Source organism: Phyllostomus hastatus, unplaced genomic scaffold, assembly GCF_019186645.2.
Source record: "Phyllostomus hastatus isolate PE091 unplaced genomic scaffold, TTU_PhHast_1.1 phas_scaffold_28, whole genome shotgun sequence".
Taxonomy (NCBI): Eukaryota; Metazoa; Chordata; class Mammalia; order Chiroptera; family Phyllostomidae; genus Phyllostomus; species Phyllostomus hastatus.
The window spans coordinates 20,248,662-20,392,840 of record NW_025334022.1 but is presented as its reverse complement, the minus strand read 5'-3'; the positions used below and the strand labels follow the sequence as shown (position 1 = coordinate 20,392,840).

General features: G+C 37.7%; 1 protein-coding gene across 1 annotated transcript; it reads right to left on the bottom strand.

The window, feature by feature from the left end:
* Positions 1-81,251: 81,251 nt before the first annotated feature.
* SLC6A14 (solute carrier family 6 member 14) lies at positions 81,252-106,792 on the bottom strand. The gene is given in 15 exon segments (XM_045817572.1): positions 81,252-81,572; positions 82,972-83,139; positions 85,479-85,588; positions 85,847-85,946; positions 86,582-86,700; positions 88,429-88,480; positions 88,482-88,555; positions 90,258-90,486; positions 95,779-95,919; positions 97,527-97,659; positions 99,032-99,167; positions 99,964-100,125; positions 101,850-101,981; positions 105,196-105,361; positions 106,612-106,792. Coding segments are annotated over 15 exon segments (1,938 nt in total). The 5' UTR covers positions 106,660-106,792; the 3' UTR covers positions 81,252-81,404.
* Between the last annotated feature and the right edge of the window lie 37,387 nt (positions 106,793-144,179).

Genomic DNA, 144,179 nt, shown 5'->3' with positions numbered 1-144,179 from the left:
CCAAATCAGCTCTGCAAGAGATTCTAAAAGGACGGGTTTAAGGAAGAGAGGAAGAAGAGAGAGAGAGGAACACACGTACATAAAAGACAATGAATAAGTGCCTATCAATAATAACCTTAAATGTAAATGGATTAAATGCTCCAATCAAAAGACATAGAATAGCTGATTGGATAAGAAAAAATGACCCACATATCTGCTGTCTACAAGAGACCCACCTCAGGATAAAAAGACCTACACAGGCTGAAAGTGAAGGGCTAGAAACAAATCTTCCAAGCTAATGGTCAGGGAAAAAAAGCCGGGGTAGCAATACTCATATCAGACAAAATAGACTTCCAAAAAAGGTCCATAAAGAGAGACCCAGAAGGTCACTTCATAATACTCAAGGGAAGAATCCATCAAGAAGACATAAATATTGTAAATATATGTATGCACCCAACATAGGAGCACCCAAATACATAAAGAAAATCTTAGAGGACTTCAAGAAAGATATGGACAGCAACACAATTATAGTGGGAGATTTTAACACCTCACTATCAAAAATGGACAGATCTTCTAAACAACATATCAACAAAGATATTGTGGCATTGAACAATACCCTTGAGGAAATGGACTTTACTGATATATACAGAGCCCTCCATCCAAAAGAAGCTAAATATACATTCTTTTCAAATGTACACGGAACATTCTCAAAGATAGACCACATGATAGGACACAAAACAAGCCTCGAGAATTTCAAGAAAATGGAAATCACAACAAGCATTTTCTCAGACCACAAGGGACTGAAGCTAGAAACCAACCCTAAGGAAAAAAACCAAAAACACTCAAAATCATGGAGATTAAATAGCATGCTATTAAACAATGAATGGGTCAAGAATGACATTAGGGAAGAAATCAAAAGGTTTCTGGAAACAAATGAAAATGAACTCACAACAACCCAAAACTTATGGGACACAGCCAAGGCAGTAACTGAGAGGGAAGTTCATAGCGATACAGGCCCACCTAAAAAGGTGAGAAACATTCCAAACAAACAACCTAACCCTATGTCTACAAGAACTTGAGGAACAACAACAAAGGCAGCCCAGAGCAAGCAGAAGGAAGGAAATAACCAAGATCAGAGCAGAATTAAATGACACAGAGACTAAAAGCACAATTCTAAGGATCAATGAATCCAAGAGCTGGTTCTTCGAAAAGATAAACAAAATCGACAAGCCTTTAAGCAGACTCATCAAGAAAAAAAGAGAGAAGACCCAAATAAACACAATCAGAAATGAAAGAGGAGACATTACAACAGATACCACAGAAATACAAAGGATTGTAAGAAATTACTACAAAGAACTGTATGCCAAGAAATTTGAAAACCTAGGTGAAATGGACAAATTTCCAGAAAAATATAATCTTCCAAAACTCAATGAAAAAGAAGCAGAAAGCCTGAACAGACCAATAACAACAAAAGAAATTGAAGCAGTAACCAAAAAACTCCCAACACACAAAAGCCCGGGACCAGATGGTTTCACAGAATTCTACAAAGAATTTAAGGAAGAGCTAACCCCTATCCTTCACAGACTATTCCAAAAAATCCAAAATGATGGGAGTCTCCCAAACTCTTTTTATGAGGCCAACATCATCCTAATTCCAAAACCAAATAAAGACACAACAAAGAAAGAAAACTTCAGGCCAATATCACTGATGAACATTGATGCTAAAATCCTCAACAAAACTCTGGTAAACCGCATCCAACATCACATTAAGAAGATCATACACCATGACCAAGTGGGATTCATTCCAGGGATGCAAGGATGGTTCAATATTCACAAGTCAGTAAATGTAATACATCACATAAACAAAAGCAAAGACAAAAACCACATGATCATATCAATTGATGTAGAAAAAGCATTTGATAAGGTACAGCACCCATTCATGATAAAAACACTCGGCAAAGTGGGAATAGAGGGAACATTCCTCAACATAATAAAGGCCATATATGAGAGACCTACAGCCAACATCATACTCAATGGGCAAAAATTAAAATCTTTTCCACTAAGATCAGGAACAAGGCAAGGCTGTCCACTTTCACCACTTCTGTTCAATATAGTACTGGAAGTTTTAGCCACAGCAATCAGACAAGAAAAAGAAAGAAAAGGCATTCAAATCGGAAAGGAGGAAACAAAACTGTCACTGTTTGCAGATGACATGATAGTATACATAGAAAATCCTGTAGACTCTACCAAAAAACTGCTTGACCTAATAAATGAATTTGGCAAAACAGCGGGATACAAAGTCAATATCCAGAAATCAAAGGCATTTCTGTACACCAACAATGAAACAGCAGAAACAGAGATCAAGGAAAAAAATCCCATTTGAAATAGCAAAAAGAAAAATAAAATATCTAGGAATAAACCTAACCAAAGAGGTAAAAGACCTATATTCAGAAAACTACACAACACTGAAGAAAGAAATCAAGGAAGACACAAACAAATGGAAACATATACCGTGTTCATGGATTGGAAGAATTAATATCATCAAAATGTCCATTCTACCCAAAGCAATTTACACATTCAATGCAATCCCTATTAAAGTACCAATGGCATATTTCACAGACATAGAACAAACACTTCAAAAATTTATATGGAATTATAACTGACCCCGAATAGCTGCTGCAACTTTGAGAAAGAAGAGTAAAGTAGGAGGGATCACAATACCTGACACTAAACTATACTACAAGGCCACTGTAATCAAAACAGCCTGGTACTGGCATAAAAACAGGCACATAGACCAATGGAACAGAACAGAGAGCCCAGAAATAAGCCCAAGTCTCTATGGTCAATTAATATTTGACAAAGGAGGGAGCAACATAAAATGGAGTAAAAATAGCCTCTTCAACAAATGGTGTTGGGAGAACTGGACAGCTACGTGCAAAAAAAATGAAACTTGAGCACCAACTTACACCATATACAAAAATAAATTCAAGGTGGATAAAAGACTTAAATATAAAAGGTGTCACCATTAAAGTCCTAGAGGAGAACGTAGGTAGGAAAATCTCAGATATTTCACGCAGAAACTTTTTACTGACTTGTCCCCTAGAGCAAGGGACATAAAGGAAAGAATAAACAAATGGGACCTCATCAAAATTAAAAGCTTCTGCACAGCTAAAGAAAACAGTATCAAAATGAAAAGAGAACCAACTGTATGGGAAAACATATTTGCCAATGATACCTCAGACAAGGGTTTAATCTCCAAAATATATAAAGAACTTGCAAGACTGCACGCTAAGAAGACAAGGAATCCAATTAAAAAGTGGGCAAAGGACTTGAACAGACACTTCTCCAAGGAGGACATACAGAAAATCCAAAGACACATGAAACAATGTTCAATATCGCTAGCTATCAGAGAGATGCAAATTAAAACCACAATGAGATACCACTTCACACCAGACAGAATGGCCATCATAAACAAAGCAACAAACAACAAGTGTTGGAGAGGTTGTAGAGAAAAGGGATCCCTAGTGCACTGCTGGTGGGACTGCAGACTGGTACAACCACTATGGAAAGCAGTATGGAACTTCCTCAGAAAACTAAAAATGGATCTGCCTTTTGACCCTGCAATTCCACTGCTGGGACTCTATCCTAAGAATACTAAAACACCAATTCAAAAGAACCTATGCATCCCAATGTTCATAGCAGCACAATTTACAATGGCTAGATGCTGGAAGCAACCAAGATGCCCATCAGTAAATGAATGGATCAAAAAACTATGGTACATTTTCACAATGGAATTCTATGCAGCAGAAAGAAAGAAGGAGCTCCTACCCTTTGCAACAGTGTGGATGGAGCTGGAAAACATTATGCTAAGCGAAACAAGCCAAGCAGTGAAAGACAAATACCATATGATCTCGCCTTTAACAGGAACCTAAATAACAAAACAAAGAAACAAGCAAAATATAACCAAAGACACTGAAATAGAAGCCAGGCTGACAGTGCCCACAGAAGAGAATAGAGGGAATTTAAGGGGACAGTGGGAAGGGTTCACAGGAACAAACTTAAAGGACACATGGTCATAAACTAAGGGGAGGGTGGTAATGGGAGGCAAGTGGGGAGGGTGGGAGGGGGGACTGGATTGGGAATAAAAAGGAGAAAACTGTATTTGAACAATGATTAAAAAAAATTTAAAAAAAAAAAGAAGCATCAATGTGTGGTTGCCTCTCACACACCCCCTACTGGGGACCTGACCTGGCCTACAATCCAGGCATGTACCCTGATTGAGAATGGAACTGGCAACCTTTTGGTTTGCAGGCCTAAGGTCAACCCACTGAGCTACACCAGTGAGGGTTTCACCATCACGTTGTTAAGAAAAATCTTTTCAAAATCTGTTATTGATAGGATTCATATACATATTAATTTATTTAAGACTTTTGCTCAATTTAAATAGGTTAAATCTTCACCTAAGCTGAGCTTCATGACATCACAATTTGTAAATGATCTTTATCTAATAAGATTAGATATTTATTATAATTCAACAAATTTACTTCTGCCTCGAGGTAATTCATAATTAATAGCAATATTGTAAATTAGCAGTTCGCCAAAAATAAATTGTGATATGGGAAAGGATTTTTGCTCTCTCTTGTCCTAGAAGGATTTTCAAAGTCAGATATCAGAATGATCCATAAAATACTTCTTTAAATTTAATTTCTCTTCTAAAATGAGGTTATATCTTGACTGTAATAAAGTTCTGAAATTTCATGAAATTTTTTCCTATGGTAACACAAGGGCTTCTACAAAAGAAACAAATTAATCAAGGATGTTTGAGTATTTTTTTTTACAAATTTGCAGTCACTAGCACCATTTAGCTTATTTTCCAAATTGGCTTTAATATCTTAACTCCATGCTTTTTGATCTGAAGTATTGTATTGCATTCTGAAGCATATATGCAAAGTATACAGGGTCTCAATTTGATATCAGACTCCAGTGTATGTCATTCTGCTGCATGATGAAACCATTGCACTGCAATCATCATTATATGAAGACTGATCAACAGCTGTAGAAAGACAGGCAATATCCTATGGTAGAATAAAGTTGTAAAAAAGGATTCAAAACATGTGTCTTTAAAGCTACTGGCCTTGTAGTAATAGGTACCCACACACCTTTGATTCTGACCTTCTTTCAGAGATTTGAGTTTAAATCTAATTTTGAAAATGACACAGAGTAGACCAAAGCCAATGAGGTATTCATTATTTCATATCTAAAAAGCTACTGATGTGAAGAACTTCAATCCAATCACCTTGTGATAGAACCTGAAATGTTTAATTTCCAATATTTTACTCATTTAATATGCCTACCTTTCTATCACATAGCAAATAGTTTTTAGTTCTCTTGAAAATAATCTATGTAGACTAAAGCTGAAATTGTTTTTAAATAACTTTTCAGTTGAGGACACAATTATGGTATTTTAAATTGAAGCAAAATTTCTCATCTTATTACCTTGATTTAAAAAAATATTGTGTGCCCTGACTGGTGTGGCTCAGTGGATTGAGAGCTGGCCTGTGGACCAAAGGGTCACTGGTTCAATTCCCAGTCAGGACACATGCCTCAGTTGTAGGCCAGGTCAGGTCCCCAGTAGGGGGTGTGTGAGAGACAACCACACATTGATGTTTCTCTCCCTCTCTTTCTCCCACCCTTACCCTCTGTCTAAAATAAATAAAATCTTTAAAAAATAAAAATTAAAAGTATTGTGAGATCTCTTGGAAAATAATTACTAAGTTTTAGAGAAAAGTAGCTTAAATGTAACATTGGCTCAAAAGGTATGGCAAACCTTGAAGTCAGGTAAACATTATTTTTCTTTTCCAAACAAATTGTTCAGTGTTTACATAAACATACAAAATGTACAACTTCTATGTCAGTAAGCACATTCTAAGCTTTTACAAATAAGTATATGGCAATACTATGAATTGAAAATATAAAATATACAGCTCAAGAGGCTGAAGTCCATAAAGTAATACATTTTATTTACAATACAAAATGTCTTTAATTCATTTAACAATAATTTATTGGGCCTCTACTGTAGGCTAGAAACTATACCAAGCTTTGGAGATACAGAGATGAATAAGACCCTAAGACACTCCTCTGCCCCCAAGTGGCTTGTAGAGATAGGAACAATAGTAGAGGAAAAACATGTTGTGAATGTATGGAGTAACAGCTGCCAACTCAATGAGTTGGGATAATCAGATGAATGGTTCCTGTGGCTGTGTCTTTAAGGATGAGCTGTAGTTATCTAGGAGTTAAAAATGGACTAGGATGCATAAGTGGATCCATGCAAGAAAGAAGTTGAATCTCCTACCATTTAATAGTCTAGCTTATCTAGGTCAAGCAAGGGTCAGATTACATGTGGAGCATGAGCAGCATGTTGTTTAGTGGGACCCTCAGAAGAATGGTGTTAGCTAGGGACTTCAAAGAACTATTAATCTCTTACCAAAAGGGACTGTATGTCAGTCTGGAGACCACAATCATTTTTACAGAGTATATTTATGAGTATCTGTTAGACTTCTCTTATGTGATTCTATTTTAAAATATAGTCCAACTAAAATAAAGCTGACCCAATTCATAGAGTTGTAAGAAGAGAAGGGATATTACAATGTTAAGTAATTATAATGCCCATAATGTTTCCATTTTTGCTACCATCTAAATTGATGTGTCACCTTGCACAGATCATTTAACCTATTGGCTACAGATGTCATTAGTAATTTGGGAGTAATATCACAATGTTACAAAAATGTGAGGCTTCATAAAGCACTCTGAAAGACTGCACTGAGGGAATCATATAGGCAAAGAATGCATTATGATTGAGAACTAATAATAAATTGTTTCTTACCACTTTGCACACTAATTACAAGTGCAATCTATTCTGGAGCATTAGAGTAGTTGAAACAGTTGAGAATTCTGTTCCTTATCCCATTATGGTTTATAAATAAAGCGATCATGTAATTTTTTGTCCAAATTGGGACATTGTTGACAGTGAAAGAGTGCCTAAACCAGATGGGACATTCAAACAACAGGCATACATTAAGACTGTCCTGGGCAAATTAGAGTATAGAGTCACCCTACTTGTACATCTATTTCTTTACTGTTTGTATATATGTAGTATCTTCTATAAGGTTCAAGGTCATCTCTGGGAAATTCAAAGTGTGATAGTCGCTATTTGTAGTAGAGCTCATGACAATATCAAAGCAAGTGGAAGGCATTTTAACAGGGTCACAAAAAGCAGAGTAATTTTACTACACTTGGCACCCTTAACCCAAACTTTGAAATGAAGCTCTCATAATTATTTACTCTAATCATGTATTCATCTCACCCTGATTCTCAGAAAAGTCCCTTGACCTAAAAGATGCATTCACCACATTAATGTGATGCATTCACCACATTAACGTAATGTATTTGCTGTGCCATCTGTCTAGAAAACTGTAGCATGTTTGAGTTCCAGTTTATGAAAGTCCCTTCACATTTCTGAGCCTGTTACCCTCTCTCAGAATCCAAAGGCTCTGTAAGCTTTCTTAGGCTCTGATAATGCTGTATTTTATGTCATCTTTGTATGCAAGAGTGAGAAAAATATATGTTCTGTCTTTGCTTGCAAATTCCTATTGGTTGAAGACATTGATTTTCTCACTGCTTTCCCTCTCCTCCCAACACACACAAACACATGCATACACACACACCATTCATAATAATGAATAGTGGCAACAAGAAGAAAAGGCAGGACATCAGGCAGTGATGGAGGGATGCAAAAATGCTGCCTAAAAATGGAGGGAGGAAGGACAAGAAAGCTGGGGGTGGGGAGCAGAACCAAGTACCTTGTAGTGAGCAACCTGCATTGTTATGCATATTAATGCTTGCTAGTCATGATGGTGGGCTATGAATGTAAGAAAAAGAAATGCCTTTTAAACATTTCCATTTTACATTTTCAATCTGTAAAAAAGTTTAATAATCTGCACTCAGTCAATAATTTGCAAGATCATTAAACTCCTACAATAGAAGAAAGAAGTCATTAAGTCTCACAGACCTTCTTAGTGGAAAGTCTCAAAGGAAAATGTAATAGAAGGTGGTTATTAGGTGTAGAAATTTCTGAACTCAAGTTCAGAAGATAGTTCTCACCAATTTTCTCCCAGGCTAACAAATGAGCTGGAGCAATTTGAGTCATGGACTTGTTCAGGTCAGAATTATCTTATTTCTGTTCCAAAGCACAGCTTTCACATAATGTTATATTACAAGACATAGAAAATAATATAAAAGAAAATGATTTGATAAAAGAGATAACCTTGTGTCATTACTTATTTCCAGGCTAAACCTTCACTATTGTTTTAACAGAGCTCATAAATGCAGACTAATGAGCCTTGAACCAAAGACCCAAAGGTAGAGAATTGTTTTGGGGTTGAAGCATGCTAATTAGGAAGCAGCAAAATGGACACAGAGCAGAGTAGGAATATACAGATATAGATATAGATATAGAAATAGATAGATATAAATGATATAGATAGATATATAGATATATATTTTCACTCTTAGGTCTGCCCTGTAAAATTACCAGGATAATATAACAAAAAAATACTTTGAACTAAGTGCCAGGCTACCTATACATTATACTTGGTTTCTTAATTTAATTGAGAAGCATTTATTAAACACCCTAATATGTGCTAGACATTTGTGATAGAGAAATAAAAAATAGTAGAATTTTAACAAAGCGTAGAATGCATGGAATGGAGAGGGGAAGTGAATAAAAAACTGTCAAGGTAAGTACCAGTTGATGGTGCAGGCCTTTGTAAAGCCATTTAAGGAGTTGACAGTTTGGAGTTGACAGGATGTTACTGAATGATTTTAAGCAGATAAGTGACAATTTTGTGTATTTGAAGGTACCTTTCTAGTTAGAGGATGTGTGGGGAAAGGGCCTAATATGTATGCCAGGAGAACAATTAGTAGGTGATTGCTGTGATAAAGGCAGGATGATAATGGCCTAGACTAGTCCTCACAGATCTTGGGGACAAATTAGACATTGGGAGAAGGCAGTAAGGGAATAGAAGGGGTCACGAATAATTTTCAGGGTTCTTGTTTAGTGAACTGGGTTCAGTATATGGTGCTACAAACTGAAATAGGTACATAGAAGAGTAGCTTCTTGATAGAACGATGAGTTCAGTATTAGACAGGTTGATGTGCAGGTGTCTATGGGGCACTGAAATAGAGATGTTGAGTAGGTATTTGGATATAACGGAGAAATTCACGACTTAAAATATTGATTTGGAAGACATTAGTAGAAGGCCAATAATTTAAGCCAAAATAGTAGTTAAGATTACAAAAAAGAAGTGTGTAGATTGAAAAGAAAAAAGAGCTTGAGTCACAATCCTGAGAAACACCAACATTTATGAGATAGGCAGAGGAAAATAAACCTACAAGGAAACTGAGGAGCTAAGGGAGAACCAGGTGAGTGTCATGTTATAGAAATGCAAATAAAGGAGTGCTTCAAAAAGGGAGTTAATCCAACACTTCTGTGTAAATCAGTTTTCCTTCCTTTATCTCACTATCACCTCTGTACAATAAGCAGATTGAACTGGACGATCTTAAAAGTCTTCCCAGCTCTGATATCCTACTATTCCATAGGATATTTGACATGCCTGTCCTTATTTTGGTTGATGAGAAGGGCTCTCTGTCCAAGTTATGACTTCAAGAAAGAGTCCTTACCCCCTGGCTGGTGTGGCTCAGTGGATTGAGCACCAGCCTGTGAACCAAAGTGTCACTGGTTCGATTCCCAGCCAGGGCACATGCCTGGGTTGCGAGCCAGGTCCCTAGTAGTGGGTGCACAAGAGGCAACTGCACATTGATGTTTCTCTCCCCTTTTCTCCCTCCCTCCCCCTCTGTCTAGAAATACATAAATAAAAGCTTAACAAAAATAAAAAGAAAAAAGAAAGAACCCTTACCCTTTGTCACCAATCTAACCAAAGTTTTTACATCAAGTAACAGTGTTTATAACACTACAATACTATTAAGGAAAACCTAATGAATTAATACCAAATAAAATCATTTTATAAACAACAGTAAATCCTTGAGCACCTACTAAGTGACAAGTAACGCCCTAGTTTTCTTTGGACTTTAATTCACTCAGTATTCATAACAGATTACCATCTGTTACTATATTTTACAGAGGTTAAAACCAAACTCTAGCCTGGCTGGCATAGCTCAGTGGATTGAGCACAGGCTGTGAACCAAAGTGTCACAGGTTCGATTCCCAGTCAGGGTACATGCTGGGTTGCAGGCCATGACCCCCAGCAACCGCTCATTGATGTTTCTCTCTCTCTTTCTCCCTCCCTTCCCTCTCTAAAAATAAATAAATAAAATCTTAAAAAAAAACTCTAAACAAATATTTACCAAAAGTTCACAGTGTTACTTTGTCATAGAAGTGAGATTTGAAACTAGGCCTATCTGATCCTAGCTACTTGCATAATGTGAGGTGTTCCACAGAAAGCACCTTCTAACTTCCTCTGTCTCCACCTCTAATATGGAGACTATAAATTCATTTCCCCTTTACCCTATTGTCTGGTCACAGCTAGTGAAAATTTCTAGTAAAATATTTAATTCAATCAAAATTTAATCCCATCTTAATATAAGGCTCTGTACATTTTCAGACAAATCCTTTTATAAGATCCACAGTAGTTGGTATCCTGACAAAAGTGGGCACAGCAATAGGAGAGGCATCATCTTCTAATCTTTCAATGGTTACTTGACTTCTTCAGAGCATTCATTCAAGGCTCTTGCCTCTCCTCTGATGCCTTTATAACATGGTTGGTTCTCTTCCTAGATGCCTGTGTAGTTGGGCTCATTTTGAACATGCAATAAAGCACTCAGGATGGGACTGAGTAAAGGAAGAAAGGGACAAAACAAGTAAATATGCTTTATAGAAAACACTCTCACATAGAAACAGTAGGGAAGATTATGTGTAATGCACACACACACACGTGTGGGTGTGTATTGGCATAAGAGATGTATTGGAAGGACAGAAGTGACTTTTATTTACTATTTTCTGCATTTCCCAAAATAGTGACATTTTTGCAATTTTACAATTTTTTATTACAAATACTTTCAAAAACAATAACAACAGTACCAAAAGGGCCACCTTTAGACATTTCAACATTGTTTTCCTCTAATACTATTTTCATTGTGTCATCAGCCTGCCAAATGCCTAAAATAAAACTCCCATCTCAAAATTTTTTGTAGCAGGCATCTCTGGGGATGTCAGCCTCTCTACTCTGCGAACTGTCCTTCCACATGAGGGAGGGAGAATATTTGCTATTTTCACTATGAGACTGTCCTCCCCCACCCTAGACCATAGCAATTAATTAAGGTTGGACACATGACTCAGGGGATAGCAATAAATTTCTCTCTCCTGAGTATTTAAAACTGGTATTCAGAGATATTTATCCCTACTGAGTACATGAATTGAGGATATGCTAACCTAGAAGCAGTAGGTTGGCTATCTTATGTAGGAAAATAGAGAAAAAGTAAATCTGCAAAAATACATGAAACAGGCACAAAGACAGAATTTAAGAAAGCCCATGAGACATGAGAAGATGGCTCAATGAGAGAAAGTATCCTGAGAGCCAGCACAAAGATTACCTTGATTCTTAATAGCACACTTTTTCTTGATTCCCATCCCTTATATGAGCCAAGTTTCATCCTTGACTTTGGTTCCTTGAAATAATGTTTCTATGTTTGCTTATGCTAGTTTGAGTTGGCCCCAGTCACTTTCCATCTGAAGCTCATTGCCTAAAATAATGAATTAAAACTTTCCTGACTGTCCTACATTGAAACAGCAACAATGCAACTTAAAATGAAAGCTAACATACAAAGGATATCTCAAAGGTAGAACTGAAAGAGTTGATTTCGGATTTGTTACATCATCAGCAATCACTATTCCTTTCACAATATATCTATTTATATTATGTGTTTAACAGTGGTTTTTCATATTTGCCCCTTTGGCTTGTTGAGATGAATGATTAAGTTTATGGACTATTACCTACATATAAGTCCTTATATTACAATGAGGCGTTCGGAGAAAACCTAAACATGCCTGTTTGGTAGTTCTGTTCCCGAAAACCTGGGACCTCTATTTTATGGCCACTTTAGAATAGCTTAGGAGAGCTGGGAAACAGAAATTCCCCCATTTATGGACAAGAGAGTTCATGAAATCACAATGATGAAAGAATTTTTTAAAGAATTTTGAAAAGAAGCTTCACTCAAATCAATTGCTTAGCTCTGTACTTAACTTCATCATTAAAAATGAGTCCTAAGCCCTGAATTCTGTGGCTCAATTGGTTCAGTTGGTTGAGCATCACCCCTCAAACCAAAAGGTCACGGGTTTGATTCCCAGTCAGGGCACATGTCAGGGTTGTGGGTTCAGGACACGTGAGAGGGGCAACCCAGTTGATGTTTCTCACGTTGATGTTTCCCTCCCTCTCTCTCTTCTTGCCCTTCTCTCTAAAAAAATAATAAATAAATGTTTTTTAAAAGTGAATCCTGAGCCAGTGACTATGGTGTCTATGTGGTAAGTGCTGCCCAAAATGAGGTGTCTGCTTATATGTGAAATATAACCTGTTTGGCCCTTTAAACACAGAAGAATAATTTTCTTAAATGTAAATACTAGTGAAAGTTTTTCCTCCTGATTTTTTCATTCATTTTAGATGCTACTTTGTGATAACAGCTTTCAACGATACTATTTATATATTATGTCATGATGCAGATGTTCTGTGTGTAGTTACATCTCCTTTCTATGTAAAAAAACAACAACAAAATTCAAGGAAAGAAAGTGAAAATGCCTCAAAATAAAAAATGGAGTGACAAAGTAATGAAGTTTACTATAACCAACTGCCAAAATTCACTTTGGACTTCTTGCCCTTCAAATCCTATTCATTCCCATGGGCCTGCACTGAATATAGAAGCCATTCATCAGATCTTAGCTCTTGGGTACCAGGGACAATGCAATTTTGCCCCCAAGCCAGACAATACAATCTGACCTATATTGGTTGAATGGTCTAAATAATGGTGACTGCCATACTGGTGATACTTGAGGTGACTCATTGAAATTGGCAATGGGTGGAAAAGGAGCCACTACTTCCTCCCTTGCCTTCTCCAGAAGACTTCAAGTGGGTCACAAAGGATAAAACAGTAAGTCCAGAGTACCAAGAGGAAGCAGAAAAGACATTGTCTGCAAGAGGCTTTCTCATTTATGTCAGAGTCTGTCAGGTGTGTTAGAAGCAAGCGTCTGCACCAATGATTCACTTCATCTTTCTATGTTCCCCTCTATGGGAGATTATTCTATATCTACCTTGACCCCCAATCTTCATTTCCACACCCCTGCCTACATTATTCTAGGCATAATGTCAAGAATAATCTGTGCCTTCTGTTGGGTCTCCTTGTCTAGTGTCTCTCCCTCTGCCCTAAACAATCTCTTTTTTAAAAGGATTTTATTTATTTTAGTTTTTAGAGGGGGAAAGGGAGAAAGACAGGGAGAGAAACATCAATGTGTGGTTGTCTCTTGCTCGTCCCCTACTAGGGACCCAGCCTGCAACCCAGTCATGTAACCTGACTGGGAATCAAACCAGCGACACTTTGACTTGCAGGCCAGCACTCATCCACTGAGTCACACCAGTCAGGAAAATCAACCTTGTTTTCTATTCCTACATTTATTTTCTTTACATTTATCTCCCCCTAAATAACTTATAAGAGATTCTTTTCATCGACGGTATTAACTTGATTTTTTTCTTCTGCTTTCTTCTCCTATGTCCACATCCCACACCTACCTCATCACAACTTTTTAAAAATTATATTTTATTGATTATGCTATACAGTTGTCCCAATTTTCCCCCTTTGTCCCCCTCCACCCAGCACCCTCCATTCCCTCAGGCAATCCACATACCATTGTTCATGTCCATTAGTCATTCATACAAGTTCTTTGGCTACTCCCTTTCCTATACTGCACTTCATATCCCCACAACTGTTCTATAACTACCAATTTGTACTTCTTAATCCCTATACCTTTTCACCAGTTCTACCAGACAGCCACCGTCTGCCAATCATCAAAATGTTCTCTGTATCTATGTTTCTCTTTCTATTTGGTTTGTTTTCTTAGTTTTTTTTCAGATTCAATTGTTGATAGATACATGTTTATTGCCATTTTAATGTTCATACTTTTGATCTTTTTCTTAAATAAATTCCTTTAACATTTCATACAATAAGGGCTTGGTGATGATGAACCCCTTTAACTGGAACTTATCTGGGAAGCACTTTATCTACCCTTCCATTCTAAATGATAGCTTTGCTGGATAGAGTAATCTTGAATGTAGGTCCTTGCTTCTCATGACTTTGAATACTTCTTTCCAGCCCTTTCTTGCTTGCAAGATTTCTTTTGAGAAATCAGTTGAGAGTCTTCCAGAAACTTCTTTGTAGTAACTGTCTCCTTTTCTCTTGCTGCTTTTAAGATTCTCTCCTTCTCTTTAATCTTGGGTAATGTAATTATTATGTACCTTGGTGTGCGCTTTCTTGGGTCCAATTTCTTTGGGACTCTCCGAGCTTCCTGGACTTCCTGAAAGTCTAGTTCCTTGGCCAGATTGGGGAAGTTCTCCTTCATTGTTTGTTCATATAAATTTTCAATTTCTTGCTATTCCTCTTCTTCTGGCACCCCTATGATTCAGATGTTGAAATGTTTAAAATTGTCCCAGAAGTTCCTAAGCCTCTCCTCATTTTTTTTTAAATCTTGTTTCTTCATTCTGTTCTGGTTGAATGTTCATTTCTTCCTTCTGGCCCAAATTGTTGATTTGAGTCTCAGTTTCCTTCCCATCACTGCTGATTCCCTGTATATTTTCGTTTATTTCACTTTTGTTCGCTTTCACTTTTTCCTCTATTTTGCAACCATACTCAACCATTTCTGTGAGCATCCTAATTACCAGTGTTTTGAAATGTGCATCTGATAGTTTGGCTATCTCTTCATTGCTTAGTTCTACTTTTGGAGTTTTGATCTGTTCTTTCATTTGGGCCATATTTTTTTGTCTTGGCATGCCTGTTATGTTGTAAGGGGTGGAGCCTTAGGTATTCACCAGGGCAGGGGAACCCAGGTCACTGTGTTGTGGTGCTGTATGTGGGGGAGAGGTCCAAGAGGGAACAATGCTGCCATCTGGGCTCTCAGCCAGCTTTCAGTCACTTCTCCTGCTACTCACAAGCAAATTGGGCCCTCCTGATGCTGATTCCCAAGTGGGTGAGTTTGTGTACATTCTAGGATCCTATCAGTCTCTTCAACAAACTCTCCTGTAAGGTTGGAGTTTCTCCCACTACCGCAACCCCCCCAAGATTTTATAGTCAGATTTTGAGACTTTATTTCCCTGCACTGGAACCGTGGGTTGCGTGGTCTGTCTCACTCCCCAGTTCTTCCTACAGGTTATCTTCATGCAAATGTGGGAATGCCTGGCCCACCAGCCGCTGCAGTGCCAGGAGTCCTTTCCACCCCGGCTGCCTGTCTCCAACCCTCCTACCAGTCTAGATGAATGTTTCTTCTTTAACTCCTTGGTTGTCAGACTTCCATACAGTTCGATTTTATGGCAGCTGTGAATGTTTTTGTTTTTAAATGTTTTGTCCTTCTTTTGATTGTGTGAGGAGGCAATGTGTATCTACCTATGCTTCCATCTTGGCTGGAAGTCTAAAAAATATTTTTTAAAAAAGGTCATTTGATCTTTAATGTTCTGTAAGTATATTCTGCCATTTTTTGCATTGTGAATGAGCATGGCTTCTCTCTTCCACAGTAATTCTTACTTCCTGGCAATGTTATTCAACTGAGGCATCAAGAACAGATTGGACATTTCAGCTCCTCAGTTTAGATTTTCTTCTGTTGATACAGCTTAAGGAATTATTACCTTCTCCAGTAGTTCCATCAAACTACTGGTGCATATGAAATTTGAAAATGAGCTAAAAAACACTGAAGTGATTTTTGTGTACTGCTGCTAAGTCACACTTCCTGCATTTTGTCCTTATATATATATAGCTTGGTTGCTTTTTTGGGTGGGGATTTAGGAATCTTGGTGGAATATCTTATGCTTATTTCTGCTAAAAATGTGTTTTGTTGGATTTAGCCTGTCTAGAGACTAGCCACCAACGATGCCCAGTTTTATGACTGTGGTAACTGGACAATGCAGTTCACAGAGCCAGGAATCTCAGGAAGGACAACAGATGTAGAGTAATAGAATTAGTTTATTTTGGATGTGTTGAGCTTGAACTCCCTGTGCAAATCCAAGTGCAGAGGTGGGACTTAGATATAGCTCTGGGACTCATTAGCTAATTGGTAGGAATTTAAGCAATCGACATAGTGAAATCAGCCAAAGGCTCAAATGCTTAGAAATACTATTACTTCAGGGTATAGTATAGATATATGAGACTGTAAAGTTTGAAGGAGCAGTCAGAGGCAAAGAAACTTCTGTACAATTACATGGAACAAGGGTATTTCAAGAAGTAATAAAAGAGCAATCAATTATGTCAAATGCCACAAAAAGATACGTGAAAAGAGAAGTGAAATACTGTACTCTGGTAATCTGTGTCTATATAATTTTCATAATCTCCTTCATCAAGGAAATAAATAGCTTGACTTTTCTTGGTAATTTCATGGTTAAGTCGAAGTATCATTACTTTCTCTAGCAATAGTTTATGAATTGCCCTTTTCATAACCCCTTCTCAATTCATGTACATCTTTGAGCACATTTCCACTAGCCTGCAAAGAATCTATTTTCTTTTCCTTATTGACTATTGCCATGACATTTTCCCATTCTAATCTTTTGGTATGTTTCCCGATTCTCAATAATCAACAGACTTGTTGAGCAGTCTTATCTATAACATCTCCCAGAACCTTGGCATGTGATGCTTCCGGATTAGGAGCTGTACAGAAGATAGAAGTGTGCTTTAAAATTATTTTCCACTTATCTTGGACTTCCATTTTTATAAAAGGATTATTCCTTTCTACTAAGGGACATAAGCAAAAGAGTTTGATGTTAAGAAAATTAAATGCCTTAATGGTAAATTAGTGAATTTATCAGGAGAATAATACCACTGGGTTTCAAAATTCTAAAGGTAAGATATATCAAGTTCATTCTTTATAGCCTGCAAAGAACTGTTGACACCCACATTTTATTAGCTATAACAAGGATGCACACTTATTTCCCTTCAAATTACATTGAAACTTTACTGCACTATATCTTAAGATGGAAGATTTTTATGATCTTGCTTAATGGAATTAAATCTTTCAGCATTCTCATAAATTATAAAATGGGTGACATTGCTTATGCTGATTTAGCCAGAACTAGAACTATGAAGCATTTTAATTATAGATACAAATAGTACTGAAGTTATAGAAAGACCTTAATCTTAGAATTAGAAATGCAAGATCAGATTGCACATTTACCTAGCCTTAAAAAATCCTATTTTAAATCAAATTTGCAGATCAATACAGAGCTCACAGATGTGACTAAGAAGAGAAGCCAGTAGCTTTCTTGCCAGTTCCTTCTGGCTCTTAGCAAGAGATTCTGTGGCTCTTCTGAGAACTCACTCCCTACTTCATACCTGTCTGCGTGTACCAGAAAAATTCTCTCTCCTTAGGGTAGAATTGTCTTCCATTTCAGGGCCTAAAATCATATTTCTGGTTTTTCCTATTCTTAATTTTTGCTTAATAAAATTCCCAAGACTTTTCCCCACAGCTTAACCAATATCGATTCATCACTTGCTCCTTCACCCTTCCTTCCTTCCTTATGTATCATAGGTTTTCTGGGAAAATCACCACAAATAGATCCAGCTGGATGATTTATCCTTCAGCCACATAACTCTTGTTCAGAGGCATAGATCTTTTGAAAGCTGATGGGGACATCTTTCTCAACAGAAATTCAGGAGTTAATCTTCAATCAGACAACTATTAAGTAATTCAGAAGTATAGGGTCCCCCCTAAAAAATTGTAGGGAATATCTTATATATCACTATATTGAAAACTCAAAAGATCCTTCTCTTCCCCAGGCTAGATGGAGATCCCACTCTATCAAATATTTCATCTGCTGGCTTTTTTAAAAAAAAATTTTTATGCCCTGGCTGGTGTGGTTCAGTGGATTGAGCACCAGCCTGCAAACCAAAGGGTCGTAGGTTTGATTCCCAGTCAGGGCATGTGCCTGGGTTGCAGGTCAAGTCCCCAGTAGGGGGAGCATGAGAGACAACCACACATTGATGTTTCTCTCCCTTTCTTTCTCCCTCCCTTCCACTCTGTCTAAAAATAAACAAATAACTTTTTTAAAAAATGTATTATTGTTGTTCAGTTACAGTTGTCCCCATTGATCTCCCCTGTCTCCCACCCACAGTCAACCCCTACCCCATTGTCCATGCCCATGAGTCCTCTATTTATGTTCTTTGACTTGCCACTTTCCCTTTGTTCCCCATTTTCCCCTCCCCACTCCCTGATCTGTTGGCTTTTTAAAAGAGTCTGGTGTTGCTGATTCTTGCAGAGTATAAAGGAGAAAGGTATGGATTTTGCTGATTCACAGCTTTCTGGTATTTCTGCTGCTCTGGGTCTTATTTGGGGCCCATATTTTGTTTAGTTTTATTTAGTTAGTCCCAAATGTAATTAAAGTTGTACTCTTTGAAGTTTAATGTACCATTCTCAGATGACTAATTCTTTGAAAGTCATTTTCAGGATCTTGAATGATAAAAGTCCTAAATCTCATGATGGCACCAAATCCCAGACAAATCTGAACCAGAAAGAACAGTTATACATCATTACAGATTCTATGAAATGCAAATAAAAAAAGTTTAAAGTTATTCTCAATAGGGAATTTAAATTGTGTTTTAAAATTAATCACAGAAGATTGTTTAGAGCTTTCAGATTTTTAAAAGTCAAATAAGAACTAAGCATCACACAAGTAATAAAGGATTCATGATTTTAATTCTAACTTTTAATATTTTCAGGAAAGAAGGTCCCAGACCAACCATTATATAAACATATTCACCATGACTAATATTTCTGGTCATTAAAAATCCAAACTATTTTATATTAAAAAATATATTAAAATATTTCTGGTTTTGACCCTGGATCATTCTGTATAATAATAAAACCAACTTGTATATGTATGGCATTTTTAAAAGACTTTTTTCTTTTGTGAGTAGGTACAGATGGGGAAATAAAGCAGAGAAGTTATGTGACTGCTTAAGGTCACACAGCAAATTCACAATACATCAAGTTAAAAATTCTTACTGTTTGATTATTCACAGCTTTTGCTCTGACACTACCTTTTAAAAAGAGGATTATGCCTCTTAGTCTTTTTCTTCTTTACACCCTCAAAGGAGAGTTCGGCCTTGCCAAATGGGTTTTAGACTTTAGCAATGGAAAATGAGGAAGTAAAGGAAAACTAAAACTGGTATTTAGAACTGAAAGATGTTGGAGATTTTCATAGAGTGGGGGAGTTGAGAGGAAGAACTGTGAGAATAGTTGAGATGTAAGAAAAGTGTATAGGAGAGGAACAAACAAAGAAAATTTTAAGATACATTTCTGAAGACTATGCATCCCCTTCATAAGATACAGAAAATATAAGTAAGGAGATGAATTACTGTAAAGTTACTCTTGGTTGAATGGACTGTGTTCTGTATGCCTGCACCATTGCTCCAAAACTATTCCATGTGTATCTATGTCTTCAAAAGCCTTTTAGTAATATATCTTTGACTCTTATAATATTTCTTTCTATTTTATTGAAATAACACTATATCATGAAAAAATCCAAGAACTTTAGTGTAAATGCAGGAAATGTTTACTATTCTTTACTGTCACAATATAATTACATATTGTATATTAGAAGTGACTGAATAATTAAGAGTCTAATGGGTGGGCATGAGAGTCAGACTGGGAAGAGGGAAAGATTAAACTCATACTACATGTTTTAATACCTCAAAAAATCCAACAGTACCTGTCAGACACAAGTAGTAAATTGATTTATGAAACACTATCTTTGGTTACTAGTGCTTCATAAATAGTACTACTGCCATTGATCAACCAATTAACTAATGCATTCATTTATTTAGGCATTCTACTAACTTTTAAAATAACAATTGAGATAGACATGAGAGTTACCTTTAAGTGTTCCAAGTTGAAAGAGAAGTTAAAGAGAGAGACACACATATAATTATCATAATGCAATCTAATATATTTTATAGTGGAAAAAATACACATATGCAATGGCTATAGGAGTTCAAAGCATACATAACCAAGTCAAAGAAGGGTTCACCAATGAAGTATGAGCTGGTTCTTCAAAACTAAGTAGACAAAATGACGGAGAGAGCATATTAGATAGAATAAAGACTACACAACTATGGTGCCATGGCGTGTTCTTAAAAAACTGTATGTGACAGGAGAGCATGTGCTGTGGAAAAGGGTGGTAGAAGCAAGACTAGTGTTAATAATTTGCAAGATATAAGGTTGGAAGTGTGGGTTGAGAACAGATGGAGAAGAGTTGCAACATTTTGTGAGTATATGCATATATACACTTTTCTGAGAAAGAATTCATAGCCTTCATAAATTTTCAAAGACCTTGTGACCAAAATAGTTTAAGCATCACTGCTAAAGGAATAGGAGAGCATATATATATATTCAGTTTTAAAATATATAGTCTTAGACACCTTGTATCAATGAACACATCATAAATATTTTTTAGATTATTCCATATACTTTCACAAGATAATTTTTATCCTCCTTAGAATATTCATATCTGTGTCATGGTTTATTCAGTCTCTTAATGTTAAACATTGTTATTTCCATTTTCTATGAATGTAAGCATCAATGGTGATAAAAATTTTTATTGCTAAAATCTTTGCAAACATTCATAATTATTTAGGATAAACTCCTGGAAATGTAAATTCCTGGAAATGTTTAATCAAATACTCTATATTGTATGCCTTGTAAAGGTCCTTGGTAAATTCTGCCAAACTTCAATCCAAAAAAATTGTGCTAATTTGAACTATTACTTAGTAGTATGTATGGTATCTCTGTACACACTTGTCCCTAATTGAAACAGAAAATTACACTTTTTTTTTGCATTTTGAAATCCATTTGTATTGTCATCAATTATGTCCTTCCCCTTTTCTTTGGATTGGAGTGCTTTTCTATTACTTATAGAATTTTAGGATCTTACTCCATATTACTGATGTGAATTTTTTGTCATTGACATTTGTTAATATTTTCCCTAGTGTATTTGCCTTTCAATTTGTTTATGCAGTCTTTGACTTATACAAGTTGTGAGATTTTATTTAGACAGATTTATCAGTCCTACCTTTTATGAATTGCAACTGTGATGTAATGCTTGCAAAGTGTAGGCTCCTTCCATAATAAATTAAATATTTACTTATATTTTCTTCTGGATTTTAAAAGAAACATGTATTCCTGTGGTGTTAGTGTGTTATGGTTTTCCAATAAACCCACTGAGTTTATTAAAAAATCCAAACTTGTCTCAGCAGCTTAAAATGCCACGCTATCTCTCAGGTTTATCTTTTACCAATTTTTCTCTTACTAACCACACCAGCATTCTCTCTAACTTTTGACCATGCCAAGATTATTCCTAACTAAGTCTTAATGCTTGCTATTACTTGGACATTGCACATGGCTCACTCCTTTACCTGGGTCAGATGTCCACTTAAACATTATGCACTCATTAAACCTTTCCGAGAATGCTCTATCTAAAATAAAATACCACTCTAACCCATCACACTCTCTGTCTCCTTAGTCTGATACTTTTTATAGTACTTAACTTCACCAGAAATGATAGTTTGTTTATATATTTATTCATTGTTTTTTATCATCATATGTTTAATATAAGCAGAGATTTTGTCTTTTATTCAAACTCTATATCCTCAGTACCTAAAGAATGATGGGTAAACAGGAACAGATCAATAAATACTTGATACATAAAGAAATTGATACCAAATGTTCATGCCTGTTTGTATCTTTTATGAAATACCTAGGATGTTCCTCTGATTTATCCACCTATTTCAACACCAATTCCAAAATATGTCGTTTTATAATATATTTTAAAATCTACAAGGACATCTTTTCTCATTCTTTCTCTTTGTAAATATGTCCATGTCTATTCTACTATGTATATTATTCCAAATGAACTCCATTTTTATTTCCAAAAACTTTGTTTTAATTGTACTTGTATAAAATTACGAACTAATATGGAAAATTTTGACTGCTAATATTTCAAACCAGAAATCATTTTACATCTCTAAATCTAGTTGGTTCTTCATTTATGTCCCTTAGGAAAGTGTTAAAGTGTCCTTTATGTAAATTCTGTACATTTCTTTATGTGATTATTTCAAGAACTATATAGTCTTCTTGTTATTGAAAAAACAATCTTTCTCATTATTTCCTACCTTTTATAAAATTTGTGTAAAAATTTCAATATTTGTATGTTATACCATATTTAATTCTTGTATAATTCAAATTTTATAACCTTATAAATATTTAATATAATCTACCAATGACTGAACTTATGAAAATGTACCATACTCATTTAGTTTTGTCAGTTTATCTTTTCGTTTCTAATAAATTTTGCTGTTTGATTTTAGATGTTTTATTTTGTTAATTAGTTGCATAAATGTTAGTGACTCGTATAAAAAGACTTTACCTTTTATAATTGCAAAGTCAGTATTATTGGTTTTTTTGGCTTATAACTTTTCTTGGTTACCCTTATGATTTAAAATATAGATGCATAAAATAATAATTGTGAACCCCCATTGATGGGCAAACAATGTAACAGGATATAATTTGTGACTTAAACAACATAAAGCAGAAGCAGAGATCTTTAGATGCCAGGTTAAGTATGATATTGAAAGTAATTTCATATCAATTCAAAATAGATTGTTATAAACAAAGCCCAGACTGAGTAGAACAAAGGAAATAACCAAGGTCAGAGCAGAATTAAATGACATAGAGACTAAAACAAAAATCCAAAGGGTCAGTAAATCCAGGAGCTGATTCTTTGAAAAGATAAACAAAATGGACAAGCCTTTAAGCAGAGTCATCAAGAAAAAAAGATAATAGGACACAAATAAATAAAATTAGAAATGAAAGACTAGAGATTAAAACTGATACCACAGAAATACAAATGATTGTAAGAAATTACTATGAACAACTATACACCAAGAAATTTGAAAACCAGGGTGAAATGGACAAATTTCTAGAAAAATATAATCTTCAAAACCTGAATGAAGGAGAAGCAGAAAGCCTGAACAGACCAATAACAGTTGATGAAATCATGGCAGTAATAAAAAAAACTCTGGCACAACAAAGCCCTGGACCTGATGGTTTCACAGGAGAATTTTACAAAACATTTAAGGAAGAGCTAACCCCTATCCTTCTCAGACTATTCCAAAAAATTGAAGAGGAGGGAAGACTCTCAAACTCTTTCTATAATGCCAGCATTATCTTAATTCTAAAACCAGATAAGATTACAACAAAGAAAGGAAACTTCAGGCCAATATCGCTGATGACCACTGATGCTAAAATCCTCAATAAAATATTGGCAAACTGTACCAGCAATAGGTTAAAAAGATCATACACCATGATCAAGTGGGATTCATCCCAGAGATGCAAGGATGGTACAACATTCACAAACCAATAAATGTAATACATCACATAAACAAAAGGAAAGACAAAAATCACATGATCATATCAAAAGATGCTGAAAAAGCATTTGACAAGGTACAGCACCCATTTATGATAAAAACACTCAGCAGAGTAGGAGGAGAGGGAGCATTCCTCAACATGATAAAGGCCATATACAGGAAACCTACAGCCAACATCAGACTAAACAGAAAAAACTTAAAGCTTTCCCACTAAGACAAGGAACAAGGCAAGGATATCTGCTTTCACCATTTCTATTCAATATAGTGTCGGAAGTACTAGCCAGAGCAATCAGACAAGAAAGAGAAATAAAAGGCATCAAAATTGGAAAGGAGGAACTAAAACTGTCACTGTTTGTGGATGATATGATACTGTACATAGAAAACCCTATAGACACCACCAAAAATCTACTTGGCTTAATAAGCGAATTTGGAAAAACAGCAGGATTCAAAGTCAATATTCAAAAATCAAAGGCAGTTTTATACACAAACAATGAAAGATCAGAATCAGAAATCGGGGGGGGGGGGCAGGGATCCCATTTGCTGTAGCAACAAGAAAAATAAAATACTTAGGAGTAAACCTTACTAAGGAGATGAAAGACCTATACTCAGAAAACTACACTACACTGAAGAAAGAAATTAAGGAAAACACAAATAAATGGAAGCACATACTGTGTTCATGGATTGGAAGAATCAACATCATCAAAATGCCCATATTATGCAAAGCAATTTATAGATTCAACACAATCCTTATTAAAATACCAATGACATATTTCACAGACATAAACCAAACATCTCAAATTTATGTGGAAACGTAAATGACCCCAATTAGCTGCAGCAATTTTGAGAAAGAATAAAGTAGAAGGGATCACAATACCTGACATCAAACTATATTACAAGTCCACTGTAATAAAAACAGTCTGGTACTGGCATAAGAATAGACACATAGATCAATAGAACAGAATAGAGAGCCCAGAAATAAACACAAGTCTCCATGGTCAATTAATATTTGACAAAAGGGAAAGAAGCATAAAATAGAATAAAAGTAGCCCCTTCAACAAATGGTGTTGGCAGATCTGGACAGCTACATGCAAAAAAATGAAACTAGACCACCAACTTACACCATACACAAAAAGAAACTCAAGATGGGTAAAAGACTTAAATATATGTCATGACACCACAAAAGTCCTAGAGGAGAACATAGACAGGAAAATCTCAGATATTCCATGCAGCAATATTTTCATCAATATGTCTCCTACAGCAAGGGACATAAAGGAAAGAATAAACAAATGGACCTTCATCAAAATAAAAAGCTTCTGCATGGCTAAAGAAAATATCAGCAAAACGAAAAGGGAACCAACTGTATGGGAATATATATTTGCTAATGTGACCTGGGGTAAGAGTTTGATCTCCAAAACATATACAGAATTCACACGACTCCACTCCAGGAAGACTAACAATCCAATTAAAAAATGGGAAAAGAACCTGAGCAGACACTTCTCAAAGGAGGACATAGAGAGATCCCAGAGATACATGAAAGGATGCTCAGCATCACTAGCCATCAGAAAGATGCAGATTAAAACCACAGTGACATATCACCTTGCACTGGTCAGAGTGGCCATCATAAACAAATCAACAAATGGTAAGTGCCAGTGAGGTTGTGGAGAAAAGGGAACCCTAGTACACTGTTGGTGGGAATGCAGACTGGCACATCCACTGTGGAAAACAGTATGGAATTTCCTCAGAAAACTAAAAATGGAACTTCCATTTGAACCAGCAATTCCACTGCTGGGATTATATCCTAAAAATGCTGAAGCACCAATTCAAAAGAACCTATGCACTCTAATGTTCATAGCAGCACAATTTACAATAGCCAAGTGCTGGAAGCAACCTAGGTGCCCATCAATAAATGAGTGGATAAAAAAATTATGGTACATTTACACAATGGAATTCTATGCAGCAGAAAAAAAGGAGCTCCTACTCTTCACAACAGCATGGATGGAACTGGAGAGCATTATGCTAAGTGAAGTAAGCCAGTGGGTGAAAGACAAATAACATATAATCTCACCTAGAAATGGAACCTCATCAACAAAGCAAACAAGCAAGCAAAATATGACCAGAGACACTGAAATAAAGAACAAACAGACAGTAACCAGAGAGTGGGTGGGGGGGAGATAACAGGGGAAAGAAGGGAAAGTTTCATAAAGGAGCATGTATAAAGAAAGGACCCATGGACAAAGCCAAAGCAGGTAAGGATGGAGGGTGGGAGTGGGTGGGAGAGGAAGTGGGGGTGGGAAAATGGAGACTACTGTATTCAGTCAACAATAAAAATAAAAAATAAATAATAAAATAAAAATGCACTATGAAGCTCACTGTTCTTTCTGAAATTCAGCAATTTTCCTTGATTACTACTCTTGTGATTGTTGCATGTCTTTGGTTAATCTCCAGAGTTCTGAAAAGCCTGGTTTGACAATTTATGCCAGTGTTCTTGTTACTTTTATGAAGCAGTGGTACTAATAGCACTCTGTATTCCACCTTTCCCACTTGATGCCACTCCTATTAATTTCCTTTTATAAACAACTGTGGCTACATCTTACACATTTTGATATGTTAACATTTCTTTCTCATTCAGCTCAAAATACTTTAAATTTACAATCATGTTTTTATTTTTGCATTACTTATAATTATATTTCTTAATTCAATTTATGAGTTGTATTCACTTCTGCAACAGGTATACTAAATGTATGAGCATTTCTTAGTTATTTGACTTTTAATAGATCCAGATCAATAGTACTATGATCAGAAATTATACTCTTCATAATTTCAAAAATTTATACTTTTGTTCAGAATTCAGTTATAATCTATTATTGTTCCTCTGGAGGCAATCTATATTTTAGGTGCATTTAAACTTTGCTATTTCTCCAAACATTTTCATCAGTCTTATAGCACATAGATATTGTTTTATTAGTATTTATTTTGCTTTGTCTTAATAGAGGTGCTTGAACATAAAAAAATTGGATGAATCTCAAAATCATGCTGAGAAAATTTTACAGACAAAAAAGAGTATATAGTACATGATTATATTTACATAAAACATAGGAAATACATATCCATTCTAAACAAAAGAACTGTGGTTATCTTGGGGGCCAAGGTTGGGGACTGATCAGGAAGGTGAATAAGAGTAACTTTAAGGGTAATGAAAATGTTCTTTTTCTTAAGTATGGTGCAAATTGCATAAAATATTGTTGCTTTAAGCCACTAAGTTTAAAGGTCATTTATTATTTTGTAATAGATAACTTATACAGAAATTTGCATGCAGAAACATGGTGATGTTGTAGTAAAACACTGAAAGGTGTGACATTGTCTATAGGACCAGGAAGAAGGCTGAGGCTGGAAGAAGAGTAAGGAGTTTGTTAGCAAAGGCTCAGGAAGTGTTAATCAGTTATAGAAGACTGGAAAGGTAATGAAGAACTATTATCGAATCTGGAAAAAAGAGAATCCCAGTTGTGTAGTAGCAGAACAATTAGTAAAATGTCACGTGAATAAAGTTGGAAATAGAAAATACAGGGTCTAGCAGAAGTAGCACCTGCTTGAGTGTGATTGGTAGGGTAATAATATGGGTGTAATAATTTAAAGTTTTGATTGGAACATTTCATCTAAAATGTCATATGGTGTGCTTGAGTGTTATATTATGTTACAGAATTATATGCTTATGATTTTTTACAAAAGATTTTGTAATTAAAAAGGGGCATTATTTGAGCCTGACCCTGTATGTAATGAACTTATAGCTCTGGCTAAGGACAAGTCTCTGCAGAATGTTGCATGTGACATTGGATTCCCCCAGCTATTTATAACAAAGTATTGGAGGTGAATTATGAATTTGTTGATTAATTTCAACATATGGAAGAGTAGTCTTCAGGGTTTTCTATATATAATATTATGTCATCTGCAAATTGAGAAAAATTTACTTCTTTCTAATTTGGATACATTTTATTTCTTTTTCTTGCCTAATTGCTGTGTCTAGGACTTCCAGTAGTATATTGAATATAAGTGGCAAGAGCGAGCATTCTTGTCTTGTTCTTGATTTTAGAGGAAAATCTTTCAACTTTTAACAATTGAGTATGATTTTAGCTGTATGATTGTCATATATGACCTTTATCATGTTGAGGCTTGTTCCCTCTGTAGCCACTTTGTTGAGAGTTTTTTTTTTATTATGTATGTATGTTGAATTTTTTCAAATGCTTTTTCTGTATCTATTGAGACAATTTTAGTTTTATCTTTCATTTCATTAAAGGGTATATCATATTGATTGATTTACAGATGTTGAAGTGTCCTTGCACCCCTGTAATAAATCCCACTTGATCATGGTGTATGAGCCTTTGAATGTACTGTTAAGTTCACCTGGCTGATATTTTGTTGAGGATTTTTACATCTGTGTTCATCGGGGATATTGGCCTATAATTTTCTTTTCTTGTAAATCATTACCTGGTATAAGGGTATGTATAAGGGCTTTGGTATAATGGTAATGCTGGCTTTGTAAAATTTGTTTAGAGCTGTTACATACTCTTCTATGTTTTGGAAGAACTGAAGAAGGATTGATATTTGTTCTTTCTTAAATGTTTGGTAAAATTCACCAGTGAAACCTTAAGGTCCTGTACTTTGCTGGGAGGTTTTTGATTACTGATTCAATCTCTTTATTAGTTATTCATCTGTTCTAATTTTCTATTTCATCATGATTTAGTTCTGGTAGGTAATATGTTTCTAGGAATTTATCCATTTCTTCTTAGTTGTCTAATTTTTTGTGTATAGTGGCTTATTGTAGTCTCTTATGATCCTTTACATTTGTGTGGTATCAGTTGTAATGTCTCTTATTTTTTATTTTATTTATGCCCTCTCTTCTTTATTGATAGGAATAACTAAAGATTTTTCTATTTTGTTTATTTTTGGACCTCCTTTTTTAAAATGCAATTATCTGTTGTAGTTACCCTGTTCTGTTTCACCACTGAGTATATGTGAGAAAGGCAGATACCATCTCTTTTATTTGACAAGTCTCAGGATCAAGATCTGTACCTTCAGAGATGTACTACATGAACTACATCTAATGAATCCAACCTACATCTAGATCAGATTTCAATAATGATATTAGGACTTAGAGCCTGAGCTTAATGACATAATGAGATTTTAATTTTGGAGAAAGGATAAACTATTTTACACAAGAGAGAAATGCAAATAAATGTTCCTAGAAGAGAACTGGGGTAGATTGAAAACCATGGCCACAATATATTAGAGCTCTTGCTATCCAGAGGTGCCATATTTTCCTCCACTAGAATTGGTCTTTCTTTGTGAGTTATTTTGACTAATAAAATATAATATTATAAAAGTGATTATGTATATATTCCAGAACCTGAGCCTGAAGAGAAGACATTTAAAACTCTACCTTCAATCATATGAAAATGCTGTCCTGAAGTTGACATGCTGTTGAAAAAGACCAGGATTAAAGTCTTTGTGAAGAGAAAGGTCCAGCCATCCTAGATGTTACAAGTGAGTAAAGCCCCCTGACAACTTGTTAGCTGAATGTAGACATATGAGTGAGCCTAGGCAAGATCAGCAGACTGCCTGGTCACTCCACAATCTAAAATAATAAAAAAAGCTTTCTTGCCATTATGTTTTGGGATACTGTTATACAGTGTATTGGTTTTCTATTGTTATTTTAAAATTACCCTAAAATTTAGCAACTTAACAGCAAACATTTATTACATTACACAGTTTCTGAGATGCTGGAGTCTTGGAGCAGTTTAGCTGAGCATTTCTGGCTAAGGACCTCTCATGGGGTGGGAGTCAAGCTGTAAGCCAGGGCTACAGTCATTTCAGAGCTTGGCTGGGGTTGGAAAATCTGCTTCCAAGCTCACTCACATGATTGTTTGCAGGCCTCTGCTCCTTTCTGGCTATTAGCCAGAAGTTTTAGTTTCTCATTATGTGAACTTCTCCATAAGCCACCTCGCAGCATGGCAGTTTGCTTTTCGAAGAGAGAGTGACTCAGGAGGGAAAGAGTACAAAAGATGGAAGCCACAGTCTTTTTAACCTAATCTCAGAATTCACATATTGTCAGTTCTGCTGTATGCTATTGTTCGCAAAGATTCACTTTAGTACAATGTGTCAGGATGTTATACAAGAGTTTATATATCAGAAGGTGGAAATCATGTGATGTCATCTTAGAGGCTGATTACCACACACAGCAGTTAAGAAATGAAATAGATAGCAGGGAATCATTATTAGTTTTGAAAGCTATGAGAATTATATTATGGCTCCCTTATAAAAAGTTCATAATGTTAGAAACTCATACGAAAGATAGGGGAGTGTACCGACATAGGTCATAAGATTTATTTGAAATACTTCAGCAACGACAATAATAACAAAAACGGATAGATAAAGCAAGGGTGGAGTTACCTTTAAAATTGTTGAATATGGGTGATGGCCATAGGGAGTGCATTATCTAATTAGTGTAGGCTTGAAATGTTTCTTATAAAAATTTAAAATCATCATTTATGATATGGTAGAAATGGAATCCTTTACAACTTTTAAACTTAGGGTAAATTTTAGATATCAACTTTAAAATATGTGAGGAAGTACCTACTTTTTCAAATTTCTTTTAAAGGTTATGCAAGAAAAATATAAACAAAGACCACTGATATCAGAGGATAGTAAGGGTGACTCTTTTTTGCCTTTGAATTAGTATTTGCAGCCCAAAACTGAGAGCTAAGAATAGTTAAACCTTCCACATTTTTAAGAGGGCCTCCAAGGTCCAATAAATAATTGGGGCCAGATATTTCCTTCAGTTATTATCAAGAAGCAGCTGAACTGACTCTGTTAGTCTCAAATATCTCTGCAGGACACACTTTAACTCTACAAAAGCAATAGAGTACTGAGAAGGAAGGTAAGTCAACATTTAGTAAGCACCCTAATGACAAGTTACAGCAGCTTTCCTCTCTCCTACCCCTTCAGGAATACTAGATAAGTATCTCACTCCTTGGCATGATACTTGTTAAAGCCTGTCTGGTGTACTATAATAGAAGTATAGTGTGAGGGAGACTTTGGAAGAGCTTGGCATGTATCCCCTGGAGTTGTTGTGGTTTATGTAAACACAGTAACTGTTGCCAGCTTCTCTACTACAAATGTCTGGAGGCAGGGAGTTTGTTGGTACAGCCAGTGGAAAGAGAGCAAGGAAGAAATGTAGTTTAGTGTTCTTGGTAAAGACCTCAGCAGTTCCCTTGAATCCACATGAAGGAGTACATGGTATAGGAATGACTAATGTAGTGGGGCTACTCAGGTGGCCAAAATTTAAGGAAACCTCTCACCTAGAGAAGAATTTGGGATGTGACTCTAATGTATCATCACCCAAATTGGAGACTCATGGAGATTACACCATACTTTGCCCTCCCCTGCAAACAAAACAAAACAAACAAAATATCTGTGGTAGGCATTACTATTGTATTACTCATCAATATACAAATCCTTTCTACCTCTGGACACATGGAACATTTGCCCATTGAAGGTATATGATGTGGTCATATTATGTGACCTGCATTGACTAATTAAATGCGGGCAGAAGTAGCATGTGCCACTTGTATGTTGAAGTATTTAATTGTCAATACTTGGTGCTATGGCTACTTTTCTCACTGCAGTGACTGTACAAGCACTTATTGATGGAGATGCCATATTGATTGAAGCATCCTGGAATGCTTAGCCAACATACAGAGACATATGAACTGAAGAGTCACCTAGAACCCAGAAGACTTTATAAGATTAATTTTAAAAGTCTTATTTGTGCCCTGATTGGTGTGGCTCAGTTGGTTGTGTGTCATCTTGCAAAGCAAAATATTACCAGTTCAATTACCTGTCAGGGCACGTGCATGGGTTGCAGGTTTGGTCCCTAGTTGGAGGCATGCGAGAGGCAATCAACTGATGTTTCTCTCTGTCTTTTTACCTCCCTTTTCTTTGCTCTTAAAATCAACAAATAAAATCTTTTTTAAAATTAAAAAAGGACTTTTTGTAAGCCACTGAGATTTTGGAGTTGTTTTTGGCTATAACAGAGCCTTAAAAATCTGACTGTTACTCTTTCAATGAGGACATCTTAAGACATCACCAGCAACTGACAGGACACCAATTATGTAAGACAATCCCCCCTGTCTCTCTTATTCTCCTATCTCCTAACCCTATAGGGAGTTTTGCTTGAAAAAGATAGTGGAAGAGGTTGGGTTTCCTGTAAATGGTGGAGAGATGTCTGCTGATAACACTCTGAGGAATGCTTTGAATCCAATATGAGACTGAATGTTGGAGTTTTTTAATTAAATGACTTTTTAATAACTGCAAGTGACCAATGACCAGAAAACAGATGCATCTGGTCAATATAGTTTTAAGATATTTGTTATTTAATATGAAAGTGATATAAGAAGTAGGAGAGTTGGGAGCAATGATGAGAGAGAGAAAAGGTTCCATAATTGTAGCCCACTAACATCAGACTGATCAAGATTGTTAAGCCGGTTACACCTATAAAATTCAAGAATACATTAGCCACTGAATATTATATGTATATATGCAATGCCCATGGACAGAGGCAACAATGTAGTGAAAGCAAGAAGAGGTGGGGGCTGGGTGGAGAGGAGCAAAGGGGAAGAAATGGAGGACATCTGTAACAATGTCAAAAAAGGAGTACCTTATAGCCACAGTATTCTAGAGAAAGAAGAGCCCTGCTGGTGTGGCTCAGTGCCTTGAACACTGGCCTGCAAACCAAAGGGCTACCAATTTGATTCCGTCAGGGCACATGCCTAGGTTGCAGGCCAGGTCCCTAGTTGGGGGCAAGCAAGAGACAAAAAATCAATGTTTCTCTCACACATCGAATTTTTCTCCCTTTCTTTCTCCCTCCTTTCTCCTCTCTCTGAAAATAGAGAAATAAAATCCTTTTTTAAAAAAGAAAAAGAACAAAATGGAGGAATCATGCTACTTGAGGTACATATCAAAATGTACCTCAAGACCATAGTAATCAAAACAGCATGGTGGTGGCATAAAAACAGACACATAGATCAGTGGAACAGAATAGAGAGCCCAGAAATTAACCCATGCCTTTATGGTAAAATATATTTGACAAATGAGGCAAGAACATACAATATGGTGAGGATAGTCTATTCAATATTTTTGTGTTGAGAAAATTGGACAGATACATGCAAGAAAACAAAACAGACAACTTTCTTACAACATACACAAGAATAAACTTACACCATGAACAAGAAAATAGATTAAACACTTAAATGTTACACTTAAAACTGGAAAAATTATAGAAGAAAACATAAGCAGTAAAATCTCAGACTTTTCTCATAGCAATATTTTTTGGTGAACTATCTCCCTGGGCAAGGAAAACAAAATAAAAAATAATCAAATAGGACTACATCTAAAATGTTTTTGCATAGCAAAAGAAACCATCAATAAAATCACCAATGATAAATCTGATAAGGGGTTAATATTCTAAATTTATAAAGAATTTATAAAACTGATCACCAAAAAGAGAACCAATCTAATTAAAAAGTGGACAAAGGGAATTCTGGCCAAGATGGAGGCATAGAAAGATACATTTGGCTTCCTTGTACAACCAAAAGAAGGACAACAACAAATTAAAAAACAAAAATAACCAGACCTGTCAGAAAATCGAACTGTATGGAAGAACAACAACCAAGGAGTTAAATAAGAAACATTCATTCAGACTGGTAGGAGGGGCGGACATGGGCAGCTGGGGTGGAAAGGACTCACAGCAAGGCAGTGGCTGGAGAACTGGGGAGGGCTAGGCAGCAGAAGGCAGACCAGGTAGTCCCACATTTACGTGCAGATAAACAGGTAGGAAAAACTGGGGAGCGAGACACACAGCCCAACCCAGGGTTCCAGCACAGAGAAATAAAGCTTCAAAACCTCTAGCTGTAAAAAACTGTGGGGTTTCCTATGGTGGGAGAAACTGCCAGCCTCACAGGAGAACTCATTGGAGAGACCTATAGGGTCCTAGAATGTACACAAACCCACTCACCTAGAAATCAGCACCAAAAGGGCCCAATTTACTTGTGGGTAATGAGGGAAGTGACTGAAAGCCAGCGGAGAGCCAAGCAAGTAGCATTGTTCCCTCTCCGACCCCACCCTCACATACAGTGCCACAACACAGAAATGTGGGTTGCCCAGCCCTGACCAATACCGAAGGCTTCACCCCTTACAATATAACAAGTGTGCTGAGACAAAGAAATATGACCCAAATGAAAGAATAGATCAAAACCCCTGAAAAAAGAACTGAGTGACGAGGAGATAGAAAACCTATTAGGTGTGGAGTTCAAAACACTGGTAATCAGGATTCTCAGAGAACTGATTGAGTACCGATGCAAAATAAAGGAAGAATTGAAGGCAATACAAAGTGAAATAAAGGAAAATATACACAGAGCCAACAGAGATGCGAAGGAAATCAGGACTCAGATCAACAATTTAGAGTAGACGGAAGAAATAAACATTCAACTGGAACAGAAGGAAGAAAAAAAAAATCCAAAAAATGGGGAGAGGCTTTAGAACCTCTGGAATAATTTTAAATGATCCGACATCCAATCATAAGGATGCAGGAAGGAGAACAGGAAGAGCAACAAGTCAAAAAGTTATTTGCACAAATAATGAAGGAGAACTTCCCCAATCTGGTGAAGGAACTAGACTTCCAGGAAGTCCAGGAAGCTCAGAGAGTCCCAAAGAAGTTAGACCCAAGGAAGCACACACCAAGGTACATCATAATTACATTACCTAAGATTAAAGATAAGGAGACAATCCTAGAAGCAGCAAGAGGAAAAAAGACAGTTACCTACAAAGGAGTGCCCATAAAGCTATTAGCTGATTTCTCAAAAGAAATATTTCAGGCAAGAAGGGCTGGAAAGAAGTATTAGAAGTCATGAAAGGCAAGGACCTACATCCAAGATGACTCTATCCAGCAAAGCTTTCATTTAGAATGTAAGGGCAGATAAAGTGCTTCCCAGAGGTCAAATTAAAGGAGTTCATCATCACTGAACCCTTATTATGTGAAATGTTAAAGGGACTTAAATAAGGAAAAGAAGAAGATTAAAAACTATGAACAGTAAAATGACAACAAACTCACAACTATCAACAACTGAACCTAAAAAACAACAAAAACAAACTAAGCAAACAACTAGAACACGAACAGAATCACAGAAATGGAGATCACACGGAGGGTTATCGGTGGGGAGGACTAGGGCAGAATGGAGGAAAAGGTATAGGGAATAAGTAGCATGAATGGTAGGTAGGAAATAGAGAGGGAGAGTTAAGAATAGTATAGAAAATGGAGAAGCCAAAGATCTTTTATGTATGACCCCTGGACATGAACTAGGGGGAGGGGGAATGCTGGTGGGAGGGGGGATACAGGGTGGAGGGGTATAATGAAGAGAAAATAATGGGATAACTGTAACAGCATAATTAATAAAATATACTTAAGAGATAAATTATATCCACATCAAAAGACTGGTACTTTAACTTCTTGTTCAGGAGGCCCTGTTCAGAACTGTGGCGAAACTCCTTGCCCCAAGGCTGCTTACCTTCACCTGTTCCTCCTTCACTATCCCACAGAATCTATTGAACCTCTACATTGTCATAGAATAATTACAAATTATTCCTTAGACTGGGCCTGAAAGATATGAACAATCTTTGACAGAACTCATTCAGTTCGTATTATGTGACAGACACTTGCCACCAAAAGTTTAAGCAGATGTCAAAAGTCAGTAAGATACAGTAAAAGACTGAATGGTTCAAAAGCAGGGAATGATTTAAGTGGTCAGAGCAAATGGCAATCTTTAGAGCAAATATGAAAGAAATAAGAAGAAAAGTTTAAAAATGAATTCATTTTCATGGTGAAATTGGGGAGCACATTGCATCAATTTTTTTAAAGATGTAAAAATAGTCTGAGGTAAACTTTATTAAAAAGGAAAAACAGTTGCCAAATTAATGCAACAGTGTCAGCAAACTGCAGGTGAGAAACCCCACAAGTTAAGCCAACTTGAGAAAATTTATCAGAACTCAGAGGGAAAACATAATAGAAAGTATTAGAGGTAAGGATAGAAGACATGGAGAATGAATGGATCCAGAAAAAAATATAAGTCATGGATCCAGAAAAAAATATAAGTCATAAGCATAAATGGGAAACTTAAAGAAAAAGCTTTCAAATAGTTACTAAGTTTAGAAAACTGTTATCAAATATTATATAGAGACTTAATGATTTTAAGCATTCTGAAGTATTGTAGTGATTTATGTTAATGTTCAAAGTAGTTAGTTTTAAATGTTTGCTAGTCAATATGCATTCACACTATCAATAGGTACAGGGTTAAGACACAATATACATTTAGAGTGGAATTTATTGTTATTGATAGTGGATATACATCTGCATTTCACATACATTTCAGAAAAAATTTAAACTATATGCTGGCCATCTTCCAGTTAGATCTGTTTGTACTATCATTTTTCCTCTATTTATGACTGATTTTTTAAAAACCTAGTACTAGAGCTGACAACCCCATTTTTTCTTGATCATTTGTGTTTACATTTGTATTACCTGCCATATTTTGCCATGTACAATGAACACTTTTTGCCCAAAATTTTTATGGAAAAATAAGGATGCATATTATACATAGGTAACACTAATTCCATATGGTAATACAAATTCCATATCTGCATAAATGTTTTTAATCCTTTTATTTATGCTTATGCATTAAAAGTGTAACTCTAGAAAGTAATAATGATATCTGTATGAAAAATAATACCCTGGAATTTGATAATCGGTTTTCTATCTAAATTTAATTAAAAAATAAAATGAAAGATTTTTTTCCTGAAAGTTTGGGTGAAAAATGTGAGTATGCATTATACATGGCAAAATATGGTATAATCAGAGTTTTTTTACAGAAATAACCTGTTCTTTTAACACTGCATAATGTAATCAATAAATGCACTAAAATGAACACACAGAAACTGTAACATGTGGCAAAATGCCCAAATCAGCAGGGTACTACTACCTTCTCCTCCACAAAATGAAATGTCCACATTTCCCTGAAATAAGTCATGTACCACATGTAGTATTTAACCATCTAACATGCAGCTTTAGTAAGGGTGCCTATAATCCTATAATACTAAATACACATGGGTAAACTTTCATTTTTGTTTTTACTTAAAAATACGTAATGTATTATTAGCTTCCAGCACCCAAGTGAATCTTTTGCACTTCCTAACAAGCATGTATCCACCTTAAAAATAATGAACTTAGAGCATGGATTTCCTCTGGCAGACCTGGCTTCCAATTTCTGTTCCACCTCTTACTCACCAGCTGTGTGACCTCTGGAAAACACAGCCTCACTAAGTCTCATTTTTCTTATTTTTAATATGAAGATGTTAAAATGTTTGTCTTATGGGGTTATAAGAATTAATTAAGAGACTGTGTGTAAAATGATTGCCACCAAACAAAGCACATAACTAAAAAATGATACATTTTCTCCATTATTGTAAGGATTATTTCCTTAACCTCAGAATCTCCAGAAACACACCATTGATAAGCAAAGGGAAACACTTACCGTGCAATAGATAGAATGATCCTCAGAGGACAGCCATTTGGGATGGTACTGTCTCCAAACCTGGCCATGCTTAATTAAGGAATCAATTCACAGTGAATAAACCCATTAGTCCTTGGGAAGAGTCCATGCTCAGTGCTTCTCAGAGAGGTAAATGTATACTTACTTGCATAATCTTATTCCTTATTTATACGTTCCATTTGATATCAAATGATAAAGATTTGTCGACGGTTAGGACACCAAATAAATAAATTTCAGTCATGTTTTTCTAGACACTACATTTGATTGGTCATTTTTACTTGATAATCTTTTGAATACTGTTGCTTAGTAATACCTAACATCAGTGAAATCTGCATTGCCCCTGTAATTCAGTGCTTAAGCGCTAAGTTAATGCTGCCTGCTCATGACTCTCCACGATGCATTCCAGCAAAAATAACCCCACTGGGGGAAACACAACTCTGCTTCACACAGGATTGATACTTCATGATTCTGACATCCTACAGCTTATTATTGTCAAATGCTGTGCACACATTTTTTTGTACTGCTGATGATTGGCTGGGATTTAATCAGACAAAAGAAACTCCCACCCTCATGCTTTCTTACATTCATTTTGAAAACTAGTGAATTTGATCATGAGAGGGTGTGCAATCAGTTTTTACTCATTGAAATACCCACCTCACAAACCAAGATTACTATTCCTGTCCCTGCCTCACCTCTGCTAGAGTCCCCGATAGTGATGTGGTCACCAACGCTGCCTTAAGAGTCACTATGTCACTGTACACAGTTGTTTGGGGTGGTGTATTTTTTAAATGTTTAAAAAAATTTTAAGGTTTTTTGTTTATTTATTTTTACACAGAGGGGAAGGGATGGACAAAGAGGGAGAGAAACATAAATATGTGGTTGCGTCTCATGCGCCCCCTACCAGAGACCTAGCCCACAACCCAGGCATGTGCCCTGACTGGGAATTGAACCAGCGACCCTTTGGTTCACAGGCAAACATTCAACCCACTGAGCCACACCAGCCAGGGCTGGGGTGGTGTATTCACACAAAAAGTAAAAAAAGAGAAAGAGCCTGAAAACCAGAAACATCTTAGAGAAAAGTTTTCTGAGAGAGCTAACCATTCAGAAATAGCTAACTTATTCAGTTGCCTCCAGCTCAAACGAATGTTTTGCCTACACAGGTTGAATAGTTTTACCTCATGTTATTAACACAAATGAAGTCTGTTGATTAGAGGTGTCTTTGGAGTAACAGGAATTCTCTTGAAATAATTGAAACATCGATGCCAAAAAAAAAAAAAAAAAGAGGATCATTGGTCATCCACGCATTAAGAGGGACTTAAAGCAGATTTTCTTCTCGACATTGGAGTACAAGGTGAATTCCCTGAAATGAAGGAATGGCAGTTTTACTAGAGGCAAATAAAATAGGTAATTTTGGATCCTGTAGCATTTTAAGAAGCAGGTCAGGTCTCCTTGAGATCCCGCAGTAGTGGGCAGGGGGCATGTGCAGGGCAGCAGAAGCGCATTGTTTTATGGGGCTCTGAGGACAAGGTATGCGCCCCCAACCAAAGACCAAGCTTTCTTGTTTTAAAATTGTACCTCGAACTGATGATTCACCAGTTTTCTCATTATTTTATTACCCCAAACCAGGACCTCAAACTGAGTTTAGCATGACATTTGGGCCTGGAGGTTGACCTGGGTACTGACTGTGTTAATAGCCTTACAAGAAAAATATTTTACAAGTAACCAGCACACAGAGGCATGTTGGAGCCCGCCCCTCCCACTTTTTCTTAGGTCGAGAACTAAGAAATTTCAGGCTGTGAAACAATTTCCACAGCCTGACCCGTTGTGGGAGGGTACACACATACTCTTTGCTGGCATTCTCAGGGTGAATATTTAAGATTATTTTGTCCATTAAAAAAGCATTCTTGAAGCCATGTTAAAAGTCAAAATTGTTCTCTATTTTTCCTGGTGAAATTTTCCAAGAAGTGTATGAGGAAAGGTAGAATAATTTTTTAAAAATGTTCAATCCGTTTGTCTCAAATTGTTAGTCATCTTGTTCTGCTTTCTGGTGAATTGTAACCCAGAGGCTGTGAGGCTGGATCTGACCCAGCTCCGGGGACAAGCTAAGAAATCCTGCTGAGAGCCCTGGGTTCTGTGTATCATTTTGATGTTTGAGGTAAAATATCAAAATAAATTGGTTCCCCAAAGAAAGATATTAAGCACATAGGAAAAAGCTCTCGCCGTCTGCCATTCCCATCAAACTCTAAACAACACTGCAATAGCAGGACTGATTTGTATTCCCCTCATATCATCTTGCTCATTTTCCCTCTCTACTCACACCATCTGGTGAGTTTTTGCAGACAATACCCTGCACTGTTACTGCGAATGGAGCGTTGCCTTTTGGGGAAGAAAATCAATTATCGGTTTCTTTTTCTCTTTCTTTGGAGGCAGGATCGCTCTGCTCCATTGAAGAAACCTTCCTGTCGACTCTGGACTCTGTTGCAGCTTCCGTTACACGAAGCCTCCTATCAGATGTCAGCTGTAAAGGCCCTGCTTTCCTCCTTTGGTTCTCTCCTCATTCCCCTGGTCTCTGTGGTCCTCCTTATGCACTGCCGTGCACAATTTCTCCAAAGTTTTAGGTGATTTCTGGTTTTGACTTTTTAAATTTTATTTTCTATTGCAGTTTACTTTCAATATTACTTTGTATTAGTTTCAGATGCATATCACAGTGGTTAGATAATCATGTATTTTACAAAGTATTCCCCCCATTAACCCTAGTACCCACCAGGCATGGTACACAGTTATTATGACATTACTGACTATATTCTCTATGCTGTACTCACCCACTGTGACTATTCTGTGGCTACCAATCTGTACTTCTTAATCCCTTAACCTTTTTCACCCAGCCTGCCAAGTTCCATCCCTCTAGGTACTTTCTTCATTTCTTTTCGTCTGGAAACACTAAGCCGTATGTTAACATTGCATCATAATCTTCTTATCTCTCATTTTAAGCAATAATTATAACAGATTCTTCCTCATCTCCCTCACACACACCAAGTTTTATCAGGCTTTTTATATGTGTGCGGGGCAAGGTTATAATGACCAAAGCGCATTATCCCAACACAGTTTTATATCACGTTATAAAGAGGATTCTCTTCATTCATGACAAGAATGGGGACTTTAACCAACTTGGTTTCTTAAATTCCCCCTCTCTGTCAATCTATCCTAATGGACTGATGAGAGAGAATGGCTTCCTTGATGTTAGAAATGCACAAGAAATAGAGGCAGGAGGAACCAGATGATCTGATCTAAATGACTTTATTTGATGCTGCACTTACAGTGGGCTGAGTTGGGATCAACTGCAGCAGTGAAGGGAGGCAGGAATGGGGTTTTTTAAAAGAAAATGCACAGGGTGTTTGTGAGGGGATAGAGGAGGGGTTAGCCTCTTGTTCTTCCAGGTGGGTGCCTCAGAGTTCCAGTATGTGAGGCGGGACAGTGGGTTAGGTAAAGGGCGGGCTGTTCCCAGGTACTGCAGGGTCAGTCTGACCACTGGCCATTTTGGCTGGTGCCACGTATCTATTGTGTGCAGAGGGAGAGAGTTTCGACTAAGCCACGGGCTACCAAGCGAGTCAGGACAACTGAGTCATAGGCAGTCCAGAGGGCTGGAAACTGGCCTGACTGGGCTAATGAGCAGTCTGGCTGGCTGGGAAACTGGCTTGACCCTTTCACCTGATACCTACCTTTAGTCTAGGGGCTGGACGTAAAGAGGGCAGATATTGAATGATTGGGAAACATGGAGATGGTCTTGATTTTTTTTCAGCAGGAAGCTTTCTACTTTACAGCTAAATGTTTTTGTCCCAGCATGAGCTGATGCTCCCTAACTTGACTTTAAAAAGAGAGGAATCTATGCTTAATGGGTATGATTTTCCGTTTAAGATGGTGAAGTTCTGGAACTAAATAGTAGTAATGGTTGCACACATTGTGAATATACTGTAACTGGAAAAGAAACCAGAGTTCGGGCTGCCTGTTGCGACCAAACCCAATAAGCAATGACAGCGACCAAATCTTTTATGGGCACTTTATTCAGATGGCCAGCGATCCGAGAAGATGGCGGGTTCACACCCTATCAAACCATCTTCCCTTCTCTTTCCTGGCAAGATCTTTCATAACGGGGTAGGGGAGGACAAACAAGGTGCAGTGAGGGCTTTGAAATTCAGAAGCTGCAACATTCCCGTCCTGGGCGGTTAGCTGATCCCAAGAGGAAGGGGTGGTCGTCTGCTCTCCCTGGAACAAAGGTGCGGATGTCCCCAGGTGGTAATCTTCTATCAGTGCCCCAGGAGGTAAGCTGTTTTTCCCAGGAGCCAGGATGGGCCTTACCTGTAGTTTCTGAAACGAAAGCTTTAACATACACATTATTTGCTAGACTCATAACTTTTTACCTTAAGCTAAAATTTTCCAAGTCTCGAGTCTCCTCTCAATACTAAATGTCACTGAACCGCACATCTTGAAATGGAAAATTTCACATTACGCCTATTTTCCAATAACAAAAAAGACAGAAAGAGATCAGGAGAAAAAAGAATAGCACAAAAATTAGAAAGAACGCTAAATTCTCCTTGGTGACTCCCAGTTGCCCTTTTCCTGCCCATCTGCCAACTCCTAACCTGTTGCGACCACCGACCAGCAGTGACCGCGGGAACGCTGTGGATGGCTCGTTGAAACACGAGAAAAAACATACACAGAGACAACCAGGTGCTGTGGGGAAGTAGGAATGGAATGGCTACTCCCTCTAGTGGGGAGCGCCTCAGCCACCCTCCCTAGGGGAGAGTGCCCCTAAGGAAGAGTGCCTCATTCTCCCGCCCGAGCAGGCTTTTATTGGGTTTGTTTGCATAAGCATTCAGGTAAAGCTCATTACTCATTGCCAGGAAGTAAGGATCAAACAATAGATAACAAGGAACTCTGAGGACCCATTTTGAGCCAGGGGCAAAGAGCTGTAAAAAACTTTAAGGAACAAACTTACTTCTTCCTTGGACCCTTGTCATTCAATTGAGAGCATTCTAAACAAAGCAGGTTTCACAGGATTTTACATATTCTTTCTTAGGCCTGATCACCTGGGGAACCAGCCCTTTCCAGTACAGGGCTGCACCACCCTCTGTCATTGTTTCAGGCTTAGGTGGAGCAAGGGAAGTAAGGCAGCCAAGAGATTAGGAGGTTTTCTCGCAGACAATGAGGACCCAGGCTATGTCAAAGCTGAGGGGCGAGGGTCCATCACCCCCTTTTGCTGTAGCCCCCCAAATCCTTCCTTGGGGGCCTCCCACGTGATTGTGCCTGTTTTAGGTCATTCCCCCTTGGGGAATCTTACCAGTCATTGGCTAACCGACCAAGCATTGGGAGCCAGTTATGGATGAAGTAAAAGGAGCAGAAGTGGTGCTCTTGCCAGGGAGATAAGCTTTTGTCTCCTTGCTGGCTTACGGTCCGAGGTCATTCCCTCAGCTTTAGCCTTGGCAGGGGGTTACAGCTTCTGATATCAGGCAGGGCGATTCCCAACACTAACCCACCTTTCCCTAACTGCATGATGATTCTGGCTGTGCTCTATCCAGAGCTGCCTTTCTCCACCTCTGTAAGTCTGTGTTTCTGAGTTCATGTTGCATGTCGCTCAGATGGTACCACCATGCGCTCCTTAGCCTTGCCAATAAGCATGTAAATTCTCAATCTGTTTACAGTATGGCTGTGGAGGGCAGGACCTGAATCCATGTTCAGAGCATGTGCAGTAGAGCAGTGGCTCAGGGGGGCATGATGCAGCCCCTCAGCATGCACAGTACAGCACAGCAGACAACACATGCTTATCTGAAGGGAAATACCACCCTCTCAGAGCATGAGCAGTAGAGTGACATAAACCACATATGCCTGCCAAGGTTGCTCAAAAAACAACATGTGCCCATCAGAACTCACGTAAATATGCTCCTATCACAGCTAATGTATACAACATGTGCCTATCAGGACTGAGGAAAACAACATGTGCTTATTATCCAAACTAAGAAAACTATGTTTAGGAGAAACTGCAAAATCAACACGACTTTGCAACCAAAAGAAGCATAAAAGCAGAGGACTTCAGACCGTGGATGATCTGAGTGAGTGAGTCACTGTGAGTCGTTCTGCACATTTTGCCTCAGGAGAGAGAGCTCTGCTGTGCTTCTGTCCCTCTGGCTCTGCCTTGCAAGACGCCCACCGCCTGGCCTGGCCTGGCCTGGCCTGGCCTGGTCTGGCCAGTTGCCTCCTGGATCCAGACCTTATCTGGATTCTTGGTGTAATGGGGTAGGTACGACCAGAGATCCATAGAAAGCCAGAGACTCAAGGTCCAGAGGAAGCCCCCCCAGTCCTGCAAAGATGCAGGGGGGGCAGGAAGGGTGCCAAGGCAACAGATTAAAAAATACCAATCATAGTGTCGCAGGTTCGATTCCCAGTCAGGGCACATGCCTGGGTTGCAGGCCACGGCCCCCAGCAACCACACATTGATGTTTCTCTCTCTCTCTCTCTCTCCCTCCCTCCCTTCCCTCTCTAAAAAATATAAATAAATAAAATCTTTAAAAAAAATACCATGCCTTCTCCAAGGCAGGAAGGGTGCCTGTGGAGCAGAAGGCCTTGTGCTTAAGGACATTGCATAACAAAGGCAGATTAATGCTGCCCCAGCTTTCCTGAAAGGAGGGGCTGCTGCAGTAGACTGCAGCCTGGGGCAAACAAAGACAGTGTGGCTTTGCAAACATGCTCAGGCAGAACCCCTGGTGACATGGGGGAGGGAAGCTCTCACTGTGCCTGCTTGAGCTTGGGGGACAGATGCCCCACCCTGGACCCATGGATGAACAGATGCTTGTGTGCCTGTGCTTGGCTGGGAAGCTTTGGCCCTGACTAAAGATGGCAGCCGAAAGAGGGTCAAGGACACCAGGGAGATGATGAAAATGGCGGACACTGGCACACCACCAGAAAAGTTGGACACTCCCATTGGAGTCCTGTGCTCCTGGGATTTTGGGAGACTGTTTTACATGCAAAGGCATGAAAAGGCTTGCTCTCTCTTAGTAAGGAGAAGTTACTCTCTTGGTTCCGGACTCTCTGGCTTTGGAGCTTGGTGCCAGCTCACTCTCTGTGCTTTTGGCATTTTCGTGTTCTGGACCTCTGGTCCTGCTCCCTGCACTGATGGGAGAATTTATGGGACCAGGCAGGTGCTGGGCCCACCAGGGGCTTAGACCCTGCATGAATGGATGCGCACTCCTGGAGGCGGGTGTAAGAGTCAGCAGCCACCATTCCACCCACCCCATGACAGGCACTGGCCCGTGGTTACGCTTGACTTCCTGTACTCCCCAAACTCCTGCCCCATTTGCTGTCCCAGCCTGCAGATGCAGTTGCTCACCCAGTCATTCCTGACCACAAAACATTCCCTGCTAAACAATAGGCTTATGAATAATCTAGTATTGTGCAGAAGCTAGTCAACCCTAACCCCCTTCCTACGCAGCTTACCTCATGCTTCATCCCTGACTCACCCCGTAACACTCAGCCCTAAACTCATATCAGCACCCACCCTTGTACCCTCGCTGCTGCAGTCAGTTCACACTCAGCCCGCTGGTTAGCAGATCGCTGATTAAATCTTATAAACTCACTGCCTGTTCTCCTGTCATTTCTCCCCTCACTCTGCCGAACCTAACAGCAGGGACCCAGCCTGGATGCCTGGCTCACTGGACTCCAGCCTCGGGGACAGTGTGATCCAGTGCAGCATAGTGCATGGGATCTGGCTGCTACATGGAGACTGAGAGCAGCACACCCCAGACCCTGAAGGAGAGAGGAAGGTGGCAACTCTCACAAGAAACCCACAAGTGCACATTCCAGAGAGGATGGAGATCTCTTTGTATGACCACCTTAAGGACAGATGAGGAAATGGGGAACTTCTGGGTACGATTTTGGCTTGCAGTCTTTTGGGGAGCAAGAGAAGTTCTGGGTCTCTTGGGAGAGAAGGGCTCAGAGCAGGAGTGCTCTCAGAACCCTCCACCCCCTGAAGTCAGAGCCCTGTAAATAAAAACCCGTTTCCTTCAACACTAATTGTTCGGTCATTTTTAAGGGTGACAAGTGGCCGAATCCCAGTCTGCACGGCTCCACTGGGACTCGAGTTCGTTATTCCCCAACTCTCTTGTGTGAAGTTATTATGATTGTTCCCAAGTGATGATTATTGCTATTAGGTTAGTATGGATTTGGATTGAGTCTGCATTAATAAAAGGTGAGTTACTAGCAGAGTCACCTGTGTTGACTCACAGTTATTCCTTAGTGCCCGGGTCACCTGTAGGACTCTTGGTCATATAGTCAGACCATTGCTTTCGATTCCTGAGGCCTGGGTCAGACAAACTGAACGGGGACCGAGGGCTGACTTATATGAAAGGCTATATTGCAAAACATATTCTCAGGGGGAACAGGGGGAACATACCTGACCTTCAGATACAAATGTTTCTACCAAAACTGTTCTGTTATTCCCAGGAAGATGTCTGCATGGAATGCTGTAGTAGAAATCAGGAGAATGGGGATACAGCATGCTCTTGTTAAGAAACATGGGGTTTGGAATCAAATAGATCAGTAGTCTGCAACTTACTATATGACACAGAAAAGTGAATTCTTGTGAGCCTCATTTTTTTTGTTTCCAAAAAAATGGGATGATACCTTTCATATAATGACTCGTGATGTTTAAATATCCATAAGTTGAAAGTGTTGTCACATACAAGACGAATTGAATAAATATTAGCTCAATGTCCAGTATTTTCCACCTCTGTCACTAGCTAGACATAGAATGTTCACCAAGTCCTTTATCCCCATTAGCTTCCCATTCCTTTGAGAAAAATGAGACACAACAGTGGTGCATTGTTTACCAGTGAGAGAGAGGATAGGCAGGTCTTGGACAAAAAACAGCTTTATGTTTGTAAAATTCCTGAGGGTTTTCATTCTAAATCATGCAGGGCATAGTAGTATACAGACCCACATCTTTATCATTTAATAAACAGTGGTTTCACTATGCAATTTTGTTTTATAAAAATGAAATCTGGAATTTCCAAAATTCACACAGAATCTTACACTATGATCTTGAACTATAAAAGCAAATCTATTAATGCATTTACTCTTCTTACAGCGAGAAAACACTCAGATACATGGAGCTTCTACAATGATTTGAATTTTTTTTCAAGTAAGCATAGATAACCTCATTTAGAGTTTTTCATCAAAACCAGTTTACTCAATTTTTTTTTCTCACTGAATTGAGAGAAAATGCATAACTTACCATTTTATATTTTGAAGTATTTAGAATAAAAATCTATAGCCCATATAAGCAGTTACATATGAATGTTTTCTATGTAAATATTTTTTGTACCAGGAATATATACTGGTAATACTCATGAGTAACTTATTTTTATTTTTTAAAAGGATTTTATGTATTTATTTTTAAAGACAGGGGAAGGGAGGGAGAAAGAGAGAGAGAGAAACATCAGTGTATGGTTGCCTCTCACGCGTCCACCACCAGGGACCTGCCCTGCAACCCAGGCATGTGCCCTGACTGGGAATCGAACCAGCGACCCTTTGGTTCACAGGCTAGCACTCAATCCACTGAGCCACACCAGCCAGGGCCTAATGAGTAACTTAAACATGTATTTGTTTGTCTACTGGACAACTCACTTGGAAAAAAGTGGATCAACAAAAAACAGTATTGAGTGCCTATGATATGCAACGCATTGTGGTTCACTGCCTTCATGGATTTTGAGGTCTAATAGGGCACATAGATATTAATCAAAGTGCTGTACAAAGTAACATAAAATCATACTTTAAGACATGCTACAATAAAGGTACATGGTGCTATGAAAATGTAAAATAGGAAGATTAACCTCAAGTCATGAGTGGAGCAAAAGGCTTACTACTAGGTTATCTCTTCAAAACAGCACACAGAACTTGATTTATTTTTATAGTTTCAGTTAGATAATGATATTCCTGTTCATTCAGTCCCTTAAACTTGAACTTCACAATAATTATTGATCTAGCCTTCTTCTTAGATTTCTCCTACCTCCAATCAGTCACTACATTCCACATTTCTGAGCAATGTCTCATGTACCTTGGCTTTTCTTCATATTTCTGTTTCTGCTAACTGCAATTATAGGCTACTGCCTCCCAGCTGGACTATTACCACACTGTTCACTTTTAGTGTTGCTGCCTATACCCTTTCCACTCTCCAATCCTTTCTAATCATTGGGGCCAGAGTAATCTTTCTTAAATGACCTCAGTGTCTTCCTTTGTAATCTGTCCCTAACTCAGTGGTTTCAAACCACTGGGCCTCTGATCACCTAACCTAGCTTTTCAGATGAAGAACTATGGAGAGTTCCTGTCACAGACCACCTGATTCAAAAACTCGGTTGTGGGGGAAACAGCAGGAATTTGGTATTGACAAAATCTCCCCAGAAGATTTTGATGGTAGAGTGATTTGAAAACCACTGGAGAAAGGGGAACCGTTTTGCACTGTTGGTGGGAATTCAGATTCATGCAACCACTGTGGAAAGCAGTACGGAGATACTTCAAAAAATTAAAAATGGATCTGCCTTTTGACCGAGTGATCCCATTTTGGGGAATATATCTGAAGGAACCCAAAACACTAATTGAAAAGAACATTAGCACCCCTATGTCCATTGCAGTATTATTTAAAATTGCCCACATATGGAAGCAGCCCAAGTGTCCACCAATACATGAGGGATAAAACAACTATGGGACATTTACACAGTGGAATACTACTCAGCTGCAAAACAGAAGAAAATTTTACCCTTTTTTGATAGTATGAATGGACCTGGAGAATATTATGCTAAGTGAAATAAGCCAGTGAGAGGGAGACAAATACCACATGATTTCACTCATATGTGGAATTAAGGAACAAATTGAACTAACAAACAAAAAAGAGAGAGACTCATAGATGGAGAGCAGGCTGGCAGCTAAGGGAGGGTTAGGGGGGTGGATGGACTGAGCAAAAAAAACAAAAAAGGACTCATGAACATGGACAGCAGTGTGGTGACTGTGCATTAGAGAGGGTATAAGGGGGACTACATGGTAATGGAAAAACTACAATTAAATTTTTTTTACATAAAATAATTTAAAAAAATAAAATAAATTTTTGGTGAAAACAGAAAAGAAGAAAAAAGAAAATCACTGTGTGTACACACCTTCCAGGCCTATCTCCCTCTGTGTCCTACACGGAAACAGGACTATCACAATTCCTTCAATACCATCTGACTTATTTCTTTTTATCTATTGTACTGTTTTCTCTGCTTAGAATACCCTCTCCTCACACATCTGTCTTTGGTTTTAAAGGTTTCATTTCAAGGCCACTTTCTCTATTGTGCTTTGAGACTTCTCCCAGCCTGGAGTTGATTTCTCACCCTCTTGAGAACTCCTAAAACATTTCTTCTATAGCACTTACACATTGTATTAGAATGTCTTGTTTCCCCTACTAGACCATAATTACACAAAGGCTTTTTTCTTAGGTAATTTGCATGCAACATGATGCTTAGCTTAGTTTTTGCAAAAAGTAAGTGGTCCAGTATATATTTGCTGAGAAAATGAAACGAGTTTCACTATTCTGCAAAAAGAAAAGTTGCCTGCAAGTGCACTGCTATGAGGACATCTTCTCCCTAATTACTAAAGTTATTAAAGCAGACACTGGCAATCTATGTCTTCCATACATATAAGCATAGCTATGGATATTAGATGTATAGGTATTTGAACTCATGGCTTCAAAATACACTTTTATTAATAGAAAATTTACAGAGGTTTTTGGTTCTTCACTGAGTTTCACTTCACAGTTTGGCTCTAATCCATTCATTTTCAAGAAGCAAAAGAGTTGATATGCCTCCTCCAGAGGCAGTGCTGATGGTGCCACAGTGCAATCACTGAGCAGACAGCATGGGAGTGGAAGCTTTCAATACTTCAAGTGGACCTTCCAAAGGTCACTTCCACAGTGTGATTATTTTTTGTCTTGTTTTCATCCAGTGAATGAATTCATATTGTGGACTGAATTAAAAAAAAATGGCCCTGCAGTACAATTAATGGACTGCTTATTTTTAAAAAAGTTCAAAAAATTTTTGATTTAGCCCTGGCTGGCGTAGCTCAGTGGATTGAGCGCAGGCTGCAAACCAACGTGTCGCAGGTTCGATTCCCAGTCAGGGCACATGCCTGGGTTGCAGGCCACAGCCCCCAGAAACTGCACATTGATGTTTCTCTCTTTCTCCCTCCCTTCCCTCTCTAAAAAATAAATAAATAAAATCTTAAATAAAAAAAGACCCATTGAAGGGCCAGGCCACCTCCCAGAACTGCTTTACTAAACAAACAAACAAACAAACAAACAAAAACCCCTGCCCCTCCCCCCCAAAATTTTTTGATTTATACAAACACATAGGTGTCATTGACTGGATGAAATTAAAAGCCTTTTTATAATAAGTAGGGCTCAAAGCCAATTAGTTTTCAAGACTAAGGCTTCAGCGCCAATGTCCTAGATTTAGGTACCAGAAGTGATCAGGCATTTTATGCTTTGGAGGATGAATGGGAACTAACATATAAATTTGCTCATGGTGCCAAAATTTCTAGAAGTTGCTAACCTAAAAGAAATTGTTCTTTTGAATTGATAAACATTTAAGTAAAAAAACTGAAAAAATAGTCCCCACAATATTGAAAGTCTTTCTCTGTGGTTCTCTGTTCTTCTTTCGGACTACCAATTCTCTTTGTCAAACAAGTTATATTTCCTTAGGGATTGGGAAGTACACTGCACATCCCTTGTAGAACCCTCTTTCTGTCTCCTCTCCTTGGTCCTTGTCTTCCTGCTGTCATCTCAATGTGCCAGGTCCTCTACTCTAGTACTTCTCTTCTCTTTTGCCCAGGCTTAAACTAGTTTTCTTATGAAAAGGTATTCCCTTTCTTCAGGAATCATTCAGTAAGTGCTTCTTAAACTTTAATGTACATATGACTCGCTGGTGTCTTGTTAAAATGTACATTCCCGTTCAGCCTGGCTTGGGGACTGCAATTCTGCATTTTTTTGAAGCTGCTTGGTGATGATGCCCACACCTGCCAGTTTAGGGACAGCCCTCTGAATATCAAGGATTTTAGGGGACACAAAAATGCTTAAATCCACTCAACTTTTATTATCTAATAATGGCCTCAAAAATTTTACCCTGTTCAGAAAAACACACATTTTAAAATAAGCCTTTAATAACTTATTTGTAAATATAACATGAAAAATTCCAATACTACAGTGATATCTATGGAATAAATATTTAGAGGATGACTGTCATTGAATTCTATAAGTCATGCAACAAAGTAGACATATGCTTTGTTTATAAAAATGGCCAGTACCCTGGATAGTGTGGCTCACTGGATTGAGTGCCAGCCTGTGAAGCAAAACGTCACTGGTTCGATTCCCAGTCAGATCACATTCTTGGGTTATTGATGGGGTCCCCGGTTTGGGGCCTGTAAAGGCAACTGATCAAAAGTATCTCTCACATATTGATGTTTCTCTCCCTCTTTCTCCCTCCTTCCCCTCTCTCTCAAAATAAATAAATAAAATCTTTAAAAAATAAATAAATAAAAATGGCCAGGCCTACTAATTAGAGGTCTCACAAGTGAGATACTAATATCCCCCCACTTTATGGAATTAGAATCTAAGTTCTAGTGATATTAAATAACTGGCTTGAGGTCGTGACAATAGTAATTGCAACAAAAAGATTTTGAATACTGATTTTTCTCCCTAGAAAAATCTATGCTGTCTCTACAATGTAACTGTGCCTACCTGATAACCAGAGAAATATGGCAGAATCCTAAACTAAAAACTCCTTCAGTACATTTAAGATTTCTAAACTTAACTATCACATCCAACTGGATCCTGGGGGAAGGGAAAACAACATTTGAAAATTCATTTTGTAGCCCTGGCTGGCATAGCTCAGTGGATTGAGCGCGGGCTGGGAACCAAAGTGTCCCAGGTTCGATTCCCAGCTAGGGTACATTCCTGGGTTGCAGGCCATGACCCCCAGCAACCGCACATTGATGTTTCTCTCTCTCTCTCTCTCTCTCTCTCTCTCTCTCTCTCTCTCTCTCCCTCCCTCCCTCCCTAAAAATAAATAAATAAAATCTTTAAAAAAAAAAGGAAAATTCATTTTGTAATAACACACACACACACATGCACTGAGGAGAAAAACTCTTCTGCAAGGTTCTAAATTAAAATTACAGCACTGCAGCCAGAGGAGAGAAAGGGAAGAGTGGACCCGCTCTGACGAAAGACTGCTTGCAGTCCTGTATGTCTGCTGGAATTTAGGGTTAATTTCCAGGCTATTTCTGAGATTATCTTAAAGAGAGAACAGCCATGCACCATGGAACCCCCGGAAGGCTTCACTGCTCATTGACACCTGAGCTTTAGGGATCTGCTGGCTGTTCCCAGAGCTGCCCTGCTTCACCTCCCCACCATTCCCTTTGCTATAGCTAATGTAAATCCTTTCAGAATGGCTTCCTTTTCTCTCCCCCTCCTTGATGTATAAAAACGCTTGCAAACTCCTGGACTTCAGACCTGTTGTCTTTTCTACATAGCCATACTGCTGGTGGTTTAGACGCTACCTGCCAAGTCCAGTCTCCTTCTTACTCCTTTCCTTCTCCTTTTTTTTTGTTACCAGTGGCCAGATAAACTTTAAATTTTAAAAGGACTTTCAGCCATGAAAGTTAATATTTTTTTTGTTTAACACCATACACACACATGCATATAATACCAATGAAACAAAAAAAAATTAAACTTTATATTTAATTAAACCTCTAAACTCTACATGCTCATTCAAAAAAGGTAGCAACCTACTGAAGGATAGTTTGGGAGGGGGGTTGCAGTTTTATTAGTTTATGCTCAGCATTCAATTTCTCCAGAGTTTCTTATCAATTTGGAGAATTCCATTAGTTACTTATTTCTTTAAAGGCTCACTATTCTTTTTTTAGTATAATTCTAATACACTCTCTACTAAATTATTACAATAAAATTTAGAGTCAAAGTCAAGGAACAATAATAGCAGGATTCCAAATCCAATGTCCCATAGACTTATCTTAAAATAAACTCCAGAATAATAGTTCTCAATATCGGCTTAGGCTGAAAGAGACCAAGAAATAAATACGATATAATAGGAAGGAAAAAGTCTGGCTCCTTTTACAGAGTGGTTCCTACTTCTCTGTATACCATCAGCCACAGTCATTTCTTAAAGCTAAACAAATAAAGCAAAACATAAAAACTAGCATCTTGAAACATATAAAACTCAGTAACAAGCAAAAGCAAAGTTATTTTTTCAATTGAAATGACTGCAATTTCCTTGAAATATTTTTCTCCTTAGTCAAAATACCCATATTTTAAACCACTTTTCAAACAACTATTGCAGTTCATCCTGCAAGTTACAGGGAACTATCAACATGGAAACTAGGGGACAAGCATACTTTTGAAACTTATTATGTAACTTGGGCCAGAGCTTCACTGGGTCCTGCATAACCTCTCCTGTGCAGAACAGGCTGTCATAAGACCACATTGCAGAATGCCAAACCATAGAACTTCAGCATCTAAAGTGTGATCTAACATTTCATAGCGACTGCTATTTCCAGACAAGATAAACGGTGGGCCCTGATCCTCATCCTAACTAACACCGAACTGAGGGTTGCTTGTGGCAGGTTCATTTCCATCTCAGTCATGATTCCCAGTCTTTAGATGAACTGATTGTCCACAATGGGTCTCGTTTTTCTTCTGCATGTGACCTGCCCTGATCATTCCACCCAATTTTTCATTGTATTTCCTCACTCCTTTGACTCTTCTAACTTGAAGTACACTTGGCAGGCCAATCTAATAATTTTAGACCTCCAGGCCACTACGTGGAGGTGCACCAACTTGGAAATTACTAGGCGTAATTTTAACTTAATAAATGAGTTCCTCACAGGGGAAATAAACATCTACATTTAGAAAGTGATGCAGAGTAAAGCATAGGGTATTTAAACTGAGGGGAGATTAATAATTTTCCTTCAACCCTTCTAAATTCTTTTGGCTTGACTAAAAATCAGGTTAATATGAGGCAGATTGACAGGAAAGAATGACCAAATTTATTATATATGTATATATGGGGTTCTGTAATAATATGAGACCCGAAGACACATTGGGCAGTTGAGGGTTATATGCCATTCTGGGCTAAGGTGAGGGAGGTAGGGGTCTGGGACTTCAAAAGAAAATAGGCAACTTCCACTCAACATGGTGGCATAGGTAAACATGGCTTGCCTCCTTGCACAACTACATGAAATTACAACTAAAATATACAACAACCACCCGTGAGAACCGTTAGAAATTGACTTGAATGGAAGTCTGACAATTATGGAATTAAAGAAACCACATCTATCCAGACTGGTAGGAGGGGTGGAGACTTGGAAAGAGCTGTTCCCACATCCACATGGTGGGCAGAAAAATTCAGGAAAGAGATCTCAGGAGTGAGGAGTCCCAGCCCCACAAAAGGACCCTCAGCCCAGGGTTCCAGGGCCAGGAAGGTAAGGCCCCACAACTTCTGGCTGCAAAAACCAGTGGGGATTAAGTTGGTGGAAAAATTGCTGGAGTCCCAAGCAGATCTTATTAAAGAACTCACACACAGAACTACCCAGACTCACCTTTGAGCTCCAGTACCGAGGTAACAAGGTGAAATGCACCAGTGGCATAAAGGGAGAAAGTGAATTGAAGTGTCTGGCATGCAGGCAAGAGCTGGAGGACAGCTTTCTCCCAGACAGAAAGGTGGGCAGAGGCCATTGTCCCTTTTCTGAACCCTCCCACAAAGAGCCACATAGCCAGCAGGCGGGTGTCATATCTAAGACCCCATCAACCTGGCTAGCACTGTCCTGCCTTGGAGATTCCCAGAGACTCTTTCCCACCCAACTTAGGGGCCCACCCAAGCTGTTTTTCCATATAAATGGCTGGTTTTGGATCATGCTACACAACTTCCTCAATCATCTTAAACCAGCAACCACCAGCATCGGTAAGACCCCCAGCCTCCATAGTTCTTGCTATGTGATTCCAGGCCCAGCACTAGCAGCAGCCATCTCAAATTGCTTTATAGCTCAGGCAGGGTGGCCCTGGGCAAAACACAGGTGGGGGCTGACTTTGGCCTGAACCACCTAGGAAACCTGAGGGCCAGCACACCCAGTGGACATCTTCAGACCAGGTTGGCACACCAGTACCCTGCCCCTGCACCTGTGATCCTCCACAGAGGATGGAGGATGGTAGTCAGTGGTCACAGCCAAACCTTGTGGCTGACTGGCCTGGGTAAATCCCTCCCATTGATCTGCCAATAGCAACCAAGGCTCAACTACAAGAGGAAGGTGCATTCAGCCCACACTAAGGGTCCACCTCGACTATCCAGCTTGGGTGATAGAGGAGGCTGTGCCACTGGACCCTACAGGACACCTACTACATTAGGCCACACTACCAAGACACAGAGTCGTGGCAGCTCTACGTAATACATAGAAACAAACACAGGGAGGTTGCCAAAATGAGAAGACAAAGAAACATGACCCAAATGAAAGAATAGATCAAAACTCCAGAAAAAAAGAACTAAACAAAATGGACAGAACCAATCTATCAGATGCAGGGTTCAAAACTCTGGCTATAAGGATGCTCAAGGAACTTAGTGAGGATCTCAATAGAAAAAAAATCCAGTCAGAAATGAAGGATACACTAGTTAAAATAAAAACTTCGCAAGCTAGAGGGATTGTCAAGAAATATTCAAAGGAATGAATAGCAGAGACCTACATCCCAGCTTGCTCTATGTAGCAAAGATATCGTTTAGAATTGAAGGGTAGTTAAAGAGCTTCTCAGACAAGAAAAAACTAAAGGAGTTAATCATCACCAAACCATTAACACATGAAATGTTAAAGGGACTTATTTAAGAAAAATTAAAACATCAAAACTATGAACAATAAAATGGAAATAAATATATATCAAGAATTGAACGAAAAAAACAATTAAGCAATCAAGTACACAGACAGAATTGTGGATGTGGAGAGCATTTTGATAGTTGCCAAATGGGAATAGATTGGGGCAATGGCTGAAGATTTGAGGGGATTAAAAAAGCACAAATAGGTAGTTACAGAATAGCCATGGGAATGGAAAGGCCATATAGGAAATGGAGTAGCCAAAGAACTTATACTCATGACCCACAGATATGAATAATGGTGGGGGGATAGCCTGAGGGAGTTGCTCATGCTGGGTGAAGAGGGGCAAAGGAGGAAAACCTAGCACAACTGTAATAGCTTAATCAATAAATATGATTTTTTAAAAAAGAAGCCCTGGCTGGTGTGGCTCAGTGGATTGAGTGCTGGCCTCCAAACCAGAGGGTCACCAGTTCGATTTCCTGTTGGGTCACATATCTGGTTTGAAGGCCAGGTCCCCAGTAGGGGGTGCACCAAAAGCAACCACACATTGCTGTTTCCCTCCTTGTCTTTCTCCTTCCTTTCCCCTGAAAACAAATAAATAAAATCTTTTAAAAATTAAAAGTTAATTCAAAAAGGAAAAAAAGCTCCTCTGGAGCCCTGGCCTGTGTGGCTCAGTGGGAATGAAAGGTCGCTCCTTTAATTCCTGGTCAGGGCTCATGCTTGTGTTGCAGGTCCGGTCCCCAAATAAGGGTGTGCAAGAGGCACCCTATCGATGTTTCTGTTGCACCTCAATGATTCTTCCCCTTTCTTTCTCCCTCCCTTCCTGTCTCTAAAAATAAATAAAGTCTTTAAAAGAAGAAAAGAAAACAGGATCTTGAAGAGACATTTGCACACTCATGTTCATTGTGGTGTAGTCACAACAGCTAAGATGTAGAAGCAACTTAAATGTCCACCAGGGGTAAATGGATAAAGAAAATGTGATATATACATAAAATGAAATATTATTCAGTCTTACAAAAGGAAATCTGGGCATTTGTTACAACATGGATGACTCTTCAGGACATGCTAAGTAAAATAAGCCATCGTAAAAAGACAAACACTGTATGATTCCACTTTTATGAGTTAACTAAATTAGTAAAACTCCCACAAACAAAGCAGTAATAGGCAGGGCCTGGAGGAAAGGGAAATGGAGAGTTCTTCGGTGGGTATAGAGTTTCAGTCTCACGAGATGGAAAAGTTCTAGAGCTCTGTTGTACGACCATGTGCATATAGATAGCAATTGTGTATTTTACAGTTATATCTCCTCAGGCAAAGGAAACAAAAGAAAAAAATGGACAAATTGGGCTATATCAAACTAAAAAGTTTTTGCACAGCAAAGGAAACCATCAACAAAATAAAAGCCCACAGAATGGGAGAACATATTTGCTGATACATCTGTTAAGGGATCAATGTCCAAAACATAAAGTACTTACAAAACTCAACACCCAAAAAAACAAAACAACCCAATAAAACATGGGCAAAAGACCTGAATAAACACTTATCAAAAAGAGGACATACAGATGGCCAATAGACATATAAAAAGATGCTCAATGTCACAAATCATCAGAGAAATATGAACTAAAACCACAAGAAGATATCACTTCACATCTTTCAGAATGGCTACCATCAATAAATCAACAAACACGTGCTCGCGAGGATGTGGAGAAATGAGAACCCTTTTACACTATTGGTGGGAATGAAGGTTGGTGCAGCCACTGTAGAAAGCAGAATGGAAATACCACCAAAAATTAAAAATAGACCTGCCTTTTGACCCAGTGATCCCAGTTCTGGGAATATATCAGAAGGAACCCAAAACACTAACTCAAAACAACACAAGCACCACTGTGTTCACTGCAACGTTATCTACAGTCACCAAGATGTGGAAGGAGCCCAAGGATCCCTCAATAAGTGAGTGGATAGCACAACTGTGGGGCATTTACTCAGTAGAATACTGCTCAGCCATAAAAAAGAAGAAAATGTTACACTTTGTGACAATATGGATGGACCTGGAGAACATTATGCTAAGTGAAATAAAGCAGTCAGAGAAAGACAAATACCATATGATTTCACTCATATGTCTAATCTAATGAACAAACTGAACTAACAAGGAAAATGGAGACAGACTCATAGATGAACAACACATGACATCTACTGGGGTTGGAGATTAGGGTATGGAGGGATTGTGCAAAAAGGAGAAAGGACTCATGGACATGGAAAATAAGGTGGTGATTTCTAGGGGTTCCTGGGTATATGGGATTAAAGGATAATGGAAAAGTATAATAAAGTTTAAATATAATAAAAATAAAAAATTGTTAAGGGGATAAGTTTATATTATGTCCTTTTTGCATAACAATAAAAAATGCAACTGCTATAAAAAAAAGAAAATAGGAACATCCAGCAAAGGTGGAGGCATAGGTTAATACACTTTGCTTCCTGGCACAATGAAAAGAAGGACAATAACAAATCTACAAACAAAAAAAATAACCAGAACTTCCAGAAAATTGAAATGTATGGAAGTCTGATAACCAAGGACTTGAAGAAAAAACATTCATTTACACAGCACCACAACCCAGCAGTGAAGTGGGATGCCCTGCACAGTCAAATACCTAAGGCTCTGCCCCTTACAACGTAACAGGCCTGCCAAGACAAAAAATATGGCCCAAATGAAAGAACACATCAAAGCTCCAAATACAGAACTAAGCGATGAAGAGATAGCTAACCTATGAGATGCAGAGTTCAAAACACTGGTAATCAGGATGTTCACAGAAATGGTTGAGTATAGTCACAAAATAGAGGAAGAACTGAAGGCGATGCAAAGTGAAATAAAGAAAAATGTACAGGGAACCAACAGTAAAAGGAAGAAAGCCAGGATGCAAATCAACGATTTGGAGCAGAAGGAAGAAATAAACATTCAACCAGACCAAAAGAAGAAAGAAGGTTTAAAAAAAGTGAGGAAATGTTTAGAAATCTCCAGGATAACTTTAAATATTCCAATATTTGAAACATAGGAGTGCCAGAAGGAGAAGAGGAAAAGCAAGAAATTGAAAACTTATTTGAAAAACTAATGAAGGGAAACTCTCCCAATCTGGCAAAGAAAATAGACTTCCAGGAAGTCCAGTAAGCCCAGAGGACCAAAGAAGTTTGACCTCAGGAAGCACACAACAAGACACATCTTAATTACATTAGCCAAGATTAAAGACAAGAAGACATAAGGTATGTATGCAGAAAACCACACCACACTGAAGAAAGAAATCAAGGAAGACACAAACAAATGGAAACATATACCGTGTTCATGGATTGGAAGAATTAACATCATCAAAATGTCCATACTACCCAAAGCAATTTAGAGATTCAATGCAATATCTATTAAAGTACCAATGGCATATTTCACAGACATAGAACAAATACTTCAGAAATTTATATGGAACCATAAATGACCCCCAATAGCTACTGCAATTTTGAGAAAGAAGAGCAAAGTAGGAGGGATCACAATACCTGATAACAAACTCAATTACAAGGCCACTGTAATCAAAACAGCCTGGTGCTGGCATAAAAACAGGCACATGGACCAGTGGAACAGAACAGAGAGCCCAGAAATAAACCCAAGTCTCTATGGTCAATTAATATTCAACAAAGGGGGCAGCAACATAAAACTGAATAAAAATAGCCTCTTCAATAAATGGTGTTGGGAGAACTGGACAGCTACGTGCAAAAAAAAAAAAAAAAAGAAAAGAAAAAAGAAACTCGAGCACCAACTTACACCATACACAAAAATACATCTCAGGTGGATAAAAGATTTAAATACAGCCATGGTGGAAGCCATGACACCATTAAAGTCCTAGAGGAGAACATAGGCAGGAAAATCTTAGATATTTCATGCAGCAACATTTTTACTGATATGTCCCCTAGAGCAAGGGACATAAAGGAAAGAATAAACAAATGGGATCTCATTGAAATAAAAAGCTTCTGCACAGCGAAAGAAAACACTATTAAAATAAGAAAAGAAGCAATTGTATGGGAAAAACATATTTGCCAATGATACCTCAGACAAGGGTTTAATCTCCAAAATACATAAAGAAGTTACATGACTCCACTCTAAGAAGACAAGCAACCCAATTAAAAAATGGGCAAAGGACTTGAACAGACACTTATGCAAGGAGGACATACAGAGGGCCCAGAGACACATGAAAAGATGCTAATATCACTAGCTATCATAGAGATGCAAATTAAAACCACAATGAGATACCACTTCACACCAGTCACAATGGCCATCATAAACAAAGCAACAAACAAGTGTTGGAAAGGTTGTGGAGAAAAAGGGGGACCCTAGTGCACTGTTGGTGGGACTGCAGACTGGTACAACCACTAGGGAAAACAGTATGGAATTTTCTCCGAAAACTAAAAATGGATCTGCCTTTTGACCCAGCAATTCCACCGCTAGGATTATATCCTAAGAGCCCTGAAACACCAATACAAAAGAACCTGTGCATCCCAATGTCCATAGCAGCACAATTTACAATAATCAAGTGTTGGAAGCAACCTAGATGCCCATCAGTAAATGAATGGATCAAAAAACAATAGTACAGTTACACAATGGAATTCTATGAAGCAGAAAGAAAGAAGGAGCTCCTACCCTTTGCAACAGCATGGATGGAAATGGAAAGCATTATGCTAAACAAAAGAAGCCACGCAGTGAAAGACAAATACCATATGATCTCACTTTTAACAGCAACCTAAACAACAAAATAATCAAACAAGCAGGTTGACAATGACCAGAGGGGAGAGGGGAAGGAATTTCAGGGGAAAAGGGGAAGGGTTTACAGGAAGAAGTATAAAGGACACATGGGCAAAAACTAGGGGGGTGGTGAAAATGGGAAGGAGGTGGGGGGGAGGACGGGAGGGGGCAGGGATGGGAGTAAAAGACAGAAAACTGTACTGAAACAACAATTAAAAATTAAAAAAGGGCAAGGAAACCATCTTAAAGGCATCAAAAGGAAAGAAGGCAGTTCCCTACAAAGGAATTCCCATAACACTATCAGCTAATTTCTCAAAAGAAACATTGCAGATAAGAAGGGGTTGGAAAGAAGTATTCCAAGTTATGAAAGGCAAGTACCTACATCCAAGATTATTCTATCCAGCAAAGCTATCATTTAGAATGGAAGGGCAGATAAAGTGCTTCCCAGATAAGGTCAAGTTAAAGGAGTTCATCAGCACCAAGACCTTATTATATGAAATGTTAAAGGGACTCATCTAAGAAGAAGAAGCTGATCAAAACTATGAACTGCAAAATGACAACAAACTCACAACTATCAACAACTGAACCTAAAAAAAAAAAATACCCAAAAACTAAGCAAACAACTAGAACAGGAGCAGAATCACAGAAATAGAGATTACATGGAGGGTTAATCAGTAGGGAGGGGAAGAGGGGAGAATGGGGGGAAAAAGGTTCAGGGAATGCGAAGCATAAATGGTAGGTACAAAGTAGACAGGGGGAGGTTAAGAATAGTATAGGAAATGGAGAAGCCAAAGAACTTATATGTATGACCCATAAATGTGCACTAAGGGGGGCGGGAATGCTGGTAGGAGGGAGCATGGAGGGTGGAGGGGAATAAAGAGGTCAAAAAATGGGAAGAGTGTAACAGCGTAATCAATAAAATATATTTTTTAAAAAGAAAATAGGCAATTCACAAGTAGATGAATGGGAGAAATCATTTGATAAACAATTTCTTGGTGGGCCAACCAGAAACAATGGGGCACAGAGGGGGAGTCTAACAAAGAGACATTGCCGTATTCCTCCTGGTCTACCTCACTTAGTCCATATGGTGTTAAGGTAATACGTAGCTTCCTTTAAGTAGGTTTTTCTACCTAAATTCCTCCAAGCAGTTAAAAGGGGAAGTTCAAAGGTTCTTTCTGAATCTTCTGTTCCTTAATAAGCAGCTTAACATAATCAATATCCCAAAGAGCATATTGTTGGGGTGGTCAAAGTCAGCTTTCCCTCAAAACCAAACAAAGATACACAAGTTCTGTGACATTTGTTCATTTAAAAAAATATCACTAGTGAAACAGGTCATATACTAGAATGAATATTCGATCCTTAAAAAGCAGTAAGGATGATCTATGGCATTTTGTAGATGAGCGTGTATCTGTACACTCACCTGTTAGAGATTGATTCAGAAAGGGCTCTTTCAGTTTATTTAGATGCTATGTAATTTTAGTTTTTTAGATTAGTGATATCTGTATTTCTTGGGATTTCTATGCATAAAGAAATGAAAATGGAATTATGAATATGCATAAGTAGATAGCTTGGCACGCAAGTGTAGACCTATTGACATGACATGACTAAAACCAGTTGCCTTAAAGGTAATCCTTGCATCTAACATTTATACTTTCTAGTAAAATAGGGAGTTAACTTTAAATTAATAATCCGAAGGGAAAAAATGATAGAAAGTCTATTGTAATCTCTGAATTAAGACCTGATTGTTTCTTACATTATTTAGTACCACGTGTGTTTTTGAAAGTACTTCTAATACCTTGATTAACTAATTAGACTAGACTTAGCCATACATAATGGCAGTGTTGGCCTGAACTATTTGGTTTCCGTTCAGTAAAAATGAGGAAGGTGGCCTCTGAGCAGCTTTATCCCAGAACTTCCAGAACTCATGCTTTTCCTACTGCTAGTGAGGAAACATTTCCATGAAACCACCGGACATGTTGGTCCTGTCCAGCTCTGCCAGGTGGAGGCTGACTTGGAGAGTCAGAGAAATGTGAACACACCAAAATCACTCAGCCTCCAACTTATATTAATCAACTTACGGATGTTCCTAGGGTAACTGCGTTTTGTTAGATGTCAACTAGACAGAGAAATATATCATTTGCAGTGCTTGTATTGTTTGCATATAATATTTTCAAATCTTTTAAGACTGTACTAAAACATTTCAATAAAGTCATACTATCTTAAAAAGGGGGGGATCTTTTTTCTGAGGCATTGGGAAGATTGACACATCGTCAAGTGTAATGATCACAAAAGCAAGTAGAAAAGCCCACCCAACATATTTTGAGGATGTTGCATGGAATCACTGCTCTCTAAGATACATGAGAACAATGACTTCTTAAACTCTACCCAATGTTGCTGCACTGTCTTTGGAATTTGCATGTTTATGTGAATTCTCCGTGTACAGGCATTAAATTTTTTTTCCCTACTAATTTGATTAGTAGCCCAGCTAGAGCAATTTAGAAGGTGGGAGAAAAACTGTTACTGTTTGAGTTCCCACAAAAACTAGAAAAACATACCTTGCCCAGTGAGCACGGAAGCTTCAAAGAAACAATCTCCCTTGATCTTCGGGTGAAAAGCAAACAAACAGGGTATTTACACTCTGAGAAAAAGAAGCCTTACACTTGTGACACATGTCTCTGTGGTGTCTGAATTTATACTGCATATGTGGTTCAGGAAGGTAAGGTAAAAATTAATATTAAAATCTGCTTCCTAATATGTGAAAACTCTGGTACCTCTATCACACAAATGCAAACATTACTTTTATAGGTAACTTCAACAACCAGGGTGCCAGGGACTTCCACAGGGAATGAAATACCGCTTCAATAACAAACATGCCTCTGTGGAGGCACACATTCAGACAATAACAAAATGTAAGTCACACAGGTATGCCGCCTATTCTTTTTTTAAGCATATTTTATTGATTACGCTATTACAGTTTTCCCAGTTTTTCCACCTTTATCTCTGCTCCACCCTGCATGCCCATCCCTCCAGCATTCCCCCCCCTTAGTTCATGTCTATGGGCTGTACTTTTAAGTTCTTTGAATTTTCTGTTTCCTATACCATTTTGACCTCTCCCCATCTATTTTATGCCTACTAATTTTGCTTCTTCTTCCCTGTACCTTACCCACCCTATTCCTCCACTTCCCACCTCACTGAAAACCCTCCATGTGATGTCTATTTCTCTGACTCTGTTCCTGTTCTAGTTGTTTGGATAGTTTTTGTTTGCATTGTTTTTTTTTAGGTTCAGTTGTTGATAGCTGTGAGTTTGTTGTCATTTTACTGTTCATAGTTTTTGCTCTTCTTCAATTTCTTAGATAAGTCCCTTTAACATTTCATATAATAAGGTCTTGGTGATGATGAACCCCATTAACTTGACCTTATCTGGGAAGCACTTTATCTGCCTTTCCATTCTAAATGAAAGCTTTGCTGGATAGAGTCATCTTGGATGTAGGTCCTTGCCTTTCATGACTTCAAATACTTCTTTCCAGCCCCTTCTTGCCTGCAAGGTTTCTTTTGAATGCCACCTGTCCTTAAGAAATTCTGCAGATACAATAAGCTAATCCACAGATAAAAGAGCAATACCAAATAAATCCTAAATATAAATATATTTAAAGTGATTAAAGGCATCAAAGGGATAGAAGTTACACAGGGAAAATGAAGAAAATATTTGCAATAGGCAAATAAAACTCCTAGAAATAAAAATAGAAAGGGTCAGTGAATTTCAAAACTAAACTGATTCGGAATTTACATAAAAATATTTTAAAAATATAGAAGTGTGAATGACATATCTAACAAGCATTCTAAGACTGGAGGATAGAAGATGCAAGTGTGAAAAACAAACATACAAAGACTCTGGAAAGTGGAGAAGAAAGCAAATCAACTGGGCACTTTCGGCAGCAAGGAATGATACATTGGGGAATTCCCAGACATAGAGCTCTCCATCCCATGAATACCAGTGAGAGCAGGCAAAAAAAAAAAGTCAATAAACTTATTCTCTCTCTTGCCAAAGGACCAGAAAAAAAGGGGCACTGAATAAGACAAACTTTTAGACAATAATGATTCTACTACACTCAGACTCCACCAAAAGACAAAAAACAAACCTAAAACCCAATACTGTGGCCTGAACTTCACCTATGAAAGCAAAGGCCAAATGGGGAACCTAGACATCCAATTTCACAAAGCTGTAACAAGGCTAATAGCCTGGATTAGGTACTTCAGAGAAAGCCAAATTGAAGGTAGACTTTCATCTGGGCCCTTTGGTAACAAATCCCACTTCCATTGTGTCAGCAAACAGCACCCAGGAACCTGAGCTTACTCCCCACCCACCATTCCTGAGCTACTGTGCTCCCTCCCTGCTGAGGCTGTGCCAGAGGAGGCCCACTGGAGACTAGGGGCTTTTTTCCCTTATGTAAAGTAATGGAGTCACCGCCGCAACGGTGTCAAGGAAGCTGTGTGGGAGGCTGAGAGTGGCCTCCTAGTGGCAGAAGTGAGTGCATCCCCCTCCCACACACGCCATCAGCGGAAGCCAAGTTGGGAAACTTCACTTCTGTGTCACCCGACAATAATGAGGCTTCTTCCTCTGCCAGAGCAGTGTCAGAGAAAAGAGAAAGCAAAAACCTGAAGCCTTCAAGAACATACAGAGTCTCATAATATAATAAGAAAATTTCCCATTTTCAATAGAAAATCACTCGTTGCACTAAGAACCAGGATGTTCTCATACAGAATGAGAAAATGCAATCAGTAGATGCCAAGGTTGAGATGATACAGATGTTAGAATTATCTGAAAGGAAAACAATTGGCAACTGTATAAATGTATAGTCAGCAAAAGTACCTTCAGGAATAAAGAAAAAATCTAGACATTCCAGATGAAAGAAAAACTAAGAGACTTTGTTGCCAGCACAGGCATACTTTAAAAGAATGGGATGGGGGTAAAAGATAGAAAACTGTACTTGAACAATTAAAATAAAATTAAAAAAAAGAAAAAAGACAGTCTATAAACAAAAAGGAAATGATGAAGAAAGAACCTTGGAACATGAGGAGGAAAGAAGGACATGGCAGGCAAAAATGTGGGTAAATGTAACAGGCTTTTCTTCTGCTCCTGAGATTCCTAAATTATATTTGCTGGTTGAAAAACAGTATAACCCTCGGATGTGCTTTTAAATGTATGTAGAAGAAATATTTGACAAGTATATTATAAAAGGGGAGGCAAAAGGGACATAAAAGGAGGAAAGGTTTCTTCACTTCAGAACTCTTCCAGGGAGAAAGAACACTTGGTAAAGTATAGGACTGTCTAACCACTGTGCCATACACCTGAAATGAAATCAAAATAATAATGTAATTGAAAAAATTAAAAAGAATATTCATCTTTGTTCTGAATTTTCCGGTCTCTTCCCATGTCTACATATTCCTGTTCTAACATCACATTGTTTTTGAAAGTGTTTCTTTGATACATTTTTGTATAAGAAAGTATCCTCTATTTTCTCTTCATCACAAATTTCTTGGCTGTTTAGTGTTTTAGAACTTCCAGATGAATGTTCAAATCATTTTCTCAAGTTTCAAAAATTCTGTTGGGATTTTCATCTGAATTACAATAAACTTACATCTGAATTTTGGAAAACTTGGCATGTTTATAGTGTTTAGTCTTTCTATCCAGGAACATGTTATTCTTCTACATTTACATAAATCTTGTGTCTTTCCCGTAAACTTTCTTCAGCCAGTTTTTTTATTGCTTGTTTCTGGATATTTTGCATATTATGGGGCCATTTGAAATGGTCTTGTTTTCCTACTATATTGTCTAACTAGTCACCATCAGTGTACATGTAAGAAAGGTCTTTAGTCTGATCACTCACTGCATACCTAGGCACTTTACTAAACTTTCTCATTAGTTCTAAGATTTTTTTTATGTAGAATCTTTTAGATTTTCTCAGCAGATACTTCTCATTGCATTCACTGGAATTTCCATACCATCACTAAATAATGTGTGCTGAAGCATGCTTGTCTTGTTCCTGCTTCTGATGATAATGTCTGCAGCGTGTCACTGTTACAGATCACGTGGGTTTCCGTGTTCATACGAATATCATGATATTAAGGACCCATTTTTCATGACTAGGGTTTAAAAAAGTTCATGATTCATGTTGTTAATCCAGAAATGGGTGTTGTAATTTAGCAAATGCCTTTTTTGTAGTTTAGTTTCCTGCTGACCAATGGATATGGTATACTAAAAGATGTTTTAATGTTGTCATCCTGACATTCTGGAATGCATTATATTTGGTGATATTTTCTTTTTTAATATTGTTCATATCTTATTTGCTTAGTGATTTATGTTAGACTTTTTCATTTTAAGTAAATCATTTTTAAAATTTTCTGTGCTATATTTGGCAAGATATGTCAGGGTTATGTCAGCTTCAAAAATTGCTTTAGACTTCTCCCTCTTTCTCCACGATCTGATTTTTTAAATTAATGGCTAATTGCATATTCCATGAAAATCTCAAAAAAAAAACCCTCATAAACAATCAGTCTGAGATTTCAATATAGTTTCCAAATAGACTATTAGCTACAGGGAAGGTATTTGTCTGTTTTGTTCCCTATTGAATCCCTACTTTCTAGAACAGTGTCTGGCACAGGGTAGGTCTTTAGTAAAAACTTGTTGACTACATGTAAAGTAGTGAATAGTATCCCTACACTCTTTGTAGTGTTGTTTGGAAGGGTTTTTCTTTTCTGATTTGTCCCATGTTTTGCTCTATAAATCTCTTCTAGCGTGTCACACACACTCTGGAAAAAAAACCTGGTTTGCTTTACAGAATTGAAGTACAGATGTTACTAGGAAAACCATGTATTGTACTTAAATTTCCTAATGACATTAATAACAACTATAAAAATTCCCCAATACTTTCTATTTTATGAGTCATAAAAAAGGCTGCAAATTGTATTTTAGGAAAAATTTCCAGTTGACATTTCACACATTCAGAGATACATGTAATGGGTTGTTAAAGTCTTAATCTGAGATGAACATGCAGCTCATTCTCTCAGTGAAAAAGCTGAAAGCAATTTCTCTTCCAAGCCCCTTAATTCTTTCCAGAACATATTACAGATCCAAAGGTCAGTTAAACAAGCTCTAAATTTCACTTCAAGTAAAACGATGTCATTGAAAATAAAGTGCCACTTTTCAGCATCATCACTCAGATTATACTTGTTTTATTTTGCCTGTACCACAACATCAGGGGCAATATGGGGGTAGAGGAGCAAAAACCTATCTCAGATTAGGGTTCATCACCACAAAGATAGTCTGTGTCCCTTCTCTTTTAAAAACAAAAGAAAGATAGTCTAGGAATTTTAACTACGGTAAATTTTTAAATAGCATGATCTCAGCGAAATACTATGGTAGTTCATATGCAGTGATCTGTGGATTATGGTGTCATAGATCAACAGTCTGTGGTACATTTCACAAATGCAACAGGCCACTTAATTATTTGACCCCATACAACATGGTGCAATTCCACGTTAAAGGAAGCTGTATTGGAAAGTACAGAGTAACAACAACAACAAAAACATACATTAAACCTACAATGCCCTCTGTTGATGAAATGTGTGACTAGATAGTACATGATCAGAAAGCAAAAATTCAACCTATGTTTTGAGTTTATTTTTATTTCAGTTTAAACTGGGTTCTTTAAAATATGTCCTAATTTAATTTTATAACATAAATGTTTTATGTTCTTACGTTTTTATAGCAGTCAACATAAAATTATGTAAGGTAAAAGGAAAAAGATCAAAATATTAATGGTTAATGCAGAAGTTCTAGTTTCATGGCCTTGGAGAGGTGTGATCCAGTCTGGCCTCATTCTGGGAGGACAACAATAGAAAGGGCAGAAGCATTTTTAGACAATTTCAATTAAGGCAATGTGAAACAGGTAGATGGGTGCTATTCTGAACAAGCCAGACGGCTGCCCCGACTCCCGGAATTTTCTCTAATCTTCAAATATCAGCCAAGTCCTCATAAATTATGGAGTTCACTTGTGGGTTTTGGGTGCAAGCCTATGTTGGCATCCTGAGACAAAAATCTAAATCTCCTTCTCTAGAAGGTGTTACACAGATTGATAGACATCCTTCCATAACTCTTCCTCCTCTTCTTCCTAGTAGCATAACCATAAATTTCACTTGGGCATATTGGTGTCCTCAGTAAGTACTACATTTCTTAGTATCCCCTGCAGGTAAATTTGGCCATGTATCATATGCAACTTTTGGGAAATGCCCTTAAAAGAGAGGAGGTGCATTCCTCTTCACCGTTCCCGCCAGCCTGGTGACTAGGGGCAGCTTAGGCAACCCTCTTGGACCATGAGATGGAAGATATATGTTGAAGGTGACAGAGCAACACAGTGTAAAAAACGTGGGTTTCCAGTACCTTTATGAATCTCACCTACCCAGTCTACTTGTTTCTTAATCAACTTTTTCTTTGTGTAAGTGATTATTTTGGGTCTCAGCTACAGCTTATTTTAGGCCTAGTTGAAACAGAAAAAAGTATTATGGTATCAAATCTCAAGTAGAGTATGAATGGGGGTTGCTCTGCTGACCAAACTTCCTACCTATTTCACGTACCTGTAAAACTGTAAAGTACAAAAGAGGAAAATGATACCATCAAATATTGTGATGTTGTAAATTACTTTATAACAACTATTTGTACAACCTTTACAGCATTACTCAAATATACTTGCGCTGGATTTTTATTAAGTGTGTTAAAGATATATTGTATAAGCATTAGGGTAAATTTTATGATTACAAAAGGAAAAAATATGACTTGGATGATCATATGGGAGATCTTTCCCATTATATCAATTACCATTTACCTTATATCTGCGGTTATGTTTACTACTTTGTTAAGGAGTTTCCTTGTTGATTCAGGTTGAAGACAGGGTTTCTTTTTATGTGCAAAGATTATTTTGAGGACACTAAGGTTTTCATTCTACATTCATAATTTTTCCCTTCAAACTCAAATGCGCATGGGTCCACTGCTTTCAGACACCAGAAGCTACTACACTTTGAGCTTGAGATGTGTGACACTGTCATAGCTGTGTCTAAACATGATAGCACACCCAAGAGAAATTAGGGAATCTATGCAGTGCAAGTAAAGGAGCAAATACTTAAACCACAGAAACAAAATCTTAACATTCTTTGATAAAACCTCCATCGGTTTCACAACTAGAGAGATGACGCGTTAACTGTCTATGTGCCTGATGGCAGACACACTGAAACACTTACTGTATATGTAAAGTGCTATCAGGACATCTCAATTTATTTAGCTTTTCAACAAAAGAAGAGGAAATTAACACCATAGAATATGTAAATTACAATTCATCTCTATTTAAAGATGAACATGTAGCTTGTAGCTTGCATGATGAGAAGAGCTGGAATCAGGAAATCAGGTTCCTAGTTAATTAACTAATTTGGAGATCTTAAGCAAAGCTATTAAATTACTCCAGCTTCCTCCACTATCAAATGGGAATTCCACCTGTTCCACCTACTACACAGTATTGTTGGGAGAATTAAATAAAAATGTGGAAATGTAGATGCTTTGAAAAGAGTCAAAATGATAAACAAATGTAAGGACATTGAATTGCTGTGCAGGTTACTAGAGATAGCAAATCATTTCCATAAATAAACTGACCATGTCACAAAATACATTTCTCTGACTCCTGCCACCATAAAAAATTGGATTGCACATCAGCGATCCAACTATAATGTAAAAATCTCATGTGTTCAAACATTCACCATGTGGCCCACGAATATTTCATTATGATAAGCAAAGAACGGAAGAATCTGGTACTTTCAAACTCAATATTGTTACTATGTAAGTACTGGGGAAAACTCTGGAGAACTGATGCAATTTATACCTGATGTCCTCATTATACCTTCATTGTCGACTCTGTTTACTCCCTACCGTCACACACGCCATGACACACGTTTTCTCATTTTATCAACTTCTACCAGCAAACCCCCATCACATAACTAATGTAATCTAAATATTTAAAAACGTTATTAGAAAAATTGATGTCATGTATACCATATTATAAATTAAGGTCTCAGGAAGGAGAAGTATTTTAAGCCTTATGTCTACAGTGTGGGATAAACAAAAGCTTTCACAAGCTCAGACCCAGGGAATTTCAGTTTGGTATAAGGGAGTTAATCTTTTTCTGTGTAAGAATAAGGGCACAAGGGACCTGCCCAAAGGCTCCAAAAGCACATTCTGTAAGCATATGAGTCTGATTCTGGTGGGAAATCCAGTTGACTATATTGTTTACCCATCGTACCCCCACCAGTAAGGTAGTCTTCTGTAGTCTCTGTCCGGACAGTGTAGCTTTACCAAGTAAAGGCAGCCTATGGAACTGCAGAGTTTAGTTTGTCAACAGCAATAAGCTGAGAAGCACCAGTTCTGCTTGTTTCCCGTCTTTCTTTTCTTCTGCACAATTTCAGTGCTCATTCTCTTTCTTTGACACACATCCCTAACCTCTCATCTCTCAGCCATTCTTCTAAGCCCCACTAACTTGATGTGTTCTTTTCTAATGTCCTTAATGTTTCCCCATGCTCTGAGTGGTAGTTGCCCACTCCTGAAATTGCATATGGGTACTGGATCTCTATCAATGCCGATGACCTGCCAGTGTCTAATGCGTACCATCACGGTCCATAATATCAGACATATCTTCTCCGAGATAATTTGAAAATTAATAACATTTAAGAAACAATAATCTCCACATTTCATAAGATTCAAAAAATCAATATTTCACATCTCATGATTTTCGGATAGTCATAGTAATTAACCAATAAGGAGAAGGATTAAGAGCTCCAGTGGTACAATCGGTTAGCGCTCGGTACTTATAAGGAGAAGGATGAGCTCTGCGCCCACTACACTGATTCATAAAGGCAGAGGGACCTGTGAGAGCCTACGTTCTGCACAGTGTCTTTAAGCTGACTTCACATTGTTGGGGACACACAGAAGGCACAGTCTTTAGAACAGGGAAAGACCTAGAAGACACTTTTACCTTTTGTTTGTTATGCAAGGCTATACTTTTCCTGCATGTATAAACAAGAAAAGGCACTACCAGGAAAATGCAAATTTTTATTTGCATTTACAGTTGTCTACAAAGATAAGAGGTTTGTAAGAAACATCCTTTCAGAGCACAAACCAGGATTTTGGAAGGAGGCAGAGTGGATTGTTGTGTATGTTAACACAATAAATAAAATTCTTAAGAGGGGAGGGAAGTAATAAAGAAATATAGAAAAAGACAATTGGTACAAAACAGACAGGGGGAGGTTAAGAATAGTATAGGAGCCCTGGCTGGTGTAGCTCAGTGGATTGAGAGCGGGCTGTGAACCAAAGCATCGCAGGTTCAATTCCCAGTCAGGGCACATGCCTGGGTTGTAGGCCACGGCCCCCAGCAACCGCACATTGATGTTTCTCTCTCTGTCTCTTTCTCCCTCCCTTCCCTCTAGTAAATAAATAAATAAATAAATAAATAAATAAAATCTTAAAAAAAAGAATAGTATAGGAAATGGAGAAGCCAAAGAACTTATACGTACAACCCATGCACATGAACTAAGGGGGGAGATGCTGGAGGGAGGGGAGTGCAGGGAGGAAGGAGATAAAGGGGAGAAAAAATATGGGGCAACTGTAATAGCATAATCAATAAAATATATTTAAAAAAGAAAAACGCCATTACTTTAAATAAAGTTGCAGCATAGATCTTTGAAATAGCATTCTGTAATTGAATGAGCACATTTTTGCCAATGACTAATATGTACAGATCTTAAAATATTTAAGACTAATACTTTGAAAACATAGTGATAAGCAACAATGATTGTTAGAAACTTCACTTTTTTCCAAAAATAGGAAACTTAAAAAAATTATATTTATTTATTTTTAGACAGAAAGGAAGGGAGGGAGAAAGAGAGGGAGAGAAACATCAATGTGTGGTTTCCTCTCAGGTGCCCCCTACTGGGGAACTGGCCTGCAACCCAGTGATGTGCTCTGACTGGGAATCGAACCGGTGACCCTTTAGTTCATGGACCAGCACTCAGTCCACTGAACCACAGCAGCCAGGGCCAAAAATAAGAAACTTTAAAAGGTAATTTAATATATGCTAGAAGTACAGAGAGTTAACAAAATATATCAAGAAGAAAAAATGCCTGTACTCTGTGTACAGAATAAGTTGGTCTTTGAGCAGAAAGCAATCTCAAATTCTCATTTCATTTTTTGGTACACCATTCATATGATGATCCCCAGTAAAGAATTCATAAGCCACCTTTATTTCTAACCTTAACATAACTGTATGTGTGTGTGTTCAGACATATATGTAAATGTACAAGTTATGTAATAATGCTATTCCCATCTTATTTTCAAAAGATAATTAACTTTATCAATATTAAATAAAACAATGTCTAAGCCATGTTGAAATTATTTTGAGAAAAGTATAAAATTCTTCTAATAAACAAAAACATAAGTTATTGTTGGGAACCGCCCTGACTGGTATCAGAAGCTGAAACCCCTGCCTAGGCTAAGGCTAAGGGAATGCCCTTGGATCCGTAAGCCAACAAGGAGACAAAAGCTTATCTGCCTGGCAGGAATGCTGCTTCTGCTGCTTCATTCATAACTGAACCCCCAAGGCTTGGTCGGTTAGCCAAAGACGGGTAAGATTCCCCAAGGGGGGGGGGATCTAAGACAGGCACGATCACTTGGGAGGCCCCCCAAAAGAAGGACTTTGGGGGGGCTGCAGCAAAAGGGGGGTGATGGACCCTCGCTCCTCACCTTTGACATAGCCTGAGTGCTCATCGTCTGGGAGAAAATCTCCTTATTTCTTGGTTGCCTTAGTTCCCGTGCTCCACCTAAGCCTGAAACAATGACAGGGTGGTGCAGCTCTGTGCTGAGAAGTGCGGATTCCCCGGGTGATCAGGCCTAAGAAAGAACATGTAAATTACTGTGAAGCCTGCTTTGTTTAGAATGCTCTCAGTTGAATGAGAGGAGTCCAAGGAGGAAGTTAGTTTGTTCCTCAAAGTCTTACAGCTCTTTGACCCTGACTCAAAACAGACCCTCAGACTTCCTTGTTTTCTGTGGTTCCTTACTTCCTCGTAATGAGTACTGTACTTTACCTGAATTATTATGCAAAACGAGCCCAATAAAAGCAGGTTTGGACGGTAAATCGCGCGCTCCCCACTAGAGGGGGGGTGGCCATTCGTCCCTACTTCTCCACAGAAACTAGTCTGTCTCTGTGCATGTTTTTTCTTGCGTGTTTTCGACGAGCCATCCACAGCGTTCCATGATCACTGCTGGCCGGTGACCCACGCATCAAGTTATATTCATTATCTCCTATATGCTCATTGTCCCTAGTCCAAATGCAACCATCCACCTTTACCAAAGAACCAACCAAACAACGAAACCTTGTTTTCTTACAGAGAAAACTAGAACCCAAGAAGCAAAGAACTGTCTAATTTTTTTTTGTACACCACCACACATTTCATATTATGTATTTTTTTTCTTTTTGCTACATGTTTCCTGCATGGTTTGTATCCTCAGTCATTGTCCACAAGACTCTGAGGAGCTGCAGGAATGTGCAGGTGCAGACTCGAGGCCCAGCTGTGGACAGCGCCTGGACGGCACAGAGCAGAGGTCTGTGCTCCCCAGCCACTTAAACGCAGTCTCTAAACACAGAGCCAGAAAAAGAACAAAGTAAACCCAATGTTAGCAGAAAGATGGGAATAATAAATATTAGAGCAGAAATAAAGGAAATAGAGGAGAACAAAACAATAAAGAGCTGGACTAAGAAAAACAGAAAAGACACAAATAACAAAAATTTTAAAAATGGTGGACATTAATGTTGATTTTACAGAAACAAACTGGATCATAAGAAAGTACTATGAACACTCATGCCCCAACAATTGGATAACCTAGATGAAACAAAAAATTCCTAGAAACACCCAACGTACAAAAACGGAATCATGATGAAGTAGAAAATATGAATATAGTTATTACTAGCAAGGAGATTTAATCAGTAATCAAAACTTCCAACCAAGGAAAGTCCTGGGCAAGATGGCAACAACGGTGAATTTTACCAAATATCGAAAGAGCGATTAACATCAGTCCTCAAAGTCTTCCAAAAATTGGAGAGGATGGAAGGCTTCCTCATGCCTTCTCTGAAGCCAGCATTACCCCAATACCAAAGCCAGCCAAAGGCACTGCAAAAGAGAAAAAGAAGGAAAAGAACAATACAGAGCAATATCTTTATGAATATGGATGCAAAAATCTTTGAGACTTCTGGTTTCCAGTCCACTATGCAACAAGCTTGGAAGATGCTAGTCCATCCTTACGACAAGTGAAAGCTGGGCAAACCTGAAGATTGACAATAAAAGGAATACACCACAGTGCCCACCCTTTACTTGGGAGTACAATCCATACCTAGTGAATAAATAAACCTCTAAACTTTGAACTCATAATTGGGAAGTAAGTTTGATATGAAAAGCTTGCACATGCCATTCCTCTCCATCATGTCTATGTGAAATGAGAGTTATTCCCCCAGCAGTTAGGGGGCTGCAGTTTGACGCTCATCTTGAAATTACCCTGGCAATTTTTTTTTGCTTCAGTGTCACCTTGTACATTTATCTAAATTTCTTGGAAATGTGTAACTTGTCTAGTCCAGTGTTTCTTGTATCTGTTAGTTTTTATCAATTTTCTTCCGACTGTAGTGCTGGATTCCCCATGTGGAAAGTGTGACACCCTTGGTGCTCCCGAGTCAGCAGTGCAGGAGAGGGCGCTGGGCTGGGAGTGAAGGCAGGAGAAGGGGGTGGGGGCGGGGTTTACCTCTGGATTGAACCCTGTGGATGTGAGGTCCTGTTTTGCTTCTAGTTTCAAAGGACTTTACTTGACACCTCAATCTGTTTCTGCATTTCCAAAATGAGACACAATACTGGAGACACCTGTAGTTCAAAATACTGTGGGAATTACATGGGGAAAGGTCCCTTGAATCACTGTTTACGCTGTGCAGTGACACGGATGTGCATAATTATCTCAGTGCCATAGGGTTGGAGTGAGGCCTAACGTGGGAACCAGAGCATCAAGAGGTTTCTGGGAAAGTCTTATGTAACTACTTTTTACAGTGTGTTTGTATGTTGGTGTTGAACTTGTGTTTGAAATGAATAATGGAATAGTTGCAGCAGAGGCAAACATATCTTTAAAAGGAAGAAAGAAAGGGCGAAAGAGCATTTTTTGAATGCTGCATTTAACCAGTCTGAGTCGGCATTTCCACCATGTTTCGGCTCCCTGGGAAGCCTGGGTTCACCAGTCCGGCCCTGGCTCTCCTCTGGAACCACTGCCGCCTGGTCTCCTGGAGACGGGAGTTTGCAGCCTCGGATTGTGGCATGGGGCTGCACATTCTGCTCCACTGTGAGGTCACCTGCCCTCCAGGGTGGAACGCAGGGCGCTGAGGCCCCCCCAGTGGCGCCAGGCAATCCGGAAGCTCAGCACGCTGGCCGCTGGCCCCGACCTCCGGAGCTGTGGTGGCTAGCGGCCCCTGCCCGCCCGGTGCCCGAGACACAGAAGAGGCCGAGGAGCAGCCATGAGCATCCTGTTGCTCCTCCTGGGCTGCCTCGTGTGCCTCTTCCTGCTGGTCTTCTGGCCTCGTGACTGTCAGGTAAAGTGTATCAGAGAGATTGGAAAGACATGAAGCTAGGGGAAGATACGCGTGGGAGGTCGTTTAAGAAACTAGGAAGATGGTAAAACGGTAAAACTAGGGTAAGGGGAGGGCACCTCATTCCCCTTTTTCTCTTGCAAGAGCCCCCGATGTTTATTCTTTGCGTCCACACTTCTCTCATCTTGGCCGGTGATTCGATAGCTGTGATGTGTTGTAAAAAGGCCCCAGTCACTAATGATACGGTCAGTTTTCCACCCACTCGGAAAGCACAGCTTCACGTGTCTGCTCTGCAGCACCACCTCTGGCTGTTGCGGCCGCTGCAGGGAGCCGTTGACGGGGGAGGAGGGGAGGTGGGGGAGGTGGAGGGGGGGGGGAGGTGGGGGAGGTGGAGGGAGGGGAGGTGGGGGAGGTGGAGGGGGGAGGGGAGGTGGGGAGGTGGAGGGGGGGAGGGGGGGGGAGGTGGGGGGGGGAGGTGGAGGGGGGGGGGAGGGGGAGGTGGGGGAGGTGGAGGGGGGGAGGGGAGGTGGGGGAGGTGGAGGGGGGGAGGGGAGGTGGGGGAGGTGGAGGGGGGGAGGGGAGGTGGGGAGGTGGAGGGGGGGGGGAGGGGGAGGTGGGGGAGGTGGAGGGGGGGAGGGGGAGGTGGGGGGAGGTGGAGGGGGGGAGGTGGGGAGGTGGGGGGGGGAGGGAGGTGGGGGAGGTGGGGGAGGTGGAGGGGGGGCGGTGGGGGAGGTGGGGGAGGTGGAGGGGGGGGGGGGCGGTGGCGGAGGGAAGCTGGACTGGAGGCGGTGGGCAGGCGGTGCAGTGTGCAGATGGTGTGTTGTGGGGTGGCACCCTCGAAACCTGTACAGTTGTACTTAGCACTGTCACCCCAGTGAATTCAATGTTTTCTTCGATTTTTGTTAAAAAGAATCTGTACCATCTCACTTTTCTTCTCTGGTTTCTACTGCCCCTATGTTTCTGTTTGCCTCCTCCTCCTCTGTGTTTTCCTTTTCACCCATCTTGATGATAACTTTAGGGGCATTCACAAACAGTTCAGGTCAAAACATGATATTCCTGGTGCTATTTAAATTTGCAAATGAAGTCCTTTTTAGGTAAGGGTCAGACAGGGCCCAAATACAGACCTACTGCACTGCCCAGGACATGTCAGGCAAGAATACAGCATTTAGCGTTAAAAGATCACCTTCCCACATTTCCCCCTCAGTCTGGATGGGAAGAGCACATTTCCAAATCAGTGTAGTCTTTCAACAGATTTTTAATCTGCATTTTTTAAAGGATCTTTATTTATTTATTTTTAGAGAGGGAAGGGCGGGGAGAGAGAGAGAGAGAGAGAGAGGGAAACATCAATGTGCAGTTGCTGGGGGTCATGGCCTGCAACCCAGGCATGTAGCCTGACTGGGAATCGAACCTGTGACACTGGTTCACAGCCTGCGCTCAATCCACTGAGCTACGCCAGCCAGGGCCTAATCTGCATTTCTTAAGGAAGGGCAGTCAGTTCATTTTCATAACCAAGACTGAGCATGTTCTTATTTGGTAGTATTTGTAAATTGCTAAACTCAGTAAACTACAGGTGTGTAATTTGTTTTCTTTACAGAGACACACTGGTGAAACATCATCAAACTCGACTGCTTTCCTACTAGTGAGACCATCTTCTGTGACTGAGTCAGCTAACAGCGATGGTGACAACAGTGTGACAGTCATCCGCCTCTCTCGGGACACCTTAATTAATTCCCCGAGCTCCGAGGTTGTGGACAAACTAGTAGTGGTAAACCTCAGGGTGGTGGAATACAACCTCGCCGAACTGGAACGTTTGGTAGTCACCAGGCGCTTAAGTGGCACACTAGTGAACCATAAACCCACCGGGCAGGCTGGCAGCATGTGCTGACAGTGTACACAATCATTAAATGCACTTTGAATGCATTCACTGGACTAGTATATGTGTTTACACCAAATTAATTATTGTTTAGAAGGGGAGGATAGGCCAAGTAAGATGCAAAACCCAGACATTATTAATTTGCATACTCACAGTTAAAGAATGGATTAGATGTTGCTAATATATATTTTACCAGGGAAGGAATGAAAACACAGCCGAGAAAAAAAATCATTCAAAAAAATTTTTGAAAATAAGCTACAGTGAAAAAAATCTAGTTGACATATAGTGATTTTAATTTTGCTCAAGCGTGAGAAATGGTTTTCTCTGGCAGTTTATACTACAGTACTGGACGTCTCCTAGTTTGTATTAAAGTCAATGAGATTCGATAAGACACTTTCCATTTGCAGAACAGTCTTTCTTACCACTGTGGAATCTGCGTATAATAATATAGAAGAGCTGTCTATGAGTGCCCTAAAGTATACAAGGCACTCTGTTAAAGTCTGTGCCTCACACCTTTGTGAGGAATTACACACATTCATAGTGAGCTCTTAAAGGGAATCTCTTCCTAATCACCCCTCCCACTGCCAATTCGATAGTATTTCATTAGAAATGTATCTAAATCTTTCCTGCATTGCAAGAGTCACCTATAGAAAATTGCATGCATTTTACTACTTCGTAAGAAATTCACACCCCAAATACTATCAAAATATAACGGTAGAATGTCTGTGATGTAATATGGATTAAAATTAAGAAAAAAAGTATTTCTTAGCTGTAGTCACCCATCTATTTCATATGATATTTTATAAAATCCACTGTAACAGAGGAATTAACAATCTGTTGAAGTCCACCAACAGCATTTGATCTACCCTCAAAATGTTTTTAAAGACTGTATTTATTTATTTTTGGAGAGGAGAAGGGAAGGAGTAAAAGAGGGAGAGAAACATCAATGTGTGGTTGCCCCGCGAGCGTCCCCTACTGGGGACCTGGCCTGCAACCCAGGCATCTGCTCTGACTGGGCATCGAACCTGTGACCATTTGGTTTGCAGGCCAACATTGAATCTGCTGAGCCACACTGCCTAGGGATATCCTCAGAATATTTTAAATGAGCTCATCTTATGTATGTATACATACCTCGCTGAGATTGTTCAATTACAGGCCTACCGATTTACCTACATTCAGGCTCGCTCCTCCCAAAAGAAATTATTAGTATAAATGAAAGAAATACCTTCACCCCTTACTCCTTAATCTTAAATCTAAAAAAGAGGAAAAGAAATATAAAATATATTAGAAATTAACCTTTAACATTCTTCTTCATATTTCTTCCTTGCCACGAATGAAAGCTAGCAGTGGTGTGTGCGGTTGTTAAACTTTTCAGTCCCAGATCCCTGTGATATGCTGACAAAGACTATAAACACTCTCCTTAGAAAAATGCGTGCACACCTACACCTAGAAAAATATTGCATGTAATTTTACTTCCATATGTTTCCTAAGCCCATATTAAAAACATTAAGAATAATTGGAAAGTGTCTTACATACTTAGGCCATGTTCATCGTTCTAGGCTGTGATGCTCCAACCAGTTTTCACCAATGTGTAATCAGTGTAAAGAACTATTATGATACAATGTTTTCATTATCTTCTGTAGGGAAATGGGGACATAGGACTTCCTAATTTGCTTTCTCTCACTCTTGACAAGTTGAACAAGTTTATCTCCTATAAGTATGTAAATAAGTTCTCACCCACAACTGGTAACATCTTCAAATAAGACAAAATCATCCCACTTGATTTATTAACTATATATTACAACAGAAGATTTAAATTTTTTATAATAATGTTTTACTTCTTTTTTTAAGATTTTATTTATTTATTTATTTTTACAGAGGGAAGGGAGGGAGAAAGAGAGAGAGAGAGAAACATCAATGTGGGGTTGCTGGAGGTCACGGCCTGCAACCCAGGCATGTACCCTGACTGGGAATCGAACCTGCGACACTTTGGTTCGCAGCCTGCGCTCAATCCACTGAGCTACGCCAGCCAGGGCAGAAGATTTAAATTTGATTGAAGTCATTTCTACCTTAGTATTTTGTTCCATAGTCTATTTGAAATGACACCTAGATTTCAGAGAGTCCAATGAACTATTCTGAATTTTGTGAAACAGTACAAACTAGATGGGTCAGATGTTCCTTTCAAATGTAACCTAGGACAGACGTTACATGGAGAAGTAGTCCAAGACCCCGGTTTCCGTTTTCTAGATTTCTCACTTACTGGCCACAGCATCCTAATTTTTCTGTCCTTTTTAACATATGAAAATAAAGAACATAACTATGAAGTTCACAATGAAAGGTGAGCCATAAATACATGAAGTTTTTAGACATTTCGATCACAAGTATTAAACTACAGTTCTCGTGCTATATACATAGTCCATTTTTTCCACATATGTATAACATTTCTAATCGACTGAGGCCTTCAATTTTAACACATTCTTTTAAATAGACTGATTTATTTTCTCCAGGTTTATGGAGAAAAGTCTATATAGCAAGAAAATATTAGCACGCAATATTTTAAAACTTGTGTGGTAGAAAATATAACTATTTTCTATATAATTCGCTCAGATGTCAACCTTCACTACATTAGAAAAACTGGATGGTAATATGTACAGAAATGTGTTGGGAACCGCCCTGACTGGTATTAGAAGCTGAAACCCCCGCCTAGCTAAGGCTAAGGGAACGCCCTTGGAACCGTGAGCCGGCAAGGAGACAAAAGCTTATCTTCCTGGCAGGAATGCTGCTTCTGCTGCTTTGTTCATAACTGAACCCCCAAAAAGCTTGGTCGATTAGCCAAAGACGGGTAAGATTCCCCACGGGGGGAACAACCCAAGCCAGGCACGATCACTTTTGGGAGGCCCCCCAAAAGAAGGACTTGGGGGGGCTGCAGCAAAAGGGGGGTGATGGACCCTCACTCCTCGGCTTTGACAAAGTCTGAGTTCTCAGCGTCCGGAAGAAAATCTCCTTATCTCTCGGTGGCCTTAGTTCCTGCACTCCACCTAAGCCTGAAACAATGACGGGGAAGTACAGCTCGGTACTGGGAAGTGCGGATTTCCCGGGGTGATCAGGCCTAAGAAAGAACATGTAAATTACTGTGAAACCTTCTTTTGTTCAAGAATGCTCTCAGTTGAATGAGGAGGGTCTTAGGAGGAAGCTAGTTTGTTCCTCAGCCTTACAGCTCTTTGACCCCCAACTCAATAGACTGGCAGAGCTCTTTGTTTTCTATATTCCTTACTTCCCCTAATGAGTATTGTACGTTACCTGAGTTATTATGCAAAATGAGCCTAATAAAAGCAGGTATGGACGGTGGATCGGCGCGCTCCCCACTAGGGGGGGTGGCCATTTCGTCCCTACTTCCCCACAGAAACTAGTTTGTCTCTGTGCATGTTGTTATTTCTCGCGTGTTTATTGTCGAGCCATCCACAGTGTTCCGTGGTCACTGCTGGCCGGTGACCCACGCGCAACAGAAATGTTACTGTGAAATGCAGATAATGTGTGCTATCCAGATAGATCATCTAAAGGAAATACAATAAGCACATTGATAAAAATTAGTACATTCACATTTTTATATTACATTCCTGCTTAAATGAGAAAAACAGTTGTTTTACTATTATGAACATAATATATACATTTTTGTTCAGTTAACATACAAATAAATAAAATTTTCTCTATTCTAAAGCAATCACATTGCACAGGCACATATTCTTAAAAATTAGAACTTATTCTGGTTTCTGGTTTCCCACTGCCACTGATAGTAGGTATTTCATGGTCGGTGTCTTCCTTAGGATCTGCCATGTCTTTGTATCTCTCCCCGCGGTGTCGTTCCAAGTATGGGCCCCAGTTAGAAGCTGGTCTGCAGCAGCTTACAATGCGCTGAAATGGGAAAAATGCTGTCTTAGAACTTAAGCGCTACGATCTGTACATAAATAAATATAAAACTACATTTTTATTTTAGAATGTTAAATTTAAAAAAGGATTTTATTTATTTATTTTTAGAGAGGGAAGGGAGGGACAGAGAGCAGGAGAGATACATTGATCTGTTGCCTCTTGCACTCTCCCAGCTGGGGACCTGGCCAGCAACCCAGACATGTGCCCTGACTGAGAATGGAACTGGTGACCAGTTGGTTTGCAGGCCAGTGTTCAATCCACTGAGCCACACCAGCCAGAGCTAGGATGTTAAATTTCCTTGCCCTGCCCTTAGGGTGACAGTTAGGTTTACCTGTTTTCCCAGGTAAACCAGTGTATACCTGGGAATTTTCAAGAACCAAAGAGAGGGAGCTCCAGGGTGAAACAACTGATCTACATCCATTCTTGAACGGGCTTACGTTTATTTAAAATCTGACTGCTGAGCTTACCTTGCCATTGCCCTTTGTCTTAGTGATGTGTCGTAACCAACTCCATCCCCCTAGGCCTCCATGGAAGAGGGATGACTTAGGATCTAGTTTGTGTTCAAGGTCATTTACCAGGCTTTTTCAGTCTAAACATGCTATTAGGAAATGCATTATAAAGAAACCAGGATGTTGTGTGTGTGCCTGTGTGTGTGTGACCATGTTTTAAAAGTGAAGATTGTAGGGATAAAACTAAAAGATCATCTGCATTGCAACATCTTCAAGAACAAGTTAGTACCAGTACAGATATAATAACTTTCATGTGCTAAGCACTCTAACAGGGCCTGAGGCTACAGCAACAAGCAAGGCAAGACTTCTTCTTAAAGGAGCTTGTAGTCTAGTACAGGGAGACACGCAAATCTGTGTACAGCATAATACAATGTTATGCACATAGTAGTGAATGTTCGTCTCAGGTATAAAAGCAGTCTAAAGGAAAGAGTGATTAATTTGAATTTGATCTCATGGTCATAATCTCACATTACCACCATATGGGTAGATTAATCTTTGGTTTGATCCTAGTGCTTTATATGAAGTACAAATAATATTAATTTTAAATTGAATTTAATGGGGTGATATTGGTTAATAAAATTATATAGGTTTCAGAGGTGCATTGCTAGAATACATCATCTGTATATAAACTAAAAAACAAAATAGAAACAGACTGATGGATAGAGACGACAGACTGACAGCTGTCAGAGGGGAGGGGTTAGGTGGACAGCTTGAAGAAGGTGAAGGGATGGAAAAGCCCGCAGAGTCAACAGCATGGTGATTACCAGAAGGAAAGGGGGTGGGGAAAGGTAGGAGAGGGCAAAGGGGGGATAAAGGGTGATGGAGGGGACTTGACCTGGACTGGTGAACAAATAATATTGATTTTACGTGCTTACCTGAAAGATGTTTCCTTTAGCTTGAATTATTTTTATAATAGCCATAATTGGAATCCAGATAATGCAAAAAATAATCATACACCAGCCTAGAGCAACTCCCCAGTCAGGATATGGAATTTTAGCGTAATCAGGTCTGTCAAATTTCACCAGTGACCAGATGAAAATTGCCTGTGAAAGTTAACACGTGAAAAGACAATGCTGCAGATCAGACTTCATTGCACAAGTGATTTCAATTGCGCTAATTATTAGCAACTTGATTCCATCCCTTAGAAATAAAGCAATGACAATGGATGAAAACACATTTGAGGAACTAAGACAACCAGGTAACTAGCCAGAAGACGGCAATACTAAATGAACCAAACTATGTAATTTGTATTTGGCTTTGAATAAATTCTTCCAAAATTAGCACCCCCACATACACATGTATAAAACATACTAATACTTGTCTAACATGTATTTCAATAAAATACCATAAAATATACCTGAGGGAGAGTAAAATAATACCAGAAATTTTGTTATTAACTTTTAACTTGTAGTAGCATGGTTTTATTCTACACCATAAGCTAGCCCACATGTGAATTAATTCAATGAGAATGTAAAGTACAAATTAGTGAACATGCTGTTGCTCCTGGCTTAGCAATTGTTTCTCATATTTCCCACCACATGGAGCATCCCTACTCCACATCCAAGCACTCACGCACTCACTTTCTAGTAGTACGCGCATATTTACCAAAGCACACTTTGCTTCCAGCCTCTCGAGAAAAAAAAAAGTTCAATGTATGTTTGGGTGAAACAAATCTGAATCTTAAAGCTGAAACATGTTAAGGCCAAGTTTTCTTTAAAATCTCTTAAAAAAACATGTTGTAGCCTAAAGCTAATCAGATATTTAGAAATTTGTAAAACAAAATGAAGTGATCAAAACCAAAAATCACCTAGTAGTAGTTCCTCTAAATTTAGTTTAGAATGTGTTTAGATGCAAGAGTCTTTATAAAATGGATAATCAAATTTAATTTCAAAATTAAATAGCTTAATTCCATTAATTTAGCAACAGTCATTTAAATACTTTTTACAATTACCATAATCCTACATAACTACAAGAGAAGAATGAGGGACAGTGAAGCTCAATGTATGTAACTTGACTCAAACGGCTGATGATGTATATCATGTCATGGTCAATAGCTTGCATTTAAAAATAAACTCAGTTGTCAAACCTGTGTAATCAGTGAAAGTTGGTTGGCTAAAAGTCTAGTTAGGTCTTCTGATTTGATAAGGGTCTTAGTTTATTACAGAGACTCGTCAGAAGGGCCAAACTATACTTCCCAGCACTGTCAAAATCATTTAGCGAGAATGTAGGGCATCCAAATATTTTAATTCAGCACATTTAGTCTGAAACTGGTCACAACTTGAAACTGACCTTGTAATGTTAAAAAAATTAATTTCCTCTGAAAGCAAATAAGCATGGCACTTCAGATGTGAAGCAAATTTTAGATCAAATTCTTTAATGGCCTTTTCTAGGCAAACCGTTGAATCATGGAGGCAATAAGAACCAAAACATCCTCTGTGAAGCTTTGTGACTGTCACACCCACCCCATTGTCTTTGGTCGTGGATAATTGTCTATCCCATTCAGTGTTATGTTGGCATGCAGCCATGTATTGCCCTGAATTCTTGTTACTTGAAGATAGCGTGTCTGTATGCCATGCCTCTCCAGTACAACGGACTGTGCTTTCCCTCAGCTCCTAAAGAGCAACAACTGTTACATTTACTGACATAAGCTATTGTCTCCACCGTCACAGCTGAGTTTCTTTTGGTAATAGAATGTAGTAAGTACCTCCTATACAGACAAAAATATGCATTGAAATAGGAGTGTTGATTCTTAGCAATCCGTGTATTTGGATTGAATTCCATGAAAGCAGAGGCCATGCTCATATTTGCATTGTCTGTACCTAGCATATTTTTTAGGGAATGAGCAAACGAATGGTTTCTATTTATTTATCCTACTGGTAAATCTTAAATATATGGGAAATTTAAGTCTATAGGAGCCTGTTTACTTTGTCAAAAAGTAAATGTTTAAACCCATGGCCTCAAAACTAATACAGCAGAGGCATTTAATTTAGGCAACTCAGAGGCACCAGTCATAAAGCAGAAGTCGCTCTGGCTGGCGTAGCTCGGTGGATTGAGCACGGACTGTGAACCAGGCCTCGCAGGTTCAGTTCCCAGTCAGGGCACATGCCTAGGTTGCAGGCCATGGCCCCCAGCAACCACACATTGATGTCCCTCTCTCTCTCTCTCTCTCTCTCTCTCTCTCTCTCTCCCCCCTTCTCTCTCTTTCCTCTCTAAAAATAAATAAATAATCTTTTAAAAATTAAAAAAATAAAGCAGAAGTTGAAAATCATTAATTTATGATATTACTTTGCCTTATGGTCTCCAATGTGAGTTATTCCATTTTATCTTACAAATGTTTAAATATATCTTGTTGACACGAAATCCATACCATATTAATACTTACAATCAAAAGAACAGGCGTAATGGCAAACCAGCAGGCTCTCCACCATAGCCAGAATATCCACCTTTTTGCTCCAATCATCATTTCTATATCTTTAATGAATCTGTTCCCTCCTAACAAAATAATTGACAAACAGTGCATTCAGTCTTTGCTCGTTTTCCCTCCATTAATCATTGTGGCTCCAAATTTTCTGCCAGAATGTTTCCCTATACTACAGGAACAGAGCATACACCTTTACATTTTATTTATAAATATATATCATATATTTTGCCCAGTTGTATTGTAATTTACCATTACAGTGCACAGAGTGGAAATGATCAAACTAAATTATTCTCATATAAAGTATAGATAAGTGTATAGTCACAACTTACCATAAATCCAGATGACTCCTACTATTTCCAGTATAGCTGCAATCAAAATGCCCCATCCAGCACAGAAATGGTCAATCAGATTAACCCAGTAAATCCCAGCCTATTAAAAAAAATCATGGGGGGAGGGGTGGGGAAAAATACAGACAACTGTAATTGAACAACAATAAAATAATTTTTAAAAATCAATTACTTCTAAGTATAACTTGTCATTATTTTTATGATTGATTAGACATTCAAATTAAATTTGTTAATTTGATTATAACATACGCTCCTTGGTTTCATTTCTGCCAAAAATGTGAAAAGGAATGCTTTCGCATGTGAATACAGATGTGGATTTAAATATCCCAAAAAGGATGTTCCTTTTATTCTGTGCCGAGTCAGATAGTTAATCGTCAAAATGATAGGCAGTGTCTGTGTGTTCCGTAGTAGCGGCCAAGATATAGAGTGTGTTTTTAAAGTCTAAAAGTTTATTGTGGTTAAGGAAAGTGCTCCTTATTGGGCCTCCCCCCACTCTGCAAACTATACTTACTATTGAAATTGTGCTATCCAGGGAAACAGCCTGAACTAAAACTCAGAAAACCTTGGTCCAAATCAGACTGGGACTTGTCATTAAACATCCTCTTAAACCTTGATTTTCTCATTTAGATAATAATTGAATGTCAATTCAGAATTTCTCATTTAGATATAGGTAAATATTCCAAGTAATATTTTGTCTATAAAAATACGGTAGTATACCTGAGTTACACAGACGAGACCCAGGAGGAACAAAACCAAGCAGCAACCCAAAGTTATAGGAACCCTCATTTTCTTCATCACTTTGGGAAATAAATCTTGAATTGTTGTTGTGATCGTTTCTTCAGAAGGGAAAAAATAGCATGTCATATGTCAACTCATTTGCCAATGAGTTTAATCACAGAATTCAACTTATGTTAATGAAATTACAAATATATGTTGAGCATGCGGTCTGGGCCCTGCTCCTTGCTTTTGAGAGCCACAGAGTCCTTTCTCTGGCAGTCACCACTCACCAGTGCTGATAAAAATCGAATGCGGCTGGATTTGTCAGTCTTAGTCTGTTTTATAAGGATTTGCATTGGTAGCAACTATAAGGAAACAGGTCCCTGAGGGCTGAAGCAGTTTGAGAGAGTTATAGGAAAGGAAGAAGTCCAGCGCAGCTTTCCAAAAAGGTGAACATTTGAATAAATGACATGGAGACAGAAAGGCCTTCCAGGTTTAAGAAATTAACGTGTTCACGAAACGGGCACTGGCTTAAAAGTAGAAAAATGTATGAGTGAAAGGACTAAGAAACACGTTTGAAATATTTGCGGGCTTGGAAAATGAATTAGAGGAGGCTGGACTTTATCCTATAAACAGTAAGCTATTAACATGTTTCATGTGCCCTAACCTGTGTGGCTCAGTTGGTTGGAGCCTCGCCCATAGACTGAAAGGTAGCAGCAGGTTCCATTCCCAGTCAGGGCACATACCCGGGTTTCAGGTTCTGTCCCCGGTCAGCACATGAACAAGAAGACGACCAGGCAAGCGATGTTTATCACATTGATATCTCTCATGTCGATGTCTCTCACATCCATCTCTATCTCTCTGTCTCTCTCTCTCCCCCCTGCCTTTCTCTCTCTCTCAAAGCAAAGAAGAAACGTCCTCAGGTGAGGATGAAAAAATAAATAAAATGTCTTATGTAAGAGGATGATATAATAAAAACAATTTCAGAATTTCTAAGTGTGTACCCTAAGGAAGATTCTTATGTGTACATAGAGCCACGTAAAGAATAGTCAGTGTAGCAGTGTGTGCAAGTGTTCAAAGCCGGAAATGATCCAAATGCCCCCATCGTTACAGCAACACATCATGAATTAGCTACATCTATATGTCTATGTATGAACACATAGACATATATGTGTTGATAGTACATAAAAAACAACTGTCAGAATGGTATGTATGAAGTGAAATTTCACATTTGGGGGGGGGGCATTGAACATTCACAGTATTTATGGGTACATTATATCATGTATACAAACACGGGTTGAATAACATCATTCACAGTGATGTTTATTTCTAGGAAGGGAGAAATGTGAGTGGTATTAGGGAGAGAAGCATGGGATACTTCAAATTCATCTGTAACAGTTTAGTTTTCTAAAAAATGTCTGAAGCAAATATGGTAAAGTATTAATGTTTGCTCATTTTGGGTGTCTGGCTCATGACTACTTTGTAGTTTTTAATTTATTAAGAAGAATTTTTAAAATTCTAAAAAGATTTTGTTTATTTAATTTCAGAGAGAAGGGAAGGGAGGGAGAGAAGGAGAGGAACATCAATGTGTGGTAACCCAACTGGGGACCTGGCCCGCAACCCAGGCATGTGCCCTGACTGGGAATGGAACCAGCAACCTTTTGGTTCACAGGCCGGCGCTCCATCCACTTAGCCACACCAGCAAGGGCTAAAAAGAAGTTTTAGAAAGATTATTCTTAGAGTAAAACCTAGGAGAGGCAACGAGGGTTAAGAAAAGAATGTTTTTAAGTAGGGGAAACATGAGTGCAATATAAGAGGGATGGGTGAACCCTGGAAGCATTACTTACCAATGGAAGCAAATTGAGAGTCGAGACCCAAAGTCAACAGCATGAAGAAAAAATAATATGGACCAAAATGGCCCACCAGGGAGTTGGGCTAGAGCTTCTGGATAAGCAATGAATGCCAAATCAAAACCTGAGAAAAATACATAGCATTTTCATTTAAATTAGTTCCCAAGAAAAGTGACATAATTGGATATTTTCAAAGTTACATACTAGAAGAATTTCATTTGAATTTGGCGACCCAATTCATGATATACATTCTTTAGCCGCTGTTTCACTTTCACTTTAAAAGCATTTGGTGTGGTTGTTGTGCAATGTGATAGTGTGAACACGTGACGTTGGTTACATTTGTCTCGTAGGAAATCTAAACTACGTCATTGATTTTGTTTAACTGACTTTATTTTTTAAGTTTGATGAACAATAACAGCTATCTTAAACTTGGAAACCTAAATTCGGTTACCTATGTACCCTAGAAATTCTAAAAGAATTACACTATCAAAAAAATATGTTTATGGAACTTCTTAGTGTCCAACCATCTCTTCAAATGTGTGCCCAAAATCATAATTAAATCTTATTTTCTATTTGATGTATGTTATCTTTAGAGATGTTTTTAAAACTTTCAATTATACTACGTGACACTTAGTTTTAAGTATTTCGATTCTCCATCCTCCCAGATGACCAACGTAGGCCTCAGGAGAATTCGCTTCTAGTCTAGGCACTCTCACTTCCTAATTATTTGATTTTCTGCAAGATTTAACATTTCTGTGCATCTGTCCCCTCCTCTGTAAATGAGGAGCTGGACACTGGGTGACCTCCAAGGTCCCTTCTAGTTCTAACATTCTATTCTCATTCATCAGTCTCTCCATCAAATGACACTAACCATAAATAAAAATTTAATAAGAAAGTCTTACTTAAAAGTACCCTAGAATTATTTTCCTGACACTCTCTATCCAGATAATTAAGCAACCCTAGCTAATGTGTTTAAGGTTAGGAAGTTCATTCATCACACTAGTTCTGCCTGGACACAGCCAGACATAAAAAGTCACTTGGGTTTCTGGCTACATGATGTTAATGTGTTTTAAAGATTCAGACCAATATTGTAATCGCCCATAGAGAAACATATATATGTATGTACATATGGGTACATATACATACATATATACACATATATACATGTACTTATACATATATACACAAGGGAACCTTTTTGCCCTGTTGGTGGGAATGCAGACTGGTGCAACCCCCATGGAAAGCAGTATGGAGATACCTCAAAAAATTAAAAATGGATCTGCCCTTTGACCCAGCAATCCCACTTCTGGGAATATATCTGAAGGAACCCAAAACACTAATTTGAAAGAACATAAATACCATTATGTTCACTGTAGTATTATTCACAATCATCAAGATACAGAAGCTTCACATGTGTCCATCAGTAAGTGAGTAGATAGCACAACTATGGGACATTTACACAATGGAATACAACTCAGCCATAAAAAAGAAAATTTTACCCTTTGCAACAGTATGGATGGACCTGGTGAACATTATGCTAAGTGAAATAAACCAGTCCAAGAAACTCAAGTGCCATATGATTTCACTCATGTTGAATCTTATGAAAAAACTGAACTAGCAAGTAAAGTCATACTCATAGAGAGCAGGATCACAGCTGTGGGGGGAGTTACAGGGTGGAGGGATTGAGCAAAAGGTAAAAGGACTCATAGACATCGACAACAGTGTCACAATGCTGGGCAGAGTAGGGTATAAGGGGACTAAATGGTAATGGAAAAAATATAATAAACATTAACAAACAAAGTTAATAATAATAAGAAATTCCATACCTGATTTTACAACTTGAGAAACTTCCTGTCCAGATATGTGAGCCATGTGTCCCAATATAGAAAAAATAGCAAATCCAGCAAACACACTTGTTAGGCAGTTTGTTAAACAAACCACAATGGCATCTGAGTAGCAGTTGTTATTGAACTTATTGTAAGATGATAGAGCAACTAAGCCACCCCAAGCCACTGAGAGGGAGTAAAATATCTGAGTTGCAGCATCTTTCCAAACCTATGAGAAAATAATTAAATATTTAAAAACACACACTCTTAATTATCATTTACATAAAATATTTTATACATACAAATGAATAAATATAATGAAATAAACATGCAAGTACCCACTACTAAGCCTAAGAAATAAAATGTTATCAGTCTTTTAAAGCCCTTGCATGGTCCTTCTTAATCATATTACCCTTCCAACCTCCAGTGGTAACTGCTATCCTGACTTTTGTGTTTATCATTGTCTTGTTTTTCTTTATATTTTACCACATATATATGTAAACCTAAATACTACAACATTTAGCTTTGCATTTTTGGAGTTTATGGAAAAGTTTTTTTAATACATGTAAATGTATACAACTTCCTTTTCCAGTCAGTATTGTATGAAATTTATCCCTTATCAATTTGAACCATAAGACATTTCAATTTTATAAGTCAAACATGAAAGACTATAGGCAAATTCATATGGTTCAGTTAAATATATGTAGTTTTAAACATTTGTTTGACTGCTGTATTGCCCCACTGTGTATATCACACTCCATCCTTTATCCTATTGATGGACATTTAGGTTGTGAAGGATTTTGCTATTAGAAATAAGGTAGCTGTGAATATTCTTGTCTGTCTCCTCATATTTGGTTGTGGAACTGTGATGTCATAGAATATATGAATCTTCTCTTTAACTAAATATTGCCAACTTATCCTTCAAAATTGTTATACCACCTTGCACTTCTACCAGCTGGGTATGAGAGTTCCCATTCCTCCACATCCTTGCTAACTTTGGTCAGAATTTTTAATACAGTCTAATCTAGTGGCTGTGAAGTGAGAGCTGATTATCCTAATGAATTTTTATGGTTAGTATGTTTTAATGTATTATACTGCACAGTTGTTTTTGTCTGTGAAATTCCTGTTCATGTCTTTTGCCATTTTTGTTTGCATTATTTGCCTTACTGGATATTTGGGGATACTTTATGTAATTTGGATTCTAATCCTTTGTCTACTATATTTGTTAATTTTTTCCCCCAATCTGTGGCTTATTTTTTCATCTCTTATCATTGTGTCCTTGTATGAAACAAAGATTTTGTTGTTTTAATGTAGCTAAAGGTGTCCATCTTTGCTTGTATTGTATTATCCTTCATTTCTCTTAGAAAAATAATCCTTAAAAAATAATCCTTAACCCAAGGTCATAAAGATAGCATGCTATATTTTCTTCTAAAAGATTTAAAGTTTTGTTTATTTTAAGTTTTGACTCACTTGAAATTGATATCATGTATATTAAATTGGAAATATCAATGAATTTTTTCTCAAATAGAATATCAATTGTCCAAAGATCATTGATATAATTAATTATGTCAGTTAGATACCAATTATGTCAATTAAATAGTTCGTCCTTTTCTCATTGATATGCATTGCCACCTCCCCCATATATCAAGTTCAATATGCTCATGAGTATTTCTGGGGTTACTATTCTTTTCTACTGGTCTATATGTCTATACCAATGCTAACACCACATTATTTTAATACCTATAGCATTATAATATTTTTTTTGTATCTGGTAGGACAAGTCTTCACTTCTTCAGAAGCACTTATATTTTGTCTTTTTCACATAAATTTTAGAATCAGTTTTCAAGTTCCACAACAAAATATGCTGGGGATTTTATTGGAATTCTCTTGACTCTACATATCAATTTAGAGACAACAGAAGCATTATTCTAACAAGGATAGTACTAGGCAATTTTTGAACATGATGATACTTTTAGGCATCCCTTAGATCACCCAATTGCCTCATTCCATGTTTTGATTAGAGCCTCATGTAACTGGCCTCACCACTTTAAGCAGCCCCTTTCTCTTCATCTCAACCTACTCCACTCCTCAATTATTCTCCCTTTTACAATTTACCCCTGTTGTACCTTTTCTAAAGGACAATAATTAATCTTAGAAACTAATCTAGGTAAATCCATTTAATAGTGAAATTCTGTAGATATAACATCAGAATAAATAAACCCAAATTAAAAATCTATTTGTGCAGATTTCAAATAATAGAGCAGGCATATGTTTGATCAAAAAGTCTTGTTTGAGTTTATCTGAAAACAGGACTGGTCAGTGGAAGCAGGCTATATGATGTGACTAAGAGTTTTAGCTCTGTAGTCAAAAAGAATAAAGTTTACATCCAATATCTCTCACTCTCTTTGACTTCAACTTATTTAACATGTTTAAACCTGTTCTTTCATCTATAAAATGGAAATGGCAACAATGATAATTATTATGTATCCTAAAATGATGTGAGAAACATGTAAAGCAATTAGTAGGATGCTCAATGGTAGCTATTATTGTTATTATAGGAAGTAAACATGAATTGATACTTACTTATGGAAGTTAAAAACAATAATTTCCCCCCTGAAAGGTATATAATCTATTTTCAATTACAATAGAAATAAAGTTTTTATACAGTAAAATGAATATTACTAGACCTTCAAAGTACAGCTTGATATTAGATTGTTGTTACACTGTAACTGTTTTACAATGGTGAGAAGCCAGTAGGAAGCAAATGGATAGATAGATGATGATAGATAGTTGATAGATACATAGATGATAGATAGATAGATAGATAGATAGATAGATAGATGGATCATGGCTATTTTACTTATATATAACAAAATCATGTTAGAAATAAAATGTTCTCTTATTTCTTAGGTGGTTGCACATGTTAAAAGATAAATAACACACTTATCTTGGTTGTTCAGTTTCTTTTACGTGTTATATTATGTATGCCTATGTGAATTAGAGGGAGCTGGAAATGGTGTGGCAGATGTGAGTTGTCTAAAAACATTACAGAATACCATAATGTTTACCTAGGTTGCAAAGAAAAGTGAAGCAAAATTCTAAAGATAGTTATAATGTCCATGTCTACCAATCTCATAGCTATATAGAAGATAATTACTTTAGGGGTTAGGAAATCTTAATTCAAGATGCAGAAATTGGTTGTATAAACTTAACTAAATATGAATCTTTCTGGGTTGCAATGTTACTGCTGTAAAATGAGTGAGCTAGTAAAGTAATAGCTGAAGATCCTTCTAGCTATAAATTTGTATGGCTCTCTACTCTACTACAGATCTCAATAGAAATAAAATATACAAAAATAAGGAAAAATACACATCCTAAGCCTAGTATGTGGACAGAGAGGAATTTTTTTTAGATCTAAGAAAATATTCTAATTGCCAGCAAACCCAAAGAAGCAGTGGAAGTAGTGTTTGTGTTGCAGTGGAGAGCTGGGAGGATTAAATTTTATGTTTCACAAGGAGCTTTAAAGATAATAGAGACACAGAAACACAGACCAATAAAAAATATTCATATAAAATTTATGGATAGCTTCAAGGAACTATAAAGCCCAGGTGATTTGAGTCTGGTAAAAGCAACGTAAAGAATATGAAAGGGATTTTCCAACTGTGCTCAAAGTTATGGTGTTTAAGGAAAATGAAGGTTCCCCTTCTTAGATAAAATGTTGCATCTATAATAACAGACAAGGATGGGAAAAGCAGGATTACAGTTGTTCATATGGAAAAGGACATACAGGCTATGACTGTTACAATAGTTTAGTTGTAATTTTGATGTGGCTGTGAGAAGGTGAGCCACGTTTACCTATGCCACCGTCTTGACTGGAAGTCTCCTCTATCTCAGTTTTCAATATGCCTTCCTCAGTAAGCTTAATCATTTCTAGCTTTTGATTTAACATGAAAGATGTGCCTTTCTTCCTTTTGCTTGAACACTTAGAAGCTATTGTGGAGTTGTTTATCAACCTAATTTCAATACTGTTCTATCTCAGAGAATAGGGAGGCCCCAAGAAGAGGGAGAGAGATGGGAAAATGGCTAATGTGTGGAACATTCAGAACACACACATTTATAGATTAAGGTCAGTGTCCTATATGGGTGTGATTTGTGGTACCTCAATATTTACAATAGTAACATCAAAAATAACAAATATTAATAATTTAAAAGTTTGACGTAATGCAGGAGTTACCAAAATGTGACAGAGACATGAAGTGAGCAAGTGCTGTTGAAAAAATGGTGCCAACAGATTTGCTCAACGCAGAGTTGCCACAAACTTCAATTTGTAAAAATCACATTATCTGAGAAGTGCAATAATGCAAAGTAGCATAAAATGAGGTATGTCTGTGTTTAGAAAATAGCAGTTGCTCCTGGCTGGCATAGCTCAGTGGATTGAGCGCGGGCTGTAAACCAAAGTGTCACAGGTTCGATTTCCAGTCAGGGTACATGCCTGGGTTGCAGGCCATGACCCCCAGCAACCGCACATTGATGTTTCTCTCTCTCTTTCTCCCTCCCTTCCCTCTCTAAAAATAAATAAATAAAATTTTAAAAAAGAAAAGAAAATAGCAATTGCTGGAAATAAGCATGAGTTCCACAAAGTATACAATAGCAAACAAAAATATCTATTTTGGATAACATTACCAGATGTGACTAATAAAAAAGTGAGTGCATTTTTAGGTTGTTATCAAGACAAGCATAGTATATGGGCTACACTTACTTTTGATGTTCCTTACATTCAAAATTGTAAAAGTTTTTGTAAAAGGTTTTATGTACCTGTGATTCAGATAGCCATTATCTGAAGATGGAGGAAAGTTAAAATAGGGTTACCCAATTTATATCCATGACGCATGTTTATGTTTCTGGTGCCAGTGACAATTTTGTTTATTTAATGCTTTATCCATTTTAAATTTGTGTTTCACTTCATAATTCATTTGTCAAAATTTGATCTTACTTTTGGGATACTAACTTTTAAAGAGAATTAAAATATATATCATCTATTAAACTTTCAACTGTAATCTTTAAATCTACTATGAGTTTATCCAATAAAACACATGATCCTAGTCATCAATTTATAGGTATTCATGCATGAAATACTGTTTGTCAGATTAATAAGTCCCTAATAGGGTGGGGAAGTGGTGGGGGGAAAGGCAGACAACTATACTTGAATGACAATAAAATTTAAAAACTGAAAAACCAGTAAATCCCAAATCTTTGTGGTCAGATAGAATCAGTTATATGAATAAAAGGACTTTTAGAATCCTATTGCTAAAAATGATGATCACACTTCCAGTAAGAAATCATTAGTGTCATGTAAAATAGCTAAGTCAAACATCCTAGTGGACAGGAACACTAATAAATTTAATAACTGTATATTCTTTTGCAAGCTGCTACATTATAACACTGTTATGTTACCAAAGATTTTTGGCATTTGCTTTTAAGGTTTATCTCCTCAGATAATTTGAAATTTAAATTGTCTTACCTCTGCTTCCATAAGTTTTGTAAAGTTTGACTGTGCTCCAATATAGTATGAAATGCCTTTTGACGCACCCTCCAGAGTTGCACCTCGTATTAACAGGATAAGTAGGACAAGATAGGGGAAAATAGCTGTAAAATATACCACCTATCAAGAAAAACAATCAAAATTTAATTTCATTTACAAATAATAGTATGTAACTGTATAGAAATAAAGTCATTAGCCAGTTGAGATTAACAAAATAAAGTATCAAAAATTTCATTCAGTTATTAATAAATCTGATGATACCAATAGTTAAGTTGGCATAATTTCCTCTTCTTATTCTCACCACTCTCAAATTATCCATTTTGCAAACATTCTGATGTATGAAACAGTATTTCCCAGGTTCGTATTGTAAACACACAATATATCAGCAATGATAACTTGGAATCCAGATGGAGTGTTTTGTAAAATATATCCTTATAAATGCCTGAGGGGACTGGATATCACCTTTCTGTAAATTACTGCATTGAGTTGGTTTTATAAAATGATTTTAAAGCCTGCAATGGTTAGTATATACTCAGCCCCCAAGGAGAAGGACAATAATCTCCAAGGAGATGTCCAAATCCCATGGAAGCTGATTAAAGTGAACAGTAGACACTTGTTGTTATTGTCATCCTTAAAGCTACCATTAATGCAGTTTGGCAGCACACATACAAGTGCACTGCTTGTGTCCTAGATAAAACATGATTTCAAATGAGCAGATTGCCTTTGAGGCTGGCTTTTCATTAATGTGAATGATCTCTTTGATCCATAGATGTCCTATGTTTGATAATATGCCCAAGGATAAAATTTAAACAAGTCATCCAGAGGCCTATAAAAATTAATGCATTGGGTTAATGACTTTTAATGGATTCTTTCAATATTAACATCAAAAAGGAACCAAGGCTTTCAAAACTGTGCAATTGAAACATTATTTTGGGGAAGTTTCCATTGATCTGTGATGTTCACAATATTTTTGAGATCTAACAGGATGTCCCATCACAACTGAACATTAACAGAATGTGCTAGATATTGTACTAGGGATGAAAGATAGTATCCATAGTTATTCCTGTTCTCCATTTTAAAGGAAATTTTACTCTAATAGATATAAACATGTAAACATTCACTTTTCTGGGTACTGTACAACTGCTCACAGAGAAAATTTCATGTTGTTCTCTGAAATTATTATGGTGCTTTCTGAAATTTTAAAAAATAAAACAATGAAGGAGGAAATTATATTCTCCATAAGAGGACTCTGTTGAGAGAGAGGTTTCTCATTCATTTTTAGCAAACTTTAAGAGAATGATTATATAGTTGTTGTTGTTGTTTTCTGTTCTCCTCTTAACTAGGGGAATCCTGACATAATTACCCTATAGAATAAGGATCTGCACTTTAAAAACCAAACATTACAGTATATAAGATGCTTGTTTAAATAGTAGGAAAGGTAACTTTAAAATATATTTGCAAACTACAGAATACTGTACCAACTAGAAGGGTCCAAGTTTTGACTGAGCAATTGCACAACTCTAATACTGATTTGTGCTTGTTTTGTTTTTTCAGTGATAGCAGTGATCTTGTGTATTTCTTAGATCTAGACTGCCTACTTAGAAAGCTTTTCACACATTTGAATGTTCCCAATATGGAAAACAACATGCATTTGATAATGCTCATAATTGAACTATAATGATATTGGAAAACAACTCCATCACTATCTAATGTGTTTCCTAAATTACCTTGCCAGAAGACTTGATTCCTTTAAATAGTGCTGCACCAACTATGAGCCAAGCCAAAAGAAGACAAAGTGCCAAATACCACACAATTTCTCCAGTTTCATCCAGTCCACTTGAGCGTTGGAGTGCCACTTTGCTGAAAATACATAAGCCCTTTTATGAACACAGAATCACTTGTATTAATACACTAAATTTTGTCACATTTAATCTGGGGGGAAGCCTCGTGAGTATTTTATCTTATTAATACATCAATGCTGTGTTAGCCTTTTATTGATACTGTTGTATGGAGGGGCAAAAATAGTTCAGTGAAAAGCCAGACTGACTTTAGGCTTAAATGCAGTCGATCTGTAATTGCAAGCCCTAGAATAAAAGATCTACTGATTCCTTTCCCTATAATTTTTCTGTAATATTTCAAAGGTCCATATGTCAAAAATAACCTTGCATTATATTATTTCATTTTACTTATTGTATTTTTCTCAAAATAACAAAGACATCATTTAAAATTACATTGAAATAAAGAACAATCTGACAGTGACCAGAGAAAAGGAGGAGGATAATAGGGTATAATAGAGGAAAGGCCTTCAAGGAACACGCATAAAGGACACATGGACAAAGCCAAAGGGGGTGGGTTTGAAGATGGGAGGTGGGGGTAGGTGGGGCAGGGGGGCATGGTGGGGTGAAAATGGAGACAACTGTACTGGAATAACAATAAAAATAATAATACAAATTAAAAAATTACATCAAAGATTTTCTTCATTGTACTTGTATTTATCACCAAACCTAACTGACCCTGCTATTCATAACTCTTTCAAAGGTGTTCTTTAAAATTCTGTGATTTCCACTAGGACTTGTGTTGGTCTGGATTTTAATTCATAGCTTGACGTTTAGGAACATTCAAGATCCAAATTTTAAAAGGGTCACAAAGGACCATTAGCAAGCAGATGAGAAAGAACTCATTACAGCAATAGTCAAGAAATTAGGTCAGGGTAAAGGGTAGGTATACAATAAGGAAAATTAAAAAAGAACATTTCAAAATAATAAAAGTAAATATAACTCAAAATATTTTCTACCATATAGTGACAATTATAAGCAAAAAGGATAATAATGAATTGCAGCCTTAAATAGCAATTTTACCCACAAATTACTTATCATCCAACTGTTTATCATTAGAACTTGCTAATTACAGTCTAAAATTTGAATACTTTTTCTTCAAAGCAATGGCCCAACCTATAATTAATCAGTGCTGAATAAATAATTACTGGCACTGTTGTGCCCATTTACATAACTAATTTATAAATGATAATTTGTTGACTATGAGCTAATTTCGCATGTTACTACTATTCAGACAGGAGCGGTAAAGATTTGAATCAGATGGAGTAGAATTTGTTCTGCTTCCCTTTTTTCTACTTATATGAGTTAAGAAAAGAAGTGATTAATATTTTATCATTATTTATAAAAAAACTTTTTAGTAATATCTATTTAAGAAGTAGATCGTCTAGGGTACTTACTTCCAATACTGTTCACTGGGAAGCTGACCTGGCTGATAAACTTCACTTCCATTGATGCAGGTCAAATTGTTGGCATCTACCCAGCTTTTGTTCACATGGATGATCGCCCCTCTTGTACTCACATTGCAGTGAGTTACTAAAAATTATAAAAAAGAATGCACATGCAAACACGTACTTAGTTTTAGTAGAGTACTTTCCTGGAAAGAAAGTTTTAACAGTAAAATATATAAAGACTGTCTAAATTGTTACTTGATGAAGGTGGGGTAAAAATTGTACAAATGGAACAAGACATGCACATTCAGTATCTTAAATCTGTACTACTAACCTAGGAGTATGAAAATATCTTGCCTTTTAAACCGTGATTATATTTATGGTCATAACAGCTATAAAGTAACAATAATTTCAGTTGGGATTTAGTGCTCTAAGGGACTTTCAGTATGTGGACTTATTTAATCTATATAGAAAATGACACATTTAAATCCCTACTATTCAATCTTTTTTACTTTATCCTCTGATATACAAAGACAATCCCATTGGTAACAGTCTACAATATTAATGCTGCATTGTTCCAAAGATTAGCAACATATGACATGGGCAATACTCACTGTCTCCTGAAACACACTATGACTATCAAACATTGCTTTTCTCTCCTTATCACCTTCCATTGTCTGTTTTCTCTCCTGCCCATAGCCTAGATCTGCAAGAAGTGCTCCTAGTAGTTATTTAGCTTTATTGCCTGTCCTCAGAAATTAACATTGCTTTAATCAATTTTCAGGTTATATATGCTTTCTTCTGTTTTTATCACTAACGTATGGCTCACTTAAAACTGCCCCTGACCTAGTTAAAAATGATTTAATATTTTAATTTTTTATAAAATATAAAAGAATAAAGCAGACTTAACAATGTTTCAAAAATAAATTAATTAATTTTACCTATTGGCGATCTGCTACAGTTTTGATCTGCCCAATAAGAACAAGTTTTCCATGGTAGTTCACTTTGAAAAGAAGCAAATAGGTAGTAAAGACTGTAGGCAATTATGACATTGTAATAGATGGTCACAAAAATGGATATCAGGACCATTGTAATTCCCACACCTGTAAAACAGAACAATTAAAAATCCAACAACTGAAGTTTCTTTTGCTAATTCATAAAAAAAAGCTGCATCACAATTTCCACAAAATCTATTTTAAAATAAGGTTATTTCAAAAAACTTTTTCTTTGAGGAGTAGAAAGGCAATACAACTGTCTAAGTACCTTTCTTTTCAAATTTAAAATTATTTTGATGAGCCCTGGCTGGTGTAGCTCAGTGGATTGAGTGCAGGCTGCAAACCAAAGCATCACAGGTTCGATTCCCAGTCAGAGCACATGCCTGAGTTGCAGGCCACGGCCCCCAGCAACTGCACATTGATGTTTCTCTCTTTCTCTTTCTCTCTCCCTTCCCTCTCTAAAAATAAATAAATAAAATCTTTTTAAAAAGATTAAAAAATAAAATAAAATTATTTTGATGACTGGCTTTCTAAGATAGTTTTTAGTTGATTAGAAAAAGGTACTAAGATCAAGGGCATATCCATTAATAGTTCTTATGAAGTCTGTAAATTCTTGTCAGAGTAGGTACTATTCTTTAAAAACAAAAACAAAGAGAAAAACTATTCAAAGCTCATATCCTATTGACTCACTGACTAATACTTATATTTTGATCCATAAACCAACATTTTGACAAGTAAAAGATACAACCTATGAATTAATGTCCTAAGCGATAGTGTACACCATTTCTACAGTACATGTAAAGAAAATTCAGCCCTGGCTGGTGTAGTTCATTGGACTGAGCGCCAGACTGTGAACCAAAGGGTCACCAGTTCAATTCCTGGTCAGGGCACGTGCCTGGGTTTTGGGTCAGTCTCCAGTAGGGGACGTGTAAGAGGCAACCACACACTGATGTTTCTCTCCCTCTCTTTCTCCCTCCCTCCCACTCTCTAAAATTAAAAAAAAAAAATCTTTTCTTAAAATTTTCTAAAAGAAAAGAAAATTCAATAACTCAGTAACAACTTCCAAAGTTTTCTTTAACTCAGTAGTTTCAAAATGCAGTTGAGCGTACTTAATGCAACTCCTATGCTTAAGACTAGCTTTTGAGTGAGTTTCCTTAATATTCCAGCAAAATATACTGTTCACATCACTATAGATTTATTTTTGATGATACTTGAGGCTTTTACAAATAGTTCTCAGTTGCTAGAACATTCCAAATTATATCTGATTTTCAGATAAAAAGGCTGTTTAATAACAGTCAAGGCATTTAAAAATTTTTCTTACTGGTGTCTTATTCTGTTAGGAACATCCAAGGGAAAAAATTGTGACCTGCCTTTCAATTTTTCTGAATGAGGCTTTATAAAACATATGCAAAAGCAAGAAGTCAACCACCCAAAGTAGCAAAAGTCAGAGCCATGAAGTGACTGCAAAGCAGACCATGTGCCAAGAGAACTGAAAAAGTGAAAATAGGAAAGGAATGACACCCTTACAACCCTCTCTAATAGCTTTCCTTACCCCTCCCATATCTGCAGCCTGAGACAACCAGAAATAAAAGTTAACATTTGATTTTTAAATTATATGTTGGCAAATATGCAGGAAAAAATGGATGCATCTTTGCCTTTAACCTATCTAAATCTTTTTTTTGCTCTCTAAGAAACTCACTTTAGAATAGATAAATAAAATATATTTTTTAAAAACCTGTCCAAATCTTACACAGTTTTATTCCAAATAGTGAGGACAACTATATGCATGAATAGGCCAGTCAGTACAATATAGAAAATGTTTTAATACCAACCTTGGAACAATGGAAGAATTTTCCATACTGAAACTGGACCTAAGCTAGCAAACTGTCCTAGTGAACACTCAAGGAAGAACAAAGGTAAACCAGCCAATGCTAGCATAATTGCATAAGGGATCAAGAAGGCACCTAGAAAATGCAAAAAAAAAAAAAAGCAATATTATATCTCCAAATCTTAATGGCATTTTGACAACCAACAAAACATTTTGAAAGCATTCTTACATAGTGGTGTCAGAGACTACTGGGCTTAGGCCCCAAATTCACTACTTTCTGGGAGAAAGTCCTTTATTTTCTAAACTTGGATTCCTCATCTATGAAATGGGGATACTAGTACCATAAGTCCTCACTTGACATCCTTTATAGGTTCTGAGACTTTAAGCAAAATGGCATATAATTAAACCAATTTTACCAATGTTGCCAATTTTAAAAAAACGAATTGATATAAACAAGAGGTAAGCTCCTACGGCATTTCATCAATGTTATAACAAAACAACGTTGAGCAAAATGACATTATTCGAGGACTGGCTGTATTTCATAATGAGGTTGTTGTGAGTATTAAAAACAATAGCCCATAAAAACCAAAACAGAGGAGTCAAATGATCATAGATTTTGGATCCAGATAGAACTAGGTTTATATCCTGGTTCCACCATTTACTAGTTAGTTATGCAGCCTGGGGCAGTTTACCTAACCTCTGGACTTTGCATTCTTTGTAAATAGGAAGAACAATGTGTACCAACTCATCAGTGTGTGGTAAGAGTTTAATTACAGGACCTATGAGAAAACACTTGGTGAAATGGCAAGCACATGGCATATCTTCACAATTAGTTTTCCTCCTTTCTCTTTTAAAAATAGTCTATTTTTAAGACATAGGGTATAAATGTTAAATGTGGTTTGGAGTGGAAGTCATTGCAGTTAAAGTCATTATTATCCAGTTATAAGGGTCTTCATTCAATTTAATAAGAAATTTATTGCTTTTGTTAGAAGAGCCTAAAATTTTGAGATGCATTTAGAGTAAACTTGCAATTTCGTAAGGGCTAATTATCTTACATTTAGATTATCCAGGCTCCCTTTTTAAGAAACAATCTTTTATGTTTTCCCTGGTCATTTTTGGAGCATAATATTGCTCATTACAACTTTTATCACATTGTGGGTAAAAGCAGGGACATAATGCTAAACATATTGATCAATTGCTCTAGAAGTCTGAACAAAATTTAATAAGAAAATAAGTGGATAAAAATGGGCTTTTGGATTATGTACATTTCATTTACCATGTTACATTTTTTCTCATGAATTTTTCATATTATGATACTGTAACATCATACCTGGAAATTACATTTTCCAACCCTCAAAATATATTCTACTATAAATAATGAGACAATAACTACTTGTCATGTGCAAGTTACTAGTCATTTGCATATAGGGACAAATATGTTTTTATAGATGTTGCAATATGCATATTATCATTACTGCGACTAATAGAAGTATAAATCCTGTCAATGGTAAATATGAGGAAAACATAATACAAAATATCCCTGTTTAAATACAATAGAAATCAATGGCTTGCTAGCCCAGTGTATATAGGCTGTGGGGGGGGGGGAATAATTATTTTTCTCAGTGTTATATGTGACTTTTTACCCATTACATTTTTTCATTATTAATAACAACCATACTGGTAAATTGCTAATACAATACAGTGGTCATGAATTCATAATACTGCTAACCTAGACCTTAAGGTAGTATGATATTTGTCTTTCATAAACTGTTAAAAAGAATCTACATGTAAAAATGATTCCAGATTTTACCATATTTTAAACTTCAACTGACCATATATTTAAAATTGGTTCTATTAACATTTGACAAATTTGAATTTTATGTTCATCTTCTTTGATTGGGCAAAAAGAAAAAGAAGCAATTGAGAGAGCCTAGATCACCCATTACCAAAATGATGTGACCTTTAAAAACTGAGAGCCCACATAATATATTAATTATTAGAGGAAATGGTGAAAGATAATGGCATACAATAAATAATACTATTTTGCTTTGGCTTTGTTTAAAAATACTCTATTAAACCTAGTTTAATATGGTTCCTAGAAATTGATGGCAACTACTGGGTCTACATATGATGTCGAGTCACAGGGAATTTCTTATTCTAAACCTGAATACAGGAGGCTGGAAAGGAACTTGAATGCTTCTCTGCATTACACTAGATCTTAAGACATAGACACCAAAAAGGTTATGATTTCTGACCCATTTTCCAGTTCAAACTTACACCAGATTATCACAGAAACATATCATGACTGAATGACATAGGCTCTAGATAGGGGAATTTTTTTGCCACCAACACAAAGTTTTTAATAAACAGAGCTTCTTTCTTAAGTCTCTAAAGGCCATTGTGAATCTTTTAATGCAACCAATTAACAAGGAATATAAGACTGAAATATCACCACACAAAATCCTATTGTACCAAGAAAATAATTACAGTGGCACAGTTTCACTGGTACCCAATTATGAAATAAAAGGGCATGTCACCTCTGTACTTCTAAGAGAACCTGTAATTACAAGTAAATAAAATATGGTGTAAGTGAAAAGTTGTTTCAACATTACTTGAGAATTATGCAGTTCATTCTGTATCCCTTTGTGTGTCATCTCAGAATTATTTTTTTTCTCCTTACTCTAATTGAGCCCTCCTAATTGATTTCTGGGGTATAAACAGTATTATTTTGCAGAAATTAAACACCTAGTCTTGAATTACATTCTATTGCATATTAGAAGGATCTTCTACATAATCAATTCAATTAGGGATATATGTAACTGAATATTGCAGCTTAAAATACTAAACCTTTAATTACTTTTTAATTAACTATGTCCACACTTAAATTTCCAAAATGCATTGCCATACTCCATTTACACAAACAATTTACTTGAGTTTCTTATATCTGACCTAGAATTCACTGTCTTTTGCTTAGACTCAGCTGTATATTACGTAAAACAGTAAAGTCTGAAGAGATTATCACAAGAACCTATAAATTAAGAAAAGTCAGTCACAACTGAAGATTACACAGGATCTCAAATGAGAAACTCAGAAGCGCTAAATATACAACTTTTATCATGATTATATCTGAGGATTTTGTGAAGCCACCTTCCTAACTGGTGCTGCAAACTTATAGTCTAATAAATAATAAATATATAGTCTAATAAAATAATAAATGCAGTATGCTTGTTTCCCATCCTCCCACTAACCCAAAACATCATATACCATTCCTCAGTTCATAAAATACCCTCAGAGGCCATACAGAACCCTACTTAAAACTGGAGGGGAAAGAAGTGGGTGGGAGAAAATACCTCCGCCATTGTTGTAGGTCAAATATGGGAATCTCCACACATTCCCCAATCCAACTGCATATCCAACCATAGATAGAAGATAATCTGATTTTTTGGACCAGTTGCCACGGTCCTGGTTCTCATCATTTTCACCAACATGGAAATTTTCAGATGAAACTGTCACTTTCTGGAAAAGGGAAAGCATCAACACTATTATTATTAGAGATTCTACTGTTAAAAAAGAAAAATAATTTCACAAATGCAGAGTGATCGTGAGAGACAGAGCAACAGACATAGACACAGGGAGAACCCAAAAGCCATAGAACCAGAGCCAAGGGGAACACTATTAAGATTGGGGAGATTTCTGCTAATGGTTGCTTTTATTTTACATTTACCTCTTGAAATAGAAAATCTCTGTAGGCAGATATTTCTACTACTTCTTTGGGTTAGATTATCCAAATTTTGGTGGAAATATTACATGTGGCACCCAGCATGAAGGGCAAATGAAAGTGGACAAATAAGTTTTGAAATACAAAATATTTACAATGAATTAGGTAAAATCAACACTTAAGATTGTACAAGATTTTTTAGAGTATCAACTATAGTTTCCACTAAAAAAAAAAACATGGAAGGAAGGGAGGAAGGAAGAAAGGAAAGGAAAGGAAAGGAAAGGAAAGGAAAGGAAAGGAAAGGAAAGGAAAGGAAAGGAAAGGAAAGGAAAGGAAAGGAAAGGAAAGGAAAGGAAAGGAAAGGAAAGGAAAGGAAAGGAAAGGAAAGGAAAGGAAAGGAAAGGAAAGGAAAGGAAAGGAAAGGAAAGGAAAGGAAAGGAAAGGAAAGGAAAGGAAAGGAAAGGAAAGGAAAGGAAAGGAAAAAGAAAAGAGGGAAGGAGGGAGAAATTCATAGACTCCCTTTTCATAGGCTGATAGGTTTGGATGTTTAGTGATAAGAGAAGTTTATCTTTGCTCCCTATCTTGAGAGTAAAATCAGTGTTTTTCTGAAAGCCACAGATTAATATTCAGGGACAATTTTTCCTGTCCCACCAGGTGGAGCAGCTGTCTCTCCACTTCAGAGGAGATAGGTTATCTCCCAACCTGTTAACTGCTCTGGGGTATGGAGGGTTCCTCAGGTCGCATAAGGACAATGTGTTTTCTCATTTTCCTCCAGCATATGGACACAGTCTAGAGAGGAGTGGAAAACAGGGTTTTCAGGGCACACTTAAGGCATAGGCTGAGGTGCCCCTGTCTTTCAGCTACCAGAGTAAGAGGTGCTCTATTTTCCCTTTACTCTATGAGGACACGTCAGGCTCACTGTAAGGCAGTTGAACAGAAATGTAGAGAAGAAGTGGTAGCCACAGAAAGCAAAATCTGAGACTTGCCCCCCCCCCTTAAAATTGTCCTCCCCAGGCTCTCCACACCTCCACAGCCCCCAAACCCCTACCTCTTTCCCTCCGCACTTGAAGAAGCTGGGACACTTCAACTTGTCCATTGTTCACTCACTCCCACTGCTTGCTCAGCCTTGTCTCGCAGTCTGGCTGAGCTCCACTGGTGGCAGGTGCACACTCCCCCGTTGCTACCTGTCAGAGTGAACCACCTTGTCCAGGGGTGGGACCATTTATGGAGCGAAGCTCTCTCCTCCCCCTCTAGGGCTATCTGTCATGTCAGTTACTGGAAGGGACCAAAGTGAGGTTCTGGGTTTTCCCCAGGTAAACTGACATGTAGCAATCCCCTGCCCAGCCCCAGGAAAGGGCAGGGCTATGAGAAAGCGGGAGCTGCATGAGCCAGGACATTTGACAGCTTTGACTCAGAGCCCAGCAGGTGCCTTAGCAATCTCACCTGCTTTCCCAGTTTCCCTGCTTATTTCTAGCCTCCTCACTTATTCTGGGCTCTGTCCTAGGGCCAAGTGCTGATTTCCACTGGTGCTGGAGGGGGACAAGGATTAGGGTTAGTACTGTCCATAGGGCCCATTCTGTTCCCCAAGATTTTTATGAATAGACAAAACTGCCCTGGCCCTGGGATTTCCCAAAGTTTTCCCCTCACTAGAAAGCATTTGATCCCCTGAGGCAAACGCTGCTCCCAGAGGAAAATCTCCTGTATTAGGCGCGTTGAAAAGCAGCCAACTGAAATAGAATTACTCAGCTGGCTCTGCCTGAAAAGAGCAACTTTGAGCCTATGTCTCAGGCACCTTTATCAGCCTTCACAACAGCATTGCCCTTTACAGGGATTGCTTTGTGTAGTATTTCAATGCCAAACAAAAACAAACTATTGAGCAGGTTTATAGGAAATTCTAACCCTAACAAAGGACTCCACTTTGCAAGAAAGGTGGAGTCCTTGAACTATGAGGAATTAACCTATGAGGAGGCATCTTAGCTTGGCTGGGGGAAAAAGAGTGATTATAATGCTTCTTACCAATGTAGCACCTTTTAATCAGAAAACTCAAAGGATTTAAATACCATCTGCCCGGGTAAAAGATGGTGGCAGTTCTCTGAAACAGTAAATCGGGGCACACAGAGGCAAAAACAGAGAGCCAAATTCTGTACCCTATGTGCAGATCCTTTGTTCTCCACTGACTGAGGTGAATTTTCCATTTGTAATAGGAATATGCACTGGGGATTCTGGGCAGATAAGGCAAAGGAAAGTCTATGAGAGAAGTGGGAAGGCACTAAGGAGAAAGTGTCAAGAAGTTTCACCAAGCTTTGCCTTGAACATAGCACAAGCTGGTGAGTGTGTGTGTGTGTGTGTGTGTGTGTGTGTGTGTGTGTGTTTGCACGTGTCCATTAGTATGAAATACTACTGATATGACCTAAAGGCTAAAATGGGAGATTATCTGACTATCTTGGACATAGAAGAGAGGAGATAAAGAGAGACTTATAATCCTCTTTACTTTAAAAAATGAGCTGAAAAGCAAATCTAGTATTATTTACCAAACTATTAAAGTCTTGTATCGAAGTTGTGTTTGCATGGTGCACTGCAAATAGGTGGTGACCATGGGAATAGAAAGAGAATAGGATTCGTAGGAATAGATAGATTATGGGGATAGCAAGGCGCACAGTTGTTGGTATTCAGAGGAAACCACCAACAATTTTCCCTGCCTGTTAGATGGTAGATGGTAGAGAAATTTCTAGCAACTTTGAGGGTTTAGAACATTAAAGGCATAAAATTTAAGGTAGAAGTTATTTTAGAAAATGTATTGTTGTTTACATGTTTGATTTGGAGGATTTATACTCATTGCCATGCATGGCTTTTCATGACATGTCTCCTTAGTGTCATCTTGTGTCATTCTTTGCCTCAGACTCTTAAGTTTCTGTGTCTTTTCCTATGTGTGTACATACATGTTGTTTCTTACTTCTGTGCCATTACTCATGCTATTTCTTCTTCCGGAAGTTCCTGCCCTCCTCATTTGGCTACCAACCACTCATCCTTTAAGACTCTGCTTAGGTGTCACCTCCTCCAGGTCTTTTCACAATGGTTCCACCTCTATTACTGCATACTAGGTTTACATGCCACTCCTCTGTAATCCTAGGCTACCCTACACATGTTTTACAGTGTGTGAAACTATCCATTTACGGTTCTCTGAACTGCACGTTCTCTGGGCTACACAACTGTTTTTGTTGTTGTTGTTGTTGTTGTTGTTGTTGTTGTTGTTAATCACTCCTATATTCCCAACACCTAGCACAAAACCTGACACAGAGCAGGCACTCAGTAAATGCTTATTAGAAGATTTGACTCAGATGGGTCATTGAATGACTTTGTGCTCAAAAAACAGAAAGGGTAAATGGTGTAGAATACATCAAGAGATCCCTACACCCTCCAAGAGATCATAAAGTACCAAAAGCATGTTTTCTCTTCCTTGGGGTCTGACTCATTAACTGAAAAACTATTGAGTTTGTGAATTTTTTATTTAGTTGGGGCTTGAAAAAAAGTATAGAAATTAAATAGGCACAAGACAGAGGAAACTATATAAACTCATTCACAATAAGCATGGTGCAGGAGAAAGTGAGAAGACTCTGTTAATTGTTGGAGTACTAAGAAATGTTTGGAGAAAGAAAGTGTGGCCATTCATGTGCTTTGAAATCCAGCCCTAAGCCATGGCCTGATAGGCAATACTAAAGTAATTGTTAACTTGGGGGTGATACATAGGATACTCTAGTTGTGGGAAAAAAACACCTCGAAATTAAAATTAATGAACATGTAACACTGAGTTGTGCAATGCTGGACTTTAAACTATGGGATATCTCAGAGACATTGAAATTAAGAACAATCTGACAGTAACCAGAGGGGATGGGGGAGAGGACAGTGGAGAGAAGGGTTTTCAGGAACTCCTATAAAGGACACATGGACAAAGCCAAGTTGGGGGGTGGATGCAAGGGAGGGAGGTGGGCATGGCTGGGATGTGGGAAAGTGGTGGGGGGAAAATGCAGACAACTGTAATTGAACAACAATAAAATAATTTAAAAATAAACTATGTGATATCTCTTTCAGGAAACACAGACCACAGCCATGAATCTGCTTAGCTTTAAAAAACAGTACTGACAGCAATTTAAAGATTTATTCATAATTGTGATTTTGTCCAGGAAAAAATTTTTTAAAAAATGGATCCAATAGTTATATTGCACATTCTTTTCCTTTCTCTCTAAGATTAAATTTATGTCATTATCCATGAAAATTCTTTCAATTTTATTTTTATTCACTAAGAATAAAGCAGACTCATTACCTAAAGCTTTCTTCTAGCTACTTGGATGTAAAACAGTTTACACAATATTTTTCTAGCCCTATACTGAAAAAAAAAAAAATTAAACTTCACCAGCTGAAAGTCTAAGTAAAGGAATTCCATCAGTATATCTACAGGAAAATGTGTTCATATATTTAAAAATCCTATCATAGTGCATATCTGTATATAAAATAAGCCTTTAAAGTTTATAGTTCCAGTCCTAGCTGGGTGGCTCAGTTGGTTGGAGCATCACCCTGTACACCAAAATGTTGCAGGTCCAATCCCTGGTCAGGGTGCAATATAGGAGGCAACTAAGTGATGTTTCTGTCTTGGTTAAAAGAAAGTTTATAGTTTCATATATTAACCACCTTATTGAAATATCAGACTTCACTATAGCCAAAACATTGATTAATTATTTCTTTAAAAGTTTTCTTCAATTCTGCATAGCAAGACTTACTTAGGAAGGCAATCACACAGGTTTTCTTGCTGGCAGCCAAGGAGGCAATGATTCTCTAGCTACATCAGCTAGTAGGACTGAGATTTGGACTCAGCTGATTCATAGTGAAGACAATCAATACTGGGTGTTCGGGATGAAGGCTGAAATTCAGTACTTAGAGCTTAGGAACAAAGACACATATTGTTCTCTGAGGTGTAACAAACACAATGCAGCTTCCCCTCCCCTTTTTTTCCTTTGGAATATCTTTAACCAAACCAGTCCTTTATATAAGAGATATCTAAATCACACTAGGCAATGGAGCTAATGTGGACTTTTTAAACAAACAAATTAAGAATTTTCTCTCCCATGACAGAGAGGGTCCTTCTTTAGTACATCAATATTCTTTCTTAGCACCTTGAAACTCTGATTATGTAGCCAATAGTGATACTCTTTAAATTTTAGTAAAAATGAATAAACATTTTACTTTGAACTAGGTATCTGATACTATTGTAATGATACATTAAAGGAGAAAAATGTTTAGTCTTCACCCTGGATATGTTGGTATTTCTCCTTTTAAAAGTATTGTTGTAAGGCATGCTTACTGTTTGCATTTATAACACTAAACAGTATCAGAAATATGTATTGTAGCTCTTAAACAACAGGCTCTTCAGTTATCCAGTGCCTAATCTTTTGTTTTTCCACCTAAGGAAATCATTCGCTTCATATTATGATCCACAGAATGATTGTTCTTGTTACATTTTTAAATAAAAGCAAGCATTTAAAAAAATTATTTCATGATGACACCTGAAATCCACCTACTAGAGTCCTTTGAGAAGATAAAATCAATTCAAGGATAATTATGTTAATACTGTTTATGTTCATGTGTAGAAATATTCAATATCTTATTCAAATTTATAAAGATCAAACTAGCAGTTGCCATTACTATATATCTTAGAAAACTGGAAAAAGAAGTGCTATGAACAAAACCAATCATGTGTATAAAGCAGTGATTTTTAACCTTTTCAATCTCATGACACACATAAACATTAAAATTCTGCAGCACACCAAAAAATATATTACATCTTTTGCCAATCTGACAAAAAATAGTTATAATTTTGATTCATTCACACCAGACTGCTATTGTTGTATTGGCTGTTGTCATTTTTTGTTTGACAATCTAAGGGAAAAGAGGTCAGTGCCCCTGCCTAAATAGTCAGGTTCTGCACGTTTTAAAAATTCTTGCAGCACACCAGTGTGCTTTGACAGGTTGCACACCAGTGTTGCAAATTGCTGGCACAAAGTATAGCATTTACTTTTTTGTTGCTTGGCTAATGTCTTTTAACATAAAAGTGATGTGCAATAGAATGTCTAATATGTGAATAATATAATAGATTCTTTCCTCCTTCACCATGTACAGTGATATTTTAACTTCTTTTCCTAGAGCTGACTCCTGAGGGGATAACCAAGGCCTCTTCTAACTATGCAATTTCTTGCATTGCTGAATTGATGTTGATAACTGATTTGTTTGTGTTTTATTACTGTCAGACAATACTGTCACTAACCAATAATGCTACTGCCTTTAACAATAACAACAACCACCACAACAGTAATAATATCAGTTACCCTTTGTTTGAGGAGCCAGGTACTTTAAGAATGTTTTCTTTTAAAAAAAATTTATTGATTTACTTTTAGAGAGAGGGGAAGGAGAGAGAAAGAGAGTGAGAGAAACATCAATGTGCAAGAGATACATTTATCAGTTGCCTCTCTCACGCCCCCAGCTGGGGACCTGGCTGGAAACCCAGGCATGTGCCCTGACTGGGAATCGAACCAGTGACCTTTTGGTTCACAGGCCAGTGCTCAATCAAGTGAGCCACACCAGCCAGGGCTGAATGTTATGTTCAATCATCACAACAACTCTATGAAATGGGTACTATTACTATTCCCATTTTTACAAATGGATAAACAGGCACAGAGAAGTTAAATAATTTGTCCAATCAGGCTGGAAAATGCAGGTGTGATACTAAAACCCAGTTCTGACGCAGCCCAAGCTTCTCCCAGTAATCATACTATGGAGCTTCTCCTTCCCACCTTAGCCATTGTTGATTATTCTATAACTTCTTTCCCTCCTCTCAGCATTCCTCCCATTTGTTGTTTACTTCTCCTTCCTTTCACCCATAGTATGCCTAACCCAGTCCTTCCTATAAAATTGTTTTCTCTTTCTTGGCAGTCTCCCTCCATCTATCCCTCCCTCTCAGTCAGTTTCTTCTTAAAATACAAACCAAGGGTAATTAGTGATCATCACTAGTCTGGAAAAATGACACCTTAACAACAGCCAGATATCCCACTTCTCCAAGTAGGAGATCACTTTTGAGATACTACTGAAGAGAGGAGGGAAGATTCAGTGTATAAGTCAATTGGATCAGTTCCATGGACTTCCTACAATCAGAGATCAGTTTATGAAACCAGTACCAAGACCTCTACCAATACCCATGGTCAGGAGGGCTTATAAATAAAGTGGAGTTCAGTTCTATAATCAGTATTCTTATAGTTATTAACATTAGTGGGACACAGCAACCAGTCACTAGTGATTAAGATTTTAGGCTTCCCATGACCTTGTGTTTTGGGGATACTATTGTTTCCAGGCTTAGGAGTGGTGATACACCTGTCTTGTAATTACACAAGACTAGCTAATGCCTCGGTGCGCATTTACTGACTTACTCATTTGTTTAGGTCTTTTGTGTCTAGAAATAATGAGGGCTATATAATTAAGACTTGCAAAGAAATATTATTTAAAAATGCAGGAAAAATTAAAACAAGCCTCTTGTATAATACTTTTCCATTAAATCACTTTACCAATTTGAGTTGCTCATTCCAATGAGGCATGCCAAGTAAAATAAATGCAAAACGTACTAGTCTCATTTTTCTAAATAACTAAGAGAAAAAGATACTGCTGTTTTATAACTTTAGGATGCAAAAAAAAGTCTGTGGAGCTAGAAAATAACAACATTTTCTGATATAGGAATAAATCCAATTGACTAGGATGCCCAGTTTATTGAACTGTGGTGGGTACACGTGTAAATTTTTTCTAATCACTGCCTTTAACCATGATGTGTTGAATCTTCATTTTATGACCCTTAAAAACACCTCAGGAGTAAAACTGTCACTATTTGCAGATGACATGATATTATATATACAAAACCATAAGGATTCCTCCTCCCCAAAATTGTCAGAACTAATAAACAAATTCAGTATGGTTGCAAGATACAAAATCAATATATGAAAATATATTGCATCTCTATACACCACAATAAGATATCACCTCCCATATGTTAGAATGGCTACTATCAAAAAGACAAGAAATAATAATTATTAACAAGAATGTGGAGAGAAGAGAACCTTTGTGCACTATTTGTGAGATTGTAAATTGGTACACCCACTATGGAAAGTAGTATAGAGGTTTCTCAAAAAATCAGAAATAGAACTACCAAACCACCCAGCAATTCCATTTCTGGATATTTGTTCAAACAAAATGAAAACACTAACTTGAAAGAATATACACACCCCTTATGTTTATTGTAGCATTATTTACAATAGCCAAGATATGGAAGCAACCAAAGTGTCCATTGATAAATGAAAGGATAATGAAGATGTGGTATACATATACAACTCAGCCATAAAAAAACGAGTGAAATCTTGTCATTTGCAAAAATGGAGATGAACCTTGAGGCTATTACACTAAGTGAAGTAAGTCAAACAGAGAAAGACAAATATCATATGATTTCACTTACATGTGAAATCTAAAAAAACAACAAAAATAAAATGCTCATAGATACAAAGTGCAGATTGGTGATTACCAAAGGGGGGTGGGGAGGATAGGTACAATGGGAGAAAGGGGTCAGAGGTGCAAACTTTGAGTTATAAAATGAATAGTCATTGGGAATGTAACTAACAGAATGGTGACCATAGTTAATAATATTTTATTGCATATTTGAAAGTGGCTAAGAGAGTAGATCTTAAGTTCTCATGACAAAGAAAAATGTAACTGTACAGTGACAGATTTTAACTAAAATTATTGTGGTGATCATTTCACAATATACACAAATATCAGATAATTATGTTGTATGCCTGAAACTAATATAATGTTATATGTCAATTATACCTCAGATTTTTAAAAAAGTAAAAAACACATGAGGAAAACAAAACACCACCTCAGGTATATTCCATAGCTTTTTGGTCACTTTTAGGTATTAAAACATCTACCCTAGTCCAACCTATTTTAAAACTTCAAATAATTTCCAGTTTACTGTTCATCTTCTCTCTCCCTCCACTAACAGCCAGACATCAGCTCAAGGGACTTGGAGTGGTAAAGAAATACAACTTTCTCCTTCATTTCTCCCCTCTCAGAGTTCCTTTCTCCTCTGCTGGGTTGCAAATGGGAAGAGCTCCTGGTCCAACCTACATTCCACCTACATTCCGTGACTATGAATGACTGGTCATCAATGCCTTCTACAAGGCAGGTGTCCATGTCATGAGTGTATATGAGGTCATCTGGAATGGTATGTGTGTACGGCTCTTCTCACTATTCTCTGACACCCAGTTGCAACCTCTTCCAAGCTGGCCTCTAATATAACTCGGAACCTCTAGCTGCTAGGAACACCTTCTTCACGTGGAAGCCCTTGGGCAGCATACTGGCAAGATGACTTGAGCCTGGCTACCTTTGGTGGCATCTATTTGACCAGTGGGAAACACACATGCTTTCTTTGACAAATTGGTAATTCAGGCTGCTCCACTGACATCTCCTTTCTTTGTCCTAACATCTCTCTCCTATTAAGTTTTCCTACTGCTCAAAAGTCATGATGACAAAGCAGATGGTCCACTAGATAAGCAGAGGTCAAAACAAAAAATGTCATGACAGTGTCCTCTTTTGCCTAGTCCTGCAATTTCTGACAAGTAGTTATCTCACAGTCTTGTCCACCCTTACCAGTGTTTGAGCATTCCTCCTCTTCTACTTTAAGAAAAAGAAGAAAACTATAACACTTCACACTTACAACATTTTCACCTTCACACATATAACTGTTTTACATGTAACTTCTCATATGATCCTCCTGACAACACTATGAAATAAGTAGCAAATACATCATTTTGGGGAAACTGATTCCCAGGCCCAGTCCCTTTGCTAGAGCCCCACTAGAACACTGACTTCAGGAGTTCTGCCTATGCTTGCAGCTAGACTGACATAAAAAACCTTTGGTATCTCTGTAATGAAATCTTCTTGGGAAGGTATAAAACAAAGAAGCCTTATTTAGAATCTCATCTTAAAATAATTAAAGCAAGGTTCTGGTAAAGAAGGGCTACTTGGCACATATGCTACACTAGGTGCTGTGGGGAAGCTACATATAAGGAGCTTTCAGTCTTAGGAGGGTATTAGAAAGTTGTATAAGGCAGTGAATAATCAAGTACTACACTGTGAGTACAGAGTTAAGTGCTCAGATTACTGGAATGGCTGAGGAGAATTTCACATGGGACTTAGAATAAGTCTTGATGAGAACGATTAGGGCTTATGGGTCAGGGTAACTGTAGTCAGGCAAGAATGAGCAGAAAGCAGCATAATACAGGTCTGACTAGAGCAAAAGATTTTGTGTTGAGAAGGAGATGTAGAGGAAATAGTTGACTCATTGCAATGGAATTACCAGAATCATGGAGGAGGGACCCTGTCTTGTTCACCAGTGTATGCCCAGTGTCTGAAAGGAGGCCTGGAGCACAGTAAGCTCAGTAAATATTTATTGTCCGCTGAGCCTGATAATAGAGATGCTTGAGTCTATACTTCACTCTGTAGGTCAGAGGGAGCCTTCAGAGTTATCAGCAAGAACAGAATCACTTGAGGATTCTCCAAAGTGCCTTTAAAATTATTTCAAATTTTATTTTGTATCCAGTTCATCCTAGATCCTAATTCTACCTAAGGATATCTCAAAGTAGATAAGGGCAAAAAAGAGCAGTCAGCGTCCACAAAATATGGCTGAGGAATGACTAAAATAACATTCATTTTTATTTCTTTGGTTTTCACCAGAATCAAATTTATTACAATATTTGTGTTGTTTCTTATGGTTTGAAAATCCACATTCATATTCATTTGCATAGTTGAGATGACTGCAAATTGGTACAAATTTCTGGAGGGCAATTTGACAACAAGTATTAAAAATTTGAAGACTAGTCATACCCTTTGACCTAGTACTCCTTAATTCTAGAATGTAGCTTCAAGAAACAAAGATGTGAACAAAAACTTAGCATTGTTGAAAAAACAGATAGCACGCTGAATAAACATTTTGTGAATGTTTAAGTACATTTTATAGTATTCAAACAAAAAAAATTTGTTGTAGCATAATAACATACAAAAATGTAAACAGTTACAAAATAGATTAGAAAAAGTCTGGAAGAAATTATGCTAAAATATTTGGGGGCTTCTTCAGGTGTTAAGATTATTAATAATTTATATTTCTAATTATCATGTATATCTTTTACAATTAGAGAAAAACTACACTTACTGAGTTTAGTTTTTATATCTGTCTTTGATCTTATCTTCTCATCCCTTCTGCAAAGGCAAAAATGAAAGGAGACAGAGAAATGGAAATGACAATAAATTCAAAACAACTGAGGAACATACCAGTAGGTATTTATAGCTTATGTCAAAGTATCCTAAGCCCATTCCCAGAGTGATCCTGCAAATTTCTCCCTTATCTTAATACTCTTGCCCCAATGTGGCTATCCATGCAAACAACAACAGGAAAAAAATGAAGAATGGCCCTGGCTGACATGGCTCAGTGGGTTGGAGCATTGTCCCATAAACTGAGTGTTTGTGGGTTTGATTCATGGTCAGGACACATACCTACATTGTGGGTTTGGTTCCCATCCCCACCCCCTGTCGGGGCCTGCAGGAGGCAAACACTCTCTCTCACTCTCTCTCTCTCTCTCTCTCTCTCTCTCTCTCTCTTTCTTTCTTTCTCTCTCTCTCTTCCTCCCTCTGCCTCTCTCTAAAATCAATGGCCATGTCCTCAGGTTGAAGAATAAAAAATTGAAGAATGGTCATACCCTGCAATTCAGATGGTTTTCCACTTTCTAATGTCACAGGGAGGAAAGAGAGTGGTATAGGTAACTCTTAACCTGGCAATCTTTTTGAATTCTAGTCTAAATCTCTTTTTTTCTGCTTCCTGCCTTTAAAGTTGGTTTCAACTTTGCAGAAATGGGGACTATTAAGAAATAGGACAATTAACCTCAAACAGGCAGTTCCCTGCTGGCTAACTTTTTGCTGACATCATTCAAGGTTATGCCTGGGTAGCAGAAGGGAGGGTGATTCCTTTCTGAACTCCATGCCCTATGGCCCACAGTATTTCTTCTTTCCTTTTCCCTTGCTGCCCTCCTCTGCACCATGCCCACTGCTTACATGTGCTCAGTCAGCCAGATGGAGTGCAAAACTACTTACAGTGTGGCAATTTCAGGGAATAAACTATACACTGATTAGGTAAATTACAGGTAGGCAGGCTTATTATTTAAATTAGCTAGACACAGCTTACTTGTTAATTAGGCCTTTAAAAAGGCTGTCGCTCTGGATTTTTTCCAAGGTTGGCTAGCTCACTACTTTGGCTCTCTGCTTTCCTGGCAGAACAGCCAGCCCAACACTCAGAACTAAAGTAAAATTGCAGCTTCTTTCAGTACTCCAAAACTATATACCTTATACTATTTGTTTTACATACTGATTATAAAAGTAATACTTACTGCTTTAAAAAATCACAAAATAATGAAAGTACAAAGTAAAAACAAAAGTCCTACATAATACCTCCATGCACATACAACCACTGTTTTGGGTACATTTGATTTATATATATAATGTATCTCTACATATGTGTGTATGTATAAACAAAATAAAATCAGTTTAATGTGAAATAAGTTTTATACTCCATTTTTTGCACTTTATATTATATTTGCACATTTTCTTATGACAACATCTTTTTTTAAAGATTTTATTTATTTTTAGAGAGGGAACGGAAGGAAAGAGAGAGAGAGAGAGAGAGAAACATCAATGTGTGGTTGCTGGGGGCTGTGGCCTGCAACCCAGGCATGTGCGATGAGAATTGAACCTGCGATGCTTTGGTTTGCAGCCTGAGCTCAATCCACTGAGCTATGCCAGCCAGGGCTTATGACAACATCTTTTAAAGTGACTTCATGGCATCTTATCACAAGGATATGACAATATTTTTGGTGATACATAGTTTTTCAAGTTTATATTGTTATAAAAATATTTAGATAAACACCTTTGTCTATTAATTGTTAAGGGTTGTTTAGTCAGGACACATAGTTAGAATTGTGATTAGAAATAAAAAGAAATAATTATTTTCACCTCAAAATATTTCTAAATTATCATCCTAAACTCTACCAATTCACATCATCCCCAGAAGTATATCAGAGAACAATGGAAATTTTTCATATGTGACAACTATGGGCCAATATTGTCATGTATGGTTTAGAAACTCTGACCCAATCCCAGATAAATAAAAATCTTTCCCATTTATTTGCATCCCACATTTACTGCAATTTGCTACCTATAATCAGAAATATTCTTTATAGATTACTATGGACATTTTTTGAAAACTACTTTTTGATATAACCATGAAGTAAAACAAGTGGTTTTGTTATGTGATCAACTTCTTAGTTAAATTTCTCTATAAATTCCACTTATACCCTAAAACTTACCAGAATACAATAAAAATTACAGCACAAATGTCCATGTGAAAATCTTTACTAGCTGCTAGTGTGATTTCATATGGCCAAACATGTCATAAAAATGTGAATATATCATCATGTTGAGGTATGGTCCCTCTACTTCCAATTTGCTGAGTGTTTTATCATAAATGGGTGCTATACCTTATTAAAAAGGTGATATATGAGAAACCTATAGCCACTGTCATACTCAATGGGCAAAAATTAAAGCTTTCCCACTAAGAACAGGAATAAGACAAGTGTGTCTGCTCTCACCACACTTATTCAAAATAGTACTGGAAGTCCTAGCAACAGTGATCAGACAAGAAAAAGAAATAAAAGGCATCCAAATTGGAAAGAAGGAAGTAAAACTGTCACTGTGAGCAGATGAAATGATACTGTACATAGAAAACCCCACAGACTCCACCAAAAAAAAAAAACGCAATCTAAGTGAATTTGACAAAACAGTGGCACACAAAGTCAATATTCAGAAATTGAAGGCATTTTTGTATACCAACAATGAAACATCAGAAACAGAAATCAGGAAAAAGATCCCATTTGCTATAGCAACAAGAAAAATAAAGTACCTAGGAATAAACCTAACCAAGGATGGAAAACACCTGTACTCAGAAAACTACATAATAGTGAAGAAAGAAATTAAAGAAGACACAAATAAATGTAAGCATATACCGTGTTCATGGATTGGAAGAATTAACTTCATCAAAATGTCCATACTACCCAAGGCAATTTATAGATTCAATGCAATCCCTATTAAAATACCAATGACATATTGCACAGATATACAACAAATATTTCAAAAATTTATATGGATTCATAAATGATACCAAATAGCCACAGCAATTTTGAGAAAGAAGAACAAAGAGGGATGACAATACTTAATATCAAATTTTATTACAAGGTCACGGTAATGAAAACAATCTGGTATTGGCATAAGAACAAGCACATAGATCAATGGAGCAAAATAGAGAGCCCAGAAATAAGCCCAGCACTCTATGGTCAATTAATATTTAACAAAGAGGGCAGAAGAAGCATAAAATGGAGTAAAAATAGCCTCGTCAACAAATGGTGTTGGGAGATCTAGATAGCTACACGCAAAAAGGAACTCGACCACCAACATGCACCATACACAAAAATAACTCAAAGTGGATAAAAGACTTAAATATAAGTTACAACATCATAAAGTCCTAGAGGAGAACATAGGCAGGAAATTCTCAGATATTCCATGCTGCAATATGTTCACCAATATGTCCCCTAGAGCAAGGGACATAAAGGAAAGAATAAACAAATGGGACTTCATCAAAATAAAAAGCTTCTGCATGGCTAAAGAAAATATCAGCAAAATGAAAAGGTAAGCAACCATATGGGAAGATACATTTGCAAATGATAATTCAGACAAGGGTTTGATCTCCAAAATATATACAGAACTCACACGATTCCACTCCAGGAAGAAAAACAACCCAATTAAAAATAGGGCAAAGGACCTGACCAGGCACTTCTCCAAGGAAGGCATACAGAGGGCCCAGAGACATATGAGATGATTCTCAGCATCACTAGCCATCAGAGAGTTGCAAATTAAAACCACAATGAAATACCACTTTACACTGGTCAGATTGGCCATCATAACCAAATCAACAAACAACAAGCGCTGGTGAAGTTGTGGAGAAAAGGAAACCCTAGTACACTGTTGGTGGGAATATAGACTGGTGCAGCCACTGTGGAAAATGGAATTTCCACAGAAAACTAAAAATGGAACTGTCTTTTGACCTGATGGGATTATACCTTAAGAATCCTGAAACACTAATTCAAAAGAACCTATGCAACTCAATGTTCCTAACAGCACCATTTACAATATCCAAGTGCTAGAAGCAGCCTACATGCCCATCAGTAATGAGTGGATCAAAAAACTATGGTACATTTACACAATGGAATTCTACATAGTAGAAAGAAGGAAGGAGCTCCTAACCTTTGTGACACCATGGATGGACCTGGAGAGAATTATGTTAAGTGAAGTAAGCCAGACAGTGAAAGACAAATACCATATGATCTCACCTATAAGTGGAACTTAATCAACAAAACAAACAAGGAAGCAAAATATAACCAGAGACATTGAAATAAAGAACAAACTGACAGTAACAAGAGAGGAAGGAGTAGGGAAATAATGAGAGAAAGAAGGGAAAGGGTCATCAAAGAACGCGTGTAAAGGAACCAAGGACAAAGCCAAAGGGGAGTAGGATTGATGATGGGAGGTAGGGATGGGTGGAGCAGGGGAAAGTGGTGGTTTTGTTCGAACACAGTTATTTTATTTTTGTTTGAACAAAAATAAAACAAATGATAAAAACAATAAATAAATAAATGACTATGAAAAAAAGAAATATTTGATCTAGATGTGTGAAATATGCCATTAGCATTTAAATGGGAATTGCATTGAATCTATAGATTGTTTTCGGTAGTATAGACATTTTGATCATGTTAATTCTTCTAATTCATGAACACATATATGCTTCCATTTATTTGTATCTTCCTAAATTTATTTCCTCAGTGTTCTATAGTTTTCTGAGTACAGGCCTTTACCACCTTGGTTAAATTTATTCTTATGTACTTTATTTTTCTTGTTTCTATAGTAAATGGGATTTTTCCCCTTCATTTCTCTGTCTGACATTTCATTGTTGGTGTACAAAATGCTATCAATTTATGAATATTGACTTTGTGTCCCACTGGTTTGCCAAACTCATTTAGTAGGTTGAGTATTTTTTTGGTGGAGAATATAGGGTATTGTATGTACACTCACATGTCATCTGTGAATAATAACAGTTTTACTTCCTTCTTTCCAATTTTGATGTGTTTTATTTCTTTTTCTTGTCTGATCGCTGTGGTTAAAACTTCCAGTACTATGTCGAATGAGAGTGGTGAGTGCAGACACACCATCTTGTTCCTAATACTAAGGGTAAATTTTTTAGTTTTTGCTTGTTGAGTATAATGTTGGCTGTAAGTTTCTTGTATATTCTTTTTATTATGTTGAGGAGTGCTCCCTCTATTCCCACTTTGCTGAGTGTTTTAATCATAAATGGGTGCTGTACCTTATCAAATGCTTTTTCTGCATCTATTGATATGATCATGTGGTTTTTGCCTTTGCTTTTGTTTATGTGATGTATTACATTTACTGATTTGTGAATATTGTACCATCCTTGCATCCCAGGAATGAATCCCACTTGGTCATGGTGTATGATCTTTTTAATGTACTGTTGGATCTCGTTTGCCAATATTTTGTTGAGGAATTTAGCATCTATGTTCATCAGCAATATTGGCCTGTAGTTTTCTCTTTTTGTTGTGTCTTTATCTGGTTTTGAAATTAGGATAACACTGGCCTTATAAAAATAGTTTGAGAGTCTTCTCTCTTCTTAATACTTTGATGTGTGTATTTTTTAATACTTTTTTTAATACTTTGAGGTGTGTAGGAGTTAGATATTCCCTAAATATTAGCTAAAATTCTCCTGTGAAGCCATCTGGTCCAGGGCTTTTGTGTACCAGGAGTTTTCTAATTACTGTTTCAATTTCACCAATTGTTGTCAGTCTTTTCAGGCTTTCTGCTTCTTCTTGATTCAGTATTGGAAGATTATATGTTTCTAGAAATTGTCTATTTCACCCAGGCTGCCAAATTTGTTCACATAAAGTTGTTCACAGTAATTTCTTATAATCCTTTGTATTTCTGTGATGCTGGTGTAATTTCTCCTCTTTTGCTTCTGATTTTCTTTATTTGGGTCCTCTGTTTTTCTTGATGAATCTTGTTAAAGGTTTGTTGATTTTGTTTATATTTTCAAAGAACCAGCTCCTGGATTTATTGATCCTTTGTTCTTTTAGTCTCTATGTCATTTAATTCTGCTCTGATCATGGTTATTTCCTTCCTTCGACTTTTTCTGGGCATTGTTTGTTGTTGTTCCTCCAGTTCTTTTAGATATAGGGTTACGTTGTTTATTTGTCAGTTTTCTTTAGATAGGCCTGTATTGCTATGAACTTCCTCTCACTACTGCCTTTGCTATGTCCCATAGGTTTTAGGTTGTTGTGTGTTCATTTTCATTTGTTTCCAGAAATTTTTTTATTTCTTCCTGATCTCATTGTTGACCCATTCATTGTTTAGTCTCCATGTATTTGAATGCTTTTGGTTTTCTCCTTGAGGTTGGTTTCTAGTTTCAAGACATCGTGATTTTAGAAGAAAGTTGATATGATTTTAATTTTCTTGAAATTGTTGAGACTTGTTTTGTGTCCTACCATGTGGTCTATTTTTGAAAATGTTCCATGTACATTTGAAAAGAATGTATATTTTCCTTCTTTGGGGTAAAAGTTTCTGTATATATCAATTAAGCTCATTTGTTCTAGAGTGTTGATCAGTGCCACAATAGACTTCTGATTCTTTGCTTGGAAGATCTATCCATTGTTGACAGTGGGGTGCTAAAGTCCCCTATGATGACTGTGTTGCTGTTTATACCTTTCATAAAGTCTTCCAAGCTTATCTTTATATATTTACTGTATTTTGCCATGTATAATGTGCTCCTACATTTTTAGCCCAAATTTTCAGGGGAAAAAAACTTTCATTTTAATTTTTAATTCATTTTTTATTTATTTAAGTTTGTAAACAAAATCTATTATTGTATTCCAGGGTACTTTTTGCATAGAGATATCATTATTGATTTCTAGAGTTACACTTTTAATGCATAAGCATAAATAAAAGAATTTAAAACATTTATTTTTAAAATTATTTTATTGTTGCTCAAATACAGTTGTCTGCATTTCCTCCCCATCACTCCCCTCCCACCCCAGCCAAACCCACCTCCCTCCTCCCTTGCTTCCACACTCCCCCTTGGTTTTGTCCTTGTATTCTTTATAGTAGTTCCTGAAAACCCTTCCCCCCACTGTCCCCTCCCACCTCCCCTCTGGTTATTGTCAGATTGTTCTTACTTTCAGTGTCTCTAGTTATATCATGCTTGCCCTTTTCTTTTGTTGCTAATGTTCCAGTTAAAGGTGAGATCATATGGTATTTGTCCCTTACTGCCTAGTTTATTTCACTTAGCATAATGCTCTCTAGTTCCATCCTGCTGTTGCAAAGGGTAGGAGCTCCTTTCTCTCTCCTGTGTAGTATTCCATTGTATAAATGTACCATGGTTTTATGATCCACTCATTTACTGATGGGCACTTAGGCTGCTTCCAGCACTTGGCTATTGTAAATTGTGCTGCTGTGAACATTGGGGTGCATAGGTTCTTTTGAATTGGTGTTTCAGGGTTCTTAGGATATAATCCCAGCAGTGGAATTGTTGGGTCAAAAGGCAGTTCCACCTTTAGTTTTCTGAGGAAATTCCATATTGTTTTCCACAGTGGCTGCACCAGTCTGCATTCCTACCAACAGTGCACTAGGGTTCCCTTTTCTCCACATCTTCTCCAACACTTATTTGTTGATTTGCTTATGATGGCCATTCTGATGGGTGTGAAGTGGTATCTCATTGTGGTTTTAATTTGCATCTCTGTGATAGCCAGTGATGCTGAGCATATGTTTCATATGTTTCTGGGCCCCCTGTATGTGCTCCTTGGAGAAGTGTCTGTTCAAGTCTTTTGCCCATTTTTTAATTGGGGTTTTTGTCTTCCTGGAGTGGACTCATGTGAGTTCTTTATATATTTTGGAGATCAAACCCTTGTCCAAAGTATCATTAGCAAATATGTTTTCCCATATAGTTTGTTCTCTTTTCATTTTAATGCTGCTTTATTTAGTCATGCAGGAGCTTTTTAATTTGATGAGGTCTCATTTGTTTATTCTTTCCTTCATGTCTCTTGCTTTAGGGGACATATCTGTGAAGATGTTGCTGTGTGGAATGTCTGAGAATTTCCTGCCAATGTTTTTCTCTAGGATTTTTATGGTGTCATGACTTATATTTAAGTCTTTTATCCACCTTGAATTTATTTTTGTGTATGATGTACACTGGTGATCGAGTTTCCTTTTTTTTTGCTTGTAGCTGTCCAGCTATCCCAACACCATTTGTTGAAGAGGTTATTTTTACTCCATTTTATGTTTCTGCCCCCTTTGTCAAATATTAATTGACCATACAGACTTGGGATTATTTCTGAGCTCTGTGTTCTGTTCCGTCTGTCTATGTGTCTGTTCTTATGCCAGTACCAGTCTGTTTTGATTAGAGTGGCCTTGTAATACAATTTGATATCAAGTATTGTAATCCCTCCTACTTTGTTCTTCTTTCTCAAAATTGCTGCAGCTATTCAGGGTCATTTATGGTTCCATATAAATTTCTGAAATGTTTGTTCTACATCTGTGAAATATGTCATTGGCACTTTAGTAGGGATAGCATTGAATCTATAAATTGCTTTGGGTAGTATGGACATTTTGATGATGTTAATTCTTCCAATCCATGAGCATGGATTATGCTTCCATTTGTTTGTGACTTCCTTAATTTTAATTTTTTCTTCAGTGTTAGGTAGTTTTCTGAGTACAGGTCTTTTACATCCTTGGTTAGGTTTATTCCTAGGTACTTTGTTTTCCTTGTTGATATATCAGATGGGATTTTTTTTTCCTGATTTCTGTTTCTAGTGTTTCATTGTTGGTATAAAAAAATGCCTTTGACTTCTGAATATTGAGTTTGCATCCCAATGTTTTGCCAAATTCACTTATTAGGTCGAGTAGTTTTTTGGTGGAGTCTATAGGATTTTGTATGCACACTATCATGTCATCTTAAAAAAACTATAAAAATACAGAATTAATACTATCCATATATAATGTGTATCCTTATTTTTCCCTAAAAATTTGAGCAAAAAATGAGCATTATACATGGCAAAATATGGTAAGTACTCCTATGTTGGGTGCATATAGGTTTACAAGAGTTATAATCTGCTGTTAGATTATTCCTTTAAGTATTATGTAGTGATATTCTTCATCCCTTTTTGTGGCTTTTGTTTTAAGTCTATTTTGTCTGATATAAGTATTGCTACCCCAGCTTTCTTTTCATGTTCATTTTCTTGGAGTATTTTTTATGCAATCCTTCACTTTCAACCTGTGTAGATCTTTTGTTCTGAGGTGGGCCTCTTGTAGAAAGCATATATGTAGGTCATGTTTTCTTATCTATTCAGCTACACTATGTCTTTTCATTGGAGCATTTAATCCAATTATTTAAGGTTATTATTGATAGGTACTTATTCATTGCCATTTAACCATTTCTCTCTCATTCATTCTCTCTCTTTCTTCTGTTTTTTATAGCAGTCCCCTTAGCATCTGTTGCCACATTGGCTTAGTGGAGATGTACTTTCTTAGTCTTCTTTTGTCTGGGAAGCACTTTATTCACATGCCATTTTAAACGAGAGCCTTGCAGAATAGTGTAGTCTTGGTTGTAGGTCCTTGCTTTTCGTTACCTGAAATATTTCAAGCCAAACCCTTCTGGCTTGTAATGTTTCTATTGAGAAATCAGTTGATAGCTTTATTGGAGTTCCCTTGTATGTTACTAGCTGTTTCTCCCTTGCTACATTTAAGATTCTTTCTTTGTCTTTAATATTTGCCATTATAATTAGGATGTATCTTGGATTAGACCTCTTTGGGTTCATCTTGATTGGGACCATCTGTGCTTCCTGAACTCTCATGACTTTTCCCCTCACCAGGTTAGGGGAGTTTTCTGTCATTATTTTTTCAAGCAGGTTTTCTATTCCTTGCTCCTTTTCTTCTTCTGATATTCCTATAATGTGAATGTTGTTACATTCCCCATTATCCTGAAGCTCCCTTAAACTACCCTTGGTCTTTTTTAGCTTTTGTTTATTTTGTTGCTCTACTGGGTATTTCTTTCCACCTTGGGATTTCCCACAGAGGGGAGCAATCTGTGTGAGAGTGTCAGCTCTCTCCTGCTTGGTATTGACAGCAGCTCAATGTGAGATGAGGCCAGACAGGGCCTGAGTCCCCCTTATGGCACTGATTTCCAATCTACCTGCTTTGCTAGCTTTAGTGGAGTAGGGTCCTAGGAACCAGTGTATTTTGTCTGCCTGAGAGAAGTTCAGAGTGGTCCCTTTAGGTGTTTCTCTTTCTGTCTTTCTCTTGTGTAAATACACCCTGCAGGGTTCTTGAGCCTGACCTGCCTGTTTTGCAGAGCTTCCTGATGGAGGCGTTTTTGATCCTGCAGGAGGTGGGGGCATGATGCAATCTTCTCTTCCCCAAGGTTCAGTCACCACCAGGGAAGGGGGCTCTGTCCAGCTTTAAATAAACTCAGGTGTTCATCTCTTGTTCTTCCAGTTCCCAGCCCACTGCCCTTGCAGCAGACAGAGTCCTGCACTCTCCACTCTGTGCAGCCTCTGTCCTTCTAGATGCACTAGGCTGAAGCTGAGAAATCCCCTCACTTTGCACTTTCTGATCAGTCTGCTTAGTTGCACTCAGTGGGAGCAAACTGTGCCCTCAGTCCTTTCCCCTTCCTGACAGGGCAGCTACACATGGGGCCCAGGCCCAGCACACCTCAGCTCCCCTTTTAAAAAGTCTCTTTGGGCACTCCCACTGCAACACTGAGTCACTGTCCTGCTGTCCATAAATGCCACCTCTCCAAAAAGTCAAGAATCTCTCACAGTCACAGCTGTGCACAGCTACCCTCCTCCACCTGACTCAGGTGCAGATGGAATCCCCGCCCCCTCTCTGGCTCTCTCCTGGTTGGCATTTGTCACTTTTTCTATGGGTGTGCTGCTTGTTGTGTGTGTGTGTGTGTGTGTGTGTGTGTGTGTGTGTGTGTGTGTAGTCTGGATCCCCAACTTTGTGTATACAATTTGTTCCCAGCCCGGGTCTGGGGGTTCCCTGCCTGGGGAGGGGAGGAAGCCACAAAGCTGTGATCTCTGATGAAACTCTCCATGGCTGAGGAAGCACACATGGGATATTTCCCCTTCAGCCTATAAAATCTCCTTACCATTCATTTTGAAGCATCTTCTGTACTCTTTGGCTTCCAAACTTCATATCAGCTAAGATTCCATTGAATGTTCAGTTTATTTTTCAGATCAGCCAAGTGTCCAAGTTGGATGCAAGAGCAAGTGGACTCAGCTTCCACCTACTTGGCTGCCATCTTCATTCCCCCATAATCTCATTTAATCTTCACAAGGGTCCTTTTTTAAAATTATTTATTTTTGCCCTGGCTGGTGTAGCTCAGTGGATTGAGCGCGGGCTGTGAACCAAAATGTCGCAGGTTCGATTCCTAGTCAGGGTACATGCCTGGGTTGCAGGCCATGACCCCCAGCAACCACACATTGATGTTTCTTTCTTTCTCTCTCTCTCTCTCTCTCTCTATCTATCTATCTATCTATCTATCTATCTATCTATCTCTATCTCATTGATGTTTCTCTCTCTCTCTATCTCCTTCCCTTCCCTCTCTAAAAATAAAATAAATTTTTAAAAAATCTTTAAAAATTATTTATTTTTAGAGAGAGGGGGAGGGAGGGAGAAAGAGAGGGAAACATCAATGTATGGTTGCCTCTCACATACCCCCTACTGGGGACCTGGCCTGCAACCCAGGCAAGTGCCCTGACTGGGAATCAAATCTGCGACTCTTTGGTTTGCAGGCCAGCACTCAGTCCACTGAGACACACCAGCTAAGGCTAACCTTCACTAGGGTCTTAAGTGAAATTCTCAGTATGCTGTTTCACTGGTGGAGAAACTGAGGCACAGAAACTAAGTAGCTCCAGTCTATCCAAGAGAAAATGGCAGAGCCACAAGTAAGACCCAGGTCTATCTGATAGCACAGCAAGAACTCTTTGCAAGTTTTCTGGTCAAGATGATGGAGTAGGTAAATGTAGTACTCCAACCATCCCACTAACACTTCAAAATTAAAGCTAAACTACAGAATAACCATTATTAAGAACTGCCCAAAATTTCACTGAATGGAAGTCTTACAACTGGGAATTTAAAGAAGAAGCCACATGGAGACAGGTAGGAGGAGAAGAGATGAAGAAAGAGCTGGTTCGACACACAAATGTGGCAGTTCAAAATTGGGAGGCATATCTCAGCTGCAGAGGTACCCCTGTGGAGTGAGGGGTCCCAGCCCCATACCAGGACCCCAAGCCCATGTTTCCAGAGCCAGTAAGAGAAGTCCTATAACTTCTTAGTGTAAAAACCAGTAAGGATTGAGGCTGAGAGAGATGGAGGTCTTCTGAAGTCCCAGGCAGTTTCTCTTAAAGCGCCTGCACACATACTTACTCAGACTCACTGCCTGCCTGCTGATTTCAAAGCCAATACTTCAGAAACAGGTGCTATGGTAAAAAGGAAAGTGGTTTATTTTCAGGTGCTGGCAGCCTAGAACATGGGGAACTGTTGTCTCAAACCCCATCTTTACATCTCAGTACAGGTAGAAGTTTTTATAAAGAGAGAGAGGAAAAGCAAAACAGAGATCAACATAGGGGACTGAGAAGTCCCCTATGTGCAGATGAACATAGTTCAATCTAATAAGGCAACTCATGGTCTGCTGTGTGTCATCCTGGTTTTATGTCATCTTGGCTCCACAGTTGAATGTCAACATATCTCCTGGAGCTGGAGTGCCTGAAGGTCACAGTCAGTATCTTTTTTTTATTATTCGCACTTGAAGACAGGCTTACTGATTTTAGAGAGAGGGGAATGGAGGGAGAGAGTGAGGGAAAGAAACATGAATGTGATAGAAAATCATTGATTGGTTGCCTCTAGCACACCACAACTAGGGACAGACCTGCAACCCAGGAATGTGCCCTTATTAGGAATTGATCCCTTGACCTTTCAGTTTATGGGACAATACTCCAGCCAACTGAGCCACCCTGTCTAGGACTGGGAGGCTGTAGCTTTTGAAGTAAGTTCTTAGGATACTTACACAACCATGCTGTTAATCTGCAAGCTACATATTAGTTAGAGTCAGTATTTATACAAACAGTGTCAAGAGAATGGTGGGGTGGGTTACAATTACCCACTGTTATACTCCCTTTGAGCTCCAGGACTGAGACAGCAGCCGGAAAGGCACCAGAGACATAGGGAGAGGTACTGAATTGTCCAGCATAAGGACAAGATCTGAGGGTACAGATTTCTCCCAGAAAAAAGTGCTGACAGATGCCATTGTTCTTTTTCTGAGACCCACCCACCCACCCAACTCCATACAGAGCCAGCAGGATGTGCCATATCTGAGTCTCCATTAACCTGGCTCACACTATTCACCCTACCCTGGTGATTCCCTGAGACCCCACCCCACCCAACTTGTGGGCCCAACCAGGGAGTTTTCCATAAGAATGGCCTCTCTTGCTGGACACTTTGGACTTTCATAAAATCTTTCAAACAACCAGCATGTGTCCTCAGCATGCCCTGTACCCCTTGCTAAGTGGCCCCAGGCCCAGCACTAGTGGCAGTCAGCTTTGGTTCTCAGCTTGGCCTCTCCTGGGCACCTCCAAGCCCAGGACAAGTAGCAGCCATCTGCAGATAGTTCTGTAGATTGTTCTGGGTGACTCCAGGCAGGTCACAGGCAGGGGCTGACCTTGACCTGCACCTCCCAGGAGACCCAAGAGCCAGTAAACCCAATGGACAGCTTTAGACCACAGTGTATTACAATGCTACCACCTCCAAAAGCAACACAATCAAGGGATGGACTGGTGAGCATCAAAGACCCATGGAAGCAAGTCCTGCTCTGTAGGGTCGACTCCTGAACAGCAGCTCCTCCACTGTAGTGGCAGCCAGTCCTCACAGCTAATTGGCCTGGGGGTCAATCCTTCCCAATGATACCAACAACAATCAAGGTTCAACTATTGTACAGGACAATACACACAGCCAACACGGCAGTATATCTGGAGTACTCACCTCAGGTGACTGGGGAGGCTGTGCCACTAGGCCCTACAGGATTGGCAAGAAATATTCAAAGTGATGAAGAGCAAGGACCTACAGCCAAGATTACTCTATATAATAGCAAAGCTATAATTTAGAATTTAAGGACATATAAAGAGCTTCCCAGGCAAGGTAAAGCTAAAGGAGTTCATCATCACCAAGCCATTATTATATAAAATATTAAAGGGTCTTCTTTAAGAAGAAAAAAGATGAAAAATATGGACAATTAAATGGCAATAAATATAGTTCTAAACAGTTGAATCTAAAGAGCAAAATAAACAAACAAGCAGAACAGAAACAGTTTCATAGATACAAAGAAAGTTTTGATGGATGCCAGATGAAAAGGGGGGTAGGTAAAAAAAGGTTAAGGGATTAAAAGGTATAAATTGGTAGTTACAGACTAGTCATGGGGATGTAAAGTAAAGCATAGGGAATATAGTCAATAATATTCAATAACTATGGTGTCAGATTGGTACAAGTTTTATCAGGGTGGTCACTTAGTAAGTTATCTAATGTCTAATCACTGGGGTGTATAACTGAAACTAATATAACAGGTATGTCAGCTATAATTAAAAATAAAAATACATTTTAAAAGACCTCTTTTTACTTCACCCTATGAAATTCTTAAATGTTAGGCCAAAACAAGAGATACCACTTCTTATGATCAATAATTTTCATCTGCTCCCTAATATGACATCCTATTTTTTATTCTATTTCCTGCAAAAACCTTCTACCATGCACTATTTACTACCCCAGAAATATTGTGAAACTGGATCAGTAAGTGATTGCAGACCACATTAGAAGCCTAAAAACAGCCACCTAATAAAACAATACACCTATATAAAGCATATGACATTAGAGGTGTTTAAGACAGAACAGGAACCTAAACAACAAACAAACAAACAAACAAAATATAATCAAAGACACTGAAACTGAGAACAGGCTGACAGTGACCAGAGGGGAGAGGGGAAAGGTTTACAGGAACAAGTATAAAGGTCACATGGACAAAAACTAGGGGGGTTGAAATGGGAGGGAGGTGGGGAGGAGTGGGGGTGGTGGGCTGGGATGGGAGTAAAGGACAGAAAACTGTACTTGAACAACAACTAAAATAAAATAAAAAAGACAGAATCATTTATATCCAGTGGCTCAAATTTTAATGTTATCTATTAGTCTATCTATAGATGTATGTTTTCTTATTTTACAATATTGGGAGAGAATATTCATCCTCAGATACCCTCATTGTAACTCTTGCTAACATTTAGGTTCCACATAAATATCTGGAGGCAGAATTTGACTATCTGTGTCAAGATACATGTTACTATATAAGAAGTCAGAACTAATCTAATGCATGAATCAACTTCTTTCAGAGCCTCTCCCTCCCTCATCTTCCCTTAAAAGGAGTGGCTTGCTTTTCAATTGTTGTTTACTGTTTATTGGAATAAATTATTAGCCCCTTACATAAGAACCCTATAAACAGTTAATAAACAATCTTTCAGACAATTCTTTTTGTCTACAGGAGCCCTGATGATTGCATTAAAGCTGTTGGGAATTTATAACATAGCAGCCTAGTTACAGAACTGGTATTGTCCTAGATAAGCTCATGCAAGAAGCCTTGTAAGTCAGTTTATGATTATCCCTCCAAGTCATGGTTTCTCAACCTTAATATTATTGACATTTGGGGCCAGATGATTCTCTTTTAGGGGGAGGAATTCCTTTGCATCATAATATGTTCAGCAGCATCTCTGGCTTTTACCTAGTAGATACCAGAAGCAGCATGCCCCCCCATCAAAGTTGAGACAAAAAAATGTCTCCAGACAGTGGCAAATGTGCCTCAGGATAGATGTAGTAGATGAAATTTCCACCAGTTGAGAATTACTTCTCTCAACAAAGTGACCCTAACTCTTTTGTAGTGAGATGCTGCTTCCAGTTTCCACTCAAAGCTTGTAGATAAGGTAAGGAAGAGAGAAATGGCTATAGTAAGGAAAGAAACTGGGTTGGGGAGAGGTGGTTAAAATGATATGGTATGTCTATAAATGGATATAAGGTTAATCTCTCCCCTAATAAATTCTTTTAAAGAAGAATCAAGAAACGTGTATTTTCACTATTATTAGGTAACACAAACATATGGGAAATATATTGGAATGGTTAAGAAGTTAGTCTCTACAATAATATGAATTTTCATATAAATCCCAGCTCTGCCACTTACTAATTGAGGAACTTTGGATAAGTTTCCTAAGAATTCTGTATTTCAGATTCCTCATTTGTAAAATGGAGACAGTAATATAGTACTTGTTTCACTGAACTGTTGTGATGATTCAATAATACAGTGTAAATAAAGTGCCCTCAAAAGATAGCTTCCTTTATGTAAACAACAAAAAAACTATTGGAAACCTGTTTGATGACTTTTTCCCTCTTACATTGATGTTTTGATTTTGGAAATACAAAACAAAACAGTATCAAATCTATTGTTATGTGATGAACTATAGAACCTTGGCTGAACAATCTTTCACTAATTTTTCTGCCTGAATGGAATTTAGCTTTCTTATTGCTAACAATAAAATGAATTTGTCAACTTTTAAATTTATTCGTAGTTATCAAAAAATAGGCTAGGACAATGGTGGAACCTGATGAAGCTGTTCGAAGGACCTGTGCTTCATATGTACCCATGCACCCGGAACTAGTGAGCCCCAGCCACTATAAGGACTATTCAAAACTTGTGAGCTAAGAGACAGTGCCACAGAGACTGGCTGGCTTTTGGCCAGTCAAATCATGTTAGACCTGTTTGCTTCATGTGTGATTGAGTCGGTTGTGGCAAAGCATACAAATCATGAGGCCAAAACTTTGACCTTTTCCAGATCACTAAGAAAATGTCTGCAATTGATCTGAACATCGAAGTCTGAGCTCTTATATCTATCCCTTAAATCAAAAATTTAATATCTAAGGTCTAACTACAAAGTAAGCAGTTGCACATACATAGAGATTTAGCAGTTAAAAGTTCTCTTACAAATATCCTGTACAGTTTTCAGCCCCTCCTTTTTCATTCTATTAAGGTACCAAGTCTAAGATCCCTTAAGGGCCATGAGTAATGTGAAAAATATTCTGTTCCTATCTCAGCCTCCCTAAATCACCCTCAAGTGTCAGTGTAAACATTAACCAGGTACCACACACAGTGCTTCAAGACAAGAAGTGTTGTACCCACACAGAGGGGATCTATACTGAGCTGTTGACAGTGGACTCCTGCACAGACCTTGAAATCCAGAAGCTGCTAATGAATGGAGATATTTCTCTACCATTTTCTTCTCTTGCTACCCTAATTCAAATTTGTTCAACTTCAAAGCATAATATAGATCTATCTAGTTTTACTAAGGGTTTGGACTAAACAGTCATGATGTTCATGTCTTTCTACATTACTTTCATCCCCAAGAAACAAACGTTCAAAAAAATCAAAATCATTACTAATTCCACCCACCAAAATGTAACATTTTGGTATATAAATAAATTTAAACTTTCATTATGGAAATGTGTACTTGAAACTGACAAAGAAATAATAATTTCATGTATTTTAATAAGTGTTTTCCTTATATGTTATATATTTTTTGAAGTACAACAGTCAGAGAAATGCAAAATTGTAAGCATATAGTTAGATGATTTTTCACAAACTGAACACATCCAATGTAATCATCACTCATGTCGAGAAATAAAATACTACTGGCTTCCCAGTGTTTTGTGTTTCCCCCTAGCCATACTACCCATGACAAAAGTAAAACACTGTCCTGACTTATTTCATTGTCCACTACTTTTATATTTCTGAATTTGTTATAAAAGAAACTATAGAGTTTGAACTTGGTTTTGTTGTATCTTCCTTCATATCTCATTATAAGATTTATACATGTGGTTGCATGTGGCAGTAATCACTCTCCCTTAGTAGAGGACAGAAGTCCATTGTGTGAGAATGCAAGTTATTTATACATTCTATAGTTGATGTACATTTGGGATGTTTCCAATTCTTTGCTATTATGACCAGTGCTGCTAAGGATATTCTTATACATATCTTTGGTGCATTTATATTGACATTTCTCTTGTATATAATTAAAAGTGGAATCATTGTATCATAGACTATTTAGCTTTAGTGTATATTGTCAAATTGTTTTCCAAAGTGGTTGCATAAGTTCACACTTCCACTAGCAGTTCATGGGCATCTCAGATGTTTTACATTCTCACCAAAACATGTTATTATCCATCTTTTTCATTTTATTTATTCAAGTGGATGAATATTTATGTCTCAACCTGTTTTCAATTTGCAACTCCCCAATGACTAACAATGTTGAGTAGATTTTCATAAATTCAGTAGATATCCTCTTCTATGAAGTATCTGGAGAAGCATTTTACACTTTTGTCTATAGGGTTGTCTGTATTTATTGATGTGTAGAAATTCTCTAATTCTCCCAGTCGCCATCAGCTGCCCCATCATATTTTCCTGAATCTCATCGACGGTCTGAAATCTCTTCCCTTTCAAAGGTGATTTTAGCTTTGGGAAAAGCCAGAAGTCACAGGGCACCAAATCTGGGCTGTAGCAGGCTGAGTCACCTGGGTGATTTGATGGTTTGCCCAAAACCTTTGCATAAGACGTCATGCATGAGCAGGCACATTGTTGTGGTGGAGCTGCCAGTCACCAGTTGCCCATAGCTGTGGATTCTGAATCATCCAAATAGTTTCCATGGAAGAATGTTCAAGCTTAATGAAAAATTTGATACAGATTCATTGCTCTACTCGCTCAGTCATTTCGAATGCGATGGCCACACAGTACACATGCTCACTCAATAGCATCTACCACCCCCACTGACTAGTACAGTGAATTCATCATTGTTCATGCATGCACATTCCAGTCCACTCTCCTTGGCTGCCAGGTTACATCTATGTCGCACAAACCATTCTTGTTATATTGACAATGGCTGGACCTTTTCCACACAGATCTTGTAAACCTAACCTATTTGGGATATATTATCTTTTTTTAATATACTACTGTATTCCATTTAGTAATATAGTAGGATCTTCTATTATGCAAAATTTAACATGTTGTGAATATCTAACCATGGCAATAAATATGGATATATTTTATCATTTTTTCATTTATTTTTATTTTGCATTTATTGAATTTATTGGAGTGACATTGGTTAATAAAATTATATAGGTTTCAGGTGTACAATTCTGTAATACATCATCTGTATAATGTATTATGTGTTCACCACCCTCTATTTTGTCAATTTCAATGATTGAATTTGTTCTCATATTCATGTACCATAAGTTGTTTTTTAATTTTCAATATCATAAACAGCATTGTGCTGAACAACCTTCTGCATACATACTTAACTTGTACTTCTTTTCCAAAGTACTGAGTAGCACTGTCTTCTTGGTTTCACTCGAACTCAGCATTAGCTTTATAAGTATCAATTGTCAAAAATCAGAACCCAGATTTCCTGGTTGCTTTCTATAGGTTTTTTGAGTAGCAGAAGCTCACTAATGTATAATCTTGAGCTTACTACTATTGGCCACAGCTGAAGGTTGATATTTATTCAAAGGACTTAGGACCTGGGAAGTGAAGTAACTCTAAGCACCTTAGCGCTAAAATGGAATACAATCTGGGAAAATACTTCATGAAGCAATTGAAAGTCATCTCAGGAAAACTGAGATGGATAATGACAACAGCAAGGAAAATGAAGTCAGAAACACTGGATTCATATACCAGTTACCAGCTGTGTAATCTTAGGCAAATTAGTGTTTGTTGTAACCCTGAGATTCTTCATCAAAAAGTAGGAACATACTGATATTAGAGGAGAGTTCCACTAGTTTCTCTTTAGTTAAGATGCATTTTAAAAAGAAAAAAATCTAGAAAGAATTTGCAGTTTTCCTTTGAAGAGACTCAGGAAAAATGTCTTCTTACCTCAGAAAACCTGAACTTTAGTAACATATACAAAAGGAATACTTCCTACGCTTAAAAATTTCTGGGAGGAAAAAAATCTCTATCATTAATGACATCATTTACTTTACATGGTCATCAAATTATTCATGTAAATATCTTCTCCATGTGACTTTTTAACTTGTCATGCAAGGCTAAAAAGCCAGAGTGAAACTCTAGTTCAGAGATGACTAATTAGGATCAGATTATGTACATCTTACTTATGAAACAATTGAGTCACAGTCTCAGTCAACCCTTTTTTTAACCATAAGTATGATCTTTTTCTATGAGTTTTTTTTAGATTCCACACATGAGATCAATAGTAATTGCCTTTCTCTGACTTATTTCACTCAGCATAATTTCTTCAAGTCCATTCATGTTGTCACAAATGGTAGAGTTTCCTTGTTTTTTTTTTATGGCTGAAGAATATTCCATTGTAAATATAGACCACAATTTCTTTATCTATTCATCCATTGATGGACATTTCAGTTGGTTCTATGTCTTGGTTATTGTATATAATGCTGCAAAGAACATGATGGTGTAAATACCTTTCTGACTGAGTGGATTTTTTCCTTTGGGTATATTCCCAAAAGTACAATTGGTGGATCATATAGTAGTTCTATTTCCAATTTTTTGAGGATTCTCCACACAGTTTTCCACAGTGGTTATACCAATTTACATTCTCACTGGCAAGGGTTCTCTTTTCTCTACACCCACAACAGCATTTTTTATCATCTGTCTTTCTGGTGATGAACAGTCTACGCCTTTTGATCTGGAGATGGTGACATAAAATTAGCAGAAAATACTTGTGTATGATGCATTGGTTAATTACTTCAGCTTACTGACACTTATCATTTTCATATCACTGCCAGAGATATCCTGTCCTTAACAGCAACCACGGGGTAATGGCATCTCTAGGGTAATGTTAGTGTGCTCATCTTTTTTTACTTTCACTCCTGGTTTAGTTTTATTTTCTGGAGCTACAAAAGTTAGTGCAAACTTTATTCATGTGACAATCAGCTGTTTAAAGCCAGTACTTATTTCTCAGTGTACTTTACAATAAAGATGATTATATACATCCAGTTTACAAAAGAACAAACTTATAAAAGCATATGTGGAACCCATTTTCAAGAAATAATTCATGATATGATTTCACTCATATGTGGAATCTAATGAACAAACTGAACTAACAAGCAAAATAGAGACAGACTTATAAATAGAGAGCAGTCTGACAGCTCTGGAAGGTGGGGCTGGGGTGGAGGGATTGAGAAAAAAGAGAGAAAGAATTCATGAACATAGACAACAATGTGGTGACTGTGGGGGGATGGTAGAGGGGAGAGGTGGAAAAGGATATGGGGGATAAATGGTGATGGAAAACATAAATTTAAAAATAAATTTTAAAAACTTTAAATATAAAAGAAATAATTTATGATATCTCATCCTATAGGATGTGACTATTCCCATGTTTATGAAACAACCCTAATCAATACTACTGTAAAACAAGTAAAGAAGTTAAAAATAAAACATGATAAAGTTGACCCTTTGCTAATATCTTTTTGTGTAGCATCAACATTTGTATCTGTGCAATTTTTGTTTTTTTGTTTTTAAAATTTTATATATTTTATTCTTTATTTTATTACAGTTGTTCCCACTTTTTATCCTTTTACCCACCACCACCCCACCCTCTTTTCTTCCCTCCCTAAGTCAATCTACATATTGTTGTCCATGTCTATGGTTTGTGTATAAATGTTCTTTCATTAATCCCTTCACCATCTTTCATTCCATTCCCTACCCCCTTCGTTTCTGGCAGCTGGCAGCCTGTTTTCTGTAATTTTTAAATTTCTTAAAGCTGACTTATTAAAATGTTGGACAGATTACTTAGGGAAAGGAAAGAATAGGTTATTAAAAAAGCTCTTCTCTTTTTTAAAATTTATTTTTGTTAGAGAGTAAAGAACATTCTGGGCTGTAGGAAAACTGCTGAAGCACTACTTGCTAGGATTAGTATGCTAGGACTTGTTCTCCTTGAACCCAAAAATGTTACAGCTGTAAGAGGCCTTTAAAGTCACTAGTTCAACCTTATTTTACAGATAAGAAAACTTAGCCACAGAGAAAGAAAATTATTTGCTTTTAGGTTGTTCAACCAATTAGAAGCGGGACTGACTTCCCAATACCAATGTACTGCTATTCACATGTTTCTTAGGTATTCTTTGTTAAAGGGAAAAGAAAAACTGTTGTGAGAGCCACAAGAATGAGGATTTTATATCTCAGTAAAAGAACACAGTAGCCTGACTTGGCTTAGATGATCTGGCTTTGGGACCACCATACCTACCAAAATCAGAAGCAAAATAGCTTGGCTTCAAGATACCTGCATTAAGAATTGTAGGGAAGACCTGGCTGGCGTAGCTCAGTGGATTGAGCACGGGCTGCGAACCAAAGCATCGCAGGTTCAATTCCCAGTCAGGGCACATGCCTGGGTTGCAGGCCACGGCCCCCAGCAACCGCACATTGATGTTTCTCTCTCTCTCTCTTTCTCCTTCCCTTCCCTCTCTAAAAATAAATAAATAAAATATTTTTAAAAAAAAGAATTGTAGGGAAGAAAAGAGTTTGTGAACTTCCAACTTACTAACTAAGCCTGACTACAACTCACTTCTCATTGCAAGATTGCCTGGGATATGAAAGACAACTTTCCCGGAGAAGGATAGATTTATAGATGTATTGGTTATTCTCCTTCCGCACCAACTTCCCAAATCCATTAAACCCCCTTCTGTGCCCATTGGGGTTGCACCAGCAGTGGATGGTTTCTTCGTGACTCCAGCTCCTGCTTGGCATTCCCCATCCCCTTCTACAGATCTCATCTCTCTAAGGCTTAAGGCTGAGAACATCCCATTATTGCTAGTCTCTGGGTACTTCACCATTACTTCTCTTAATCCTGCCAACTCCTCTGTAAATAGGCCTTTCATTGAATGTTATTCAGAATACAAGTTGAGTGTATGTCCCATTTCTTGGTGGTATCCTGGTTGATACACAAGCTTTTCTACATCATTCCCAAACAATACCTTTAATTGTACTGAGGTTTTAGGTTGCATCCCTTAGACCTTAGGAAGATAGAAACAGGCATACTGTGCCCCACAGAGAGTTGGCCTCTCAAGATTCCTTCTTTAGAGATCACTAGATATTCCTATTTGTATATTTTAACCTCCAGTATATTGTTCTTGGCAGAATATAAACATCAAATATTTGCTTTATATAAATAGATAGGAAATCTGTAAACAACTGAGAGAACCAGGTCTGCACATTGTAACAACAGGCTTCCATCTTAGTAAGGTTTGAATATAATTCAACAATGTCAATGTCTTATGCAAAACTCATTAAAATAGAATTCATCTGTGTAGCTACTTACATCAAGAGCCATTCTTTATAAAGTGGCTGACAAACTAGTTTTTTATGAAAAATGTCCATAGTATTCCCTAAAGTTGGTCCTGCTTCTCTAGGAACTCAGGCATGTTTCCATCATGCTTTAGTATATCATAGAAAAAGAGGTCGAAGTATGAATCCAAAGTTCATCAAGACCAAGGAAAGGATAATTTGTTCCTTCTTGACCTTGGGCACTTAATATAGCTATTTTGCCACAAAATATATTATTATATATTATTTTATTTTAAGCTAAGGCAACAGCTATAGGCACATACAAAATCACATATCCACTGAGTTCCATTAGGGATCCTCTACACTCTCTTTCTCTACTCGGAAGCTTTTTTTTTAGTGATATTTTTCTGTGAAAAGTTCATGTCACACATTCATGGAATTTCTGATCTGGGTATTAGATATCATGGAGATGAACCCTCTAGTTAATGCATAGACATAACAATCACTCCTGACCACCTAAACACCTTGTAATTGCTACAAATCTTCCCCATGGGTTTTCTTCCAAACCATTGTAACAGGCTTTTAACTCATAGTCACTTTCCTATGTTTAAACACACACACACACACACACACACACACACACACCCCTTAGATGACTTGCCATTCAAAATGAAGTTCAAGTTCCATTCAAGGTCCTTCATAATCTAGTCCCTTCTAGCCTCTTCATACTCTTCTCTCACACTTTTCCCATTTCAATTCTGGGGTCCAGCCACACACAGTGCTCTCATCCCTCTGGGTTCTGCCTCATACTAGGCTTTCTCTCCCTCTCTTCTTCCCCCCTCTGACTTAATTACTATCTTCAGGTTTAAGCTTAGATATAACTTCTTCCAGGAGCCCTTCCCTAATATTCCAAGTTTAAGTTAGGTGACTGTTTAATATGCTTTCATACTTTTCTATAAGTTCTTTTTTTCAGTGGTTATTATAGCCTAATGTAAATATCTATTTGTCTATCTCCCCCACTAAACTAGAAGTTCCTCAAGAATAAGAACCTAGATTTTTATTAGATTCCAAGCTTCAAGCATAGTGAATATTAAACCAATTTCCTAATTTGATGTATGATTTTGATTTCATATGTAGCCCCAAGACTCTATTCAGTTTCTTTATAGCATGCCCTGTAAGCCTTAGCCTTTTCCCTTACTAGCCATTAACACCCTGAGGCACACAGAAAGTAAGGTTCACAAGATGTGGGTTTCTGTTAAGCTAGCTAAAGATAACATCTTGACTTAAGTTATGTTTCAGCTCCTGAGCCCTAAGGTGGAACAAACCTCCTGGCTATTTTCCTATGAGACCAGACAGAGGGACACCAGAAAAGACCTCAGAGCTGACCTCTGACCAATCACCTTCCAACACAACCCTAAATCTCCAACTCATGGTGTCATGTGATTTTGCTTTATATCGTCTGCAACTTACAGGCCATCAGTGAGTTCAGGCTTTTGAGCATTGGCTTCCTATTCTTCTAGGTGGCGCCATTCATAATAAAATAACCAATCTTTCTCCACTGCAATTCCCAGTGTTTAGTGTTTGGCTCTGCTAGTGCTGGGTGGACTAACTCTTTCTATTAGATAACACATGTCACATGGATATCTCTTTCATTGCACTTTCTAGTGTACAATAAATGTTTATTAAATGAAAGAGATAATCTGCCTGCTCTCTAGAGAATCATAGTCCCATTATTAAGTCAATGCAATAAATTTAGGGTAGCATTCTCGAGAAGAGGTCTTACCCCAACTCTAAGTCATCTCTGTTTCCTCCAAATACCAAGGTAGTTTTGAGCCAGTGTATAGTGTGTTCTTGATGGCCTCGGACTAAACTAATGCTACAGATACATTTCTGAATGTATTCAAAGCTGAGAGAATTAATTCCTTTAATCATTCAACAAATATTTATTCACCGCTTTACATTTAAGGCACTGTTCTTAAGGCACTGTTCTTTCTAGGCATTGAAGATCCAGCACAGTTAATGAGATATAACAAACAGTCCTTGTCTTCATGGAGCTTATTTTCTAGGTGGGGGGAGATTATCTACTGATAACATTTATTACAGGTTTAGATGTTCTTATGCCAGTAGTCTTGAGTATTTAACTCTGAAGACAGACAAAATTGATTAATATCTTCCACTCACCAAGGCTCCTTTGAGTAAAAAAGTAAACCAACTAAGATTTACCAAGAGTACTCTCTGAAAAGGAGTTTGGATGTATTCAGTCAATCAACCTCAGACAATCTCCAGCCATTTAGAAATGGACAGACAAGGTAGTTTCCATGTGCAAAGGTATTCACCAAAATGGAGGGCAGGAGTTGTAGAGTGTGGGGTAGGAGAATGTTTTCATTCTATGATCAATGACTAAAGATAATTTAGGTTAATGAAGGGATAGAGGCACTGAGTGACTTTTAAAAATATTACATAGATAGTAAGTATAACAAAGATCAGTTGATATAACAAAGTTACATTGAGCAGTTACTATGTGTTGGACATTGTACTAAACTCAGAAGCATGAGACAATGAATAAAACACAGTCCATGCCCTCAAACCCCTTACAAATATTTTAAAGCAGCAGACAATAGAACACTCCTAATAGTTTCCACTATCTCTTTAACCTCATTTTTTACTTTTCTCCCCCTTTCTTATTTCAATCCAGCCCACTGGGATGACCTGCTGCACTTTTGGGTCTTTATACTTGCTGTTTCTTCTCTTGTAATGTTCATCCCCTCCTGTATCTCTGTGGCTTACTCCCTTACTTCCTTCAGGACTTGGTTCAAATGTCACCTTAACAGACAGGCTATCTATAACCACCTGGTAGAAAAAAATCCATCACTCTTTAGGGTTTTACCCACAATGTTCATCACCTTACTAAATTCTATTTATTAGCTATTTAATTGTTTATTACCTGTCTCCTCTAACTCCAATATAAACAACATGAAGTAGATAGTTGTGTTTTATTTATTTGTGTCACTAACACTACCAATAGTGCTTAGTACCAAGTAGGAACTCTGTACTTGTGGAATGAATTATACTGTCTAGTTTTCCTAGAAACTGTGCTAGGTAATTTAGATGTTTGAACTCATTTAAATAATCCTTACCACCATCCTATGAAGTAGGTAGCATTCTTTTCATTTTCCAGATGAAGAAACTAAAGCACAGAGGTTAACTGGGTGCCTAATCCCTGGTACCCATAAAAATGTTATGTTACCTGGCAAAGAGGTATTAAGGTTGTTAATCAGTTTACCTTAAAATAGGGATATTATCCTGAATTATCTGGGTGGGCCCAATGTAATCACAAAGGTCCTTAAAAGTGGAAGAGAAGGGCAGAATAAAAAGTCAAAGTGATATGATGTAAAAGGACTCAACTTGACATTGCTGGTATTACAGATGGAGGAAGGGGCCACAAGTCAAAGAATATAGGACAGCTCCCAGAAGCTGGAAAGGCAAGGGAACAAATTCTTCCCCAGAACCTGTAGAAAGGAACAAAGTCCTACCAACACCTTGATCTTAGCCCAATGAAACTCATGTCATACTTTTGTCTTCCAGAACTATAAAACAACAAATTTGTGTTATTTTGAGCCACTAAGTTGGTGGCAATTTCTTACTGCAGCAATAGAAAACAAAACTACTGAGTTACCTAAGATAAACTAGTTTGTGGCAAAGACATATTTTAACCCATTTCTGCCTCAAATAGTCTGTACTGTTTCTGGCAGCACAAAATGCTGCAAAAGTTTAGTGAAAATAGAGATTACTTATAACCAGGAATGAGCAAAGGCTTCATGACTCAAACTTTGAACTGGGCCTTGAAGGATTAGTCATCTTTCAAATAATGAACATATCAAAACAGCCTAATGTCTGTCAATCAAGGAATAAATAAATAAGTTGTGGTATAT